This window comes from Dryas octopetala, chromosome 2 (genome assembly GCF_963921425.1).
Source record: "Dryas octopetala chromosome 2, drDryOcto1.1, whole genome shotgun sequence".
Taxonomy (NCBI): domain Eukaryota; kingdom Viridiplantae; phylum Streptophyta; class Magnoliopsida; order Rosales; family Rosaceae; genus Dryas; species Dryas octopetala.
Window position 1 is genome coordinate 22964776 of NC_141367.1, and position 137728 is coordinate 23102503.

Below are 137728 nucleotides of genomic sequence, written 5' to 3' on the forward strand. Positions count from 1 at the left end.
GTTTGGCAGTAACAATCAGAAATTGTTATTATTTGGTAGTAACAATCACCTATTGATACTGTCTTACAGTAACAATCACCTGTTGAAGATAACTAATATATCTTGTTATCGTCATACAATAACAATCACCAAAATTCAAACCATAGAAAATTACAAAATTCAGAGAGTAACAATCACCTGATTGCTACTGTCACACAGTAACAATCACTTGATTGCTACTGTCACACAGTAATCTTTTGTGTTTTAATAATAAATATAATTGTTACTATCGAATAGTAACAATCACCTATTACTACTGTCTGACAGTAATAATCACATATTGTCACTGCCTGACAGTAATATTCACCTACTGCTAATAACAATCACATATTGCTACTGTCTGGCAATAACAATCACCTATTGCTATTGTCTGGCAATGACAATTAGGAATTGCTACTACCTGCCAGTGGCAATCAGGTATTGCTAACAATCACCTATTGCTACTGCCTGGAAGTAATAATCAGATATTGTCCAATGTTACCTGCAATTCATCCACTCAAAATTATGTCTACAAACACCACTTTTTAACGCAGCAACTAAGCATCAACAAACATTTTTAAGGAAAAGTCAATCGTAACCCCACTTACATATTGCTACTGACAAACAGTAACAATCGTAACTCCACTTACATATTGGCTATAAAATAACATTTTAAATAACAATCACATTATTGTATAACTTACTTACATATTGCTACTGACAAGCAGTAACAATCGCAACTCCACTTACATATTGGCTATAAAATGAATATGACATATTCTACTAACATAACTAAGATGCACGACATAACTATAAATGATTTGAACAATATATAAAATTTCCAGTAGTACATCTTTGATTCCTACTTGAATTGCCACCTAAACAAATATAGGCATGACCCCAAAATTCTAGTCAAGAAAAAGTCAAGAGAAACAAACCTCCCCTGCCATTGAAACACAAACAATGAATTACTCAATAATGATAATTAAACACTAATATACAAGTAGTTACACAAACCAATATCCTGCACCACCCGTGTATATATATAGTTATATATATACCACAATTACGTACACTAATTAATAACAAAATCGATATATTAGTCACCAGTTCTTTTGTTCCCTTTGGACCTGTCATAAACTCCATGACCTTCCCATCTGTTACAATATTATATATATATATATATATGTTAAAAACCAAAATTAATTTCATTGGAAGAAAAACAAGAAACGAAATTATGAATCAATTCCTCAACATCATTTAATAATCCATAGAGAAAACAAGGGTGGTTTTCGAGCATCCTGGAGGACCATAGAGGAGAATTCCCCGCATGGGTGATATTCCCAGCCTTGAAAACACAGTAGAATATTTAATAGGCCACTCAACAGCTTGCTGAAGCTTTTTCTGTAAATGAGAAAGGTATAATTAGTACCATCAGACTCCAAACCTGAATGAATACAAAAATTTACACACCTTCAAGTCTTTTAATCCTCCTAAATCTTCCCAAGTCACCTTGGGGATTTCCACAGTGACACCTCTTGTTATACTTGGGCTAACCACAGACCTTGCATGCTTCCAGTCTTCTATTGATAAGCTAAACGCACCATCTTTATTGGCATCTAAATACCTTTTCATTGCAGACAAGGCAGCCTCACGACATAAAGCTTCCAGGTCAGCCCCAACAAATCCATTGCAAGATGTAGCTATGGCTTGCAGGTCAACATTGGGATCCATAGGAACCTTTCTTGTGTAGAGCTGAACAATCACTAGCAAAGTTATAATTATATCTAACACCCATATCTCAACAAGAATGAAAAATTAATTTCATTGGAAGAAAAACAAGAAACAAAATTATGAATCAATTCCTCAACATCATTTAATAATCCATTACTTTCATTGCTTAGCATACAAACCAATCAGTGGAGAGAGAAACCCCAAAATCTGAAATTGGAGTGCCAAAATCTGAAATTGGAGTCCTAAACCTGAAATTGGAGTCCCAAAATCAGAAACCCCAATTCAGTGGTAGCGTAGGCCATGTTTCCAAGCTAAGCTGAGAGAGAAAAGAGATATAGAGATAGGAAGAGAGAGACATACTTGTGAGGTGGGGAGTGAGGAAGGAGGTCGATCTGGAGCTGCGGCTTCTGCTACCTCTTTCTCAAAGCGAAGGGAGGATCATCTTCGTGGTGGTTTGCCGAAGAAAGGCACCGAGATCGATCCAAGCAGGGGCAACGATTGTCCGATCAAAGACGGCAACAATGGTGAGTCGCCGGAGAAGGGAGCAGCGGCAAAGCTTGCAGACAGAGAAAGAGAGGGATCGAGATGGAGATAAACGGAGAGAAAAGAAGGAGACGGAGAGAGAATGACGGAGACGGAAGTGAGGACCGGGTTGGTATAAATTGGGCTTCTTTCAAATACCAAAAAAAGACCTGGGTCTTAAAAGTAGTGAAAGCCCAATTTTGGGCTTTATAATCATTTACTTTTAATTTTATGGCCACTTTAGATTCTCTATTCACGTGATGTGATGGTGTCACTTGATATTCATTTGTTAATTCTAAGTATGTATGCCTGGAAAAAAATAAATAAAAAATTCTATGTATGTATGTATTCCTAACTTGTGAGTGTGAGTGGGGTTTATAGCCTAGTATTTACTTCTACATTTAGGGTTTTTCTCATGGTTGGGAAAAAAAAACTTCTTTGACATGAATGCATATACTTTTATGTATTTAGCACATTAAATAGATACAAAAATATATATACATTTGTAATGTAAAATTGTTATTCCTTATTACATTTCTATTCAGGATCCATGCCTTATTCTTTTTGTAAAGGCTTATTCGCACAAATGTCACTTGAGAGTAATTTTCATTCTCACTTTGTCCCCTTAAAGTTTAATTTTCTCATTTTGTCTCTCAAACTTTACAAACCCTTTTAGTAAGTTATATTCCGTCAAGTCCGTCAATAACTCTGTCAAATAAAATATCAAAATACTCATACACGTAAGTGCCACATCGAATTTTTGAACAAAGTCATAGCCGGACTTAACGGAATATAAAGTTTGTAAAGCTCAGAAGGTAAAATGAAAAGATTTAAATTTAAAGGAGTAAAGTGAAAATAAAAAATACTTTCAAAAACCATTTGTGATAATAAGCCTTTTGTAAATTAGAAAAGAGTTTGAGGTTTAAACAGAGTAAACCCCAAAGCACTGCCCCACTGGGGCATAATATAATAAGCTCAGTTATGGAAACAAAGAGACAGTCTTAGCCATCAAGGCCATGAAAGCATGGATTTGCCCAAACTAAGAGACTAGTCTTCATTCATTCATTGCATGATGATAAACAATAGGGTCTGCCACATTGGGGTTACATCAGAAAGCAATCATAGCCTGCCACATCACCCACTGGAGGAACATAATGTTCATTTGCCCAGGCAAATTGCATTTCTAGCTCTAACACCACTAATATAGTAACATGCCAAGCAAAAACCAAAAAAAAAAAAAAAAAAAGGCATATTATATGTGTAATGAGACTGCAGCCTAGTGGAAGGACACGAGCGTGTGTTGCATTTTACTAGAAAGTAGAAAGCAGCTGAACCACAAAAGGCTCAAATCTAACACGGGATTGGGACATTTTGAATCTAAGTGCAAAATTTTTCTTCATTATAAACAATTAAACACCACTAATCTCAAAAGTGTCCTCTTCTCTCTCTCTCTCCAAAGTCCAAGTCCAAGTCCTAACAAAAGACACATCCATCTTTTTCCCTAAATCCAGGGGGAACCTTGAACACTAATGTAAAGTGTGTGTTGCCTGTTTTGGGGAATGTGCAAAATTCTCATTTGACCCAAACCAGACCAGACTCATGTCAAATAATGAAACTTTTTCTGGTCAGAAAATAATAAAACTTGGAAAAAGGGAATGGACAGTGTTCCAGAGTGAGTGAGAGGGAGGCCCCTACCCCATCTCTTATTTTTTTGGTCAGTTTTTAATACAATTACAAGCCCCATCCATTTAAGGGAAATGGAAATCTAAGTACTCTGTCAACTTTGTTGTATTGTACTCCATCATTTCCAACTAGCTCAAACTTTTCAGATGGGGCTTGACTAAGACTAACCTTTTTTCTCTTCCAATCTTAAATTCATTAAAAAAACAAAAACAAAAAAAGAAACCTTCATTTTTCATAATTGATTAAGATGGGGTTTAATGAAGCAATCCTATCTATTTGGGTTTGAAGTGGTTTCTTCAAACAAATCCTCAGTGGAGAAGTCAAGGGTCATAGATTCCAATTGAGTCCATCTCATTTCTTAAAAGAAACAAAACAATTTTTTTTTTTTTTTAAATCTTTGATAAATTTCAGTTACATTATCTTACAAGTAACATCTCTCTCACCCCATCAAAGTTTTGTTCAACTATTTGAATATGTATCACTTTTTTTCATTGTTTATATTTTTTAGGTCCATTACACTATTGCAACAGACCATGACAATGACTAGTGGCAAACCATTGCAAGATTTGGAAATGCTAAATGAACTGAAAACAGATTGACCCATTTGATATTATGATTAGTTTATGTCATTCCCAATGCCATTTAGCCAATGTGAGGTTTAATCAAAGGGAATAAATAGTGGTTTTTCTTATTGGAAAGTGCTAATTAAATGGATTGATGCCCCACTTACAACTTTTGTTTGGGCAGTTTTTTAAGCTTTTGATTGCCTTTTGACTTGGCCTTTTCTAGTTACTTTCGGAGTTGGGAAACAATGACCCTTGTCTCAATCAAACTTTGCTATATTCTACTTGAAAAGATGTTACTTAAGAGGGTACTTTGTGGGTAACTTATAGTAAATATAGAATGCTCACCATCTTTTTGCTGCATACAGGTTCTGTTTATGACTGTTCATTAGTTTATCCTTGGTTTGAAACTTAATAATGTAACATGGTTTATTATTGATCAAAAGCACCAACACCACAAGCTTCAAACATTTATATAACTATTTCATGGTTAAAACATTCTTAATATTTATCACCATTCATCGTTTGGAGTGAGTGAATATGTTACCTGCAAATATAGTAGTGTAAAACTAAGCTTTTAAGTTACATATATAACCTTGCTGTGTACTTGAAAAAGGAGTGATCAAGTGGACAACTTTTAGGACATTAAGCATCTTCTATTACTTGATCAGCTTGATGGGAAACTTTATAAAATGACACATTTTGGTGAATTGCTTACAATTTTGATCTATATTATCAATTATTAATAATTTTGAGACTTTTTCAGTTAGTAAGAAGACTGAAGTATCCAAAGAGTCAAGAATGTCGAGATTAGAGCTAAGCTAATGTAGTGTTTATATTTATAGGAGAGGTAATTCGGTCTAAAAATTACCCAAAAAGTAAAAATTGTTGACTTTTGATTAAATTGTAAGAAATGGTAAACGTCTTATCAAAATGGGTCATTTTATAAAATTTCTCCTTCAATGTAAGCATGAATCCTATACATATATATGAGGGGCACAAAGACCAACAAAACAAAACAAGCATAAGAGTATAAAACTTTGAGTAATGGGGCCCTTAATTATGGGGGAACCTATTGTTTTTTGTACTCTGATGTGGGGTTGTTTCCATGATGCAGACCAGAGGAGCTTAATAGAATATGTTGGTTCTTTCATAATTTCGATTTAGTAGAGAGAAAATCGTAACTGCTCCGTTTGAAAATCACGAAGCAGACAAGAAAGTTAAAAGGAATTTGGTTGCATAGAATGCGGACTTACATGTGAATAGTGGAGATAAATTTTTGTTGGTACATCTCATTAATTCAAAAAAAAAATTAAGACTTTCTGTAGGAGTCGGTACACAAAACCACGCAGCTGTTTTGCCTTTTCTGGTTTTATATGTCTTTTTGATTCATCCAACCTCTCAAGGATTTTATATCTACCAATCCAAAAACTTTGACATTTCAACTTGGATCTCCAAAACTTGAATTCTAATATATTAATGGTTCATGTAGATTAAACAGTAGCTCCACATGTGACTTGATCATACATTAAGATTCAAAATTATAAATTCTTAACAAATCCCAATAGCTTACATAGGCCTGATGTAATAATTAGCTCATAATTAGCAACTACATGTTTGAAATTCTATAGTGGAATGACTAATGAGTGAGTGAGCTGATTTCCAAACTATAGTCATGCAATTAAGTTACAGATACAGAAATTATATTTTACTATGTTAGGGTCTTTTGGGAACTTGGAGGACAGTGACTGTAGAAAGAAAATAAAAAACTGAGAGCAGTTCGTAGGCCTCCATTTTGAGTTTTTGACAAGTACTTTTACTGCATGCTGGAATCTACATTTTCACCTACAAGTGCTAGCTTATTATTATTGAAGTTGTAGGAGCTATGGGATTAAATAGCAATGAGAAAAATAAAGATTTTGAAAGTAGGTGGAAATGGAAGGATGGTCTTCCACAGAATGACATCTACAATGTCCTTCTCTCAAGGCTCCTTCATGATTATATCATATAGTCTTCTTTAAAAGACTTCCCATCACAACTTCCACATACTTCCATTCAAACCCAAAACCAAAACCAAAACCAAAAAACCTCTACTCCTCTCATTATCTTCTGCAATCTGCTCTCACTCACCCACTCACATTCTGTCTGTACCTCTCTTATATTTTCATCAACTTACTCATTGAAGCACATTTTCTCTACCATGCCAATGTCCGCCTCCAAAACCTTAGATAAACCCCTTAAAGTTTATGAACCTGGTCAGGCCCAAATGGGTTTTGCTGTGGTGCAGCGCAGCACACCCCCTCCCTCTCAATCTGGTGAGAGAAGAGGCAGGAGAAAGCAAGCAGAGCCAGGGAGGTTTCTTGGGGTGAGGAGAAGACCTTGGGGTAGATATGCTGCTGAGATTAGAGACCCTAGTACTAAAGAAAGGCACTGGCTTGGCACATTTGACACTGCTCAAGAAGCAGCGCTTGCTTATGACAGAGCTGCTCTGTCCATGAAAGGCTCACAAGCAAGAACCAACTTCATATACTCTGACAACTCCACTTTCCAGTCTCTTCTAACACTACCCTTTGATGTTCAAACTCTATTGCCACAACAACAATCACCACACTTCTTCTCTGCAGGCAATACTAGTAACACTACTGCTGCTGCTACTACTACTACTACTACTAAACAACCCACCAATCAGAACAGTCCAGCTCCTCATGATCAATCTGGCATTTTTCAGAATGATCAAACCCCCAATATTATTAGGTCCAAAAACAACTCATATGGTTCATCATCAGCTCATGATGATGATAGTTTCTTTTTCTGCAATGATTCTAATTCTAATTCAGGCTACTTGGCCTGCATAGTTCCTGATAACTGCTTGAGGCCTCCTTCCAAAAGCAGTACTGACTTCAGTCCTGCTTTGAATGTTGATCAAAACTCTAGCTTTACAAACACTCACTCCATTGAAACTAAATCACATTGTGACAGCAGTACACTCCCTCTAGATGTTATGAATGTGCAAGCTGCACTAATGGCTTCTTCAAACCCAGGAGATCAGCTTCCTTGCTTTGATGGATTCAGCCGTGGATTCTGGGATAACCAGCAGTACTACTCATCATGGGAGTTGAATTCAAAAGAGCTCTCTGCTGCAGCCATGGTGGACAACACATTGATGATTGATCAAGAAGGGTGCATGGGAGCTAATCTGTATCCGATCATAGACAATTCTAGTACTACTTATGGCTTAACATCTCAGGTCACTTCTTCATTCTCTTGCTCTCCATCAGTTCCTCCTTTTGGTGATGCAGCAGTCATTGACTTTGGCCACTCACTCTTCTAACTCTCTGGTGTGTATCTATGAATAATTAAGTACTGAGATTATAATTTTACAATCATAATCATTCCATTTATGTGCCTGCACTTGGTTTTTGATCTTGTGTCTTGGGTTTTTGCAACTCTTTCTTTCATTGTAGTTACCCCCAACAAAAAAAAAAAATTCCATTTGAGGTGGAGGAGATCTGGAATGTTTATTATGGTTCTACCAAGTTTTAATGGAAATTGTTTGATCAGAGCTCTAGTACTTTCTTTGTCCCATATTTTTGGATCCATTTGATAATGCTGCCTAGCTATGTCTTTATGGCTATACATTATTGTACATATGCATATGTATGTAATAGCAGCTGCATTATGTTGTCTATCTTTTGGGCTATTTGCCTGACCTTTTACTGACAACGTCCCCTAACAAAAGATGCATGCAACTTAATATATATAGGTTCAGAAAAACGGATGGAGTACTCAGTACTCATCATGGACCACCAAGCTAAACTAGCTATCAGCCACAAAAATAACACTTCTCTTTATTTATTGCTTTCTATTTGAGATGCATAGCCCTAATTCAATAATGGTGGGGTAACCTGCCATGACTAGAGTTCAACTCTCAATTTTTACAGTTTAAGGATTTTAGACGATTACTGTGGCCATGGTGACTGCAGCATCTAGTCTATGCTCCTAGTTTATGGAAGGGGCATACGAGGCTCTCTGGGTATGCTTGCTTTTGTTGGTAGCATTTTTGTTAGAAGCACATAACTTTTTTTATTAAAAGTTTAAGAGTTTCTTGTAAATTATTTAAAGAGCACTAATATATGATTCTATAATCCAAAAAGCACTGTTAGATAATTGTGTCAAGTAATACCAAAAACGCTTTTGACTGTCTAAAAGCATTTCCAAACCTTATAAAATCACCGTTAAACAAACCCTTAATATCCACTCCAAGACTAAAGTAAGATATATAAGCACCAAATCTAGTGTTTTCTTTTTTGTCCCTTGTTGAAGGATGCTCAAGCAATACTGGTTTTTAAAAGTAATTAGATCCATTTTCATTAAGTTTGCCACCATAGTTCAGTGTCTTTAATCCTGGATTCTTTTTTTTTTTTGCTTTCAGCCATGTTCTTCAAAGTTCAAACCTGAATTAGATTATGGAAAATCTGACTCAATAGTAATAAGGCATTTGTATAAAGTGCTGTATATTAAAAGCTATTACAGGTTCGACAAAAAAAAAAAGAAGCTATTACAGGTAATGAAGTTGTGAATTCAGTCTCTTTTCCATATAACTTGATAGGTAATGAAGTTAATGGCAATGCAAATACAAGTGAATTTTCATTTTAGGGAGACAAGATCACTAACAAGAAAATTGAAAATAATGGGTATTATGGGAAATTCATGCATAAACCCCATAATATCTTTCCTGGGGAATATCTTCAGCAGTTCAGCTCATTCATATGGTACTTGGGCAAATCTTAGGGAGGGGTGCAGATATGATCAAAGCCATAAAGTTCCTAAACTGCACATCCCATCAATTTCAACCTATATTTAGTAGGTAAGAAATGTAAAAGGCAAGACTTGTAGCCTATTGATGGACCAAGTTCTGTATAACATTTTTATCTTAAAGCCATGCTGCCCATATATCAAACTGGAAGAGTTGCCAAAAAGCAACAGAATCATCAAACAGAGGACCCAAACCCCAAAAGTACCCTAATGAAAAGGGAAGTACAGGCCCAAATCTGAAATGGCCTTACTTATACCAAGCAGCTTGATTTGAAGCAAAAACCAAAAAGAAAAAAAATCATCATCATCTCATCTTTTTCTTTTAGTTTAAAGACAGTTAACCACATTCATTCTCACAAAACCTTCAGACCAAGGTTCACCTGACAATGCCAATAGTTGTCTGAATACAGGGAAAAGAGATCATATTCATAATCTGTCACAAACAGTGATAAATTCCAAAAGTTTTTATTTTATTTTTCTGCAATAAGTTTACCTATGATTTGGCATATGTATAAGCAGTAGAGGAAAGTAACAAAGACCAGTCTCCTCACTAAATGAGGATATCAAGGAAGAGAGAGATTATTACACAGTCAAGAGTGCTTCTTCATATACTTTGTATTTCATAATAAATTTATCAATAACATGGTCAAGCATTTCAATTGACAATTGACACAGCATAACACTATGTATCTGATAATTCTGATCCCATAAAAAGTAGCACTGTGATGCCTTCTTGGGTCTTTGAATTACTTCTCTTTTTCAAAATAGACCTTGGACAAAAAGTGGGGGAACATGAGTTCGAATTCCCAAGTTGAACTGAAAGCTTGCTCCCCAATTTAAAAGAAAATTTGGAAAGGATAGACATGAATACACGGTCAATGCAAAAACAACAACACCGTGGAACTAATCTTTTCATTCAGAAAAAGGCTGGAGCACAATGAACATAACACACTCCAAAATTGGAGAGCTGGACACAGTTTTTCCTAAATGGAACTGCAAATTCTTTCATGGTTATTGAAGAGCAAGGGGAAGGCTATATGGGGGTTTGCTAAACTTTTAGAGGTTGGCCATGGCTTATTCAAGATAAAAGAGGGATGGCCATATAAAGATGATATAAACACAGAGATGAACATAACTGATGTATGCTAAGCCAGTGAGATATGAAGCCTCTATTGGAGGACTTGCAAAAAAAAAAAATTATGATGCTTTGGTTGGAGAAAGTTGATCAAAAAAGAAGAATGAAAAATTGCTTGACATTGCTTAGCTTGAACTATGAGACTCTGTACTGACGCAGCTGCTAGTTGAAGGACCAGAACCCTGAGCAGACTGTTGGACACCCAAATGCATGATACCACCCTTAGAAACAGTTGAACCAACTGATCCACTAGCAGTGCTCAGTGATGAAGACATTCTGGCTGAAATTGAGTCCTTGCTGGACCCTGAATTAAGTTCAGGCCGCAATTCTGAAGATGAGGATGATGGGGCTAGCGTACCAACTGATGATCCCACAGGGTATGGTGCAACTGGCATATCAGCAAGAGAAGATGCTGATGGACTGTAACTGAGTGTTCCAATCGGGTGGTCAAATTTGCATGCAGGTCCAAACTTGCATGCTCCACGTTGTGCATAGTGAGTGCAAAGTGGTGCACCCTGAATATCACACACAGAATTTCAAATTCCCAGCAGTTATGTATGATCATGAGAGAGAGAGAGAGAGAGAGAGAGAGAGAGAGAGAGAGAGCGAGTCAAGTGCATAACTAACCAAAGAAGGGCATTCAAAGTAAAAAAAAAAATGCACAAAAAATGCTGAACATAATAATAATGTTAAGAAAGAAGACCAGTAAATTGAGTTAACCAATAATAATAATGATCTTGACAACCAACAGTAACATATACAAGTAAATATGCACATTTAGTGAAAATGCAGAGGACAAGCAGATTTACAGCCAATATCACCAAGAAATACCCACAAAAAAAAATGCTAATGCAAGGGAAAATAAAGAAACACTGAAAAGGCTGTAACTTGAAAAAATGAAACCCAAAAAGTAATGCTCCCAAAATGGGCCCTAGGACAAAACAATCATCATACATTACAAGGATATCCAGATGGTAGAGACAATTCAAGGGTTTAGAGACAATTCACGTGTTTCTAAAGCAGCGAAACTGAAACATAACAGTTAGAGAAGCAGTATTTTAGTAACAAAAAAGAACCAGACCTAATAGTAATTGCCTTCTATAAGCACAAAACAGAAATGCAGACAACACACATGCCCATGAACAAAGATGAGCACACACATACAGAGTACAAAAGATCCTGCAAATAAATGAAACATTGAAATCTTTCTTTACAAATTCATAACTGAAGAGAAAAGGCCCTCAATGAATATGCTAAAACATTTAAAAGGAAAAGAGTGGCAACTCATTTGCATTCTAGATAAACATAAAGGCCAACTTAAATTCCTAGTCAGAGGGGGAAAACAAAAAGAAATTTAGATGGATATACTAAGACTGAGTAATGTTCTTTTTACTGGAGTGTCTGGTAATTTATGTTGTCAAGCTACCAATCAAGATCACACATTTGGACATGAATTCATCTGATGAATGGTCCTAATTGATAGTCTAGTAACAAAACATGGAAAAAGAGCATTTCCCTACTAAGCTTACCATTTCTAATACCAACAAATACCTATTTTGCAAATGTAGAAAAGCAGCATGAGCTCTAATTCTCGTGATCTTGGGATAAGTACAGACAAGAAGTGAGTGATCAAGGAACAAGTCGATTATAGAATGAAAGCACTGTAGCTGAAGAAAGAGCTGGTTCAAGGTGAGCTACAGAAATCACTAAAGTGAGGAATTTCTGACGAAAAATATGAGAATGATGAAACCTAAATAAACTAAAAGGGCGAAGCATTCCAGAATATTAGAGAGAGAGAGAGAGAATGAAAAAGCATTTTCTAGTACATATAACAGTTTTAAGTTAAAACAAGCTGATAAATCATGCCCTAGTAAAAGCATAAAAATACAAAGGAGTTGTAAGGGCAGCTCACCGGGCGTGAAGGAAGACCAGTTGGACCAAGGACAAGAGTTGTTTTTGGTGCAACAACTTCTGGCGGATGATGATATCTACATGAAGACCCAAATTTACAATCCCCTGTTCTCAAGTAATACTGGCATTCTGTTTGGCCAGGTCTTTCTGGAAATAAGTGCTCCTTCTGACTAGTGGTTGGCAGACCAAGAGAAGAAGGTATAGGTTGATAGACTCCTGTATAGGCAGGCGCTGATGGAGATAGTTGAGCTAACCCATAAAGTGTCCCTGAACCAACAGCAGGTTGAGTACTAGGGGAGGGTAACGGGCTTGCAGGTGCCTGCACCACATGGCTAACAGCTTAATGGAAATTCATTAACTTAAAAGATAATGAATCAAGAAAAATGATACTTACCGGATATGGACTCCAACCTGGAAAAGGGACCATGCCAGGGGAAAGCAACATTGGACCATAGGGGCTTTGAACATATGAGCCCGGTAGCAAAGGAGGCCTTGTAAGTACTACTCCGTACGGTTGTGATGAAACAGATGGAGATTGAACAGTTTGATACAATGTGGGTGCAGGTACAGGAGGAACTTGAGGTGCTGGTGATGGCACTGGAAGTTGAATGCCAGCTGGCTGTGGATGATGAAATTTACAAGTTGCACCAAACTTACACTGTCCAGTTTTCACATAGTAGGAACACTCTCTTTCACCCTGTTTTATTTGGAAAAAATCCATGATGGCAACACTTTACCTAACATTCATGAACTGGAATTTCCAATATGACATATAATTGAAGAATTAGAGTTATAAATCAAGAAATACAGACCTGTCGTAATGGGTATCCATAATAATTTAGTGACACAGGGCCAACAGAACCTCCTCCCTGCTTAGGATGGTGGTACTTACAAGAAGCGCCAAACTTGCAAGTCCCCGTCCTCATATAATACTGCCATTTAAGAATCACAGCCCAATGAATCAATAGAAAGTGAGTTCACAATTTTCAAGGATTACCAAACAGACAAAGCATGTAATCATCAACAGAGGACGTTACTTCCATCCAGAACACATAAGAACGAAAGCTGAATATGTGAACTGTCAGAATTAAGTAAATGCATATTACTCGGTGGCGACATTTTGGCCTAAACCCCAAGCTTCAAAATCAGTTAGCAAAACCAAGTTAAGTACCTGGCACACAGGCTGGCCCACTCGCTCAGGGTACTCCACTCCACCAGGTCTTGCAGCTCCAGTAACCTGAGAAACATCTATCTTTCAATTTTTACTAGTAAACAAGTGATGTTATTGATATCAACTGTATAGATCTTATTAAATATACTCCAGAAAAAAAAAATTACAAATTTCTCCACAATGACTTAAAATTCATTAAATTCAGAACATCCCCACTAGTTAAATTGCTTAAACCTCATAATCTTCATCATCAAATCTGCATACAAAACCACAACACCTCCACTGACACACAAGATCAAACCAAATTGGACCCCAAAACCAAATGACCACACTGAAAATCAATCAAAGCCATGCACTTAAGCCCTAAGCTCAGCCAATTCAAACAGTAAAAAAGGGGAATTCAATAAAATTACCGCGCTACGATCACGGGGATGATTGTACCGACACCGTGAGCCGTACCCACAAATCCCAGTCCTCAAATAGTAACTACAATCGGCCTCGTTGGGCCGTTCCGGGTACGATTCCCCGCCGCCGAGCCCCAACTGCCACATAGACTCTGCATTTTGCAGAAAACCAAGATCAAGCCCAATTCGAAAACCAGCCCCACATTCGCTCCAAAAACCCACCAAATCGCAATGTTCGGAACCCGAAATTCAATCCAAATTCAAACGAAATTGAAATGCAGAGTGCGAGAAAGAAAAGGTCTCACCTGCCAGCCCTGTTTCGGGTCCCGGAGCGGTCCACTCGGGCGACGGATCGGACTGTGATCCTTCTGTTGTCCGACCGTACCGCTCCATTGTACGGTCACACTGAATCACTTCTCTTCGATTCTGCAGTTAACAATCCAGATGGTTCCAGAATCTCTCTCTCTCTGTCTGTTTCTCTCTGTGCACAAGGAATGAGAGGTTCTGATCAAATGGGGTATGAAAAACTGAAAAGGGTTTGGATTTCCAGGCCTCGACTCTCTCTCTCTATCTCTCTCACTTTCACACACACACACACACACACACACAAGCACTGTGTGTGTCTCTCTCTCTCTCTGTGTTTTGGTTTTGGTTTTGGTTTTGGTTCTCTCTCTCTCTAGCTATCAGATTTCAAAGCGTTTTTTGGTTTTGATCTCTTACTTTTCTCCTCAACTTTGAGAGGTTCTTTTTTTATTTTTATGGGTCTCTCTGAGTCCGTTGGTTGGTTTATATACGCGCCAAACATACAAGGAAATTGCCCACCATTATTACCTGAATTTCATTTTCCTTCTTTTCATATATTGTTTTCACTAAAAAAAATTCTTTTTCAAAAGATAAAAAACTACGTGGGTTAGCAACAACAGGTAGCAGTTTCAGACTTTCAGTGTGGCTTGTGCTGTGTGAAATGACGAGAATGCCCCTGAATTTCGACATGTGACTGAAGAAGTCCATGTATTGTGGGAATATGACAGACACAGAGTTGTCCTTTTGCCACCAAAGATTTTATTACAGAGTCACAGACAGTTAATGATGGGATTAAACTAATCTAATCTAATCCTCTGCAGAGTGCACGCAAAAGGTATTAAGGGGTAGAAAAATAAAATATCAAAATAGAATTAGGAAAATAAAAAGAAAGATTAAGGTTGTGTTGTGTTGCGTGTTGTTAGTTTGTTACTAGTGTTAGGCTGTTAGCACAGATGCTCATGTTGTCTGGTCGACGTGGCATCACGGCATCGAAGAATGACGGATCTTCCTTAAATTTTGTTTAAAACTAAAAAGGTTACAAAATAGTACAACGAGAAGGAGAGTTGAGTGGAGGTTTTATTGAACCTTCTAGTACCAGTACCACTCTCCTCTAATTTTTACATTTCAAGGGGGATCTATCTAGCATTGTGTGTAATTTCTTTTTCATTTTTTTTTTATTTTCCTGTTTCTCAAACTTACAAAATAGTACATTAATGGGGGAGTTAAAAACTTAAAACTAGGAATTTCTACTTTTGCTTAACTTAAACACCCACCCCCCTAAAAGATTCTTTATAAATTGTATGTATTATTTTATGGACTTTTAATCTTTAATTTTTGCTCACATTCACTCAACAAGCAATTACAAACTTGTAATAAAAGCAACGAAATCACTTGATGTTCTAATTACGGATTCACTCCACTTTTTTACTTACACATACTTTTCAAAATTCAATTAAAAGTTGGTATAGAATGACCATTTGAATATTGGATGACATCGATGAGATATTGTTTATGTCAAATCGGTTTTGAAATTTACTAATTTAGTAACCATCATGTTAGTAATACATTGAATCCAACAATTAATTTAACAACAAATGAATCACAAACAAAAATTATGGGATATAGCAAATGTGATTGTCTTTGATCCGTGTCATACCCAAATAATACTTCATGCCAATTAATGAGAGTGTCAATATTGTCACTCCCAAATATATTTTTGCCATTCACTTTCTAATAACAAAATTTAATTCCACATATATCTTTATGTAGAATTAAAAGGACACAAAAAAAAAAAAAAAAAAACTCATTACAACGTTGCTAGCACCCAAGCATGATCATTGCCACGACAATCACCTAAACAAATGAAAAACAACTAAAGGACATTAACGAAGCGCAGTGTGAGTGTATCCACATAGTGCAAGAGTCTACATGATGAAATGCTACAGAAATGTCTCTATGTGGTGAAATGTTGTATGAGTGCATCTATGTAGTGAAACGCTGCATGAGTGCATCAACGTGGTGCAGCGCCCTAACTAGCACTACATTGTTGTGCAATTTGTTTTAGCATCATGTTAAGTGTATTTTAGGGATAATGAGTTTAAGGGGTAAGTGAGTTGAGTAATTTTCCCTTTTCTAAGAAAAAATTATGAGAATAAAAATATGAGCCGGATGGGGGAACATTTTTAGTGAATGTCAGTAATACCACTCTTTAGTATTCACTCCTTGAGTCTCCTTCACCAATATGTGAATGATTAAATTTAGTTAGTATTTAAGCTTAATTAGTTGTTCTTTTACTAGGCATGTTTTTCAAGATTTAAAGTCCCCAAGTGGAGAATAGGAAAAACAAATTAAAAGCAACAAACCTACTTATGCAGAACCCATATTACTGATATTTCTTACATGATGTTATTCGTGAGGGATTCATGAGGTGAAATACTAAAATTCCTTTACAACCCACTTATGTAAATGGTTTTATCTTAGACAATGCAATATATCTAATTAGACGTACCAAATTTTGACACGACACAAATTCAATATGAAGTTAGCAAGTTAATTAGGGTTGATCATTTCTTGACACGAACACGATTATAACATAACACGCTAAACACAAATAATAAATATATCAGGTCAGTGTCAAATATGTGTAACACGATTTTATGGTTTTGTTATTATCATAATTAAATATATTTTTGTTTTATAAGTGATGCATAAATGATAAGTTCGGTTTTAAAAAGGAAATTATGTTTAAGTTATTAGATTACAAGATATATGGAGTCAACTTAAACACGACACGATTATAAATGAGTTGGGTGTTGAATAATATTTAATACGAACACGAAATGACACGATACTAACATGAATTGCCACCTATATGTATAATATTACTAGTCCATAAACCGTAACTCAGTGGCATGAATGTGAGGGGTCAAAGGTAAAGAGTGATTAGTAGAGGATCTAGATCCATTCCATTATATGAGAGAATTAAGATTCAAACTTAAGATTCTTTGCAATATTGCAAAGACAAATATCACTAATCTAATAATTAGTTCATAATGATAAATATATAATATTATAAAAAAAAATTACTAAAAAAAAGATGAATTTGATTCCAATAGGCTACCAAGCCAAAGAGTTTTCTATTTCCCTGGTTTATTGGACGATATTGAAGTTTTTGAGACGTTCGTCTTAGACATTGTATGTCTTCAAGAACTACCAATAATTACTTTAACAATTTTCTTAGATATCAGTGAAGTCATACCATTTCATTACTGGCCTTTATAACTTATCTTAGTGCTATATACCAAAATGGAGGTCTTAAATATGTGTTTCCAATTACTATGTTTGTATTAATTTATCATTAGGTTTTTAAAATGGAAAATAATACATGAGAAATAAGAGGAGCTCAAGACACATTGGTTACTGGTGAAACATAAAGTCAAGTGGTTTATATGTCAAAGGATGAATTCAATAATTTACAAATTTCTCGAATTTAAATCTTAGTATGAAAACAATTCCGTTCAATTCAAAAGTTGAAAAAATAATAGAAAATTAGAATTAAATATCAAATATCAATAGTGTTTTAATAAAGTAGCAAGACACTAATTTTTTTTAGTTTAGGTACTAACCTAGAATAAAACATTTTGGATTAGATTACAAATCAATTTGTTATACAGTTGTGACTGTCGAACATTTACAGTTGTAATTGTCGAACAGTCACAGTTGTGACTATTTAAAATTTATAAAAAATTAAAATTTTTAAGGGTTTCATAATTTTGATTTAGGTTTGGGGGATGAAGTCCTATAACCCAAAGACTAAACATTAAAGTTTAAGTTTTGCAAATATTTAAAAAACAACAAATCAATAAAAAAGTTATGATTGTTAGACAGTCACAGTTTGATATAACCATGTTTTTTAAAGTTGGTACCTAAACTGAAATTTAGTACTTAAAGTGAAATAACATAAATATTTTAGTAATTGAAATGAAAAAATATTATAATTTGGTACCTAAATTCAATGGACCTCAAAAATAATTGTATAGTAAGTTTATCTTTTGATGAAGATGTACAATGTTTACAATGTATACAAATACATTATATAATAGTGAGGACAAAAAAAAAACAGACGTAAAACACTTTCTGTATGAACCAACCACAAACTGACACGCATGCAATGAATCTCCCTGCAATCTTAATTTCCAGGCAGTTCCGTAAGAAGCCGACGCTCTTAAACAGAGCGTGTGTCTACGCGCCAACAGTGAACATCAGCGGCTTCCGTACATCGCGTACGGGACACTGCACACTTACATAAAAAGATGAGCTTTCTTTTCAGTTTTATCTGTGTAGTTCAATGCGAAAGCAAATGTATCACACGCGCTATTACAGCGCGTGGGACTAGAACTTGATTTCAGTTAAAATCCCAAACAATCGGACGGCTGGGATCTGTTTGTCCAAAACGGACGGCTGGGATCTGTTGAGTGTCGGCTTCTTGTGATGTGGTAATGCGTAGTAGGTAAGAAGTCCATAAATGCATAATTATAGGGTGCAGCGGGTGAATGCCTGTGACCGGGTGTAGCCGGTGGGCAGGAGATGTGATTGCGACGTGAGGAACCGGGGGGACCGGTAATCCGGTGGAATAGTGGTTTGTTTGACTTGGACAAGATTTGGCCACAAGTTGCACTTTTTAAGATTTGGTGCGATGGCTCTCGTTTGGACTGTAGCAATCGTATCTTATCAACCCAAATGTCGGCGAGCTGAGTTTGTGACTTTTCTTTTCTTTTTTCTCTTTTTGTTTTTTTATTTTATTTTTGTATTTTTGTTTTCTTTGTGTTATTTTTGTGGGTTGGGTTTTTTTTGGTGGGTAAATAATTTGTGGGTTGGGTTTTGCTTAAGCTTGTGTTGTGGTGGGCTTTATTGGTTTTTAATGATCTATGAATGCTTGTGCGAATATTTGGGCTGGCAAAATTCTCTGGCCTTCCTTAAGTGGGTTTCATTTTCGTACCAAAAATGGAAAAAGGTGTTTTTCAAGTACTACAACTTGTTGGCTTGATTCCTTTTCTTATCTTGTTAAAACCAACATCTACAGTTCTACACACACATATTGTTCTTTCATTTTTGAGGGATATCACTAATAGTTCTTAAGCTTTTTCTGGGTCCCGCTTTCGTCTTAAAATGCAACATTTAAGTCCTAAATTATCATTAGTGAGTTTAGTTGGTTTTTAACTTTAAAGCGGATAAATTTGTTATGAAATTTGATCATGTGAGTACTACGCAATCACTTTGTTAAAGGCATAATGTACAGTTACCATACTCAAATTGACAGAAGAGATTGAGGGAGCCCTTACCTTGCCAAAGTTCACAAGTTTCAAAGCTCAATGAATTCATGGCAACCAACTTATGCAATATTCAATTGGGCACAGAAGATTTTGCTCCTGCCTTGATACATTTCTTCTATTTCTTAATTACCATACAAATACAAATTTTTGCGTATAACTAACATTATATTTATGCAGTTCAACTATAAAAATCAATTAAAACCCACAATTCCAGTGAAAAGATATGTACTCTCCCAAACCAGCATAGTTTATTGAAGCAAGATTATTGGCAGCAGTATTTTTCATGAGACAACAACAATATTGCAGTTTGTCGTACTTGACCTGGTTGCACTTTGCTCTCTTGACAATAGCTTTATCATCCTGACAACCATGGCAAAGTTCAAAGCAACGACCCTTTGAACAAGTTTCATTACGGTTCATAAGGTACACAAAGCAATATTTATCAGTGATCGCATCTACCTGGATTATGCTCACAAATTTCACTGCAAAATAAAATAATCAATCAGATATGCAAGACAAGGAAAACTTAGAAGAACCCTTACGGTCCATTTCCTTGTCGAGTACGTGAAGACCTTAAGGTAAATCATGAACATGTGCATTAATCACTCTTTTTATGATAAATACAGAAATATATATAGTTATATATATATATATATATATATATATATATAAGAATAGAGAGAGATAATTACCTGTGTAAAGCAAAAGAATAAGAGGAAGCAAGTGAAAGAAGGTAATAACTTGGACATCTCCATATATTTCCCAGAGCAACATAAAAGGAAGAAAATGGAATTAAAAAGATGGTTTTAGAGGGTTTGCTACATGAACTGTATATTGCATGTGATCAAATTGATGAATATTTATATGCATAAGAAGGAAATGAATTAAAAAGAAAGATATGACAATATTATTGAAGTTATTGTCTCATCATTGACTAAAGGCACAATTAATTATAGGGTCACTTTATAACTCAGAAAACTTTTAACTTATAGAATTATGAAGGGCTAGTAGTTTTGGGTTTAGGATTAACTAGTGATTGTGCCCGCGCGGTGCTGCGGGTGTGAAAAACTTATAAAATGTGCTAAAGGCTTATAAAATTTAAGTAGATAGATGGAGTGTTTTGTATCCACTAAAGCTAAAAACTTTATGAGCTCTAAAAATATTATGAAAGTAGATACAAATCATACAATTACATTTTTCATATTATTATCATAACATTAGCACTAAAACTGAAAACTTGCCAAAGCTTATAACAAAGAAGTAAAACATTTAAGAGTTCATATTAAGTGAAACATTTATAAGAATTCTATCCACTTAAGCCTATTCTTTCAGGGGCACCCCTTCTTTTTCTTGTCTTTTAGTGATTGAACAATAGGGAATGCCATGGTGGGTTTGAACTCTTCAACCATTTGAAGCTTGTCTCTATGGACCATTGTTTTAATTTCTGCAATTCTTCAACACACGTTGCTATTGTAAGATAAAATTTGGACAGATGCACATTCATGCAAACTAAATTTTGCTAAACTGAAAAGTAATAACATAAAGCAATAATATAAACATAGGATGACAATAGACCCTACTATTCCAACTATGCAATCAGACCCAACTCACAGTGATTCAAGCCTAACTTAGCCAAAAACCCAGGTCTCTAAAACACCAGAAGCCAATATTTTTTGCACCAAATGCACCGACTCATAAACCAAAACCAAGCAAAATAATAACCACTCAAATTAAGGATCATCAAAAGCAAATAATAGTATGTTACTTCAGAATGAAAGACATAATCCCCTGGTTCCAGTTTCAATTTTTTATCTAATTTTTTTCACCTATCAAGACATATGGAAGATAAATTGTTTCAATAGTGCTACAAATTAAGTGAATAATATGTCAATCACAACCCATCATCCGGATTCAGGACCCCAATCAATTCCTAACCCAAAGCATAAAATTAAGATACTACAATACTAATTAACTAAAACAACCTCTATGTTTCTGATTAAAAATAATGTTTTCATTCTCAGATAATTTTTTTAGAGAAAATAAATTAAATTGAAAATAACACGTACACACATACACCCAAAGCAAGGCACTGGCACAATATCTCTTCAATCTTAGCCATGAAATCATGAAATGAAATGGAATGGCACATACAAAATATTCACCCCCAAAAAAAAATGGCACATTCAAAACAACCACATCATAAAATGGCATCATCCCATTTATATCATACCTTTTTTTTTTTTCCTATAAGGAGTTGTTATGTTTTGAACTTGCATAGAAGAATTTCAATTCATTGATTCAACATAAACGTTTTTAGAGCCAAAACTCTCTCTCTCTCTCTCTCTCTCTCTCTCTCTCTCTACTGCGGTAATATTTTCTTCCAAACAAACTTTTTTTTGGTAAACACAACAAACAACAATTTTTCTGACATTTAATCAACGACCTCATACAAAACATAAACTAATTATTGACATCGCTCGATCATTATTAGACATAAACTAAAGTTCAATTTGAGTTCAAGAGACGATTAGAAAACAGAGGTTAGCAGTCAAACTACGCATTTGATTATGTCCTTAATGCATACTTGTTCATTATGAACAGTTTTTCTCAACCAATGCAACTATATAAAACAGATCAGCTAGCTAGGCAGCTAAGTATACATCCATTGTTGCAATAATATATATTATCCTTTCACTTTTGTTGATATCTTCTGAGAGATCTGAATGCAACAATAAAATTAAAATTAATTAAGCACTTCAAAACAGCTGTCAAATAAACGAAAATTAAAACTATATATACCACTAATCTCAACCAATCTAATTACAATTCCTAACTTGTATCTAACCAAACCAAAACTGCCTATTTTAAAAGACTGAAAATAATTATAAAAGTGGCTTAGACATTTATCAACCGCATAAACCTATTTAGGGAGAAAAATAAATAAAGAGTAGTTAACAAAATTAAACCTCCCTTGTCTTTTTTCCCCAAAAGGCAAGTTGGATAAAAATTTGGCACAACAGCAAGCAAAATTTGATAAATCTGTAGCTGAGAATAAATCAACTCAATAAACTTGAAACTGACAATGACCAAAAGAACTTACAATCACCAAAAACCATGGTCGTGTTCTAAACCTTAACCAAAATAAAAAATCAGATAAAAAATGTTAAACAACATAAAGCAGGATAAATGAACACCCAGATAAAATAAAATTTTTCCAAAGCAGTTCAACATTGACACTGAAACTCACAATGACCAAAAGAACTTACAATCACCAAAAACCATGGCCATGTTCTAAACCTTAACCAAAATGAAAAATCCGATAAAAAATGTTAAACACAGAAAGCAGGATAAATGAACACCCAGATAAAATAAAATGTTCCCAAAACAGTTCAACATTGACACACACAGTCATTAAACATGAATGTTAGCGTATTAATTAATTAAATGTCACATATAATTATCTCTTTATTCTCTCTTGATATTCACAGTCAACATTTAATTCTGTATTATAAACATGGATGTGTTATTTCTGCCTATAAAGTATAAATATAGGCCCCTGTGTATTATAACTTTTATATGACAATGGGTCTATTTCATTTTGAAATGAACTGATGAAATGGAGTATTTAGTGCACAAAGACAATAATAATGCAGTTGCCATCCAATTTCACTGGCCTACTGTTTTGGGTTTCTGGCCCTATATGTTATGTCCATTCTTTATCTTTTTAACACTTTTGTGTGGCTGGGTCTTTTGCTTTATCTAGTTATTTCCTTTCACACATTGAATCAGTATGTTTTTCCAGTCTTGCATGTTTACCAACGGAAAGGAAAAAAATTACCACACTTAAATTTTGTTATAAAATCTGCAAGACTCACTAATTCAACCTCACTATTTTGATTGTTTTACACCTGCCATCATAAAATATGTTACAAAGACTTTCATCTTTACCAACATAAAGGAAAAAAAATGACCGCACTCAAAACTCATATGCATTAGATGGAGGGAAAAGAAATAAAAAAGTGACCTGAAAAAACGAACTCACAGGCTGCACCACCTTATAGCAAAATAGAGACAACTATGCATACCAAAGATATAAAAAGTATAAGGGCTCGTTTGGCACTGCTTTTAAAATTGTCAAAAGCGCTTTCAAATTAGTAAAAGCACTTTTGATAGCATTTGGCAAAAATAATTAGAAGTGCTTTTGAGTTATAAAAGCACTTCTAAGGGGTTTTTTGAGAAGCACCTGACAGGTGCTTTCTCAAGAAGCACTTTCAAGTGCTTTTGCATAAATAATTTAGAAGTTTTATAAAAATTTATATGTGCTTCTTAACATAAGCGCTTCTGATAAAAGCGCTACTAAATAAAAGTGCTTCTAAGAAGCAGTGCCAAACGGGCCCTAACTTTCCCATAAACAAAAAAAAACGCAGAATACAATATAACAAAGTGCTTCTTATAGGAAAACAAAAAACAAAAAACAAAAAAGAACAAAAACCAAGCAATTATCAGAAAAATTGGGTGCTGGGTGAGCTAATCAAATCCTTGGTTGCATACAGAAACCCTGGAGTCTTGCACTTTTTGTGCTCATGTTATTAAGAAAAAGATACCCCCAAAGCATTTGACCAAAAAAAAAAAAAGCATACCCAAAGCACATACGCCAAGAGGAGAATAACGGGAAAGCTGCTGGCCTTTGGAGGCTGTCGTGAAGCATTGTCGGCCTAAGTGAGTGGCACAGAGATACTCCCCGTGGCGAGGAAAACGAATCCCAGGTGGTCCGGCCTCACGACGCCACCGGGTTCGGTGAGTCAACGCCGATGAACCCAAATTGGTCCGAACTGGGTTCTCGAGTTGGCTGAGTTCTGGGGAAAACGAAGGGTATGAGGAGGAAGAGGATGAAGAGACGAAGAAGATAGGCCAAAGACCACCCCCATCCGCAGCCGGAGACAGTGACGGCGATGGAGAGAGACCGAGAGGGAAGAGAGAGAGACAGAGTGTCGGGAGAGAGGGAGACGCGAACCCTTTCTTGCAAAAGCCCAGTGGCGTGAATGACCAAAGAGGGCATACCCAACCCAGGTATTCACAGAATGGCATGCAGATAAAAAAAAAAAAGACTGAGAGGGGAAACAGAAGAAAAAGGAAGTGATGGCACGGGCGTAAAAAAACAGAAAATGAGGGGAAGAAGAAAAAAGGACGCCAAATGACCAAAACGGCCCCACTAACCAGCGAAACCACAGTAGCAACCAACTAAAAAAAGAAACAGCAGGGGCAAAACAGACTTTTCAGTGAACAGTCTATGAACAGTACAGCCTTTTCTCACCGTTTAGTATATATAGAATTTGAACAGTCTTTTCACTTTTAATAAAAACTATCCGCTGAAAATAAAGTGATTATTGGTTTTTTAACTTTTTTTAGTTTTTGGGGTTGTCGATTTCTCATATTGGTTGTACACTTGTACATATGAGAAATCACTGTAGCTGTGGAGTTGACATCACTCTGGACTGAAGCTGATCACTCTCTCTAACCGACCATTTCTTAATAAATTTTGATTCATTGGGCTTTCATTAAAGAAAAAAAAAATAAATCAATTTCAACAGCCGATTCTTAATTTATTTCTCTTCGGTTAGATCTTTTTCTTCTAACTGCTGCAAATTGGAATTGCATCATTAAGAGAAGGTATATATATGTATATACCGAAAGGTCACCGTGTAAATAACTAATGAATATATAAATTAATGATCATATGAAATGAAGTTGTAATATGTATATAACTCTGCAATTAAAAAATTAATATCTAATTAGTTAACAATCACACATCGTGGATAAACGTTCCAATTCTCTCTTACACCACTTCGAATGCTTTCTTATATATCGCATCACAGAATTTTTGTACAGGTGATTTCTATGTTCTGCTGGTGAGTGGTACCACGCTTGGAAAATTCACAAGAAAAATTAATTAATTAAGAGACTTCTTGGAGGTTATATATTAATTACTGGCTTCAGTGGCCGGCCGAAACATCAACCATATATAGAGGATTTAATTTTGATTTATCAATATTTTGCAACTAGTGTTGTTGGACACTTGGACTATATATCTTTTCTAATCCCATCAATTTTATAATTGAACCCAATTCTTCGAACTATACATAGTACTATCTTTGTAAAGCAACCGTACATGTTGTCATCTGCATGACTTCTATTTTTTTCTTCAACGTTGAGATCAATTTTATTTGGTGCATGTACGATGTTCTGATATTCACAACTGTACTAATGTTGTGGATATTAATTAACATGCTATGCAACAATAACTTAATCAATGATATTGCACTTAAGACACCGATAAATGATCTATTTTGAAAGTGGACGCAAATTTTATTCACTAAGGAATACAAGAAACATAAACATCATAAAAAAAAAAAAAAAAACGTTTTATGAGCCACAAAAGCCCCTTCGTGGTCTTAAAATGAAAAATTTTAAAAATAAAGAAATTAAGTGAAATTGTGCATCACCATTTACCCTTGAAGAACAAATGAATCTTTATTAGATCCACTTGCTCACACAATTATTACAACTAAACGATATACAAGAAATGTCAACAAAAAGTTAACGCCCCTCTTTATTTCTAAAGATATGATGTCCTTATTGAGAGTAATATGGAGCAATGTCCCACATCGAAAATCTAGAGCTTAGCATATGTGCTTATAAAGTCTTGGGCTTCTCCACCCATTGCCAATTGGTTTTGGATTGGATGCTCTAATTCTATCATGGTATCAGAGCATGTTATCCACGTGATGCGCCTAACGGCCACACGTGCTCCCACATCACCCAATATAAATTGTTCACGTGTTAGTTTTAAATGACCCCACACGTGTGGGGGCGTGTTGAGAGAAATCTCACATTGAAGATGTGAGGGCCTTGCTAGTGGTTTGCTAGTGGTTTATAATTTAGGGTTTGGGCTACTCCTCCCATTGCCAATTGGTTTTGGAATGGATGCCTAAATTTCTTCATGGTATCAGAGCCAGGTTATCCGCGTGTAAGGCCCAACGGCCACACGTGCTCTCACGTCACCCAATTCAATTTGTTCACATGTAAGGCTCAAAATATCGCCACACGTGTGGGGGCATGTTGAGAGTAATGTGAAGCAATGTTCCACATCGGAAAACTAGAGCTCATCATATGTGCTTATAAGTCTTGGGCCTCTCCACCCATTGCCAATTGGTTTTGGGTTGGATGCTCTAATTCTATCATGGTATTAGAGCTTGGTTATCCACGTGTAAGGCCTAACGGCCACACGTGCTCCCACGTCACCCAATACAATTTGTTCACGTGGAATGCTCAAAAATCTCGCCACACGTGCGGAGGCGTGTTGAGAGTAATATGGAGCAATGTTCTACATTGGAAATCTAGAGTTTAGTATATGTGCTTATAAGTCTTGGGCATCTCCACCCATTACTAATTGGTTTTGGGTTGAATGCTCTAATTCTATCGATCCTAACCACCTAACAGCGGAACATTTGACGATCTCAAATGTGTTGCTACCAATGGTGGTTCATTATTTCGATGCATCATTTCTTCGGAGTTGGTAAATAATACTACTCCTATTAATCCTAACAGACATAAAAAGTGTAGATGTCTTTCAAACTCCCAATTATAGAATTTACAGTATTGCTTGCAGTTGCACTTGGGAACAGACAACAGCAGTACGTAATACCGTCCTTTTCCAGACCGACTTTTATCCTTAGTGCATTTGACTTTCTTGATAATAGCTTTAAAATCATGACAACCAGGGCAAAGCTTGTGGCAAATCTGCTTTGAACAATTTTCTTTTGGGTACACCCGGCAAGTATTACTCCCTTGCACCTCCATTATCATAAAACTCACTGCAAATTTGTACATATCATATATATATGCATGCAAATTAAAAACCACAATTAACGCATATATGCATGCACGTTACAATGAGACGTGTGGAGTAGACACCGATCGATCCGTAAGGGTGTACAGAAGGATATAGGAAAGGCAAAATTTTATGGTGTTGATCGATCGGCGTTATGATCAACTCTTATATGAACAAGCTAATTAAGTAGGCAGAGAGAGAATTAAAATTGCATAAATGTGTGGAACAGAAGGATGAGAGGAAGCAAGTGAAGCAAGGATATGATAAATTTGGACCTCTCCATATATATATATATATACATATATTTCAGAAGTTCAACTGGATAAAGAAATTAAAAAAAATTAAGATAATGTTAGAGGGTTTGATACATGAAGTACTATATATGAAATTAAATGATGAATAAAAGAAGAAAATGATACTGGCATCACTAAAGTGTTAGAATAGCTAGTTATGCTTGGTCAGCTTACTCAGCTTAGGTGTCACATGTGTTGTGTTGTTTGCCATGTGGCAGTCTGTTAGATTATTTTGTTAAGCCAGTTGTATGGCTGTTAATTAATAGATCAGTCTGGTATGCTTGGTTGTTAGTGTGTTTGTTATGCTGCTCAGTCTTATGAGAAATTATTGTGTGTGATCGTATGTAACATCATGTGGCATGATGACGTAGTGTTATTAATCTATTCAAATTATAACACGTGTATAATAATTAATTTCTAAAACTCTAAAATTTAGGAAAAACCCTAAAATCTAGAAAAAAAAAAAAATCTTTAAAATCGTCAACGTGTTATAATTTGAGTGGATTGGTAACACTAAGTTATTATGCCACGTGGTATTACAATTGCATACAATAATTTTTCCAGTCTTATAAGGCTTACTCCTTGTAATTACAGATTAATCATAGGACAATTTATAACACATGCATCTCGGTCTTGAAGCTCATTCTCATTCCACTCACTCACAGAGGACAAAAAAATAAAAAACATATTGGAGAAATTCTAAAATAAATAATAAAAAATTATATCAAAGTTATTAGAAGTCTATAAAAATCCTTCAAAATCTATGAGAAAAGTCAGGAAAACTCTAAATAGAATTATGTCAAAGTCTATGTGGAGTTTATGAAAGTCATTAAAAATCCATCAACTCTACCAAAGTCAATGTCTTTTAAAAACTTTACAAACGTCCATTAAAATCCTAATTGAATACACCCCCCTAAGTATAGATGATTGGCAAAAAAAAAAAAAAGATGATTGGCCAATATATGTACTTCAGTAAGAATAATCTTGCTATAGATGATTGGGAGAAAGATGACGGCTGAGAAAGTGTGAAACTAAAAAGCTAGTGACCAGAGTTAGGTACAAAAATACTTATATTTGTTGGAGTAAAGTAGGTAAAACCTTATAAATATATTATATGTCACTAAATGAACAATAAATGAAGTTAATTTAGGTGGAGGAGTGCTTGAGTTTCAACTTGGTGGTCAGAAGTTTGAAACTCAATGTAGCCACATTCCTTAATTTTTTTATTGAATAAGATAATGTCCACTTTTATCCGAAAATACCCCTACAAGTATGTCAACAACAAATGCCACGTCAACATTGTCCATGTGGCACTTAACAGTTTTTTGGATGAAAATTTTAACAGAAGTGCTAATTTGTAGGTTTTTGATAGTTAGTGGATGTATTTGAAATGTTTTATAATTAATAGACCAATTTGAAATACCCCATACAGTTGATGGGTGTAGTTTGTAATTGAGCCTTAATTTTATGATATAGATTGTGGAATTTAGTCGTTAAAAATGTCATACAAGCTAGTAATACTCAAAAGTGATATAACGAGTGTTATGAGAATACGTACGTTTCGGTCAATATATTAGTAAGTAACAACTTTGTGAACAAGTAAGAATAAAATTAATTTTATTCATAGTTCAGTACGTTAGATATGAAGAAAATATTTAAAAAATTAATTATATATATTGTCTACACTTTTATATATATATAATACTTGGTTAGTAAGTTAATATATATATATATACAATAATACTCTAAAATAAACTGGTTAGCAAGTTCATACGAAGCTAACTATATTTTTGGGACGCACTCCTTATATATATAAGGCCATAGACAAATATAGTAATAACTTAATTATTTTACCAAATAAAATTTCAACATGAAATTTTCAGAATTGTGGTTTACCATATCATGTAGAGCCTAAATTGGTTTTAACGATAAATTACCATTTATGTTAAATTTTATATCAAAATTTTAAATAAAATGTTTTGACTAGTACGTCAAATATGGACAAGGAATATTCAACATCAAGTACTTCGATACAATAATGCTAGTTGTCCCACATTTTTTTTCCCACATTTGTATCCCACCTGATGTGTCATTACTTTATTGGAAGGGTATTTTCTTTTTCTTTTTTAGGTTTTATTTTTTAATTTGTAGTATCCAATGTTTAAATGCCATGTAAGATGGTATGAAATTGTGGTATAAAAATGTGGTAAGTGTAGCATTACTGACTTCGATAAATAGGGACTGTAACCTTTTCATCCTTGACAAAATCTTAGCTGTGTCCTATATGTATCCCTATCAGGCTCTCTTATTTACTAAAAAGTCTAAAATATATATTATGAGGATCCGGATCCGGATCCTCTATCTCCTTGGTGAGTCGAAGTGGCCGAGGTTCGTCCTCCCTTGCCTGGCGACCTAGGTATTCCGTTTTTGGTTCCCATACTTTTGTAAAAGGCTCCATTTTTCAATTTACCACGAGTAGACAAGGTGTAAATAATTAATGAAGTATTGTCATGCTTACATTAAAAAAAAAATTTGATACCTAAAAGTTGATAAATAAATTGGGGAAATTACTTGAGTTCTACATGATGACCGGTCAATGTATTTATGTTAACACACACTTTCCTTCCGCATTAGAGCGTACTAAACTTTAGGCATAGTTTAAAGAGCGGGAATGCATGGTACTCAAGGTGTTAAATTTTGATTTTTTGGGGTGTCGAAATCGAAACCCATATTTGTTAAATTTTCAGGATAATTTCGTCGAAATCATCGAAATTTCGGCGAAATTTTCGGTGGTGAGATCTAGTTTTGGGTTTTGGAAGGCTGAGTTTTTGGAGAAAAATGGAGCGGAGGCAGGGGGCGGCCGGGGGAGATCGAGGGAGAAATAGGGGTGGCTGCAGGGCAGCGACATGGGGAGATCGAGGGAGAGAGGCGACGGCAGGGGGCGACGGGGCAACGGCAGGGGCGACGACAGGGGGAGATGCACAGAGAGAGAGAGGAAGAAGAAGAAGAATAAGAAGAATAAGAATAAGAATTGAAGAAGAAAAAACAGGGGAGTTGCTGGAGCCTCGGGGGAAAAGAAAGGAAAGGAAAGGAAGGAAAGAAAAAGAAGAAAAAAAAAAAGAAAAAAGAGAAAAAAATTAAAAGGTTTAGGGTTGATTGGGGTTTAGGGCCTTTGGGCAATTGTAAAGAAAAAATATGGTTTGGGGTTTTGTTTGGCCGTTTTGGAGTTTCTTTTAGTTGTTTTTAAACCTTAAACTAGTAAACTCTAATATATTTCTATATAAAAAAATAATTTAAAATACCCTAAAGGGCCTAAACCTTAATATCATATATCATATCATAAATAATGTAGAATATAGATTATAAAATATATAGGGTTTAGTGTATATATTATAGAGTATAGATAATATACTAATTTTATTTATTCATTATACTAATTTTATTTAACAATATTTGTCTCCAGCGTGTATTATATTCATCTTATATCACATGAAACCTACTATATAATTTGGTTTCTTCAATATTTTTTATCAATTTAGTAGATAATATGATAAATAAACATATGGTAAAGTTTCATTCAAAATTTCTGTATTTTGATAGCAATTTCCGTCTAATTTTTGTCGAAATTTAAAAATCTTCGAAATTTTCATTAAAATTTTCATTAAAATTTTCTCGAAACTCGAAATTTTATTCCTTGATGGTACTTCATGTAAAAATAATCTATACTTTTAGGAACACCAGTTACGTGCCATTTTTCCTTTTAAAATATATGCATACTATTTATTGCAATTATTGTGATCGGCAAACTTAATTTATTAATTATCTAAATGACCAAAAAATTTCCTCTATTTTATATCTCAACTCCCTGAGTCTTTTTTTTTTTTAGGGTTTTACAGTTCAATTTGTAATATCATGTACATGTTTTAGCCACATTCAGTATACGTACTGTACGGCATTGCTCTATCATTTTCCTAGTCAGCCAGTGTGACATATCCTTAACCTTGTGACCAATCATTGTATGTTTGAGATGTGGAGATAACAAATCACAGGCTGCCATGTGTAAGCAACGTTCAGAAAAGGGTCCATCTGCTTGACCTAGAAACCCACTATAAATTGGTTATGATGTAGAGGTGCCTGTCATGCAAAACCTCCTCATAGAGAGATCAGTGTGTATATCGTTCTAGTTTGAGTTTTTCTTGTTTGGGTTCTGGAGAGAAATGGAGGAAAATCAAAGTATCCTTCGATTCTCAAATCGAAAGAGACTCAAACACAAATACCTTATCATTCAGATTATGAGTCAAATTTTATATCGGATCAATGATTTACCAAAAAATGTAAGTCGATTTCTTGTACCTAAGATTCTCTCTTTCTTATTTCGATATTGCTCAAATCAAATTCATGACACAAATTTTTTTTTTGTATCAGATTAAGATCAGACTCCACATCGGGCTAATGAATGCAATTACCAGATAGTGTAAGACTCTATATATCTTCTGTACATATGTGTGTGTGCATGTTGAGACTAATTAATGTTTGAATTGATGGAATATAAATTAATTTCTAATATTTGTTTTTTCATGCCTTTGAATACATATTAACTGCTTAATTATGTGAAGTACAGGTTGATGTCTGGCCTTAAAATTGGAAGAGAAGATCAAGAAAGGTTGCTGGGGGATTTTACACAATGGTGGCTCTAAGAACAACGCTGTCTATAAATCTCGACATCGGTTTCCTTCTTCGATCTTCTTTTCTTTCTTAATTTTACTTCTATATGCTATTGTTTGTCCTCTATTTATTTGATTAAAGAAGATATATAGTTAATGTTGTGCTCTAGTTTGGCTAGCTTCTCCGGAGGAGGCTGTTTGGGATTCTGTTTCGGGTTTCATCATGATCGATCAGCTGTGCAAAATGGGGTTTTAAGTTATGCTTTAATCTTGGTCGTTGATGTTTGAAAACCAACGGCCATAATTTACTAGTTCGTATTTGGATCAAACTTCTTGTTGTACCTTTGGTGTACTATATGTAATGTAATATCCATATGGCATATATATGTATGTTTCACTGATTTATTCATTGAATGAGCAAGAGTAGAACTTTCGTTGAAGAAAAAAATGCAAGAGTAGTACTTACTAGTCCAAGTTATTAGAATTTCTTTACTTTGCATTATAAATCTTAATTGAATATATGGATATGCGAGAGTTGTATATATATGCCTGAAATCTTATTCTTAGAATATGTTTCTTCACTACTCAATTTCTTAATGAGATCGAGTACAAGGGTATAGTACGTTGTATCGTTGGGGAAATAGTATTTAATTTTATGATTTGTGAATAATTAAAATGATGAGCATAAGAGTGTTATGAGAATATGTACGTTTCGGTCAATTAGTAAGTAACAACTTTGTGAACAAGTAAGAAAAAAATTACTTTTATTAATCATAGTTATATATATTGTCTACTCATATATATATATATATATATATAAGGCCATAGACAATTATAGTAATAACTCAATTATTTTACCAAATAAAATTTCAACATGAAATTTTCAGAATTGTGGTTTACCATATATATCATGTAGCTAGAGTCTTAATTGGTTTTAATGATAAATTACTATTTATGTTAGATTTTATATCAAAATTTTAAATAAAATTTGTTGACTAGTACGTCAAATATGGACAAGGAATATTCAACATAAAGTAATTCGATAAATAGGGACTGTAACCTTGTCATCCTTGACAAAATCTTAGCTGTGTCCTATATGTATCCCTATTTGGCTCTCTTATTTACTAAAAAGTCTAAAATATATATTATGAGGATCCGGATCCGGATCCTCTCCTTGGTGAGTCGAAGTGGCTGAGGTTCGTCCTCCCTTGCCTGGCGACCTAGGTATTCCGCTTCTGGTTCCCATACGTTTGTAAAAGGCTCCATTTTTCAATTTAACACAAGTAAGACAAGGTGTAAATAGTTAATGAAGTATCATCACGCTTGCATTAAAAAAAAATGATATCTAAAAGTTGATAAATAAATGAGGAAATTACTTGAGTTCTACACGTACGGTGGCTAGTCAGTGTATTAATTTATCAATAATGCTAGTTGTCTCACTTTTTTTTTTTTACATTTGTATCCCACCTGATGTGTCATTACTTTATTAGAAGGGTATTTCCTTTTTTTTTTTTTTAGGTTTTATTTTTTAATTTTTAGTGTCTAATGTATGAATGTCATGTAAGATGGTATGAAATGTGGTATAAAAATGTAGTAAGTGTAGCATTACTGTTAATTTATGTATGTCAACACACACTTTCCTCCCGCATTAGAGCGCGCTAAACTTTAGGCATAGTTTAAAGAGCGTGAATGCATGCATGGTACTTCACGTAAAAATAATCTATACTTTTAGGAACGTTATACGTGTCATTTTTCCTTTTAAAATGCATACTATTTATTGCAATTATTGTGATCCAGGAACTTAATTTATTAATTATTTAAATGACAAAAAAATTTCCTCTATTTTATACTTATCAAGATATATCTCAACTTCCATAGTCTTTTTTTTTTTTTAGGGATTTACAATTCAATTTGTAATATCATGTACATGTTTTAGCCACATTCAGTGTACTGTACAGCATTGCTCTATCATTTTCCTAGTCAGCCAGTGTGACATATCCTTAACCTTGTAACCAATCATTGTATGTGTGAGATGTGGAGATAACAAATCACAGGCTGCCATGTGTAAGCAACGTTCAGAAAGGGTCAATCTGCTTGACCTAGAAACCCACTATTAATTGGTTATGATGTAGAGGTGGCTGCCAAGCAAATCCTCATAGAGAGATCGATTAGTATCGTTCTATAGTTCGGGTTTTTCTTGTTTGGCCTTGTTGTAGAGAGAAATGGAGGAAAATCAAAGCATCATTCAATCGAAGAGACTCAAACACAAACATTTATTGGTTTATATCATGAGTCATACTTCAAATCGGATCAATGTTTTACTAAAAAATGTAAACCCCTTTCTCTCTTCTTATATATAAAATGTAAGTCATACGTTTTTTTGTTCTCAAACATGAGTACGTTTAGATCAGGAGTCAGATTTCAAATCGGATCAATGGAAAGATTAGCAGAAATTGCAAGACTCCCTTTCATAAGATTACCAGAAATCCACTGCCCCCAAATGTGTTTGGGCCCCACTATCTCCCGCTATAGGTTTTATCTCTTGATTATTCAAAGCTTCCAACATTGTTTTTGGGCCAAAAATGATACTTCTGATTTCAAACTATTGCAATGTCAAGCCATTTTTGTTGAACAAATCCGACAATGCTTCTGCTGTAATATATGATACTGTTATACTGCTTTCATAACAGTGCAAGGAATCCTTATACAATATTAATTAGCATATCTGTTGTGAGATCTTGAAACTAGCTTCAATGGTGTTCAGTGGATTTTGTTAAGAGAGACCTTAATGAAGTATGAAGAATTGCCCATCCCATCTCCCTTGGTGGAAGATATGGAGTATTTCCTGGTCCACCTTTTTTTGGGAGAGATTGTAAAACCCTTTATACATATTCTGTATAAACACACAATCTAAAAACACTAGACATGTATAATCACCATTGCATAAGTATAACACATGTGAGAATAAACTTACCTGAAGAAGCCATGTCGTCCAACCAGCACAGAGTACCAAATAGCATAGATCGATGATTTGTGTGGTCAGGGACCTGAGCCTTATATAGAGTCTTGATAAAACCGTGTACCTCCCATTAAGATATCTATGGTTCAATCCTAGTATAACTCTATATAATGACTAATTAATTAATGCTTTGTTTATAGTATAAGGCAGCTCACTATCATAATCCCATTCTGATCGATTAGGAATATGACTTAGTTGAGCTTAAACTGTTGTAGTTTGATTAATACTCCTATCACTTGGCTCTTAAGTTTTATTAGCATTGTCAGCATCCGAATAGAACAAGGATTGAGTTCATTAATTTCTTACAAGAGATCTGGAGTAGTATCGGCCAAACAATTTGTGGCCTCCACATATATAGAGCTGGGCAGCAACAAATATTCAAGTAGATTTAGGGTTTAATTTGGACATGTATATCAACTAAACAAACTGTATTATCATGTGCTAGCCAAAAAAATGATGATTTGTATTTGTTAGTTCAGTTTTCTCAACTAAAGCTGCATATGAAAATTGTTGGATCAATGAATTACCATATGTTTGTAACTCTAATTTGTAATATTGTGTTGTCACATTAATATGGTGCAACTTGAAAGGAGATGACTAATTCTTATCCTTTTTTTTTTTTGTAATCGAGGGTGTCGTGGGCCAGTTTTCACGTACCTCCCTTGAGCATGTCTAATTCTTATCTTTAATATTAAGAAAACACTGTTGAAATATATCAACCATACTGGGTATTTATTCCTCTCATAAGAGTCAAGTTGGAGCCTGAGCCACATATAAATTGATTTAACCCGCAAATTACCCTTTGCATAAGAGACTGCAGCTGGAATGGTTTTGGTCTTGTTTTTTTTATTTATGAATATTTGATTCTTGAACCCGCAATTTTCCGAGTCGTTTTTCAGAGAAGAAAGATGAGGGGTGAGGGAAGGAGGGGATTGGGGGGGAATTACTTATGTCGTTTAGTGATTTGGTCTGAATAGTCACTCAAATCGCGTCACAGAATTAGTAGAGTAGTAAAAAATGTATACTAGTACAATTATCATACATCCTTACAAAGTAAGACGAAACTATTTTGAGGGGTGTAGGCTTACAAAATTATTTTGAATATGCATATATATGTTTTGAGGGGTGTAGTGTCACTCAAAAAATGTGTTATACCATTTATATATGCTAATTGTATGATGATTTAATATATGTATAATAAACACAGTTTCACAATTTCGTATTAATTTTTTTAATATGGAAAAAATACATATATCTTTTATAATTTTTAGATACTATTGAAATTATGTGAGAAATATATTGAGATATTGGTGAGAATTAAATGGTTTTAAAATAAATGTAATGGCTCTTTTTGGATAGATATAGGTAGACAAGGAATCTCCTGCATCAGTTGGTAGTCGACATTGGACTCACAAAGGTACTTGATAATTCCTTTTGTTTTTTTTTTTTCTTTTTTGTGTTATTTAATCATGTAGTTGGATTTAATTGTTTTATGTTCTTTTCAAACAGACTCAGAAAATATTGATGGAAGGATCCATCCAGTGCTCCAGTGCTCTCAGGCCATTTATGATGAATTTGGGGAACCACATGGTGACCATATATAATGAGCATGGAGCAGATCGAAAATGAATATATATGCTGATGGTAATGGCCATAAAGAATAAGCAGCATGTGGTAGTCACGATGGGCATGGAGCTGAAAATGATGATCCTAATGAGCCATGATTTTCATTAGCTCACATGCACTGTGGAATTTCATGGTAATGGGCAATGTATTTTGTTTTAGGTGAATCAATGCAATAGATAATAGTTTTAGCAGTACTATATAGTATGATGTGTTTGTTTTATGAAGTATAGTAAGCTCGATCAAACGGTAAGGAACAAGCCACTAGTTAGGTTTCGATCTATAAATTAACTCCATGTAAAAAGATAAAGCTAATTAATATGCATGTGAGATGCAAAAGATACAAACACACTCATTCCTGAACACAAAAATTTGTAAAGTACTTGAACTCCAAGGAAAATGTAAAGAAGTAACACGCTAATAGCCTAATACTAATTAATGAATGAACATATATGCTATGCACTCTGCAGTTACTTTTATATCGCTTCTTTTCTCCTTAATGGAAAAACTAGCTTGCAGAACGAATGAGCTAGCAAGGCATGAAACAAATTAATGCCAAAATAGCCAGCTCCATGTGTTGAGGGAATCATGATGCCAAAATCAGTCAAATGGCTATAGAGGAAATTTAGAGTCCAAACGGGTTAGCCATATCCAAGATGTGTACGTGTCATATATTGAGATGTGTTATGCGCAAATAGCCAAGGAAAAAAAAAATTACAGCTTGCACCAGTAAGATCATGAGGGCAACGCATTGACCTCATCAGTCAGAAAACAGATCCCCCTAACCATGTAAATCTTGAAAGGTTTCATAATTCATATGCATGGAGATCAGTTCAAACAAGAAGAAATAAGCCACATATAATTGATCGATCTAACCCGCAAGTTATCCCTAATTTGCAACTGGCATTGTTTTGGTTTTTTTGATGAATATTTGATCGTTGCACCCACAATTTTCTTAGTCGTTTTTCATTTCGATTCTTTCTCATTTCTCATTATGTTCTTAAATAGTGTTCAAATAGAGGGGGAAGAGGGACAGCTTTATAGAGAAAAAAGATGAGGGGGAAGGAAGGAAGTGGGGGGGGGGGGGAAGTACTTATGTAGTTTTGTAGGATGAACGTGTTGATTTGTATAGTAAAAATACAATTTTCTAATTAGGTCACTCAAATGGCGTCACATAATTAGTATAATAAAAAATACTTATCATACTATACAAATCTTTACAAAGTAAAACGAAGCATAAACAATTATTAAAGTATTGTCATAACATAGTATAAATGGTATTTTTGCCGATACCAAATTTGACACTTTTTATACCATACCATTCGGTATTTTACAGTACGGTTTGCCGTTTTTTTCGATACATAATAAGGTAAAAAAAACTCACCCCTACGCTAGCGTATTCATATAAACACACTTCAGTCCCGCGCTAGAATTCGTTTAACCGTAAATAAGATTTAAAGAGCGCTAATGCATAGTGCTTTACGTGGAACTCTTTCCATACTTTTTAATAAATGAGATACTTTTCGTATTTGAAATGCACGGCGTTTATTGAAATTATTGTGATCAACTTTATTAATTAATTATCTACACGACTTTTTTTTTCTAACTTATTAAATTCTTTTTTTTTTTGGGCAAGTGTGAAGAGATTCATTAAAGAGGCACCAAGCCAGGAAAAAACAACAAAAGGGCCAAGGCCCAAAGAAAAAACAAGAGAAAAACAGCCCAAACAAGAGGCCCAACTCAAGAAGAGAAGGTGCAGACTGAGCTAAACAAGAAAAAAAGAAAACACGATAACCCTAATCCTGATACAGGGAGGAGCAGCCGCCGCCAAGACCGAATTCTGTCACCAACCACGCGGGTTCGCAGCGAGATGAGCCACAGCCACAAGCGCACTCCAGCCACAAAATAGCAACCAAAACCCAAACTGAAACCCCGACAAAAGCGCAAAAACCCAAACCAAAACTCACTAGGCAAACACCAAGATCCAAACATCACCTTCCAGAACGGCAAACATGGCCCCTGCAAAATGGAACAACACTGAGAGATGGGTATGTAATGGGGTGACGGGGACGAACCGCACGGCACCCACTGAGACAACTCGCCGAATAGGCGGGTAAGGCAGGAGGAAGATCCATTCAGATTTGGGGTTTGAGGAGTGAGAAGGTTGAAGGAGAGAATGGTAATAGAGGTGAAGTACTGAGGAGGAGAGAGAGGGATGATGGTGTAGGCATGGAAATCTAGGGATTCAAAATGTGGGTTGCAGGAGAAAGGATTAGGAGATAAAAGAGAAAGAGTAAAGGGTAAAATAGCTCCCAAAGAAGAGAGAGGAGCTCCCATTAACAGGAGAGCAGCTGAGACAGAACTCAGGGAAGGAACACCCATTTCGGGTGGAAAACAAAGGAAAGAGAGAAGGGGCAGGAGGGAGAGGGACAGAGGAGCACCCCTCTCCCTCCTGAAGCTTGCTGGTGTGTGGAGGAGAGAGAACAGAGGTTTTTTGTTTCACAAGACTTTTGTTTCACAACTTCTATATTGTCTTTTCTTGTCCTACAGCTTTTTTTTTTTTTTTTTTGAGTGCATATTCTTGCTCTAAAACTTTTTTTTTTTTTTTGGCCACTTGCTCTAAAACTTAAATCGGAAACACTGTCATCCATTAGCTCAATTCTTAAACCAGTTTAAACGTTCATTGTTTTTAGACACATTGAGCGTGCAGCATTGCGCACTCTATCATTTTCCTAGTCAGTCAGTATGACATAATTCCATGACCTGGTGACCAATCTTTTTTTTTTTTTTGAAATGTGGTGACCAATCATTATATGTGTGAGATGTGGCAATAACAAATTAGAGGCTGCCACATGTAAGTATTTATTGGCAATAAACCTTCAAAACATAATAGAGGTAGACGTACTGCAGACACCCACTATATATTGGTTAAGATGTAGAGGTGGTGCAAAACATAATAGAGATCTATCAGTATCCACTGCAAGAAAGGACTTTGGGGATTTCGTCGCCCAAAGTCTGAGTTTGAGTTTTTTCTTGCTTGGCCTAGCTCTCGTTTTAGAAAGAAATGGAGGAAAATCAAAGCATCCTTCAGTTCTCAAGTCGGAAGAGGCTGAAAACCAAACATTTTTTGATTCAGAATCTAACTTCACATCGGAATAATGATTTACCAGAAAATGTAAGTCAATTTCTTTTATCTCTTGTTATATGTAAGATTCTCATTTTTTTTTCTTTTTTATTTGTTCTCAAACTGACACAAACATCTTTTTGTTTCAGATCAAGATTCTAGTTCAACTTCACATCGGACCAATGACAAATCACCAGAAGATGTAAGACTCTCGATAACTGATCCCTAATTGTTATATATAATTTTAATTTCTAATATTTTTTTTAATATCAATCGAGTTTCAGTTTCTTCCATGGCTTTGAATATTAATTTTCTTAATGTGAATTAATAACAGGATGAAGACTGTATCGAGATGAAGTTATCTCCATACTCTGGACTTGATCTTGAGAAGCCTCAACACCAATTGGAGATGGTCATAATATTAGTTTGATCATGTAGTTAGGGCTGGGCAGTGCTGACAGGATTCAGAGGAACCATAGGTATCAGCCAAACAAGATGTGGGCAGCAAGGAAGTACTCAGGCAGAGTTGTGCGCAGCAAGGAATTAGTACTCAAGCAGAGATTAGAGTTAGGGTTAGGATTAGGGTTTGGATTACGTATACCAAAAACAAAATGTAATTGTGCTAGCCAGAAAATGATGATGTGTAATTGTTATTTCAATTTCTCAACTAAAATAGCATAGGAAATTATCGGATCAATGATTTACCAAATATTTGTAACTTTTATTTGTAAATTATTAATATTTATTTTTCTAGCTTATAAGAGTTAAATTAGTTGTTCTTTTACATACAACAACATAATTAATCAATCTAACTCGCAGAATATCTTTTACATGACATAACAAATTGTTTTTCGATAAATATTAATTCGATCTTGCACCTTGAATATTCCAATTCATTTCCTGTTTTGATTCTTTCACATTTCAATCTCGAATGGAAAGATTTTTTTGTCGTTCAAGATTGATACACACACGGTGCGACAGGTGCATAATTGTACAATTACTCATTTTAAAGATATTATTAATTTTCATTTTTGGTATATTGGCGGGCCGAAGCCCAACAATAAAAGACTAACCAGCCAAATCTTATCTAAGCCCATACGAAACCAACTCATCTGCAAAGTGCAATAATAAGAATATATTTACTTTTGTTTTTGAGAAGAACAATATATTTACTTAAAAATGATATATCTGATATTTCAAAAAAAAAAAAAAAGCTGTTTTTTTTTATATTATCAGGCCAAAAAAAAAGAGACCAAAATATTTGATGGCATATATTTAAAATTAACACGTGGCACGTGCACAGTTGAAAAACCCAGGGAAAATTACAAAATTGTTGAGGCCAATTAAGAGTGTTTTAAAGTTTCGCGGTTATGCCCTCCATCCAATCTCTCATTTCATTCCTCCTCTACTTGTCTTCTCATTCTCTTCTACTCAACCACTACCGCCATCTCACAGTTCCAGTGCTGCTCGATTGCTCTCTCACCTCTATGCCTCACAACGTGGACACTCTCTAATCGGTGAGCAAACAATCATCCTAGCTCCATTTCCTCTTTCAATTTCTCTCTCTATGTTAGGGTTATCAAATTCCTGAATTTCAAGCGCTTTACTTAACGTGTTGGTGCTTTGGGACTTCGATCTCTGTTTGGTTGCTGAGAAAGCCGCGAACAGGAAAAGAAAGCGGAATTTGTCTATTTTTTACTGTTTTTTGTTTTTAATGGAATTTTTTTCCTCTGCTCGGAGTTTTTTTTTTTTTGGGGGATCGGTTTTTAGCTGATTGTATCGCTTAAGAACTTTCTTTTGTGCTATTTTGAAAGAAATGGAGCTTAGGATTTTGTGAACTTTTGTGTTCGAGAGTGGATTTACTGTTATTTTCCTGCTCGATTCTCGGCAACCAAACGCTAATACCAAGTTATCTGGTTGAGGTAGCTTTAGTTTTGAGCTCCATGGTCAAGAACTAAGAAATTTTTTCTTCCCTAGTTTTTACATAAAATTGGCGGGAAAATGGAGAATTTAATTTAATTTTTTTATTTTTAAAAGATCATATTGTTCACATATATAGAGGATTGAAATACAAGCTTTATTATACTCAAGTGAAATTATGAATTTTTCTTCTTGTAGGATGGAAGATAGGATTAGTGTAGATTATGATGTAATCTGAAGTTTCGTAGGATGATTCGATCTGAGGCAACCACATATTACTTGCATATTTTGTTATTGATATTGGCATAAATTAGTGTGCGGCCTTGCTCTTTCTTTTGGGTATTACTTTGCTGACTTATGTTTTCTTCGTTTTATGTTTCAGATCACAAGGAATTTAGTCATGCCCCCGACAAGAAAATCAAGGAGTGTGAATAAGCGATTTTCTTATATTAACGAGGATGCTTCTAATAGATATGGAGAGAATGCCAACAGAAGTGGGCAGAAAGTGAGTCCTGACTTTGATCGGAGGATGTTTGTTATCAGAAATTTGTTGTAATTGAGTATCTTTGTATTCCTTTATTATTCTTATTATCTGGATGCTTTTTCTCCGTCCTCTCATGTGCAGAAGAGAAAGTTATCTGACATGTTAGGGCCTCAATGGAGCAAGGAAGAGCTAGAGCATTTCTATGAAGCATACCGCAAGTATGGAAAAGACTGGAAGAAGGTTAGTACAAATTTATGATACTCTTCACATGACTAACAAATTAGGGCCCCCAGTAAGCTTACTAGTTTACTTATAATTTGTGTTTTTAGGTGGCTGCTATAGTACGTCACCGGTCTGTGGAAATGGTAGAGGCCCTTTACACTATGAATAAGGTATGTGCAGGATATACTGACTTTTATATTGTAATGCATCTGGACTCTATCTTGATCCATACGATAGAGTCCAGATGCATCAAACTTAATGTCTAAAAGATTTGTTGATGGTCATGGTATTTTATTATTTTCCTTCTTCTGATGCGAGGCATTGCAATTATATTCACAGTGGAAGGTTTTCCTCTACTGACTTAAGTTCTGGTGTTTCCATGTCACTACAAGTCCACCATGGTTTGGAGTTTCGAGTTGTTTGAGAAAACTCTAATTATATAAGATTTGGCACCATTTTAGTCAGTTGAACAGACTTCAGTCAATGTTTGATGAATTTTTTTATTTTTTTATGAGAAACAAATTTATTAAGCATAAAACCATAGTACAAATTACAAAGGTTCAGTGGACAAGAGATCCACCTTCATCCTGATACAAAAACATCAGAACAAAACCAGAACTCCTCTTACATGATTTACATCTACCTCATCGCAGCTCCCCAATCTAGTAGAATAACAGAAAATGATAGATCCCTAAAAAATGGAGGCACTGAAGCCCATGACAATGCTCAAAGTCTGACTTCATCCCATGAGATTTCTAGTTCATCCCGGTATAATCCTCAAAGTTTTCTGTCCAATCAAATTACCCACAAAACAGCTAGCACCCTATAATTCCTCAGGATCTTTGCATTCCTCCTTCCTCCAAAAGCCTTAAGCTTTTCACAAAAAATCTTTGAAGGTAATTGTGGAATAACCCAACAGACCCCAGCAGCCTCAACCAACCACCACCATAGCCCCAAAGAATATGGACAGTATAAGAACAAATAAGTCCCCGATTCCATCTCTTGCTTGCACCGTGCACACCAATTAGGAGACAGACAAGCATTGGGTCTTCTTCTTGGGATCAAATCAAATGTGCTTGCCTTTTCATGAGCAATTATCCAAGCCAAAAACCCGTACCTTAGGAGGGGCACTAGACTTCCAAATCATTGATGAAATTTTGTTGTTTGAGTTTTTCAATCTCATATGAATTTAAAAAACAGAATTCGAATTGGCAGAGCTTGAGTAAACACATTAAGTTTTATGTTTACAATTGGACAAAATTTGCTGATTCCACAATTTTGAATGTCTATGTGTACCCAGCAGAAAAGTTAATGTCTATGCTTTTTATGTTAAATATGTCTTAATTTTTTTTATAAAAAAATCATAACCTTTATCTATAGCATGTGGTGAATCAGGATTGTGCTATATTTTCAGGCCTATTTATCTCTTCCTGAGGGTACTGCTTCTGTGGTTGGCCTAAAAGCAATGATGACTGACCACTACTGTCTACTGGTAAGATTGAATATCAATTTAACCAGGGTTTTGTAGATTACTATATGAACTTACCTTCTGGGAGTATTCTTGTGGGTGGTTGTGGTACTTCAGATTGGCTTTACCTTTATTTTGAGCAAATCAATGGTCAGTTGTTTTTGTACTTCTACAAACACTGCATGGGGGAAAAACTCATATAAGAGGACTCTGACCTTGCAGGGAGGAAGCGACAGTGAGCAAGAAAGCATTGAGGGTGCAGGAACCTCTAGAAAACCTCAAAAGCATGCAAGGGGAAAATTTCGGACTGACGCCTCAAAAGGATTAGAAGGATATATTCCAGATTTTTCACAGTCCCATTCAATTGCTGCAAGTAATGACTGCCTGTCACTGTTGAAGAGTAGGCGCTCTGGTGGGAAATGATTGTGATTTGTGTGTGTGTGTTAATGTGTCTATGATTTGCATTTATATTGTTTGTTTTTTACTTTTAGGGAGGAGGTGGGGGTGTGGTTGTCTTTTACTCATCTGGTGCTTGGACCAAAGTAGTTTGACTGCTGCCTTTTATGCTGTTCAAGTCATAGTTGCACACTATAATTTATAAGCAAAGCTTCAATACCTACTAGGAAAATATGGTGCAACTTGTGAAAAAATGTTGGTTTCTTGTTATGTATGTTTCCCCCCTTTGTCTTTGGAAAAGAGAAATTGGTGGCAGGTGCAAGAAATTAGTTTATTATTCAGCTTTAAATGCTATAATTTAGGGATTTGATTTTCAGCTTTAAATGTTATTCAAGTCTTTTTAGGTACTTTATTAATTTAGGATTCATCATATAAATAGGTCTTTGTATAATTGAATCCAAGAGTTTTGCATATTGAATTGAGATTACAGAATTAAAGTTGGCCTACTTTTCTTGCTCGTATTCTACTCCATATCTTCTCTATCTACATTTTTTATTTCCTTTTTTCTTCTTGGTTCTTTAAAAATTCATTTCCTCTTCTTTGGTTTTATTTTACATTTATTTCACTTCATTGATGTTAACTCCATGTTTGGAATTTCTTTCAGGAATTAGGCCTCATGCTGTTAAAAAAAGGACTCCTCGAGTCCCTGTAGCATATTCTTATGATAAAGATAACAGTAGAAAGTATTTTTCACCAGCCAGGCAAGGTTTAAAATTTAATGCAGATGCTAATGATGATGATGTTGCTCATGAGATAGCATTGGCATTGACTCATGCTTCGCAGAGAGGTGGTTCTCCCCTAGTTTCTTGGACACCTAAGAGAAAAGCCAAAGGCACTACACCATCACCTGTTTGGAAGGGTGAAAGAATGGTAATATTATTATTTAAAAGAAAGCATCCTTGCTTCTCAAAAACTATTTCCAGATAATAATTTAATCGTTCATGATCCCTTCTTTCATTTAGTTTGCAGAATCAGAATTGACTATTTCCAGTCTCCGTGGTAGTGAAATGGATGAAGGTGGTTGTGAATTAAGCTTAGGAAGCACAGAAACTGATAATGGAGACTATGACAGAGATGAAAGGTATGAAATGGGTAGAGAAGGCACTGGTACTCAACAAAGGGGGAAGAGACACTTTGTAAAGAAGCAAGAAGTTGAAGAGAGTAAAAACAATCACCTTGAAGACATAAAAGAAGCATGTAGTGGAACAGAGGAAGGGCATAAACTAGGTACTATCAAGGGAAAGCTTGAAACTAAAGTTGTGGATGTGAAAGTTGCGAGGTCCTTTTATAAGGATACAAGAAAGAAAAGTAAAAAAGCTCTGATCGGAGGAGGTATGTTAGCAATATTTTAAGCCAGGCTCTCTCCCCCTTCTTAACCTCTCTTCCCATGTAACACTAATATCTGGTATTCTTGTATACAACCTGTTTTCTTTACAATTTCCGGCTAGATACTTTTGATTTGTATAACAGGTATCTTTGAGGTAGGTTTGGCTCTTTTGCTATTTTCTCGCATTTCTCTTTGAGACATCTGGGTTATTTTGGCTTTTGTGTTCGTGTCTGTATCTAACCATCTAGAAAAACATGAGTACTCTATAGTGTTAAAAAAAAACTATCTTGAGTGTAGACAAGGCAACTTATTGCTTTCCACTTTTGTTTTCAGTTTCAACTTTAGATATGATCACTCTGTTTTCCATCCAATCTGTTGAAGCATGTTCTGATATTATTCATTCCAACTGTGCTCTCCATGTAGATGAAGGCTCTCCCTTTGATGCGCTACAAACTTTGGCAGATCTATCCTTGATGATGCCCGAAACAACTGCTGATACGGGTAAGACATTTGTGCTCTGTCAAATAAGCTTTTCTGATGCTATTCTGCAAGGACCACTGGGGTTTATCTCTTTTCGTGTCCTTATTTTAAGGTGGATATATATAATGCATCTGCATTTTTATTTTTCTCCTTCTAATGCTAGTATACAATATCATAATTCAAAAACGTTCTTATTCTTGTCATTTTAGAGTTATGTTACTTGTTACCCTATCAAGGGCTTTTAATGAAATACAATGGATTCATTCGAAATAATTGCTCGCCAATCTCTTTTTATATTTCATAACACTGTTAACGTGAATTATACTTTGCATGCTTGAATTAAGCTAATATACTGTCTTTTTATCTGTTCTGCTGAGGAGTCTTATGTGTCAATATGTTGCTACAATATGCTTTTGGCTCTCTTGAGGATGGCAAATCAGTAAACTTTGGGTGATGTTAATGATGCGATAGTTTATAGATCCTCTTTAACGGCTACCTAATGTAATTTACTCAATCTTTGATTTTTTGTTGGTTATGTGTGTTTAGAGTCATCTGCGCATGTCAACGAAGAAATTTTCAATATGGCTAACAAGTCTAAACTGAAAGGAAGTCGTTCAATTTCTGGCGTTGAAGGCACTGCTTTTAAAACATCTAAACTTGGAAAACTCAAAGAGGGAGTTCACCAGTCTAACGCTGGAATGCAAAAAAGAAAACAGAAGTCATTGCCATCTAAAGTAAGGACAATAGCACTTTCCCTACAAATTGATCCACTTTTGCTTTACTTGTGGTACTCAAATATGGTCCATCTGGTAGTGGCATGAATTCCTGACCAGGTGTGACATTATTTAGTTGCAGATATATAAGAATGAAGCTCAAACTGACTGTCATTGGAGTGACAATCAAAAGATTGAGGTGGGTATGTCTTTTCACCTTAACTTCACAAAGTTTTCACTTTTCAGTGACTTTGTTATTACTTTTAAAAAAATCTAGATCTTATATACTAAATAAGTCTAGTAGGTATTCTTTTTTTCTACAAAGGCAAATAAGGCTCGACATACTTATCTTCAGAAGGGAATGTCTCCTTTCCTTTGTTTGATCCCTTAAAAAAAGGTTTTGGTACAGAGCAAGATACTTTCTTTATACTTGCTATGTTTTATAAGCTGATCAAAGTGGATATGATATTCTTGCCCTTTTATTTTAATCAATTCCTCTAGTTATACTATTAACTTCCATATCTGATTCTGTTGTAATCAGAAAGGAAGCCTCATATTTTTGCATCGAAATTATTAAGGGTTGTGTTCCTCTTATAGTCTTATTTCTTTTTGAAAGCTCAGTACAGACTTCGGATTGAAATTATAATTTCATGTTTATCTTGTCGGTTCTTATGGTAGTCACAATATGATATTGTTCTTTTTAATTTTCATGTGCCTATAATAACTTTTCACTTCTGGTTTTTATACTCCCGCACTTGGTTTCAGGCTACAGAAGAGGTGAAGAAGTCTGTGAATAAAGGTAAACGGTCTTCTTATACTACGCACCCAAAGCAACGGAAATTGGTGAAGCCTCTAGGGAATACCTCTTCTAGTACTGCTCGTAAAAGGGAAGTGAACAATTCAGGTTTATCAACTGTACAAGTTCCATCTGCAAACCAGCCCAACTTACCTATGAAAGACAGGAGTAAATGGAAGATGGACATACAGAAAGATACAAAGTCTTTTGAGAGTATTTTAGACAACCTGCCTAATAAACCGATTCCTGCATTTCATAACAGGGAACTAAATCTTAAGGTCAAACATGTGCCATCACTTATATTGCCATATGATTTTCTTGAATCTTTGATTATGTTTCATATATAGGTCTACATTGCATTTACAGGAAAAACTTTCTAATTGCTTATCTCGTCATCAAGTGCGGAGGTGGTGTGCTTTTGAATGGTTTTACAGTGCAATTGATTACCCATGGTTTGCTAAAAGGGAGTTTGTGGAGTACTTGAATCATGTTGGATTGGGTCATGTTCCAAGATTGACTCGTGTTGAATGGGGTGTCATAAGGAGGTAAATGCCCCTGATCTGCTTCTTTCACTGGCAATTCATATTGCCTTTTGCAGAAATTTTTTATGAAATGTCTGCTGCGAAATATTTTATTGGTACTTGTTGGTGCAGTTCCCTTGGCAGACCACGGAGATTTTCTGAGCAGTTTCTGAAAGAAGAAAAAGAGAAGCTTAATCAGTACCGGGAGTCTGTTAGAAAGCATTATGCTGAACTTAATGCTGGCTCAAGGGAAGGACTTCCAACTGATTTAGCTCGGCCATTATCAGTTGGGCAACATGTCATTGCTTTTCATCCCAAGGCAAGAGAGATCCATAATGGAATTGTACTAACTGTTGGCCATAATAGGTGTTGTGTTCAGTTTGACCAGCCTGAACTAGGGGTTGAATATATCTTGGTAATTAGCTTCCCTGATCACATTACTTTATGACATAATTACATTTTCATTTAAATATCAAGAAACCATTGTCAATTTTTGTATGCCTTTCAACCGTGCTGCATCAATTTCTAGCTCTAGAATGTAATTGTGAGAGCATTTTTGTGTTTTTTTTTTCTTTAGTTCTTTTCCATTGACAGCTTACAATTTTCACTCTTGAACTCAAACTATTTTAGTAGACAGGGCAATGTTTGTCTTTCATGTTGTTGTTCCTTTCTAATGGCTAGGTGTAATGACTTTCATCACAGGATATTGATTGCATGCCCTTAAATCCAGCGGAAAATTTGCCTGCTTCTTTCACAATGCACAATGTCATTGTCAACAAATATATTGAGAACTTTAAGGAGCTCAAGATTAATGAACAACTGAAAAAAGGGAAGACTGAAGGGTATATGAAGATTGCCTCTAGCGACAACCTGCATAGCACTGATGTTCGATGTGCTATTCCGCCATCAACCCTTCATATCAATAAATCATCAAAGCAAACAGAGGTTAGTTGTGATTCCAGTTGCCAAACATATTTTGGTTATTTTTATAAATCATCAAAATAAAGAATAATTATGCCATTTTCTAAGTAGAAACTGTTTTGGCTAGGGGAACTCATCAAGATTTACCGTACAAGCTAAAGTTGGGCCTGGTGAGACTGCTAGTACAAAAGTGGAAAATTCTTCAAGTCCTGCTCAGATCCAAGCAAAGGAAGCTGATGTAAAAGCTTTATTTGAGTTGACTCGCGCACTTGACAAAAAGGTGTACTGCTGGATAAATATTTTTATATCAATCTTAGATGCAACCATTGGAAAAATGTCTTATATTTAGAGGGGTAAAAAGTGATTATACCTATTCAACTCCTGTCAATATTGGTAAATGAGAATTGAATTGATGGATCATGTTGAAACTTGTAGGAAGCTGTGGTCTCTGAGCTGAGGCGCATGAATGATGAGGTTTTGGAAAGCCAAAGAGATGGAGACAACTCTATCAAGGATTCTGAGCCTTTTAAAAAGGAATATGCTGCTGTACTCTTACAGTTGCATGAGGTTAATGACCAGGTATTAGTCTCCATGGTCCCAATGGTAGGTTCATTCCATTTTTTCTATCATGTGCTATCTTGCTTGCAACTATGCAGCAATTAAGTGACTATTTGAGAGAGAGAGAGAGAGAGAGAGACACAAGCTGATTGCCTTTCGTGTGCAGGTTTCTTCTGCTCTTCTTTGCTTGAGACAACGCAACACATATAGAGGGAGCTCCCCACTTATGTTGGCAAAGCCCATGACTGGTTTAAGCGACCCTGGTGGCCATTTAAGCTCTCGTGGGTATTCTTGTCATGCCCAAGAATCAGCATCTCATGTGTATGAAATTGTTGAAGGTTCAAGAGCAAAGGCCCGCAAAATGGTTGATGCAGCTATGCAGGTAGAGTAAGGCCGTCTAATGCTATCTTATATCCCAGTCCCTCTGCAGTTATTGCTATGTAAATAAATTAAGATTAGAATGAGGTGATAGTTGATGAGTAAATGTTTGTTTGGGCCCTTGGGGAGCATATTTTTTGGGTAGTAGTATGTGCTAGGACTTGAATTTAGCAATTGAGGCATACATGTTGCCCAATGATGGTCGCAACTGGGTAAATGGCAGATGATTTGGTTTCTAATGAGTGAATCTTTTTGAGCCATGCCACCAGCGTACACAAATGACACTAGCCAATCTATCATGGCCACTTTATTGCATGAACTCCAAAATAGTTTTTGTACTCTGACAACAATTTTATCTTAATTACTATTTCAGGCAGTTTCTTCCTTGAGGAGGGAAAATACCCTTGAGAGAATTGAGGAGGTTATAGACTTTGTAAGTAAACGGCTTGCAGAGGATGATTTTGGCACGGTAGCAATGGGATCTTCTACCCCTGCAGATCCAGTTCTGGTTTCTCAGGATCAATCAACTGCCTTTACATCAAAGCCAATTAGTTGTGCACCTGATCCTAAGTCAAACAATTCATCCAACCAAAATGAAGAAAAAGTCCTTTCAGACCTTATTGCAAATTGTGTAGCAGCTTTAGTTATGATTCAGGTAATTATAGTATATGTTGCATAATTTTTGTCGACTGCGTGATTTCTCTCGATGAAATAATCTCATTACCAAACCAGAAAGTTGGACTTAGAGCAATTGCCCTTCTTTTGGGGTGACTCCCCTCTGGTTGTGCCTCTTAGCTGCTTTTCACATACAAGTGCTTTTACGATTTGTTTGTTTGTTGTCAAGTCATCATCTGTTTGAATTTCTAGATTCAATGATCACTTTGTGCCTCGTCAAATTTATCAAAATGTTTTAAATCGTGAGAGGCTTTGAGTAAATATGCTAATCCTCTCCAAATTTTTCTCAGTCTAGTAATCAAGGTTACTAGATACAAGGTTATATGTTTCCCTTTCCAGTTTGTTGATTATAACATTGATTTTTGATTTTTGCCACACAAAATGCAGACATGTACAGCACGACAGTTTCCACCGGCTGATGTCGCCCAGGTATTAGATCATGCCGTTACTAGTTTGCAGCCATTTTGTCCACAGAACGTTTCAGTTTATGGAGAGATTCAAAAGTGCATGGGAATTATTAGGAACCAGATACTGGCGCTCGTGCCTACATAGATTCACTCTGCCTAAATATGCGATGTGCATTGTTTTGTTTATCCTTAACCCTCTATCTACTCAACCATCACCAGAATCAAATACTTGTATAGAAGTATCTTGAGTATGTTGTATGTATTAGCATTATCAGCACATGAACCTAACATTCATATCTTTTTTTACGTGATGAGGTATATATATAATATAAATGTTGTAGAAAAAGAGAGATGGTATAAATGTTTTGTGAGAGGTTCTGTTAGAGTTTGGACCTCTTCATTTTCAACAAACTCAAATTGACTTAGCTGGAAATTTTCAAATTGTAGAGTGGGATTTGAAATTTGTTAACATGGTACGTGCGTACCATGAGCTTATTACATTAACCTTGTTCCAATCTCATTTTTATAGTGTTTTCATCACCACATTAATATGTTGATTCCACTTATAAAAGAAATAATACTAATTAAAATTTCCTTCCTTTTTTTTTATATATATCCTTTCTACTTTAAACATCCAAACAAAGAAAATAGAAAGTTGAATCCTTCAGTTCTCATTCCATTTCCTCTGCATTATTAGAAAAATGTTTTCACCAAGCAAGCACATAATCTGATAGAGCTATGGAAACCATACCATTGATTATGTAAATTCTTTTTGTCGGAAAAACTTTTGTTTGGATGTGTTGTTTTCGTTCAGATATCAAATTGTCAGTCTAATAACTCATGTCAAACTTTCTTGAAAAAAGAAGATTACCCTCCTTTCCATCCAATTCAAGACATACTATCAAGGTCAATTATGTTAAAAACTGAAAATGAAAGAAATTTTTCTTTACCGAAAAATGAAATAATTCTCGGATGAGACAAAAGTATGGAGAAAATATAATTATGGCATAAATTCAATTTAGGCACATAACTATATATGCTATTTCAATGGGGTCCACGAACTTTCAAATATTTCAAATATACACCTGATTTATTATGTAAATTGAAAAATGAAATTTCATCCATCAATTTATTGAGAGATCAGTTAAATGTCAGCTTGTCTTTTGCTAACGGGGATTAATTGGCGACGTGGCACCAACTCAGCATACATTTCCTGCCAAATGAGCAACACATGTCCACTTGACACGGGCCCACACACCCATCACCTCTTTCCCGCTCGTCGAACGCTCTCCTGACCATTTAGTCTCTAAAAAACATCAAGTTTTCCCCCAAATTCGAATATAAATATCTCACTTGTGTTCAACGAGCGAGAAAGAGATGATGAGTTTGTGGACCCGTGTCAGGGGTTAGGTGGACTTGTGTCGCTCATTTGGCGGGAAATGAGCGACACGAGTCCACCTAACCCCTAACACAGGAGAGAGTTAATGAGCGACACGGGTCCACCTAACCCCTGACACGGTCCCACAAACTCTCTTTCTCTATTATTATTAAATTGTGGGCCCGTATCACTCATTTGGCGGAAAATGTTTGCTGAGATAGCGCCACATCGCCAATTAATCCCAGTCAGCAAAAGCCAAACTGTCATTTAACTGATTTCTCAACGAATCAATGGACATAAATTCATTTTTCAATTTAGATAATAGATCGGATATATATTTGAAATATTTTAAAGTTCATGAACCTCGTTGAAATAGTTTTTATAGTTATGTGTTTAAATTGAATTTATGCCTATAATTATATAACCACGCAGTTCAACCACTTGCATCAAAGGGATCAATTGAATTCAATTGAAATAATGTATAAACCCTGAACCCCCTCTTCTAAATGTACTGGAACAAATTGTTCAAGCTGACAGTAACACTCTATGCAATCAAGCCAAAAAGAACAAAATGCAAATGTGCTTTGTTGTACAATGTGGTACAGAAGCATACAACTCACATCTTCCACCTAGCTTTTTGAAGCTCTCTCTATCTAATTCCAATTTCCAGGCACCAAAATTAAACTATAATTCCATCCAATCACACTTTTAACTTCTTCTTTTTAGGCTTTTTGACCAGAGCAGCACACCCAGTGTCCTCCACTATCTGCAGCACAACAGAAGTTGGTAGCAATTTAGCAAAAGAGGCATCAACAGAAATCAAAACCCAATTAAAGAAAGTGAATGACAAAAACCCATCAATGAATTGAAACATTTCTCTCTAAATCACCTTTTGCTTTTTCTTCTTCTGCTTTTTATTCTTTTTCTTCTTCTTGCGTTCAGAATTTCCCACATTTTCTTCTTGTTGAGTACCCTGCATTTTTGTATAACTTAGAAGCATCATCTTCTTCTGTCTCAAAAGAAAAGCAAACACTGGAAACACTGAAAAAATCACCTCAGCATCAGAGTCACCGAAGGAGTCTACATGTCGTATGCTTCTTCCAGAATTAGAAGCGCCACCTGAGTACCCCCAACAAAAAAAAAAAACAAACAAATTCTTTCTCATTACATTGATTAAAAAGCAAATGTCTCTGACTAATAAGATGTTGAATGGAAGAGTGTGGTTACTGGCAAAAACGGTGCGTTTTGCGTTCTGGACAGCACGTTCCAGAAGATTGGGGTTGATGGAGGCCAATCCATCTGGATTCTGCAGCTTTCTTTCGAGAAATTTCGCCAAGGCCGCTGCTTTATTCGTCTTCAACGGACCTCCAGGATGAGCCAACCTATATGTATATATATATATATATATAATCTCACTCAGAGAACAAAGAAAACCCTAGAAGAAGAAGAAACTGAATAAAATAATACCTCGGTTGGGGACGAGGAGGAGGTAAAGGTGCGAATTTGCTGCCTCTTAAAGCCCTCTTTTCTTCTTCGCTTAACTCCTCTGCTCTTTCTTCATTCACCATCTCCGATTCTTCTTCCTTCTCTCTCTGACGACGGCCGAGATCAAAGTAATGTAATTGATATTACTCCGACTGATTTTGTATCCGAAATTTGAAATTAATTTCGCTAATACTTTTTTTTTTTCTTAAAAATGATTTTATGATCTTTTGGGTAACGAGAAAAACCCACTCATATGGGAAGAAAACTGAAAGGACTCGGAGGGAAGAGCAGCAATGACAATTGACAAGGGACTAATCAATTATACGGTTCTGTACTTTCGTGCTTGATTGATAATTATTAAAAATTCGACCAAAAAAAGAAAGATAATTATTGAAAAGAAATGTAAAATAATTAAGAAAATTTTAACCATTACTAGGATAGATTGCTCCTTTGCTAGGATGGAGGGTTGGTTTTTTCTTTTGTTCAATAGATGGAGGGTTACCCAATACCAATAATATCAAACTCATTGTAAGTTGGAAACAACTTGCTATAACTATTAGAAGTATATATTTTGAATAATTATCAACATTTCTGAGAATTTTAAACAAGGGTTTATTTCATATTTAGTACTTAAATTTTGACCATTGTCTTAATGTGGTACCTAAATTTTTATTTGTCCCAATTGAGTACCTAAACTTTTATTTTGTGTTTAATAGGTACCAAAATGAATTTCTGTTAAAATTGTCAATAAAAGTTAGGGGCAATATAGTCAAAATATATTTTAATTATTTTCTTTATATGTTTAAAATTATTATAAAAAAAACACAACAAACAAAAAAAAATAAAAAATTATAATTAAAATATAAATTTTTTGAAGTGACTATATTGTCTTTAACTTTTGTTGACAATTTTAACAGAAATTCATTTTGGTACCTATTAGACACAAAATAAAAGTTTAAGTACCCAATTGGGACAAATAAAAGTTTAAGTACCACATTAAGACAATGGTCAAAGTTTAGATACTAAATATGAAAAAAAACCCTTTAAACAATTAGCTCAACTTTCCTTTTTGAAAATACATGGCATTCTTACATTGGGTTCTATTACATGGTTGTATTTTTTAATTCTTAATTTATTTTTTTTCGTTCTTTATTAGTTCACTAACTTTGTGACGTTTCCTATTACAGTCTAAAGTTCTAAACCGTCAAATTAACACAAACGGTCATCTATTTTAATCATGTGTCGCGCACGTGGGAACGTTGTTGTGGATCAATATGAAACTAAATGAAGAATTTGTGGACCACAAAAGTGCCCCATAAGCGCATCACATGACTAAAATATATAGTCATTTGTGCTAATTTGACCCTTTGGATCACAATATGAAACGTCACAAAGTTAATGGACCAATAAGAAACGACAAAAAAATTATGAACCAATATGAAACTTTTTAAAAAATACATGGATTAATTGTGCAATTTATTCTTTTTTATAATATGTGTGCATGTCATGTGCCTCATGGATTGAGACAGGTAACATTTTCCAGTTTAAAGTCTTTTTTTTTTTTTGAGCAGGGTGGAATTTTTAAAAATTGTATTGGAATATTTGTTTGAGGTTCTTTTTTTCTCCAAATAATGATAACATGTAGCCGTGCACATAGAGAATCTCAAACAGTTGATTGATTTACAGCAGGATGTCAAGATATGGTTTGACCTTTATTGAGTTCTCCATTTGCCTGCTACTTACAATACAGTTTGAAGAAGATCCAACCACAATAAGAATATGGAAGAACCAAAAAGCCAATTACAAGTCCAGAAGTAATCATAGCACAAAATAACTTCAATTGTTCAGCATTCCTCCACATCCCCACCATATTTGAATTTCTTTTTCCTAATTGCCACAAAAAACTAATACAGGAACCCGGCTATCCAGTAACATCACATCTACATCAGCAGCACAATGTATATAAAATAATAAGGGAGGAGGGGAAGACCAACAAATTTGGGAGGGAATGAAATTCCCTCAATTTACAGGCCTCTTCTCTAGCCTAAAATCCTAAAAAAACCAGGCAAAGCAAAGAGGCCAATCCAATTGTATATTCCAATGAAACCAGAGACCAAGTCACCGTGTAAAATACTGGATTCTTTAATCAACAGTAGGGTAGGAGATGGTCCCCATAAAACATGTGTGGAGTCGGAGAACCACTGCACAAACCCCCTTCGGACTTTTTCAGCCGTTGCTTTGAGCTAACCAAGCAAGAACTTGAAAATGTCACTTAGTGAAACAATCCCTTCAACCCGCTTACTGCCAGCTTCCACAATGACAATTCTTCTGACACCTAAAATCCAAGTTTCGGGATGAGTTAAGTTGGCAGAGAGATCTTTTCAATTTTAAAGGGAGCCACCCATACATTGAATAAAGACCAAGAGCATGCAATAAACTGATATTGGACTGCAGAGTTCAAAAGAGAAAATTTCTGGAAAGATTCTACATATGATCAGAGGATACTACACTTATATTTAACAGCGTCACAACATTTATATTCTTTACTTGAAAGAAGAGGACATAATTCTGAATAAAAAATGAAACAAAGCCAAATCTACCTGGATTGGCTAATCGCTCCATCACTTTATGCAGCGAATCCGAGCGTAAACACATCTGACATCTTTGACTTCTTGGCTCAAAAGGAGAATATGAGTCTTGTCCCAACTGCAATGCCTAGAAAAACAAAATGGACTAAGACAGCGTCCCCCAAAGCCTCTCTGACAACCAAAAAACCCACTCTCTTCCACCAGAATATATAAACTTAAAGTGATAATGCAAATAAAACATCCTTAAAATTGAAAGAATAACCACCTCAAATCTCAATAAACCCCCCAAGAAAACCCACATGTAATTCTCATAACCATATAGAACCCTTATCCTCTTCCATCCTCAAAATAAATAAATGATCAAACATATGTCTACTTTTCTGGCCTGAATCAGATGTCTGTCTCTAGTCATCTGAAGAAACTCCTATTTTGGTGCAGAACAAATAATTATAATATTATCAACATAAGCACGGCTGGATCATATCGAGAACATGTATGTTAAATATATATCTAATAACTCATGAAACTGCAAAACAAAGTCATCCATTCACTCAGCTGAACTATGACATTTCAAATAGGTTAATGAATTAAGATGTCATTCCAAAAGACATTTAAGATGTACACAAGAACGTGTACTAGAAAACCAGTATATAAATAAATTCAGAGAAGGGGGAAAAAATTACTGCAGTTACCTGATGAATAGTCATTTCATTGAGATTAATATGTGCATAGGCTCTATCTTTAGCCAAAGCTGTTATGTCACTGTAAAAAAAAATGTGAAATGAAAAAAAATCACTCACAGTCGTAAAAAAAAAAAAAGCAGCTGACTATCTCTTAAAAAAAACAGCTGACTTATTTATGTTAAGAAGTCGAGAAACAAGTCAGTAACCAAAGACACATAAAAGAATTACAACTAACCTCCGACAATATATATCCAGTAAAGAGTCATTATCATCAACTACAGGTATTGAACTTACTTGAGCTGCAAAGCAAAGGCAAAAAAGCATATGAGTTATCATTATGGAAATATAGGTCTGAAATACTCCTCTTTTTTCAAAATTTTGATGCTACTTAAAGCCCACACCTCCACCCAATTATATCAAATCATAATCCTATGCATTTACGCATGAGCCAAAAATTCAAGAGAATAGACTCAAAACCAACAGACCTCTCTGACACCAACATATTGGAGTGCTTGTCCATTTAACGTAGTAAATCACTAAATAGAACACCTATTCAGATAACTTGATTCCGGTCCCTACAATTACTCTGTCCGTCCCCTCCCCTCCCCTCCCCACCCCTCAAAAGAAAGGGGGAAATGAAGTATCTCCAAGACTCCAATAGTGGGCAATGAGCTAGAATTCCAGACAATTAACAATAGATGGCCTGACACTAGATCCTTTTTTTTTAGGTCAGAGACACTAGATCAATACACGAAGCCTACCTTGAACTAATAAGTTAAATGCCGCACTAAGTGAAGCACTTGGTCTCAACATTGCTAATGGCCGACGATTTGACTCTCCAATTTCCGGAACCCAAGTACCCACAGGAAGCTCACATATTGGTGCTTGGAGTATGGATAATGTGCTAGAGCAATGCCTGAAATACCTGCAAATACCTGAAAATTAACATTCATTAGCACCAATTAGGAGTCTATGGCATAATTTAACAAGTACTCCGAACAGCTTACATTTTAAAATACCAGACAGTGAGGCAAGATGTAATAGCTGTGGAAAAGAGCCATCTTCTGAAGTTGAATGGATAATTGGAACCGTAGCCACATTAGTTTGCAAAAGTTTCAAAACAACATCTTTCAAATTATCGTATGGCCCAGCCTGCAAAATCAATGAACAAGTGTGGTCAAGGAACAAGAATGATCATTATTGCAATAAACATACCGCCTGAACAGTGAGAAATAACAAGAGATGAAAATTCATAAATGAACCAAGGGGGACAAAATTATAAACACAAGCATTAATTCAAAAGAACAAGCAAATGGTATCATGCAACAGTTTAAATTATATCCATAGGAACATTCACATTTCTGCAAGAAGTACTCAGGTTTCAAGAGCATCAGTTTGACGGTACTGTGGCATATGTGATACCCTCCCTTTCATGTATTTGTTGCACTACCATTGCATTTCAAGTTTTAACATAAACTTATGATTGACATTTGTTTTATCTGTTTCAAAACAAGTTATCACCAATTATGTTGTGACAAACCCATGAATGCTTTGTAGTAACCAATTATCACTTCTCCACTCTAGATGTGACTCTAAGGCATGCAATATAGTGATTTTTTTCCTTGTATCTTCTAGAAAAGAAGATATCTATGAAATGATATTTTACACATACACAAAAACCTTGTTATTGCATGAATGCCTAAGATAAAACATTCTGAATAGGTTACTAATCCACAGTGAATTTACAAGCCAGAGAGTGAATTTACACTCACATGGATGAAACGTCTTGGCAATGCTCTCCCATGCCCATCAATTTGTCCGTTTAGATATGATTTTCCCTCTTTCCAAGCAGCTATAGTATGTGTTTCAAGCTCTTCCTCTGTCAGATTAGACCCATGGTTCCCAAGCTAAAAAATAAAAAGGTAAGTTAGCATACTTTAAAAGTATCATACATCACAACACACAGTGCATGTGTGCAGATAGTTTCTGTGCAAATGAGCTGTATACAAAACAAACTAATAGCAACATCCTACTTACAATGAATTTAGTCAAATAATATAACCATATAAAAAAAACATTCTAAGCAAACCAAGCAACTTAAATTCAAAGCACATTTTAAAATGTTGAAAGTCGCATTATGTTAGGGGTCACGTTTTCTGCCCAGCCCAGTGAACCAACTGTACTGAACCGACCCAACCCAGCCAGGTTGATTGTCTTTCTTATTTTGGGTTGAATAAGGTCAATAGACTCAATACCCATTCAACCCACCAAAATCAGTTCGATGTCAGATTGGGTATTGTTTAAATCCGAAATAACCAACCAAACTGATATGATATAATATCAAAGATTCTACACTATATGTCCATGAAGCCTTGAACCATAGATATGCCTTGTCTTATAATAATAGCCGCACAACTCAGCTACACTGGTTTTGATGCTAAAAGCATGCGTACATTATATTTATCTGGTTCCAGAGAGCTATCCCACATTTATTGATGCATTGTCTTATAAGGAATCCCATATTGCTTAGTAATGAAACATCTCTATGGACAATGCTTGGGTACTCAAGTTTGAGTACCAACCTTGTACTCATAACCAATCAAATGAGCCCATGATGGGATCCACCACGAGAAAGAATATGGTGGACCCCATCATGAGCTCATTTGATTGGTGTTGAGTACACGGTTGGTACTCAAACTTGAGTACCCAAGCATTTTCCTTTTCATTATAGCCCAAATTATAACCCAATTACCAACCCAACCCAAACAGATTTTTATTGGGTTGGGTTAGATTGATTTGTTACTTGTTCCAACCGGTGCCGGATTGTGATGCATGTAAAACTTCCTAAATAGCATCCAATTGAAATCAATATTGGTTACTCAAACAAACTTCGACAACAGTCAATTCACAATTTGGTAAAAGTATATCTTACATAAAAAACAAAAAAGCTTGATGTCATACAAACTCTCAGCAGGCTGAACTCCCCAACCACATGAGATTGGTGGGCTCAACTAATATGTTTGGATTTTCAGAATCAATATTTTTTCCAAGAATTCATAACAGCAACAATAAGATATTTGCATATTGGAGAACTCACCAATAGGAAAAGATCATAATTCCATATGCAAACATACCTCTCTTAGAATTAATATAAAATCCAATGCACTAAGAACTCCCACAAACTGTCCCTTGCTGTAGTCCCAAAGAGGCGCCAAAGGGATTCCCTGGAAAAGCTTCGCTCAGAAATATGCATATGCAAGATGCCAAAATAATAGAATGCAAGGTAGCACGCACTATCATAGCAAAGCTTAGGTGACTTTCCTAGTTGAAAATGGTTTCATGAATATAACGAGAAGACATAAAATTGAAGATTTCAACACTAACAATTATATAAAGGATGGACTGATGTGACCAAAGGGCCCCAAAATAAGAAGACACCAACTACTAAATTTGGAGCTCTTCCATCATTATTTGTATTTAAAACCTACAGCTTAATATAAGTAATTTTACAGCTACCACGGTGTCAATTAAAACAAATGATAAGCTTGTTAGGATGGCTACAGTGTCCTCTTTCAAAAATCAAATATACAGATACAGAACATGGCTCAATTGAAAATAAGAATCATCTTTTCCTTTGTATGTACCTGCTCATGCAATATATGAAACGCTTTCTTTACAGGTACATCAACATCCAAGGCGACAACCTGTAAACTTGATGTAATTAAAAAAAGTGAACAGTCAAACTAATTCATAGTGAATCAAATTCATAAAGACAACCAAGTGCAGGATGCATAAAGGAGATCCAATGGCAAGTCATCCAAACCTTGCCTGACTCGGGGAGTAGTTCATAAGTGGTGTGCGTAGACAAGAAGACAGAAATACGGTGACGAGAGCCCTGCACATCAGCCTCTGATATCCTTGGTACCACATCAGTTAAAGTACCATCTGTAATCCGGACCTGCATTATAAATCAGAAAGGAAGTCCGCTAAATAACTCTTGGTAGGAACAATAAATGTAAATACAAAAGTAACTACAGCTTAACGGAGCATAAATTGAGTGCTAACAAACACAGAAGAAACACCACATACCATATCTTTCCTAGGTTAAAATAGATTCTTTTGTATTTCAAAGAGAAAAAAAAGGTGACTCAGACCATGCCATGTAGCCCATAGGGCTTCGCAAGGTCCAAAATGTGCAAAAGTTAGCAATACACAAAGGTCCAAAATGTTCAAAGGTTATGCACAAATTCCATGAGCACCCAGTTCCTCGAATCATGATCATATATGGATAGAATAATGCTAAAGCACCTCTCAGTACAGTAAAGCTTCTAAGGATAATAGAAAAAGCATTAAGTCTTGCAGGCAACCATGATCTTAAACGATAAGGAATGAGCGACCCTTACCAAACGCCGAAATGCCTCAGTATCCTCCTCCATGTTAGATCCAGAAGGCACCTCTGGAGTTACATTTGGATGAAAGTAATTAGGATCTGTAGCCAAGACAATGGTGTTCACTAACCCATATTCGCCACTCACATAAGGTTGGTGCTCATCGTGTCGCCATTCTCCATCAACAAAAAACTTGTACTGTAGTATGATAAACATATGTAAGTTAGACTCCAATGATAGAGGTTTAAAGTATTATCAATCAATGTAAATGCAAAACATCATAGTACTAGCATTCTAAATTCAAATTGAACGCATCAATAAGAGTTAGTAAAAAAAAATTACACATTCAATCACTTCAATCCATAGTTCCAAAGCGGAGATCCACTTAACATGAAGATGTTCTTTTAAAAAAAAAAGGAAGACAATGTTCCATTCTAAATTATATCATAATTGATAGACTTTATTCTTAATCTTTTCCTGTATACATCTGTATGCAAATTTCCCATAATTCATATCAACTTCCACATTTCCTAGACTCAAATTTTTGGCAATAACACTATTAATTGATATCTTAGAACTAATTATTTAAGACTGCTTAAGCACCCAAAAGTTCACTTGGCGCCAAGGTTCAAGCTCCAGATGGAAAAATAAAATATATCTATTGTCAGTAATATAAATAAACCACTTGACGAAAACAGCAAATGAAAAACAAAACATTAGAATACGGCCTTCACTGCCTCCATAAACAACTCAAAGCTGTCCTAGCGCATACAATCATTCTTTCTTCTATTGAGTTCAAAATACTGCACAGGGTGAACAGGTCCCCAAACTCTTAGTTATTACATACCAAATACATAGTTGATCATCCTAAGACTAGGACCAGTAAGTGTTTGGTAATTGGCTATGGTGGGGAAGGAAAACATGTCACTTCCAAGATGACAAATTCAAGCCAAAACTAAAACTTTAATCATTATAGTAATACATCAATATAGAAAACTTCAAACAAAATTTCATAATCGTAATACCTGATATTAACCCTTCACATTTCTGCTCATCAATACCACAGTTCGAGTGGCTAATTTAACCCAATGTGATGTTTCTAAAAGTTGGATGATCTTTTCCTGGCATGAAGACCATGACTTGATTCCTAATAACTAAATTCAACTACATTACAATCAATTATACACAAAATTCAACTACATTACACCTTTTTTCCATGGCATGCAATCAACTTTTTCAACTTCACTCCTATCAAATTTGAAGATGTATATGATTGATTACAATGCTTGAAAAATGAATTCATCATGCTTGTAATGAATATCAATAATATCTATGATCACCAAATCAATGGAGCGTGACCGCTATTACTCATAAATGCCTCAAAGTGAAAGCACATCATTTTATGTGACACGCCGACACCAATAATTGAAATGCTTTAATTCCAAAATGACAAGCTTACCTGATGGTATCCGGGCGCTACGCTATAAATAGCCTGAAACACAGTGGGGCAACCTTCAACCGGCGTCATAGGAATAAGCTCAGACCACCTGCTGAAAACAACATCCCATTTAGAGAAATTCCCAGATAAATCACTTGATTTAACTAAATAACAGCAGCACAACAAATCAGATAGAATTGAATTTTGAGTAGCAGCAAAATTGAGATAAAAAAAGAAATTAGAGTCTCACCGTGCAAAAGAACCACTGAGAAATACACTTCTGCCCCCATAAGGCCACACGAAGCGCATTGGGATCAGCACTGTGCTTGGAGCTCCACCTACATCCCGCGCCGCATCCATGTTGGTAGCAAACATTTGCCGCCCAAATTTGTATAAATGTTTCTCAAAAAAAAAAAAAAATTAACCCTCCAAGCAATATAAGCTCCCTACGACATGCCCGCTCATTGTATTTACTGTAGCACACATTAAACCAAATTACGCCAAAAATCAAAGCAACGGTCCCAGAATCAGACCGAAAAGAACAAAATTTATGCTAAATTTGGTCACTGCAATGAGAAAATAACAAAAAAGTTTCGAAATTTATTAACGATTTTACTTACAGAAGCTAAAATTGTTCCGGAAAAACCCTAAGCACGTGGAGATTGGGGCAGAAGGCCTACCAATTAGAGCAGCAGAACTCCCCCTATTTCGAGAAATCGATGAAAAAATGCGAGTGGAATTAAAGTGGTAATGGGAACCCTAGCGGAAATAATTAAGATAAATTAAAAAATGGGTGAGAAAATCGAGACGGGTTGCGACACGATCGAATCTAATTTCGAACCCTAAAACAAAAGGACAGAAACTCTGATAGAGATGTTAAAAAATCATAAAACGATGTGTTTTACTGTTTTTCTCTTTATTTATTTATTTATTTTTGTTTTTTTTTTTTTTTTTTGTAAAAAAAACATATGCATCACTATAGCAGCAGGGAACTCGGGAATTAACCGCGACCCTGTGGAAAATTAACGGTGTGTTTAGTGAGTAATGAATGTTACGGAAAAACTGTTGACAGTTTTTAATGTGTTTTTCGTATTTTACGGATCCACGTAGACTTTAATTCTAATTTATTACTCTATTCATCCTCATTATTTGAATGTATCCCAAAATTTTAACCGCATAAAATGTTCAAAGTTTGTTCTCTATAAAATAAGATTAAAAGATTAAAACATAAACAAAACAACATAATTACAAAATGAATCCATGACTACATTCTAAATTAAAATGGTTAAAATCAATAATTTTTTATGTTGTGCACGTGTCACTACATTACAATGTGTGTGGATGACGGCCATGGTGGATAACAAGGGTGGAAACCATAAAGTATTTTTTTTTAAAAGGTCATGAATCCAAATAACTTATATAGAGAGTCATTATATAAAATTTTGTTTCGTATAATATCGGAGGCTAAGAGATTCGAACTCGGAATTTTGAGTGTGGAATTAATGTTCATATCACAATAGAAATATGGTCATCTTAAATCCATATGTGGTTTTAGAGAAAAACTTCTCTGTAATAAGAATATGGCTGATTTAGTATTTCAATCAAATAATATGATGGCACATATGCTCTTATACTTTTATTACATAAAACTTTCTCTAATTTCAAGACTAAATTTATTTCATGAGATGCCAAGTCAGCTACTATCACTGTTATAAGTAAGTTTTGTTCATAGTTCCGCTATTCACGTATAATAAAAAAGAAAAATAAGTAACTTAATTTAATTTTGTTTGTACGTGTAATAAGAAAAATTAAATTATTTAAAAACAACGTGTGACATTTCTCATCTAAAGTTTATTTTTATTCCTCTCATAAATAAATGGGAGAAGAGTAGTACTTTCTTATGAAACATTTAAAAAAGTTTTATGAAATTCCAACTTAGCCTATCAACTTATGAAAGCAATTATAAACCTATATCCCACTTCTTAACCTTCTGTTTCAACTTTCAACTATTAAAGAATATTCTTAGTACTGGCCTCTAATGTAAGCTGTGCTTTCTTATTCTTCTTTGAATTTTCTAAATACATAAAAGTATTGTGGTAAAGTATTGCATGGAACAAGAAGTGGAGGATAATGCTATTTAGCCCAACTATTTTACTTTCTTTTACAAATGTAATGTAGTATGTTTTGATTTAGCTATCATATTGGAGAAAATTACCATATTGAATTATGTTAATCGTTTAAATATTAAGTTTTAACTCTAAAATTTGAACATACACAAATAAAGTCGAACAATTCAAAATAAATAATACACAACCCCAAACAACAACCCTAACAGAGCAAAGGAGAGGACACTACCAGCGCGGTCACCGACGCAAACAAGCAGACAACAATACCAACATAAGATGATGTTGAAGTCTTGAAGAGAACAAATTTCATCTGTTGGGAATTGGATTGTGAAAGATCACAAGCACATAAATATATTGAAGTAGGCTAGAGTGACTTAATGACCCAACCGGTGGGCCTAGTAGTTCCAACCTAACCAAAAAAAGACCAAGCATGAAGCCCAAAATTTGAAGACCAAATAAGTCCAACATGATCCAATACCCTATAAAAGACCCAAAATCCATGTCATTGAAGTGGAGCTTATAACAGATATATGAAACTTGTACTCACGTTGAAGTAACATATGATTCATATGTGCTGGCCAAAAAAACATATGATTCATATGTAGCATGTCCAAACTTGTCCAAAATCCAAACCACACGACAAGCTTTGCGGTTGACAGCAGTGCAAGTTACAACTTGAACTTGCCCACTTAACTAGTTAACTACGTGGAAATACGGCGCCGTTTCCTCAGAACCCCGTACTTGTCCCCTGCAATCATGTATCGGCGCGCACCCTCACTTCACGCGCCTTCATAGAGGAGCCAAAATAATATAGCACAAAACAAAACACATTCTTATTTTTAAATTTTTTTGTTTTATTAATTCTTAATTTTTGGGTGAGGGTAAGGAAGGGGCCGAAGGGCCTAAAAATAAATTTCAGCCAAAATTAAAACAAAAAAGTGGGAAAAAATAAAAATAAAAATAAAAAGAGACAGAAAAGCGAACACAAAGAAAGCAAAGGCCTTTGGGCTCTTCCTCCTGCTGCATACAATTAAAATACAAAAATACAGAGAAAGGGTGTGTGAATCAATACCAATTACTCGCCGTCTAAACTCGTTCTTGGCTATCAGACTCAGCACTGATCGGTCCGCCCAATCTCCCCCGTCTGATCTCCCCGAACCGATCGTCAAGTTTAATGGAAGGAATTTTAACATAATATGAATTCAGTAAATTTCTATTTGATATTTTTGGGGATTTATTTCATAGAGGGGTTGTGAAATTGGTGCTGTAAAAATCGTTTTTTGGAAGATTTGGTTTCTGGGTTTTGTTGGGCTTTGCGAGAGCTTTGGTGGGTCGGAGAGGGTATTTTGGGAATTGGAGTGATGCTGGACTTTAGGGATGGTGGGTGCTTGAAGGGGTTAGGGTTAGGGTTTTAGGATTAGGGAGAGGTGGGTGTAGGGTTAGGTGTGATGGGGTTGGAGATGGAGGAGAATTATACTGAGCTTGAAGATGGCGAAGCTTCTTGCTATTACAAGGGTGACGACGAAAACGTTGACCCGGACAACGATCTCTCTTACATTGTAAGGGCATCTTTGTGTCATTGATTCAAATAATTATAATTTTTCGTGGAATTTTCTTTGAAGTTAGTAATGGTGATGTTAAGAAGATAATAGTATTGAATTTGTTCAGAATGCATTCGATTGAGACTGAGGTTTCAATTGTGTTGATATATGTGTTTATTGAATGCAATGGTGGAATTAACAGCTTGCTTGGTTTCTGAGAAAGTATAAGAAAGAGGATGGAAATTGAGTTATAATGAGAATCTTAGCCTTGAAGAGAACTGTTTGGCTTGGTGGAGTAGCATTTATCATAACTTGGAAAGTAAAATAACATGAAACATAAAAATTGAGTCTTTATTTTGTTCGTTTTAATTTGTGCCACATTCCAGTGGAGCATAATATGCAAAAAGCTTTGGAACTGCCTGTGAAGTTTCTGGATGTTTTTGGCTGGCTTTAGAAACAATGCAGATTCTTTTTCTGTTTTAAGCATAGAAAAAGTGCACATGTATGGCTGATTGCTCAATGATTGAATATGCAAAAACTTTATTGTCCTAAATTCCTGGATGTATTCTGTAGCTACCATTTATGTTTCTATAAGTGTTTGTATTACTATTTAGTTTATAAATGAGCTGTTGCTTTTTTCTTTTTGATTCTTCATAGATTCTTGATGATTATCTGTTTGTTGATTCTAGGAGAACAAAAGTGAAAAACAAAACAAAATATTTAGTTCCCCTATTAATTTCCAAATGCCGAGTTGAATTCAGTGTGTCAAATTTTGTGCTTTGAACAATGAAAGTTAACAAGGTTTAGTTTTCACTTTCTCACCTCTGTCATCTCGGCTATCAAATTTATCATTTGTCAAAAATAAATTAAAAATTCCAAGACAGTCTCAAGATAGTCCTATGAGGTTGATGAGCTAAGCTGGTATTTGATAACAACATCCCAAATAATTCATAATTGGTTGCTTCAAAAAATAAAATTAAGGTGGGATTTTCTTCTTCAATTCTATGTGCTGGCCTTCTCAATACCTATTGTTGCAGTCAATTACAGACATTTTGGTTGTTCATATTTTCTGCTTATGTATGTAATGACACTAGTATAATTATGGCTTTATTTTTTTAAGGATGAGAGAGTTCAACATGTTCTGGGGCATTTCCAGAAGGATTTTGAGGGTGGGGTTTCTGCCGAGAATTTGGGTAAGTGACCTATCATATGATAGTTATAGACCACAAACTGAAGCTTAAGTTCATCTTTGTACTTGAAAATTTTGTGGTTAATGGCTCATCAGGTGGTTTGGACTTTGATTGTTCTGTCAGGGGCAAAATTTGGAGGATATGGCTCATTTTTACCTACCTATGAACGGTCTCCATCTGTTTGGTCTCATCCAAAGACACCGCAGACAAACTACAGCACATCAAGATCTCCTAAAAGCTTAACAGAGGTATACGAAAAACTTTTCTTCTTATACGTTATTTGGTAAGAGGAGATATATATGGCTGAGATCTTGTCAGATTGGAAAATTCTATTTTACTTGAGCACTGTGGGTTATGTTACGATACAGGGTGCCTCTCAGAACTTGAAAGCTTCATCAAATGCGCCCCAAACTGTGAGGCTTGGAACTGCTCCATACAGTTCTCATATGTCATACAATTCAAGGGTCCTTCCTGGGGATGTTTCAGTTGAACAGGATTTGTGTGTGCCTTCTACTCAAGTTGCTGAGAGGTGTTCCTTGAAAGATGAAAATTCAAACAGATCTGGCAATCCAACCGATCTAAGGACACTGAAGTTTCGAATCAAAATGAACTCTGATAACACAGCTCGGAAGAATGTGGCAATTTATAGTGGTCTTGGGCTTAACTCTCCATCTTCATCTTTGGGGAACAGCCCTGAGGAAAGTGGAGAGATGACACCTCCATCTCAAGTGACTCTGGACGAGTCTCCCACTAACATTATTCAGGTAAGGTCAGAGGTTTTCACGCAGTTTCTCTTGCTGTAGATGGACCTAATGATCTGATTGCATTGATGGCTATTGTTTATGTGTTGTAACAGGTTATGACTTCCTTCCCCATTTCTGGGGATGTGCTGCTATCTCCCCTTCATGAGAGTCTGCTTTGCTTAATAAGAAAGAAAAAGCTTTCTCAACAGAAACCGGTGCCTTCATCCAAAGGTCATCAAGAACATTCTTCTTTGTCAGTAGAGGAGTCAGTTTCCACACGGGGTAATGGAAAAGTGTTGAAGGACGTGAAAATTAAAGTATCAAGGAAAGGTGAAAGGCAGGTAGAATTGAAGCTTGAGAATGGTATAAATATCAAGAATGACATGAGAATTCTTATAAAAAAGGAACCAGAAACTGAGACCCTAGAAGGCAAGGAGATTCTGTCCAATGGCTCGAAAGCAAAACCTTTATCCAACTCAGTATGTGATGATGGTGACTGTTTGAAAGTGATTGGTAGGACATCTGAAGCTTCCAGGGAGGTTAATGAGAATGAGATCAAAGGAAGATTATCTTGCTCTGAATTAGTGAAGGAGGAATCACTGGAGTCAATATCTGGTCAGGGTTGTGGCAAGAATGATAAGCAAAATTCTAGGTGTGGTTCAGTGGAAAATATTTGGGAGCATTCAGTAAAAAATTCCCACAAGGATGTTCCAGTTGATCTCAGGGATGAAAAAGGCAAGCGCAAGGGTTACAAGATTTCTGCCTCAAAAGGTTATTCTGATGTATCAAAATGCAAGGAAGAGCTAGACCTGCACAGACAAAATGCTGGTAAGAAATGTACATTTCATGAAGAAGCAAAAACTAATGTGCCTGCTAAGAGGGAAAAGCTATCTTTTGAGGGCAAGATCAAGTCAAAGGAAAATCTAAGCTATGAAAAGCCACCAGCTGTTTTTAAAAAGGAAAGCTTGGGGGTTGAAATGGGTGTAGTATCAATAGATAAATTGATTGGTGGTCATGGTGTTCCCCCATCGAGTAGAAAAATCCAGAAGTCAAAGTTGCAGAAGGATAAGGTCAGAGATAATCATTCATTTGTGGGCAAAAATTTGGAACAGAGGGATAGAATGGATATAGCAGAAAGGCCTGCCGATGATATTGAAGTAGTATGGAAAGCATCTTTGGATAAACCAAAGGAAAAATTGAGTGGCAAAAAGATTGATAATCAGTTACTGTCAAGGGCACCTTTTAAAGATGCTCCTAATACATGCCAACCAACAATGGAAAATGGACCCACTTCAGAGATAGCACCAGCAGCTGCAGCTCCTGTTGACGAATGGGTACAGTGTGATAGTTGTCAGAAGTGGCGGCTTCTACCGTACGGTACCAAGCCAGAGCAACTCCCTGAGAAATGGTTGTGTAGCATGCTGAACTGGCTGTAAGTTTCCTTCTCATTCTTGGGTTTGAGCATTATAAAACTGGCCTATTCAATTTACTGATTTACTGTTTGGGAAAACCCTAACTTGAATAATCTGTAATGTATTGCAATGCTTTTTCTTTCTCATTCTCTCTCTCTTTTTCTCTCTACATTTACGTATATGTACATGTACATGTGTGTGTGTATTGGTGCGTATTCACTTTGGTATTGAAATTATTTTGTAGGCCTGGGATGAACCGATGTGACATCAGTGAAGAGGAAACAACAAAAGCACGCTTTGCATTGGAATGGCAGGCTTCAGATAACCAGCAAACTCATGCTAATGGAATGGTATTAACTTCCATTAATGTCCAACATCCTGATCAAAATTACCAGAATCTCAGTTCTCATGCCTTGTTTGATCGAGGGAAGAAGAAACATGGTTTGAATGAAATACCAAATGCCGGTAGTGGTAGTGGTCTCTTGTACTCTACAAAAAACCACCTGCAAGAACCTGTGAAGGGTAGAAGCTTAAATGACAAGACTCAGCCTTCTATAGAATCAAATCCAGTGAAGAAATCTAGTTTTCAACATATGAGTAAGCTGCAAAACTTGGGAATGGAAAAAAACATACCTAAGCAGAAGGAGAAGCAAATGACTGGAGGTATGTAATTTATTATAAAGTTTCTATTTCCTAATGCCATAATTCATTTATGCAAAAGTAGGTAACCCGTGCCTGTATTTGTTTATTTGGGTTATTATATATCCACAGGTGATGCCAAGAAAGTAAAATTGAAAAAAAAGAAGGAGGCTGATCAATATACATGTGGAACCTCAAAGAAACCGAAGAGAGGAGATATGGTGCATGCTGATAAAAATCAGAATTCTAATATCGACCTTGGGAGGGTGGGTCTCAGTTCAAGTACTGGTTTTCTGACCCAGGCACATGGTCAAGACTTCAAATACAATGAACTCTGTTTTTCTGAAGATACAAAGGATGAAGCCATGGACAAATTACAAGTTTCTGCAAAGAAACTGGGTAACCAAACTCAGGTCTCATTGGGTGGTGGGTCTTTGGATGTTAGGACATGCAGTAAAGGTGATAGTTCCATGAAGAAAAGGAAAATGAGAGACTGGCAGGATAATCAGAATAATATGGAGACATTTCAAAATTTTGTGCATGAAGGCAAGGTATTTACCAAGGAGGAAAGTAGTGAAAGTGGATATCGGAAGGGAAAGAAGTTAAGGATTTTGAAGACTGATGGCAAGGAGTCAAGTACTGGTAATGATGATGATAAATCAAATAGAAAAAGCAGAGTGACCCATATTGTTATGTCTGGCACAAAAGTTCGTGCAATTGATGTTATGCAAAAGGATAGGAGTATTGTAAAGGACCAGCAACCCAGGAAACATAGTAAAAAGAATGTTCCTCAAAAAACTTTGGATGGTGTGAAGTCATTGAGAAGGGATTTGGTATCTGGGCAGGTTTCTTTGGCTGCGACTTCAAGCTCTTCAAAGGTTTCAGGCTCCCATAAAATTAGAGGTAGTTTCGAAGAAGTAAAAGACTCACCTGTGGAATCAGTTTCTTCATCTCCGTTGAAGACCTCCAATTCAGACAAGCTTACTTCGACCAGGGGAGATGCTTTTGGAAAAGATGATGCCGTTTATGGTGATTTTCCTTTAACAGGTAATTCCAGAAGATGCTGGGATGGGGATGGAAATGGTAATATTGATAGATTTGGGACCACCAGGAAAGAGAAAATTTCCTGCAGTAGTCACCCTGAATCTCATAAATTTTCAACAGTGGGCTACCACAATGGAGATGCTAATCGTGAATTCAGTGTCATAGGTAAACCTTCTCCTGAAGTTCTGAATAGTCATTTGCTTAGCAGTAATGATGATAGCTTAGAACAACATGGCCAGTGCCCCAGTAATCAGCATGGCATGCATAAGTGTCATGATGAGGATAGAGAGATTAAGAACCACCTTGAAGATGCAACTTTTCTGCAGAAATCTGGTAAGGGTTCCTGTTTGCAGTCCAAAGACAAGGTCAGAAGTTCCACTTCTGATTCAGATAGGAACAAGGTGAAGGTTTCTGAACCAGTGAATGAGTACTCTAAGAAGAGTCAAAGATATGCGTCTGAGATTGACCCCAATAATCATGCATTTGTTCCTGAAAAAGGGAATATTGATAGACATGATCTCCCTAAAAGTTCTAGCACTAAGTCAGTCAAGGTCAAGAATGAGAAATATCATGTTAGTCGGGGGGATTATGCAGGACAAGGATCAAGTGACAATGGAGTGGAAACTCAACTAAAACGTAAAGACTATGATGTGTCAGATGTGAAGTTGGGTGCTACACAGAGCCCTAATAGGAAGGGTGTTCCACAACAGAACCTGATTCAGGAGTCTGAGGGTGGTGAGATGCAAAATGAGTCAAGAAGTGGGAAATCGAAATTGTTGTCACATTCCCAAGGTGAAAGGAAAGAAGGAAAACCATCTCTTTGCTCCAGACCTGTGGTAGGGTCTGAGATAGAAGTTGTGTTTCAAGGACTTCCAGTTGATGCAACTGTCAATGGTGATGTACCGAAGTCATTAGAACAGTCTGGGACTGTCACTAACAAGAATGGAGTTAATTGCAGTTTGGGACATCGCATGCCTGATCAACAGGGAGCAAGAGATGTCAGTGCTTCAAGTCCTGTGAGAAGCTCCTCTAGCCAGACTGCTACTAATACCCTGGAAGAAGCAAAAAAGCTTAGGGGTTATGCTGATGTTCTCAAGGTTTCTTTATTGTTCTTATTCAGTTTTTAGCTTTTCTTTGCAGGATTGATATGATGTTGTTTTTCTGTTCTCTCAACTTTTTTTTTTTTTTTTCTTCTTCGATAAAAAACTCTCAACTCATATTATGGTTGTAATATGTTTCATAGGGCTCTGGGTTTGATTTTGAAAGTAGTGAGGCTTACTTCCAAGCTGCCCTGAAGTTTTTCCAAGGAGCTGTGCTTTTAGAAAGTTGCAGTAGTGAGAATGGAAAACATGGAGATATGACTCAATTGCAAGTGTACAGTACTACAGCTAAACTTTGCGAGTAAGTTAAATGTTCTAAGTTTTAAGAGAAATAGTTTCTTATCGTAATAGTTGTCTATCAACCATTAGATAATATATAGATGGCTGAGTATATCTCAGTTTTTATATATGATATGATCTAATAGTTGAGATGTAAGCTTTTTATATTGAACTGTGTGTATATACATATTTATTTATTTTATTTGATAGATACCTTCTGCTTATATTTGAAAGTAACTCTTATGTCTCAGTTTAGTTCTTTATTATTTATTTGGATTGTTAGTACCTCAATTAGCTATTATTGCATTCAGAGATGGTCATCCGTTTGAAAAATGGTCACTCTTAACTCTAGAGATTTGTAATGCACTGTTACTTGTTTGAAGCTCTCATTTCTGCATTGCTATACCCTTGTGTTTGGCTGTGTGCTGAACCTTTTGAATTCACAGATTCTGTGCCCATGAATATGAAAGACGTGAAGAAGTGGCTTCTGCTGCCTTGGCCTATAAATGCATGGAGGTGGCATACATGAGGGTAGTGTACTTTAAACATTCTAGTACAAACAGAGATCGGCATGAGTTGCAAGCTACTCTAAATATGGTTCCTCAAGGTAATGGAGCTGGTTACAAATATATTCAGGTTTTTTTGAATGGTTTATGTCGTTCAGTAATCTTTTGATATCATTTCAAGTTACATTTCTTTTCTTTCATTAGGTGTTGTTGCCTTTTCAAGTGTAAATTATTTTTTCTAGTTTTAACATTAACATTTCTTAAAATTCGTAAAGAAAACAGTTATATAGGTCCTCTTGCTTTTATCTTTTCTGAAATGGTCAAGCTTTAAAGGTAGTTTGTTATTGTTATTTGTAGAACCATACTTAGCATGAGACTGGAATATCCAACCATTTTCTAATTCTCATTTGTGATCAGTATATATCTGACAGCTGTTGCTGATGCAAAATTGATCAAAAGCAGCATGCTGCATTTTAGTCTCAAGAATATTTGCAAAAAAATACTTAAGCATTTTTTTTTGGGGGGGTGGGTAAGGTGGAAATCTAGTTCTCATCTTTTCACTGAGAATGGAATGCCAAGCCACTCACTATTTTTTAACTCTATATTTACTGTTTAGGTGAGTCTCCATCATCTTCTGCATCAGATATAGATAACTTAAACAACCAAGTGACGGCAGAAAAGGCTATATTATCCAAGGGTACTGGTTCTCATGTTGCTGGAAACCATGTTGTTGTTCGAAACCGCTCCAATTTTGTCAGGCTGCTTGACTTTGTAAGTTTATTCAATCTTGCATGCAGTCTCGGTATCCATTGTATGAACTTCTAAAGAATTTGTCTTTCAAGGTATTTTGATCATCACTTATTCATGACCAAGACATTGTTATGAACGGGATATATCGGTAAAAGTGTTAGAAAGCCAAAATGGAAAGTGTTATTAATCAATTTTTGTATTGGAATTTCAGCCCAAAAAAAATTGCTATTGCACGAAATTCTCTAGGTAGGCCTGTTTTGTTCTACAAGCATCTTGAGTGACTTGTGATTATCATGACAATTTTTTTTGGGGTATCTTAATTTTGTCACTTGACAGTCAATTCAATGCATTTCTATGACTATGACTTTTAGTTGTTGGTAGGCTTATGGCAACAGGCTTATTCTAGATTTCTTTTCTTCTATTCTTAAATGTTTGGTTGGATTATGTAGTCATAGTGCGTCCCTCGTAGGACCTGTAAGATATTGACTCACAGACTTGAAGTGTATACCTTAGCTATTATGGAAATGCTTTAATAGCGTGCTACACGAGGGTGAGATTAGTATGTATTGTTTTGCAGACACAGGATGTAAATTTTGCAATGGAAGCCTCAAGAAAATCCCAGAACGCTTTTGCAGCTGCTTGCTTAACCCTGGAAGATGCAGATAAGAATGATTGCATTTCTTCTATTAGGAGGGTCATTGATTTCAGCTTTCAAGATGTAGAAGAACTCATACGCCTGGTTCAGCTTGCAATGGAGGCAATAAGTCGATCCAAAATTGGTGGTGCTAGAGATTAAGTCAACACTGTATATATTGCATGTTGTTTCTGGGTTTTCTCCTAAGCAGGCATCAGGAAAGAAAGGAGAAAGGATGCCTACCTAGACCTGCGATTGAAAATCTGCAAAGAGGCGGGTCACCGGCAGTTCATTATCCTGCTGTACATGTGTACAAAGTGAGATTGATTAGCAATTTTTGTAATGTATTTTTTTGCAAGTCAAGTCTATTCTTGACATGGATAAGGGCACAGCCAGCTCACCCTTAAGTTTCATGGGTTGGGAAAAGAGGAAATGAATTAATTGTTCGGCAGTACAGCTCGGAGATTATGTAATAGTTCAGTTTTATATTTTTTGGCTCCTGTGATTCGGAGCTTGAGGGAAAAAAAATATCTATAGAGATTGGATACTCTTAGGCAACCATTTTGAGGAGGTTGAATACTGATATAGTGAAGACTGGTCATGTTCTATCAAGCATTTTCTGTTTTGTTACTATTTATTAAATTTTGATGGAATGGAAACCAAATTCTTGGGTAAGGCCCCCCCGTATATCTTTAGGAAAACCATCAAGCATAAGCTTTTGTGTTAATTGACTGTGCCAGCTTTCCCAGGAAAGGATATGAATTGAATCTTCAGGTATGTAATCCTTGTCACTATAATGGCAATACTAGAGGAGCTCCCATTCCAGGAATTTACTTGTCTGAGTTTACAATGGGAATTTTTATGTTAGTGTAGGTCATAATTAAAGAGCTGTTGTTTTAGTTGGGTTCTGGGCAGTTGCTGAGAAGTTCATGGGCTTGTGACCTTCTACGTGGCATACACACTATTGGACCATCAGCTGCATGTGAGTTTTAATTTTATGAGAAAGGTTTTCCCACTTTTTTTTTATTTTATTGCAATAATTTACCGTATATTATTCATTTGGGTCGCTCTTCTGGTAATAGATTTGGCATTTAACCTGTCGCAGGAGGTATCTGTTCACTGCTGCATGAATAACTAGTGATGCTTTGATGCAGACGTATATAAAATGTCACAATTCATGCTATACACTTGTGCTGCAGGGAGATGTAAGATGTAAAGCTCTATATTTAGCTTTTAAACGTTACAAGGGGTCTTTTTCTGGGTAGGGGGTTAGGGAGGTCAGAAGCAAATTTTTTTTGTTTTACCCAAGTGGTCATGCCACTCCTCTCTCTCTCTCTCTCTCTCTCTCTCTCTCTCTCCCCTGCCCCTCCCACCAGGAAAAAAAATAGTTGGAGGCAATAATATAGATGCACACATCTGATTTTATGTACTTGCTATTTTATTTCCAGTGAAAATACATTATATGCTGTGTTCATAAAACATAATTGCAATTCATTTGCTAATGCTGGGCGAAGTGGGTTGCTTATTGGCTGACAGTGTTCTGGACAGTGTAGTTTCCCTGCATGAACTGAATGCACAGAACATGTTTTCGTAGGCACACCACTTATCTGTTTCCATACAACTTTCACTTGTATTTCATGTTGTCATTCGTCGATTTTACTAGCTTTTATTATTGCCATCTATGCCATTTATGGTCAAGTTATCAGCGTAAGATTTGTAATCAAGGAATGAGGTTCTTTATCTATGTATGTTTCACGAAATTGCAGATCATGTGTATGTTGGTAGTACTGAAAAGTTTAAAAAAGGGAAAGGAAGTTTATGCCAATGTACATAGTATGATGGACAATAATTTTGGAGGCCTGAGTTCCAGTTTTGATTTACTTAAAATAGTAAGGTTTTGTGAAGGCAGCTTGCTTTAAGGGTGGTGATACCTGTGTATATATGCCATTTTTCTCTTGCTAAACACTGTTGCTGTTATGGGATGTGGTCTTAGATACATCAGTCTTATCAGATTTGATTCGTGTCTTGGAAGGATAGACATCCTATTAAGATATTTTTATTGCAAAGTTTTATTCTTTTATGACAGGGGAACATGATATTTGCCACCACCGGATACAGGTATTGAAGCAGTGTTATTGTACTGATTTTTAACAGAGCGGAATCTTGGTTTTAGGAAGGTGAATGGGTGCTTTGACTTGGTCGCTGGGAGCAGCAAGTGCTGGTTAATGACATATTGCTTTTCTTCTTCTTTTTTTCTGTAATTTTGTTTTTCTAGTTATTCCAATTTGAGTATTCTTTTCAGTGCAGATTGTATAAAAAGCACATACTTGTAAGGAGGTGATATAATGTTTTATCCATTGCTGCCTCTAGAATTTTCTGCACCGTGTATACATAAAACAATAATGATCAAGTAATGAGAAGTATCAGCTTTTTTATCATCAAGTTTTCTTATTATTATTATTATTATGATTAGGCTTAATTATTGATTTATCACCCAAGACTGTAACTCATTCTCACTTTACCACTTGAAAGTTTTTTTGTCTCAAATTACCACTTGTAACTTACATCCGTGTCTCATTTTACCTTGTTCCGTCAATAATTCCGTTAAAAATGATGACATGGCCGTTAATGCTGACGTGGTGCGCTGGATGTGCACTACGTGAGACATCTTTTCTTGTATTTTTTGATTTTTTTGATTTTTCTATTTTTATAAACTTTGAAAATTAATTAACAATAGCTCCGAACTTAGAAAAATACACGCAAAATTTCTACTTACTTATCTTGACTAATACTAATTTCCTATGGGGTCAAAATGTCAATTTTCCCACTAAAAATTTTCAGAAAATTTGGAAAGTCCAAATTTATTTCTAGAAAATTAAAATATTCTAGGCTCTTTGAAAATTTATAGGATAATCTCCCGAACTCCAAAAAATATGAGGTATGCACCGTTAATCTTCTAAAAACTAACAATACCTTTCTCATGAACACTTGCTACCCAAAAGATCTCTCGGTCTTAGAGGAAAATAAATTTCCCTATAAAATAAATTCTAGAATTTTCGTAAAATCTCGAAATAATTCTCTAAAACAGGCTTTTGGTAATTTCCAAAATATTTTTGAGAACTTTTCCAAGAGTTTACGAAAATTCTAGAATTTATTTAATAGAGGGAAATTTATTTTAATTTTTTAGAAATAAATTTGGACTTTCTAATTTTTTTGAAAATTTTTAGAGGGCAAATTGGTAATTTAACCTTATATTAAATTAGTGCTAGTCAAGACGAGTCTGTAGGAATTTTTCGTGTATTTTTCTGAGTTCGGAGCTATTTTTAATTAATTTTCAAAGTTTATAAAATATAAGAATAAAAAAATCTGAAAATAATAGAAAAGATGTGACACGCGGCGCACATCTAGAGCGCCATGTCAGCATTAACGGCCAGATTATTATTTTTAACAGAATTATTGATAGAACAAGGTAAAATGAGACATAGATGTAAGTTACAGGTGATAATCTGGGACAAAAAAACTTTCAAGTGGTAAAGTGGGAATGAGTTACAGTTTTAGGTGGTAAATCGATAATTAAGCCTTATCATTATTTTGGGCCCTGGTCCCCAATTGACTTGTTGACTCGGAATGCTTTTGAGTAGGAGCTTCATGTTGGAAAATTGGTGAAACATGGGCATCATTTTAGACTGATCTTGAGAAAACAGCAACTTTTATGAATATTGGGAAAATCTGATTCAAACTAAGTTTGCAAATGTAGCAAGTTCAAGGCAATGTAAGGGAGAGTATATTCTGAAAATTGATGGTTATCACCAAAAATCCCTACAACTGCAGGAACCACTTCTAAAGTGATGAAATCTATTTACATCTCTAACAATGAATTCCCTCTCAACAATCTCACTGATGAGCTTGAAAGCCTCATGACAGTCCCTACACATTCTCAGGTTCTTCATTATTCTAATGGTGACTCCAGTTGGTATGCTTACCAATGCAAAACCCAAGGCCAATCTCTCACTGTGCAGACCTACAATTTCCTCCTTGGCCTCTTCTTCCACATCAACAAAGACCAATCCCAGACTCCCTCCTACATAGCCTCTTTGCTTCATTTTGCCCTCCAACTCCCTCAACAAAGTCACCACCTCACTCCCCCGTGCACACGATGATACATCTCCGGCATAGAACACATAAGTTGAATCCTTTATCTCAACCCAACTGCAGCCGGGTTCTTTTTGAACCCCGGTACGCTTCATTTCTGACCGAAGACCATGAGCATTCTCCCACTCCCCACTCAATGCATAAGCATTTGATAATGTAACATATGCACCTGCTACTTGTTGGTTAGAATCTATTAGCCGTCTACTAGCTTCAACAGCAATGTCAATCCTTCCATGAAGCCTACTTGCTGAAAGAAGTGTGCCCCACAACAGAGCCTCTTGATTGGGTTCTGCATGGATAGATTTGGCTAGTTGGTAAGCCTCATTGAGACGTCCGCTTCGACCAAGCATATCAACAATGCATGTATGGTGCTTTGCATTTGGGGATATCCCATGCTTCTCATGCATGGTTTCCAAGTGTTGGAGGCCTTCATCGACAAGCCCTGAATGGCTACAAGCATGCAAGACCCCAACAAAGGTGACATCATTGGGTCGTATTCTTCTATCGATCATCTCTTGGAGGAGTTGAAGAGACACTTTCCCAAGTCCATACTTTGCAGCAGCCACAATCATTGAAGTGTAGGGTATTACAGAGGGATTTGGGATTCTCCTGAAAACCTTATCAGAATATTCAACACACCCACATTTAGCATACATATCCACCAATGCACTTGCAATCACATCATTCAAATCGTGGCCACTACGGATTACTGCTCCATGTGCAACTTTCCCAGAAACTAACCGACCCAAGCTTGCACACGCATTGACAACACTAGCTAACATAAAATGATTCGGACGCTCCAACCTCAAACAAATAAATTCTCTGAAAAGTTGGAGTGCTTCGTGGCCTTGTGCGTTTTGGGCATAAGCAGCAATAATTGAAGTCCAAGAAACAACATTACTACAACCCATCAAGTCAAAAACCCGCTGAGCACTAACAACATCATTGCACTTCCCATACATATCAACCAGCGAAGAGCACAGAACAAGGTTAGACTGAAACCCCAAAATCTCAACATGGGCATGAATTTTCTTGCCTGTTCTGAGGTCAGCAAGGATCGAGCACGCGTTAATCACAGTTGCGAAAGTGAACTCATTGGGTAGAACCCAACACTCGGGCATTTTCCGAAAGAGCCACAGAGCCATTTTGGGCTGACCTGTGTCGACGTAACCAGCCATGAGAGAAGTCCATGACACAACGTTTGGTTCAGCCATTTCATCAAACACCTGGCTTGCAGAGTCAATTCTTTTGAGCCTGACATAACAGTTTATGAAATGGTTGGTGGTGAAGGTGTCGTGTAAAGACCCAGATTTTATAGCGTTGGAATGGATTGAGTTTGCGGAATCGGAATCTTTACAATTCCGGAGTTGTTGAATGAGATGAAAATGCGACGGTTTGTTTTGGCGGGAAAGGTTCGAGGCGGTGAGGGCATAAACGAGATTTTGGTTCAACGGCTTTCTCATCTGTCTCGCACACTCTCCAAATTGGGGCTCTTTCTGGGTTAGGGGTCATATGAAAGGTGAAACGATGGCGTTTTGGTTGGATTGTCTTTGCCTTTAAAGAAATACGATTACAAAAATAAAAAAAAGATCTTTTTGGCAAAATCAAGCTTGATTGTGATAAATCTACAAGGCTGTTTAGAGTATCCACACGGGGAATGTGAAACATTGTCATATACTAATTGACCCTTTTTATCTAACTATTTTTGAGTTGGACATTTGAATTTCTACACAAATATCATAACATTCAATTTATATGAAAGGCATAACAGCCACACATGCTTTCATGTGTTTAGTGTTTAGAGTTTAAAGCTGACAATATATAATATATTCATTGGTAATTTTTGCATTAAATTACTCTTAAATTCTTCAAGTTGAGAAAATAAAATGAATTTGGAGCACGGCAAAAAAGTTGGCCGGATCAAGCATTCTTGACATAGAAGAATTTGGAAAGGGGTTACTTTAAAAAAGACTTGAAAAGTTGCTACAAACTCTATATAAAGGGCTCTTGGTGAAGAAAAAGAGGAGTCAAGAATGATCATTAAAGCTCCTTTGTTATTGCTCTTTAAAAGTGTTCCTCTAATTTTCTTTTTTTGGTCGAGTGTTCCTCTAATTTAGTTAACAAATCTCAGCTCAATTTTGTAACTTGTTCTTCTAATAGTTTTTTATCTTAGCTCTAAAAGTTTCAATATAAGCATCAGTTTTCAGTATCTTGATTTACTTTGCCACCTTTACATTATTGCACCCCTTACTATTTCTGATTTGATTCAGTGTCATTTATCATTAAGGAATGGTATAGATTTACTTTTTTGTATTTGCTTGCACAAACTTCATTTTACATATTGTAATAAAGTTAGCTCAAACCGAATAGTGGCAAAAAGAAATGCAAAATTTAATTTACCTTATGGCTGGATATCATGGACCGACGACACTTGCACAAACAACAAGATTAATCATTTAATTGGAATTTTGATGGTGTGAAAGTCTTCTATCTTTTTAGAAAGAAACATGCACGACCTTCCAATGGTAGGTTGTTGTCACTTGTCCATAGTTCAAAAGCAGTTATTAGAGTCAGCAATGCATAATATTATTCATGTCTATTTGCTTTATCATGTGCTGAGGTGACATATGCATGTGGTTAATCGGTTAATAAAGTCCAAGAATATAGTCTCTTTAGCATGAATTTGTAGTAGGTACACTGATTATATGACATATGGTCACATCTTATGGTAAAAAATCTAGGCGTTAATAGGCCTGAGTCTTTCATGGGGACATGCTTTAATAGGGCATCTCTCACAATGAAATGGGTCTCTCAACACATGACTCATCTCATTGTGAGAGATGCCTCATAGAAGACTCACTCATTTAATAGTGAAAACGTAAATCAGTCAAAATTTAAAGATTAGAAAGTGGTTATATGTCCCATGACAAGTTTTCTCTCTAGCTTTACTCTCACCAAAATTAACCACACTTGGATATTGTTGTTTTTGGGGAAGTAAATACAGTCTTTCATGGCTGACTAAGCAGTAACTAAGCAGCATCTTTTATCTATAATGGGCTGATGGGGTTTCTATGAACTATAATGCCTTGAGTAAGTGACTAAGTGAGAGAAGGGAGGAAGGCAGGGAAGGGTGGACAGAGACATCATGACAACACTGGACTTTGGTCTGTAGAAATGAAGACATCTGGTAGCAATTGAGAATGGCCCCTACTACTACCACTCATATAAGTCTGCCACAAGAGACAATTGAATGTACTAGTACTACCACCACCGTTAGATTCCTTCCCTCTTTAAACGAAACCATTTATTGCTTCACATGTTCGGATGTTCCACAACAAAAAGAAGGAAGACAGAAAAAGAAAATTCCACCATACAAACAGTCAAACATATACACTATTACCCTTTGAATATTAACCGGTTTACTTTTTTACTATTAGGTATAGATATTTTTACTCTTAGTTATATTTATCTTGTAGTGTTTGTATCCTAGACAAACTCAACAAATATAAAGGATGCTTTGCTTATGGGTAATGTCTTTTTTTTTAACATGTTATACTGTGAAACTATCAATTTAGACCACATATTTAAACAACATTCTAATTTTACCTAATTAATTGTCTAAATTGACGGTAACACAACATACCAAACTATTAGGAAAGTTTGTCGGTTAAGCAATACCCTATCTGCCATTGGTTGATCCTCTAGTCTAAGGGTACATGTATGACTTAATTTTGTGAAGTGCATAATCTAAGTCCCCACAAGGTACACCAATATTTGATATTAAATAGAAGGTCCTAAATAAAGTGCCTACTACATGTATGCAGTATGCTTTTCTCCCCCTATAAATACAGGTTTGGGCAAGAGTTGAGCTACCAAACAGAACTATAATCAGAATTTGCTTATAACTTTGATACCTCCAAATTCTGCTTCCATGGCCCCAGTACCCATTTCTCCTATCAAGGTTGGTCACATTGATGATGTCCAAGAACTGAGAAAGGCCAAGCCCACCATAATTCCTGAAAGGTTTGTAAGGGACATGACTGAGAGGCCAACACTAGCCACTGCTGCTATAACATCCTCTGTTGACATTCCCACTATCAATTTCTCAAAGCTTTCAAAAGGAAGCAGAGATGAACTCAAAAGTGAAATTTCTCAGCTTGCAACTGCTTGCAAGGAATGGGGATTTTTCCAGGTACAAATTGCATAAACTTTCTCTGTTACTGGTTGATAAACATGATGATCATATGGAATTGGAAGCTAATGATCTTTAGTGACTGACTGTATATATTTATGACAGGTGATAAATCATGGGATTGATCTGAGTCTGCTTGAGAGCATAGAGGAGGTAGCCAAGGAATTCTTCATGCTACCGTTGGAAGAGAAGAAAAAGTACCCAATGGCTCCTGGGACTGTTCAGGGATATGGACAGGCTTTTGTGCTATCAGAGGACCAAAAACTGGACTGGTGCAACATGTTTGCTCTTGGGGTCCAACCCAACTTTATAAGGAACCCCCTGCTTTGGCCAACAAAGCCAGCTAATTTCAGGTATAAGTTTTTCTATAGTTTAAAATTTGTTAGTCTTTTGTTTTACTAAAGTCTCGGGAATTTTCTCTTGTCTAACATGTTATGTTATCAAATTGTCAATTTTAGCCCGTTCAGATTGACAACGATAATGTGACAACATAACATACAAAACGTTACCACTCAAAGTCTAAAGTCTAAACCTATTTCTTCTTTTTTCCCCTAAAGTGAGACTGTAGAGGATTATTCAAGAGAAGTGAGGAAACTGTGCCAGAATCTGTTGAAATACATAGCCATGAGCCTTGGCTTGAAAGGCGACGTCTTCGAAAAGATGTTTGGGGTGGCTGTGCAAGCCATAAGGATGAACTACTACCCACCATGTTCTAGACCTGACCTTGTTATGGGTCTAAGTCCACATTCTGATGGCAGTGCCCTCACAGTGCTGCAGCAGGGGAAGGGCACCTCAGTAGGACTTCAAATCCTCAAAGATGACAAATGGGTGCCTGTTCAGCCCATTCCCAATGCACTTGTGATCAACATTGGAGACACCCTAGAAGTGAGTTTATCAGACATTTAATCTTATTCTAGTTTATTTTTTCATATATTTTCATCTGGGATTATCTCTAACATATCCAAATTATGAACAGGTTCTTACAAATGGGAAATATAAGAGTGTGGAGCATAGAGCAGTGACTCATAAGGAAAAAGACAGACTTTCAATTGTGACATTTTATGCTCCTAGCTATGACATTGAGCTTGGGCCTATGCCAGAACTGGTGGATGAAAACAACCCATGCAAGTATAGAAGATACAATCATGGAGAGTACAGTAAACACTATGTAACAAACAAGTTGCAAGGTAAAAAAACCCTGGAGTTTGCCAAGATTCAAAACAAAAACCCAAACCAAGAAGGCCCAATTTAGTCCCCCACCATGGAATACCCATCATTAGACTCTGTACCATATAACATTGTAGACTTGTAGTGTGTTTTTCAGTTCCCCAAATCTTGAAAATTTAGACCAAAAACTAGTTGGTGGTGGTTGTGTATGTCAAGGAAGTGTAAATTACTGGAAAAATTATTAGGTATAACCGATATACCACTATGTGGTGTAACTAATCCAACGTATAAGGGTATTATTGGATAATATGTTTATATTTGTAGGGTTAGTATTAATAAGATCCACCTATATTATGATACATAGATTAATTATACCACGTGGCAATGTATCAGTTATACATTATAATTTTTCAAATTATTGAGCTGCATTGTTCATGGGTTACTCATATTTGTACAAGCTAGCCTAGCTACCAATGAATGGAAGGTTGTGGGGTCTTGTGTTTATAAACTTTTCTTGTTAAATTGTGTTTGTTTTTGATATATCATGACCTTATTCATCAACTAGGAATTGTAATAAGCATAAGGAAACAAAGAATCAAACAGAAAAATGACACTTTTTACTGTTTTCTCTATAAGATTCATAATATAGAAACAAGCATGCAATCATATGCAGGAATCCAACACCAGCACCAACCCATAATTCTTTAATAATCATAAAAGAAAATGGACAAGATTATCGGTGTTCCATTGTTGACTGGAAAGAGAGAGAGCTTTTTCTCAGTGGTGGGAAAGAAGAGAGGCCCATTAAAATCATGTGTCTGTAATTTTTGTTGTTCACATTATTGGTGTGAAGGAAGCACTGAGCAAGTTGTGAATCTTGTGATGGGTTTTTGGTGATTCAGAGCTGATATGACATCTGATCTGAGTGCTAACAACAAGTAGAGCACAAAGTGAAGCTCAAACATTCATGACATGAGAGGTGAGGTAAACAGAGGCAACAAGGTTGATATTATAATTGTTGTGCCCACCACAAAGTTCACTGTAAATAAAATAATGGTATAGTTCGACAAAGCCAGAGAAACCTATTAAGCAAAGGAAGTGATGATGCAATGAGCTTGTGAAACGTTGGGGAGAAAAATTTATCCCAACACACCAAAGATGACCTATGCAACTTGAACAATGTCACTCAGAAGTCAGAACCAATTGATGATGCAATTTGTTTAGTGAGGTAAACTAATTAACTATCAAAAGTAACATGGTTTGAGGAAGAACATGAAATAACTTGCATTTCCATTGAAAATAGTGATAAACCGACAAATTTTATAATTATATTAGAGTATAAAATTCTGAGTTCAAATCGAATTTCTACAATTATAACTTCTCCTCTTAATTCAACATAAGTTAAATTTTACATGTTAAAACCCTGATTTGAAAAAGGGTGTTAGAATATACAAATAATTGTTGACACACATCATTTCACAATTGTGACAATAAAATCTTTTGAGTGTGGGACAACGGCCTAGACTCATGCATTAAAACAAAAGTAGCCTTGACTCAATTAGATTTTGACAAAGTGACAACCCACTAACTAATAATATCAAGTGCTCACGCAAGTATGTGCTGTTTCTAACTCACCATCACCATCAACAATTGTGGGAACTTCGCCCCCTTTCCCCCCCAAGGCATTGAGCATCCCTTTCAAGAAACTCTTTGTTTGGTTAGGAAATTTAGGTGGGTGATGATGTGATCTCAGCAAATGGGTCCCAAAATCCAAGTTTGACAGACTTTATAAGTTGCAAATGCCAAACATGATTAAACTAGTAATACTTTGCAATCAGAATGAGAATGCTTTAGAAAAAGTGAGCACCAATGGAATGAGAGAAAGGCCAAGAGAGGTGTAGGGGAGGGGACAATGGTTTCCATGGCCAGTAGGGAATGTGAAGAGAACCGTTAATTTGGCATGTTTTTGTTGGTATGCCAATTCATTGAACCTCCTAGAAAAACCTGCTTTTTATGTATATTATATTCAGTGTTCTAAAAATCCCTCTAGGCGGCCGCCTAGGCGCTAGGCTTTGGCCAGCCGCCCCGATTAACATCTAAGCGTTTTTTAATTATTAATTATTTTTAAGCACAAAATACCAATAATAAATAACAAGTAAAAAATTTTCAGAATACACATCTCAACAAGTAACAATTTATTTGGATAAGTAATAATTTCTCTCTTGTATGAAGCTAGTAAGGCCCCCCTAAGCTAATACTAGTACTAATAAAAAAACCACCTAGGAGCTGCCCCTCCCCCTCTTCCTCTTCCTCTTCCTCTTCATCTTCCTCTTCATCTTCCTCTTACCGCCTAGCGATTTTTAGAACATTGATTATAATATATAGTACCAAAACTTTGAAGTCCATGATCATGAAAATTCCCCTCTTGTTAGAATACGAAGAAAAATAGCAAGTTCATTACGTATACTCATTTGTTTGCCACATTGGCTACATGCAACCAGAAATCTCACTTTGTAACAATGGTTAATTATATTCCAATTTGATTCCGTGTAAAATTGGTTACACCAACATTCATGTTGGATTTGTTAAACACAATCGCTCACACACACATGAATAACTATACACCGATAATTGGTAGGTTCCGCACTTCAATTAACAGCTGTCAACCGCTCACATGCGAAGCGAATGAGCGACCCCAACTAAGGTACTTCCACCTCCTATTGTCAAGGTTGAAATGGTACCAAACCTTTTATATACCACTCAACTCTAGGAAGCATCGACTATTTTCATTTTCTTACCCTTTTCTCCTTGATTTTAGTAGTTGTCATTTTCCTTGATTTCTAATCACTTCACTCTCTCCTAACTCTGGCCAAGAAATTAAAAAGAAGATGACCCAATAGAGATCTTCCTTTAGGTGGGCTTGGTGACCCAGATGAAGAATCTACTTGACAAAGACAATATCCTAATGTGGATTGACCCATCGCTTAAGGCTTTATTGCAAAGCTAAAACAATGCCAACATGATTCATTGTGACTTGGATTTAGCTGTTAGCTATATTAAGCAGTAGCACGAAACCCGCTAGTAGTTATTCACATTCAGATTAGGTAGTGCGATTTCATTTGAGATCAAGTGCTATTAACAATTTTGAGATCCTCCGAGAAGAGTCCAAACATCCAAATGCATTCCTTGTCCTCAATGAAATTGAATCTATCTTCATCAAAGTCAAATACCAAGCGTCGACCAAACAATTCATGAAATAGAAAAGGCAAAAGCATCTTGGGGTGATTAAAGCCAGATTCATAGTATACAAGCCATCATTTTGCAATCAAGAGACGGAGGAGAGCATCAACCTGATAGGTTTTATAATCGATAATCAAAACGCAATTCGAGTAGAATTACTGGACTTGAAAGCGCACTTTTCTCCTTCCAGATGAGGCAAAGAAACGGTTCACAAACGAGGATTGATGTAGTCATGGGATGGGAAATCCGGTAATTAAACAAATATGCCATACCGGACGGTCCCATGGTGCACCAGACCATATTATGAAGTCAATTACAAATTTCTCCAGCAAGGGTGCACTATCTATAGTAGCCATCCATACCTGGCTCCGAGGGCAAAATGTACAAAACATCCTCAACTCCTGCTTTAAGCAATCACTATTGATCACTGATGCATTGGCATTTACAATTGATTGTGCCACTTCTTCCACCGCCTGACCCACTTCCTGTGCTAATTACAGCAGCAAAAGGTACCCACTTTCATTTGACGGAGAATCAACTAGACCAAATCATGCCAAGTACCTAAACAAATTAGGGTTATCTTTGTCCCTTTCCAAGTAGTCTCTTGTGATTAAATCTTCAATCCGCTTTTTTATTGCTTTGAAGTCAGGCTGAAAAGGGGGGGAAAATCAGCACCAGTGGTTTAGAACCAAGGAAAAAGTTATTAGATCTTATAAGAGGAGAAACTAAGTACTATGCAAACCTTGAACATGCGACCAAGCTGCTCTACACACTCCATAACCAACTGCTGATGACCCAAAACCTTACGACTCTTCATGATACGCACAATTGAAGCATCAATGGCGTACCGTCTGTCCTTGTCGACATCTTCAATTACTTTTTTCTTCTCGTCCACAGGAGGGAGGGGAATCTGCATGTTGAACACAGTGATAACTGATCACTCACATAAACCAGAAAACTGGAAGACAAGAAAAGAACAAGATACCGTGAAAAGATCTAAGTACCTTGATCCTCCTCATTTTGTCAGTAAACTTAGAGTTGAACTCAAAGTAATCAGTAGGAGAGATAGTTTTTGTGTTTGGCTCCTTGTTAAGGATCTTATACTTGGCACATGACAAGGAATGCAGCAGTCGAACAACATCATCATCAGTCAAGTTTAATTGCGTCATGATCTCTGAATAACTCAGTCTATCCGAGGTATTGAATAGCAGCAGGGCTGAAGCCTAAAGTAAGATGAAAAAAAGAAAAAAAAAGGTCTTAAATAATAAATCCCTACTCTCACATGCATCGCACAACCCAGACCTACAGACTAGAAAAAGTTGGAATAATATATTGAATACATCACCTGATAAGTTGTCACAATAAGCTCTATGGTTTTTGGTTCAAACTTCCCACTGATGTTACAAGTACCCAGTGAGTACATCCATGTAAGCTTTCTGTGCTTTGTCTTCGTTTGATAAAATTCCTTAAAAACTTCAACACATTTAACCTAAAGCAAGAGTGATAAATGAGAAGAGACATTAGCAACTTCCCCAACATAACGTAACCCAGCAGATAGTAAATTTATTAGTAAAAAGAAAAAACAATTTTTCTCGGCAGAATCTGTGTGTACCATCTCTGCTGGAAGGTTGAGGTCAAAAGACTTGTAGCTTGGCCAGAAGCCGGTGGTCAACACAGTTACTGTCAAATCAATGCCAGGATTTGCATGTGGATTATTGGTCAGATACTCCTCAAAGCTGGTTTGGTTCTCCTTTGCCAATGTCAAATCAGTAACCTGATAAGAAATAAAAGCAATTTTTCTTTCTTTGGTCAGATCTCCAGCAATATCCCAGAAATATGTGCACATAACATTCAAAACAAAGTTCTCAAAGGAGTAGCAAAGGTAACTGACCATCCCCTCCATCTTTGAGGTAAACTGACCGCCACATTGTTGCTTCAGTTTTGTCAAAATACATCTCTCATGGTCATCATTAGCACTCTTGTCAAAAAGAAGGCGTCGAGCAAGCTTTTTCCTGTGCCAGCAATTAAACATCTAAAGTTAATCTAATGTCTTCTATTTTCAAACTAGATGTAATCATCTCTGAACCTTTTCCCCAAAATATATTTGATCGAAAGCAAGCAATCAGCAGAAAATAAAAGTGATACCTATAGAATTCAGCAAATAGGTCTTTGTCACTAATATAAGCCAGCAGCTTTACTACCTGCAGTTTGATTGGCCTTGTTAATAAATTTTGTTAATAAAAACGAAAAATGTGATATGTTTATAGAAGAAAAATAAATGGAATGGCACATCAAGAGTCCAGACCTTCTCAAGTGTCTCCTCAATGGCTTCATCACTCAATTTCTCACTCCCACCTTTCTTAAGAATGTTATCACAAAAAGTGGCAAGTAGTTCTGCACTTGAGCTTCCAGCAACACCCTTGTTGCAAAAGATCTCAAAAGCCTCCTTGAGGGCCTTCAGATAAAGAAAATTTTGTCAGATATGCACAAATAGCTCGTAGCGACCATAAGAATCTTAAAGCCTTGTTAAAATACAGACCTTGTGGAAAAGGGTATGGTTTTGGAAACAATCATTGACATATGCTAGGTACTTGTCGTGTAGCTCAATCACTTTTCTAACGAAAACCTGAAGAGCACAATCATATTAGTTTGCACTCTTTCAAATCAGCCCATAAATTCCAGATGTACAATGTTCACGAAATTACCTGTTCCTGCAAACCAACCACGTCCTTTTTCTCTGCCTGTTGGGAGGGGGGGGGAACAAAAAGTCAGCATTCAACAACAATTAATTGTTGATTACCATGGCATTCAAAAATAGTCAGTACAAAATAAAGTGACCATTGAACCATTGATAAATAAAAACTAGCATCACAAAAAATCTGTCTTGTTTTCTTGATTTGGAAATGAGACCCAAAAAAAAAAAAAGCTGTCTTGTTGGTAAACAAAAAACGCTGACTAACACGAAAACCCAACACTATTTGGAAAAATCAACAATCATTTCAGCTCTATGGTAGAATATGCATCATCTCATTGCTTTTATTTAGGCAGCTTTAATGCATTTTTTAATGGTACAAAAGAGCTGTCACTCTCCTCATAATGAGCGAATGTTGTAAATTATCTTAAGAAAATTATTTTGTGAAAGAGAATCGTTGAAAGATGATAAAGAATCTAATATTTTGGTGCAGAGTTTATTTTTTATGCCTTTCCATCCATTATTGGGCCTTTATATAATTTTCCCCATAGGAGCCTCTATTTTAGAATTTCAAACAAAGTCTAGCCAGTAAGAAATGATGATCAAGGCACAGACCTTCTTGTTGCTTGCTGCATCTTCGGCCTGTTTGACTAAGGCTGTTCCTTCAGCAGTAACATGCTGCATCGTGGCACACCATTTAATATTTACAACATGAAAGAAAGACAGAAAATGAAAAATATATATGCCACAAAAGAGATCAGCTTTTAACCCAGAGAAATAAAGGCAGAATTGAAAGCAACTAAACCTGCTTAAATATATTTGAAACTGGATCCAAGCCTCGATGTATCTTAGAAAAGAGCCTGAACATTCTAGACAAATCGTCCACCTAAAACAGAAAAAAGAAAAATAAGAAAAAGCAAGATTTGTCTGGTATTCTGATTTCTTCAATCTAATCAACAAATATGTGTATATTAATACACTCCAAAGGTACCTTGTCATCTCGAAGCAATGCATGACATCCAGAGTGCTCTTTCTCAAGCAGTTGGGTCGCATACACAGACAATAGCTCATTTTGAACTTTCTACAGTAACCAAATAATAACAATATTAAGTAGCCAGATTTTCATACTCTACAGATGATTATATACTGGTAACCTAGAAAAACATATTGTGTAGGACTAGCTACACCACAAGGCGAATTTATAGCAAAAATCAAGTACAAACCTCAAGCAGCTTTGGCTCACTACTAGAATGTAAGTAATGAGAAACTCTATCTTTTTCCCGTCTTAAGCATTCCTCTGCCTGGAATTTCAAAAAAAAAAAAAAAAATCCATGGGAAATTATTTCATGGAGACATATATACATTTGAATTTGATAAAACAAACATAATAAAGCTTACTTTCAGCATATAATCTGGGCAAGAATCTTCCAGGATCCAGTTGGAAGCTTTCCGAGAATAATAAGCAGAGCTGTCTTTAAGCATGGCCACTTCAAAGTCATTTTCATAGTGGTCCATTTGCCCCATTCCAATCTCAACAAATATATCCAAAACATTCTTCAATAGAGCTCGATCAATCTGCTCGCCTTCACGTTCTTGATCAATCTGATTTTAAAAAATTGAAAAGATTTTATCAAGTAAATTTATTTCACAACTTCACTATGATACGAGGACATGCAATTTAGGCAAAATTGAATACATACCAGAGATATTACAGCATCCCTTACTTTTGCATTTAATTCTTGGTAGACCTGAAAATCACAATTATATACCCATCATATTACAATGTATCTCACACACACACACAAAAGTCGGCTCAAGCTGTGAACGGATGGGGTTGGAGGACGTCTTCCATTCAAATTTTACCAATAAAGGGGCTGTGGATGGGGAAGAAAGAGAGATATTATAGAAAACCAAGCATCAAAATGGGTAGATGGAATTCAGTCAGGGTTATAGTTTGAGAGGCAATCCAAAGAATCCCCCAAACAACGTGACTTAAGATGGCATGTATGAGTTCAATAGCGACTTACCAGATCTCGAAAGCAAGTAAGTCCTACTTCATTTAGGGGTGGAAGTGACCTCCGAGCTATAAAGTAGCGATCAAGATAATGAAAGAAGCGAGAGAGCCACCTAACCATAATTTTATGGTTTGCCCACCTTTTCACAAGCTCTCTCAGCATGAACTCATCATGCTTCTCTCTCAAAGATGGCAAAACCTGATCAGAAGCATATCTTAGATTATATTATAAATAAGCAACACAAAGAGGATTTGTATGCACAAAACTTGTCCTCAAAAATCTCAAACAACACTAGGGGTTGGGGAAGGCTGACATTAGCCCTGACTACACATGTCATACTGAACATCAGATTAATATACATTTAATTCTAATAGGTAATGCTAGATAGGACAGGACTTTGCAGAATCTCAATCTTAGACTTTAAAATGGAAAAAGAAAAGAGCAGCAATGCAATCTATATATCTATACTACGTCAAGAAGTGTAGGGAATTGGCAAAAATATCTAAAATCTTGCTCACCGTAGAAGTGATGTACTCTTCAAAAGACTCCCTATACTTGTCGTAGAGCTGTTGTGAATAGTCATGTGGTGGCTTTTGAGTGCACATATTATATATGGTTCTGCAAATAAAATTAAGGACAACAGAAAAACAATCACCACCATTAAACTTTGGAGCATACAACAAAAACAATCAAGAACAATGATAATGACCACAATATATATATATATATATAGAGAGAGAGAGAGAGAGAGAGAAACGCATACGTGTAGAGCATCATGTAGTCCTCAGAGCTGAACTGTGGCTCGGGCAATCCTTCTAGAATGTTCTTGAGCTTTGTGATCCCCTTCTGCATAAACTCCCATCCTTGTTCTAAATCAATGGTCTTACGCTCATTCATCGTCATCTTGCCACACTCAAAGTCTTAACCGCAAAACTAAAGTCTGCAAGACTCAATCACCGAAATTCACACAGACTAAGACAAAAACAAATTTTCCAATACAAGAACCAAAGACTACAGTAAACCCTAAACCCTAAAATCCAGTAGTTCATCGACTTCCCCTCTAAACCTGAAGACGGAGAACCAGAAACCCTAATGCTCAGTTTGGCAGCCAAGAAAAAACAGGAGAGATTTCGGAAATTAGTGATTTCCCACGATTTCTCAGCAACCACACAAAGCTTAAGATTCAAGACCTCCAAAATCAAACTTCAAAAGGATAAATACAAAAAAACCACAGCCCAATCAATGCTGGCAAGTTCGTGCTCATAATTCATAGTGAGTTAAAGAAAATCGTCTAAAATTAATCGATGATCAAAATAAAGATCAAGAAGAACGATATATACAAGTAATTAGTCAGATTCAGCCAGAGAGAGAGAGAGAGAGGTACCTGATTTGGGAAGCCTAGAAACCCTAATCGGAGGAAAGAGAGGCAGGACTAGGAGAGGAGAGTAGAAGGAGAGGTGTACGAAGACGACGAGCTTCGACAGAACATTGATGACGAAAGGGGCAATTTGCTAAAGGACTTTGAGTACTTGGGAGAAAATTAATCAGATGGTGAGCTCTTTTCGATTTCGGATCCATCCACTACCTCTTCCGTAATTTATATATGAAAAAGTCCTCTAGATTTTGGATATCGACCCCATTTTCATTAAGCTTTTCGTATTTTGATAATTCTAGCCTGTATTACCTAATATTTGTATTTTGACAGTGGTCAATTTTCATTTCCATTAATTCGATTGGCCCACACGGCTCTTGAAGATGACAACGGGGCAGGACGTGTCGGAGTCTGTCATTTTTATCGAGGGCTGTTATATGCACATCAATTTTTTTCTTACTACACACTTATTTTTCACCTCACATCTTTTTTTCTTTTGATTTCTTTAATTTCTCAAAATATACCCTAAAAAATTTAAAATACTCTCATTTATATAAAAAAAAAAAAAAACTAAAACCGAGCTAGCCCACCCCCACCCTCACCCTCGACCTCGAAGCCAACTCCAACCACTGTCGCCGGCCTCCCTTCCTCTCCTTCCCTCTCTCTCCCTTTCTCTCTATTTTCTTCTCTCTCCGCTCTCCATTTCTTCCTCTGACATTTCTCTGGCATTTCTCTTTGTCACTCTCTCTTTGATTAAATGCAGAGGCCGGCAGGTTGAACCTCCAACGACAAGCCAACTTCAACGATTGGTGGGATTTGGATTTGGAGTGATTAAAGGTGATGATAGGTGATTTTGTTATTCTGGATTTAGTGAAGGTACTATGGTCATTTGGGTTAGAGATTAGAATTATAATTTACTAAATGAGATAGAGAGATGTGTAATAAAAAGAAAAATGGTGTGCATATGGCAGCCCTCTTTCTATCCCACCATGCCAGATAAATTAGGCTCTCGTTAAATATGTGGGGCCCCATAGATATGTTGGAGTTTGTTATTTCTATCTAGCTATTTCACTATGCCCCGTATAAATTAAAATCACATTGGATATGTAGGGTTAGATCACTTTTTTTAAAAAAAAATTTTCACTAAAATGATTAGAGTCATCGAGAGTACATAAGCATTAGGCTATCAAAAAAAATAGATTGCATAAAGAATCAAGAAGGTTTATCTAAGGCGACTTCTAAAATGATTTTTTTCTTTTGCCACTAAAATGATTGAAGTCACCAAGAATACATAAGAATCAGACTATTAAAAAAACATAAAAATCAAGAAAGTTTATCTAAGGCAACTTCTATTTCTAAGATTGACAATTAATTTTGTTAGAGCATGAACATTTTCACTACTATATAAAAGGTGACTTTTCAAACGTAGAAAATGATCTATACAATTCATTGAATTGAAAATTTTAACATGTATTGTCTAATATTTGTAATCTAATGGCAAAATTTTATTTTCATTAATTGCATAGACTGCTTGGCTACTAGAAATGACAACGGAGCAGAATGTGCCGAGTTTGTCATTCCTATTTGACTATCTCGTCATGTTGTGTGAACTGAGATCTCATCAATTATGTGGGACTCAATAACTTTTTTTGAAATTTGGTTTTCACTAAAATGATTTAAGTCATTACGAATGCATAAGAATCAAGAAGGTTTATTTAAGGCAACTTCTATTTTTAAGATTGACAATAAAACGTATTCATTTCTATTTGGGTGTAATTGGGGTTTTTAGTTATGAACTACTATTCAGATACCTGTATTTGTAATCCTCTTAACGATTCTCAAAAATTTCTTGTGTTATGTGATACGTCTTTCTTTTTGGCAAACATTAATCTCTGCTAGCCTTAATCTCTTGATGGCAACAGACAATTCCAAAGAACCGAAGGTTTACTCATTCATTAACATACCGAATCTAATAAAATTGTATGTTGAACCAATTTCAGGCCTCAACAACATCAACCGCTTTTTTTCAACAATAAAACTTAGATTAAATACACTTAATGATATAAATTGATAGTTTAAATATCACACATATAAAATAATGTTAATAATTATAAACCCCCTAATTAGAGATAAAATCTTTTATAACCTCCACCCAAAATCTACCTCTCCTATAACCCCCAATCTTACACTTAATATTTTCCTAAACCCCTTAGTCAACTAATACTCAGCCAAGTTTGACTTTTCATCTTTTAATTTTCCAGTTTTACCCCTTTTTTTATTTTCATTTTCAATTTATGGGTGCTCTCTCTCTCTCTCTCTCTATCTCTCTCTCGGTCTCTCCCATCTAGTGCCTCTCTCCTTTCTGCGTTCTCTTTCTCCCCGCTGCTGTCACCAGCGCATGCGCCACCGTCTGGCGACGGTTGCCGACGAGATCGATCACATCACACTCGCCTATCCTTCCTCTTTCTCTCCTTGCCCTCCACTCTCCGCGAAACATAACATCGACGTCGAATTGGTCTAGGCAAACCCGAGCTCCCTCGTCGGCGATCCGTCATTTCCGACAACGACGAGGTGTCGGACCGGTTGGGTTCTTCTCGCCTCTTCCCCCTCTATCTATCCATGGCCTTTTCTTTCCCATAAAATCCACAGAAACCCAAATGCAGCCCGAAGTTCGATCGTCATCTCCGGCAGTGACTTCGCGATTCCGGCGACGTCGCAGCCGCTCTCCACTTCCAGAAGCTTCCTCTCGACGTGGTGAGTGTGATGGTGGTCTCCGATTCTCCAACTGACCACCGTGGACGGCGAACCAACGCCGAGAAGGTCTGAGACTTATCGCCGCCATTTTCGGCGATTCTGGCGGCGGATTGAAGTGGTTCCGGTCTCATTCTTCTCCCCTTGACAGTCTCTCTCTACTGGTATACAAATTTTGGTTCAATTGCATTGAATTTCAAAAGCCCTAATTTGAAAACCCTAATTTGAAATTGATTTGTGAATCTGTTTGTGAAATGTATAATTTGTAAATATGTTTTAATTGAATTTGTTATTAATCGGATAGAAATGTGGGTTTTTTAATTGATTTATAAGTATATACAAATTTACTTCATTTATTGATTAAACAGTTTTAGTTCGTGAAACATGAGTTTTAAATGAATTTTGAATAAAATTATGGTTCTGAAATATGATGAATCAAATTTGCAGGTAGAAACAGATCGAGGCAGTGGCGACTGTCGTGTACTCGTTGCGCGTGAGGTGATCGGACGACGTTGTCTAGGGTTTCAGTTTCACTAAATTCAATTTCACTGAATTCAGTTTCAGTACATTTAGTGAACTGAATTTGAATTTAATAAATGCAATGAAACTGAATACATTGAAATTGAATTCAGACTGAAACTGAATTTAGTCTATAATTGTTTGATAGGCTCACATCGATGGCTTGCTGTGTTGGCTACTTCTCTCATCTCGATGGCTTGTTGTATTGTTGTTTTTTTGATAAGGAAGTTGTGTTCTTTTTAATGAAACAGAATTCAGTAAAGGTGTAACTGTTTTAGTGAAGTATAATTGTTTTAGTGAAGTGTAATTGTTTTAGTGAAGGTGTAATTGTTTTTTAATTAAGGTGTAATTGCATTTTAGTTAAGGTGTAATTGTTTCATCACCTAATTCAGTTTCAGTAAGTGAATTTAAAACTGAATCCTTCAATTTAGTGTAACTGAATTTCTGAAATTCAGTTTCAGTGTAATTGAATTCTTGAAATTCAGTTTCAATGTAACTGAATTCTTGAAATTCAATTTTAGTGTAATGAAATTCAATTTCAGTGTTTGATTTTATTTTTAGCGAAATATTGAGTTTTAGCAAAAACTTCAATTCCAGAAAGAAAAAAAAAAATAGTTTCACCAAAATTCAATTACAGTGATGTCAGCGTGCATCAGCATGCGTCAGTGCGCGCCAGAAGGGTAATTTAGGATTATAAGTTATAAGGGGTTTTGAAAAGAGTTTCTAGATGGGTGGGGGTTTAGGCAAATTTTTTAGGTGATTAGGGGGTTTAAAATTAGGCACTCTATAAAATATCTAAATAAAACATGTAAAATTAAATAGAAAATTAAGATTAAATACCAAATCCCAATAATTTTTTGGTATAACATGAAGATTATATAATATTTCAATTGAACTTCCAAATTTAAATGTAGTTTTTTACATTAGGTCACAAATATGTTGACCTCTTTGATTTGAGCTTTTTCCATTTGACATTTTTATCCTTTGGCCTACATATGATGAGTGTTAGTTAAAATTTGTAAGGTTTTGACAAAATTGCCCTTGAGGCTTTTATATTATCTTGAAAATTTGCTAATGTAGTCTCAATATAATACAATATTGCCCTTGAGGATTTTTTTTTAATACAATGTAGTATAAATTAATATAATATTTGTGATGTAATATTTTTTTTATTATAGTGACATGTGATGTAAGATTTGTAAATTTTAATATTTTTTACTTTATTAATTTGTTTGACTTTTCAACTAGTACCTAATCTAAAATGCTATTTAATTTTGGTAGCTAAACTTAAAAGTTATTGAAATTTAGTAACTAAAATCAATGGACTTAAAATTAAATGATCAATAACTTGAGAAAAAAATAAAATGAAATATTTTTATCTCTTAACAGGTTTAATATTTTTATCTAGAATGGTCTTTGGACCAGGCCGAAGCTTAAGGCCGAATCTTCGTATCAGATCGTCTCCAACAGTCCAACTTACCTTCTAGGCCTTAGCTTCCCACCCCTTAAAGGTCCAGCCCACCCCATTTCCTAGTTATGACTTCACTACCAATGAATTAAGCATTCTAATTTGATATGAAAGCTAATCTTTGAATCTTCTGATGGCCTGGTAGCCTCTAGGCTGTAGGTAACTGAGGGGTATGATTGGGAATTTAGTTACAACTCGATAGATCATGAATAGTCTATAAGCTTTACCTTAGATTATCACTTTAATCTCGAAAATCATTTTCTAATTTTACAGTTCTCAAACATATAATTTTTTTTAGAGGAACATATACAGTTCTAATTTGTTTCATTACAGATATAATCTTTAAGTAGATAATTAAAAAATAGACAACTCAAATTCTTGAAATACAATAATTCTTAAAAAAAATTAGGGTTAAATATAAAAATGATCCATAAACTTTACAATTACAGTGAATTTCAATTTGGTATACTAACTATAAAACGTATCAATTTGGTTAACGAACTTTTTAAGTTGTACCAAAGCAGTACAAATGTTAACTTTCATCAAAAAATTTAACGGGAATTGGTCATGTGCACAAGTGACTACATTTTTAGGGGGATTTCAGTCCGTTCATCACATTTTCATGTGGCACATTTTGTTAATTTTCGGATGGAAGTTAATGTTGGTACAACTTGAAAAATTCGTGGACCAAATTGGCATTTTTTATAATTAATAGATTAAATTAAGAATCAGTATAAAATTCGTAGACTATTTTTATATTTAACCCACAAAATTAATTGAAAATTTGTAAAGGAAAGCTCCCTGTACATCAACCAAGAATTAACGCTCAATATAGGACGTGCCATGCTATGTGAATATGTGATTGTTCATGATGGGCATACCTGCATTTTGTGGTGGACTTAATTAATTGCAACTTTTACATATATGGACCCTCCACCAATATGCACCCACACCAGATCTATCGAATATATTGCTGTTAACTATAAGATGTTACTGTGCTCAAGTGCGACCAACAGGGACTGCCTATATATATGGACTTGGCAACATGCTGTTTGATGGCTCAAAGAATCATGGTCATTGGTCTAGGGTACATATTATGCCCCGTATATGGAGAAGTGAGCTACTCTAGTTGGTAGATATACAACTACATATGGGTTTTGACTAGCTCCATCCCAATTAGAAAATAAATTAATATTCTATAATAGTAAGCATTATAATTACAAATTGTAATGGATTCAACTCAAAATTTTGATTAATCGGCAACATTAACATACGAGAAATTTACGATCACATGTATATTGTAACGCTTAAAAGAGAATTTCACTTTTCTTTTCTCTTAAAAAATGCAAAAGAATTGATTTCCCAATAAATCAATTATGTGAACCAAACATACCCTTAGTTTTGACCAACTTCCAACATGTAAAATTGTAAATTGAAGATGAAATATTACATTTCGTGTTTTAATACTATTAGCAGTTTAACTCCTAGCACTCTGAATTGGTGGCATTTTATAAATTTTATACACTTGTATTAATGTAAAGTGTCAGAAGTTAAATGCTAATAGCATCAATATAGCACTAGCTAAATTAAGGGCTTATTTGGCAATGCTTTTAGAAGGCTTAAAAGTGTTTTTGCTTGCGTTTGGAAAAAAAAAAATTAAATGTATTTTTGAGTTATAAAAACACTTGAAAGCGCTTTATGGTGAAACACCTTACTTAAGAAGCGCTTCTAAGTACATTTACAGAAACACTTAGATTTTTTTCAAAAGAATTATGTTTTTCTAACAAAAACACTTATAGTGAAAACACTCTATATAGAAGCACTCACACACAAACCCTAATTAATTTCACAAGTCTGTTAACAATATTGTATTTCAGAAACTCGCATAACCAAATATATATATATACCTATGGTGGGAGATCAACTATGCATCCAAAAACCCTAATTCTCATCCATATCGATCTCTTGTCCTTTGTATTTATATATGTTGAGTTAACCACTGAATGGTGGTCCAAACCCGGCAAGTACTCCCAGATTTAATTTGGGTTAAACAAACTCTAACGTTGGACTGATGCCTTAGCCTATCTAGTCAACATCTGCAAATACGAGATACCACATTGGATATACGTGTGTGCATATAAAATCTTTATAAAAATCATCTTCATAGACATTAATATTAGACAGTGACCCTATGGCTTAGAATATGAACCGGCCCAAGCTAAATTTTCATGAACTCAAAACCAAGCATCATTTTGATTATTATACTTTTTGTGTTCATTAATTAGTACTATAGCTAGCAATTAATACTGTTTATAATATATCTATGAATCAAACCCTACACAATTAAAGCCAAGATTTATAAATCTCACAATAAAGAAAAGAACCCATATCATGAAAAAAACAAATAATAATGCATGCATACTCATCATTTCATCAGCAAAAATCATGGCTAAAATAACTAGATCGAAATTAACCACTATCTTGTCTCTAATCCCTTAAAATTAAACATTAATTCAAATGGCCTTAATTAATTAGGTCTCTAATAAATAAAAAATGCTTGTTCCTAGCTAAAAAAAAAAAAAAGATGGTCTCTAACGATCCCTTTATTAAAATGGATATCTGGATCGATTTCATTCAGGTAACACACGCGCGCATACACACACATACAGATCGAACTGGTCTACAGGCCAGTCGATCCATTGTGAGGTCTTTGGATATGATCAGAAAACTGGTAGAGCATCCCTTGATCTTCAGTGGTGTTGTTATCAGGCCTGTCTTGATTAGCTCTCTCTCCTTCCTGCTCTCTATACCTCTCCAAATACCTCTTCAGCGGCTCAACGTAATCGTCCATTCCCAGCGCTCCAAAAGCCCAGCAGATGTCGTCGCCATGGACGGTCTTCCGCCTCTCCCTCCGGCACTTCTCCGACGCCTCGCTGGTGACGAAGCTGATGAATTCGGAGGCGCATTCCTGCATTCTTTCTTTTGCCTCTTTTGATATTTTGGCGTTGCGAGGCAGAATCTTCTTCATGATGCGCCCAACGTTGGCTATTGGGAGCAGCTGGTCTTGCTCCAGCCTACCCACCTCATCTTGAAGATCAACGGTATTTGCAGCAGCACTGCAGCTTCCACCATTATTATCCATCGTTTTTGGGCACGAGGTATGGTACTTGCAGCCTTGTACTTTTGGCTTGAGGGGTCGACACCTAGCCCTATTATATATATATAGATATATATATATATATAATATGGGTGGTACTATACTATACACCCACGAACTCTTAAATATTGTATCTGTGCGTACATGTATATATGGAAAAAAATTTATGCTAGATATATGTTATGTTGTCATACAATGAATCTAAATTATTGATTAGACAGATCGATTTGATGCGTTGTTTAAATTCACAGTATAATGATATAAATAGCTTATGTTTGTCGGATTGTAAATTCGAATTGTGATTAAGTTGATTCTTCACAATTTAATGATATAAACATCTTACTAAACCGTAAATCTGAATAATTAATAAAATTAGTTCTTAACTAAATGTGTAGTTCAATAAAAGGACGTATTACTATATTTACAATATCGGCTGCCAGTGCCAAATATTTGAGCGCGATACACTTATTGAACTCATTGGTTGAATTTAATATAATGAATCAATAAGTTATTAAAATTCAATAAAATTGGCGGAAATTCTCATGAAATTTTATTATGTGTAAAAAATGCATTTAAATCTATCAAAATTCATTAAAATCCTTTACTTAATGAAATCTATGACTTTTTTAGGAAACCTGAATTTTATTGGAATCTATTAAAATCTGAGTTGGGGATACCTTAATTTTTTTCAAATTCATTAAAATCTAAGTTGGGAACACCTAGATTTCATTGGACTTTTAAAATGAAATTAAATCTAAATTGGAAACACTCTAAAATTCAAAAATTTAATACAACGGTGAATATACATTACTACGTACTACTTTCAGTTGCTCAAAATTTATCTTTTATATATTTAAATATGTAATTATGATTATATATGAAAGTTGTGATTGTCTTCTTCTTCAATAGGGCGTGTGATGATGCCGACCTGGTCGGCATCAATGTTGGGGCCACACTCGATGGAGCTCAATTCTATTGGTGTACACATTACATATATATGTATATACATATATAACACAAAATTATATAGTATACTGTGGTGTTCTGTCTGCAAAGTGTGGACCATGTCAACGACTTAGCTAATTGACAGACACATCTAGGTCAGGATATATACCTTCCAGTTCATGCAGGCAATTCCTTGATTTAATTAATTAATATGACGATTCGTTTATTAATTACTTACATAAATGCAACAATTAACTGACTGTTAATGGATATTGCTGAGAGGTTGTCAGGGGAAAAAAATAACAATAATGCTATACTTACCACATTTTTATACCACATTTTTATACCATCTGACGTGTCATTACTTTATTGGACAAAGTTTTTCTTTTCCTTTTTGGGTTTTTCTTTTTATTTTTTAATATCCAATGTATGAATGCCATGTAAGTTGCCACATAAGGTGGTATGAAATTATGGTATAAAAATGTGGTATGTGTAGCACTACTGAAAAAATAAATTATTTAAAGCAAGGTACACATACGTCTCATCACATTTGATATTCAATGTTGCTATACTATATACAGTAATGCTACACTTACCACATTTTTTATACCACAATTTCATACCATCTTACATGGCATTCATACATTGGACACTAAAAATTAAAAAATAAAACCAAAAAAAGAAAAAGGAAATACCCTTCAAGTAAAGTAATGACACATCAGGTGGGATACAAATGTGGGAAAAAAAATGTGGGACAACTAGCATTATTGTACTATATATTAAGCAGCCTCCTCCAATATATTTGAATTGAACTTTACAGTACTCACCTGCCATTAAGCTCACAAGCATGTTTAAAAGTGTGGATATATATATATACATGTGCAGATAATGTATGTCAACCTAATGTTGTCGCGTGGATGTACGGAAAATTAAATTAATTATTAATATTATTCATGCACATAGTTTTTTTTTTTTTTTGTTGCAACACACATATGCACATAGATTTTATTCGATATTGGCGAAGGAGAGTCAAATTTAAAGTCTCTTTCAATATCAAGAAAAATATATACTATTACCTGCATCATTAACTAGTTTTTTATACATAGAGTTACTGAAATTTACAATATCACTATATACGACAAGGTGTATATATATAGCTTTGCTTTTCATCATATTTTATTCCGAAAGATATTATACAAAGCCATGGGAGACTTGGAAATGGGTTGTAATATATTGTAGAATGGACATAAGGGGCTACTTAGAATTAATTGGCTAGAGCCTAGAGGTAATATATGCATGCCTGATACCCAATATCCACTTTAATTAGTAATTAATTGGCTTTATTTCAAATTAAATGAACATGCATATGCATGAAACACTCGGATCCCTCTTGATCAGCTGAGTGGAGTAGTGCTTTACATATGGTCCAGTCGGCTAATTTGTAGTTTCTCAACTTTCTCTATTGCTGCTCCATTTGAGCTGCTAAGAGACAATGAAGAAAATAAACAAATTGAAGTCTTTAACTTCAAAATATTAAAATTAGCTAGAATAAAAAATAAGTACTGTAGCTAGCTAGTAGGCTTATCACCATTGAGATAAGACCTCCTTTTCCGAAAGGAATGAGAATGGGTTAGGAAGTTAGGATCTATTTTTGGTGTGAAGAAATGTGGCGGGAAGGGAAGTCTTCTGGAGGGAAATATATATATATATATATATATATATATATTAAGAGGATTTTGGGAAAATGAAGGTGGGTTTGAGCCTGAGAATGATATTTTTACCCCACGTGACATTTTCGTTAAATAAATTATCGGAAATGGGCTTAAGAACTTAATAAATACAAATAAAAGTTTTAACTTTTAAGCACCAATTTTGGATATGGATTAAAGTTTTGAGTATCAAATTTGAATTTTTTTTTTGTTATTACTGACATTATTGTCCTTGTCACTCAGTTATAAAATTAGAGTGCATGTGATTCTTTTTTATTGAACTTATCATATTAATGTGATGGTTGCCTTGTTGGATATAATTGGGTAACATTTAGAAATGTAATTTAAAAAAAGAAATGTAAGTGATTATATCTGCATCTTAAACTGGAACGTGTGTTACGTTTCTTTGGTATTTGCCTATTTGGCATTAAATAAGCCCAAAAAGTTATGAATATGTAAGAAGAGCCACGGTAAACTTATTAGTCAAGAAGTTGAATCTTATAGGATTAATTCTATGGGAAAAAATGCAAATTGCAAAGAGTGGCTTTCTATCTTCCATGCCTTTAAAGCCTACTTTTTTTCTTTGATTAACAAAAAATCCCTACTGTTTCTTTGCTTCAATGATAAGTGTGTAAATGCGTATGTGTTCCTCTCTGTTGGCTCTGCTTCTGTGTGCATTTCACGTTTTGTTTATTTGTAATCCCTACTTGTCAATAGGTGCTAAAACTCGAAGACCCATTTTCACCAGGCTTGCTCTTTCACGTGGGTTTGGGCGTTGAGGTGTCCTTGTTTTGTTTTGTCCATGGAGGTATAGTAATAAAAACAATTTTTAAAATATTAGTGTCTTTAATGGTTCCTTGTTAAGTAAAAAAGTGGTATTTGATATTTTGATGAAATTGTATCAGCATTCTTAGTGGGAACGGTGGTTTTTGCTTGTCTGAGTGCTCGTCTTGCCTTTTTTATTTATTATTATTTGTTGGGTTCAATTATTTTTGTTGAAGTTTTAAACTTGGAGTGTGACTGGTTTTGGATGAGACTGTTGGGTTTGGTATTTGAGATAGATGTGCTTATTGGGTTGGAGATATTTGTTTAAAGTTTTGGTTTTTGACAGTAGGGTTGCGTAGATTTTAGTCTGGATTTGAAAATAAATTTGGGGTTAATTACATTAATGTTATGGGTTTGCTGCCTCATGCTCGTTTGCATGTATTTCTTCTGGGTGATGCTTTCTTTATAGAAATATGGTTACTGGATTTTTCTGTTGTGAATACAAACATTTCGTGGTGTATGATCGAATAAACTCGTTTTAAAAATGTCAAGGAATTTCCATTCTCTTTCTCTCTGTGAGACATCGATTAGTGGTTTACTAGAATTGATTGTTGTCACTTGCACGAATTCTTCAATGTGTATTACTTGGATAAAAATCAATACTTTGCCTGGTAATTTTAAGATGAGCTGCAATAGTAATAGCTCAAATGCTTTTGGACTGCTTCATTTCCGATTGACTAGCTGTAAACTAGGAATAACTGAACCATTATATCTTGCTTGTTCCTTTTGATCCCAGCAATAGAAGCTTTAAATTGGTAACATTGAACAGAATGAAATATTGAGTAAGCCAAAATTTGAAAGGAATTGAAAGGTTTTTTTTTTGAGGGCTTGATTAAGAAAGCCTAATATTTTTTATTGTAAGATGAAAGAGAAAGTGTTCCCTCATGGTTTTTAGACTTTAGCATGCATATTCTTCATACCATTTTCTTTCCTTTTTGTTTGGCTATCATTTTGGTGCAGATATCATCAGGATAACAAAATAAAATTTCAAATTTGCATATAGCATTTGTTAATTTTCAAAATATCATGGCCAAAAAAAAAAATTCAAAATTTTCTGTGAAGTTCATGCCTATTTTATTGTTTGTTGACCAGAAGGGAGAAGAAAAAAAAACCAGCTTCTTATGTTGTCTCAGAAAGCCAATTTAGTAATACCAGTTTTTTCCCCCAATTTGGCAGATGGAATCAGTTGAAGTAAATCACCAGAGGGATTCCAATGATGATGAATCCAGTGAGCATTCTTTTTCTCTAGAAGCTTCTGATATATGTACATGTGATGTTTTTGGTGATCCTGAGAAACTTCCTAGAGTTGGAGATGTGGACTGCATTGTATATCTTTGGGAAGAACCTCGTTCAGGTGAAGAAATTTGTTGGGATTTACCTTTGGAGTGTGGACTGCATTGTATGAACTTGTCTGCACATTCGCTTTAATATCATAGTATGCAAACATCCCTTTAATTTCTTAACTTTTCTAATATTTATTTTTCATAAATGCCCCTTTAATATCATAGTATGCTTGTGCTTAGGTTATTATTTGGTACAACAAATGCCCCTAGTTTCTAGTCAATGCTTCACTACTTCAAACCGCCGAAAGGTTAAGAAAGCAATGAGCCTGACAAGTCTGATGATCAGGGCGGTCCCAAAAGTTATATTTTCATCCACCTTTTACTCCTTTAATAAAATGGATTTTACAAGTGGATGATAGGGAGTCGGACATTGATACACTTACGGTAGTAAGATAATCAGTATAATCAGTAGCCATTAGAATATAATATATACATGCTCATCTGGTGAAGCTCCTGTTGAGTCCATTGCCCAAACCCTGGCATGCCACGACTTTAGTGGATTAAGAATACGTTACGGTAACAACATGTTGAATTGGACCGCAAACTTGGCATATGCAACGCAACAATACAAATTATACAATCCAACCATTCATCTGTGTTTCATTTCGCTTTCCAAATATTATTTTATCTTATTTCTCTCCACTTCTTAACTTTATTCGTGTGCCATTTTGTCTCAGTCCGTTCAAAAATCTGACAAAAATACCCGGTTAGAGAAATCAAAGCAGAGAGCTGCTGATCTGCTAATATAAGCTACTGACTCAATTAGAAGCTGACATTCCAAACCGGGAGGCAGCAGCTGCATGTCTTGGCATTCAAAACGTCGACCGAGTACAATAACATGATGGAAGCAGTTTTTTCAATGAAGACAATTAATGGGGAAGGAAGTAAATGCAAATGTGTGATGCATGTGGATCCATCATTTTATATGTCACCTGTGTCCAGATTTTTAATGAAGACAGATGTGATAGCTCTAATTAGCCAAAATAGAAACATATTCCATGCAGATCATCAGATAATCAAGTAATCAACTATGTCAATGTGGGCTCACCAAGGAATCAAGTGTTTTGGTTCGACCTTGAGTAAGCTTTAACCCTCATATGGGCCTTGAGCTCGACTTGGGCTTTTCCTTTGGGATTCAATCTTGAGTTGAGCCCAAACTTCTGGGCCTGCTGGCCAAGTCTCTGAGTCGGGATGTTCATCAAGCTCCGAGTTCAACTCGCTTACGGCCCAATTAGGTTTTTCTGGGTTTCCAACCTGGGCTTGCTCATCAAATTCCAACTGGCTTACTGGGGCTGCCACTGCCAGAAACTTCAGCGTCAACCCGGCGTGTTGAAAATATTCTTTTAACTTTTAAGGGTTTGGAGGTCAAATTTTTTGTTTTTATGTTTAAATACAAACTGTTTATTTATTCGATAACAGTTATATAACAAAACGATTTTTGATTGAGTTAATTTTTTGTAGAGATGATTTTTAATAGGTGATTTAAAAAATGAACGCTTTTGATCCTAAACCTACACTGTCTAACAAGTAATTTTAGGGGTGGAGGTGACCAAGTGGTACCAGTACTACCCATTTAATTAACACTTTAATTTCCTTTTCTTACTTGCTTTAGAATAGATTTGTAGTGCGGTCACCAACGGTCCAACACAATACGTAAGATATATAAATCCATGATATAGAAAAGTGTTTTTCCATGAACAAATGCATATTGCGCATACATTACACGTCTATACAAATATATCTTAGTCAAAATAGGTTAACTGATAACCCCTATATGCATATGTGACTATTATTATTTGGTTTTTGTTGTTACTATATTTTATTTTTTGGATAAGAATATTTTAGTTTTATATTGATGGTGCAGTAATATATAGTCTTAGAAAAATTATCTTACATACTGACAAGCGGCTCGTTGAGTAATATTATATCAAATGCTAGAGGTCCATACTCCATAGAGTACTTCTCTAACCGTTGATGTATTTGAAAGTCCAAAGAAAAAAAAAATCAAAGATGTATATCTATTTAAATAATCGAGCACACAAAGTTTGTAATTGGTCAATGAGTATACTCAAAATGAGACTAAGCGAGTTGGCTCAACCTTCACTCGTGGCGTGCCAATAGATTGAGTTGAGTTGGCTCAGCTTGCTCCCAAATCCTATTTCCCCTTTCCTTTCCAAATAAGATGGGCTAGAAAATAAAATGATTCCCAACCGTTTAAAGAAATAACTCTCTCAAAGGAGCTAAGCATGAAAGGTTTGGTGAGCTATAGGTATGCATAAAAGGAAAATTCTATTTTTGGGTTATTAAAATCGGGTCAAATCTTTGCGAATAAGTTGAGATTTTCTCAAATTTCAATCATTAACTTGATCTAACTGTAGATGTTATTCGCAACATATGACTGTTCAACTTCATAAATGAGGAAGTGGTTTAAGTTAATTAATCAAATTTTGTCATAAATGATATACCGACAACTGCTTATGTAAATAAATGTATAAAAAATTAAAAAAAAAATAAAGAGAATAAAAGATGGAACATGTTTTAATGTGTGATGTTCTCTTATATATTATGTTACCAGGCTAAAAATAAATGGTCTTGCAACATAATCTCAAGCAATATATTACCACATATTAATTAGAAGTGCAGCTTGGGTGGGTTGGAAAGCAAGCTAACCCCCAAACCTGCACTTTAGGATTCGGGCTCGGGTTCGAATTTGGGTTCAGGCGGGCAAAGCCTCAACCCAACCCAAATTTGTTTGGGTTGAATTCGGATTCAAACTTAGGCTTGGCCGGGTTGGATGTAAGCTCTTCTAAACTTGCACATTTTGGTTCAAAAGTTGGGTTGCGTTTGAGTAGGTTAGGTTACCCCAATCCAAGTTACACCCTTACCACATACATGATGTACAATCATGTAACCTAAGTTACCTAACTTATCAAAGTATATAGTAATAGAACATTACCGCATACTTACTTTTGTTAGTAATTGAGTTATAAAGTGCATTATCAAGTGGCATAAATCAAAATCACTAAATTAGATTACTTTTGTTTTTGGTCAAGAATCAGATTACATCTTCCAACGTCATAAATGATATATAGACAACACTTATTTATTTAAAATGAAAACATAAAAGTAAAGAAAACAAAACTAGAGCATGCATTACCTTTATTTGTTTCACATTGTTACGAGCATACTATATGTTCCCACAAGTGAACATGTTGGTTACATATATGTGTCTTATCTCTTCATACAATATGGTTAATATTATGTTATATGTGCTCACAATCTGGTTACTGGTATGTTATCTATGCACACAAAGTAGTTATTGATATGTTATCTATTCAAATAGTTTAGTTACTGGTATAATATTCTTGTATAATTTATTAAACAAGACATATATTGATTATGATAATAAATATAACATATATATATATCATATAATGTATAAACAAATCATGTTAGAATTTGGGTTAAAACTCAGGCTCGGGTGTGGGCAGGCAAAGCCTCAACTCAACCCAACCCAAATTTGTTTGGGTTGAATTCGACTTCGCGCTCGGGTTGAGTTTAGGCTCTTTTAAACTTGTCCATTTGGATTCAAAAGTTGGGTTGGGTTCAAGCGAGTTCAGGTTAGCCCAACCCAAGTTGCACCCCTACCAAATACATGATTGATAAGTCATGTAACTTAACTTGTCAATGTAGTAAGAGAACATTACCTCGTACTTACTTTTTTTTTTAGTAGTTGCGCTATAAAGTGCATTACCAAGTGGCATAAAATAGAATCATCAAATTAGTTTACATTCTTTTTTTTTTTTTGTCAAGAATCAGATTACATCTTTCAACATTATAAATGATATACGGACAACGAGAAAAACTTGTGTGTAGCATGAGTATCTTACACTCACAATAAGTAATCACATAACTAGCATGTAAGGTAATTTTGTGTGTAAGGGGGTATACCCCCGTTACATACAAGTTTTTCACTACAGACAACGCTTATTTATTTAAAGTGAAAGCATAAAAAAAAAAAAAAAAAAAAGAAGGAAAAGATAAAGATAAAAAAAAACAAAACCACAACATGCGTTACCTTATCTGTTTCACATCGCCTGTTACGGGTATACTATCTGTTCACACAAGTGAATATGTTGGTTACAGGTGCATTATCTCTTCATACAATCTGATTACTAGTATGTTATGTATGCTTACAATCTGGTTATTAGTCTGTTATCAATTCACACGATCTAGTTATTAATATGTTATAGAATAATGCTATACTTACCACATTTCTTATACCACATTCTTATACCATCTCACGTGTCATTACTTTATTGGACAGAGTTTTTATTTTTCTTTTTGGGTTTTTCTTTTTATTATTTAGTATCCAATGTATGAATGCCATGTAAGTTGCCACATAAGGTGGTATGAAATTATGGTATAAAAATGTGGTATATCTAGCACTACTGTATGTTATATATGCTATTTACTCAAATTGGTTACTGTTATTATGTGTTTACAAAATATGTTATTGTTATGTTATTTATTCACAAAATCTGTTTACGATCTTGGTGGTTTTTGCTTGTCTGAGCTAGTGCTCGTCTTGCCTTTTTTATTTATTATTATTTGTTGGGTTCAATTATTTTTGTTGAAGTTTTAAACTTGGAATGTGAGTGGCTTTGGATGAGACTGTTGGGTTTGTTATTTGAGATAGATGTGCTTATTGGGTTGGAGATATTTGTTTAAAGTTTTGGTTTTTGACAGTGGGGTTGCGTAGATTAGTGGTGTATGAATAAACTCGTTTTAAAAATGTCAAGGAACTTCTATTCTCTTTCTTTCTGTGAGACATCGATTAGTGGTTTACTAGAATTGATTGTTGTCACTTGCACGAATTCTTCAATGTGTATTACTTGGATAAAAATCAATACTTTGCCTGGTATTTTTAAGATGAGCTGCAATAGTAATAGCTCAAATGCTTTTGGACTGCTTCATTTCCGATTGACTGGTATTTTTAGTAGTTGCGCTATAAAGTGCATTACCAAGTGGCATAAAATAGAATCATCAAATTAGTTTACATTTTTTTTTTGGTCAAGAAATTATATCTTCCAACTAAATGATACACGAATAACGAAAAAAACTTGTGTGTAGCCTGGGTATCTTACACTCACAATAAGTAATCACATATTTAGCATGTAAGGTAATTTTGTGAGTTGTGAGTGTAAGGGGGTATACTCCTATTATATACAAGTTTTTCTCTACGGACAACACTTATTTATTTAAAGTGAAAGCATAAAAAAAATAAAGATAAAAATAAAGATAAAAAAAACAAACTACAACATGTGTTACCTTATCTGTTTCACATCGCTTGTTACGGGTGAACATGTTGGTTACAGGTGCATTATCTCTTCATACAATCTGGTTACTAGTATGTTATGTGTGCTTACAATCTAATTATTAGTCTGTTATCTATTTACACGATATAGTTATTAATATGTTATATATGTTATTTATTCAAATTGGTTACTGGTATTATACGTTTACACAATATGTTATTGTTATGTTATTTGTTCACAAAATCTGTTTACTGCTATGTTATAAATTGATAACATTTGGTTACTAATATAGTGATATATTATATGTTCACACTGTCTAGTTATTAGTATGTTATCTTTTAACACAATTAGATTACTCGTATGTTTTATGTTCACAAAATCTGATTAGTGGTATGTTATAATATTAGAACGCTAATCACCTTTTTATCCTTTGTAGTTGACAATATTGGTAATTAGTATTTATGCTATGATTTATGAAGCTAAGCCCAAGTTAAGCCTCACCTAACTTCATGAACAATTAAGTTGCCCGAGTTATCCTCAGCTTCACTCAGTTTAAAACCAAAACCTCACGTGAATTGAAAGTCGAGCCTTTCCCTATTAAGAATTTGCACAAAAATATTTAAGAAAGCCCACCAAATGATTATTTCGGAAAAATAAAAATTAAATCCAGTCCAAACCAAAAACGTCATTCGCTTACCCGTACGCGCTACAGAGTGCGTAGGACTACAATATGCAACAATAACACTGCAGCTCCAAACAACACCACTACGACTTGTCGTTTAAGTCACTAATGTTTTGTATTACTCACTTACGTGGCACCATATTATTGGATCGTTCCATGGCTACGATGGCTCTAATGTAGCAAATCTCGTCCAGTCAATTGCAGCAGGAATCTTATGTGCCACGTGTCAACGACTGCAGGGCACCATCCTCTACGCTCCAAGGAAGCGCGTGGAGATATGGTTTTCGTAACTCTTAAACGGTCCAGAGCCCCCTCTTTCTCTCTCTAAAAGAAAACACACAGACCCCCTCTCACACACTCTCTCTCTCTCTAAATCGTATATTATTTAGTCTCTCTCTCCAAGGACACAACGACTTTGCTTTCTCATATTTTTCTTCTCTCAAGGCCTCTTCGAACTCAACCTTCGTGGTCATGAAAGCTTAGCTTCCATAAAACCCAGGTACAGCTCTCTCTCTTTCTCTCTTTCTGTGTACAAGTGTTGTGTTATGTGTTCTCTCTCTCTCTCTCTAAACAGACTCTGTGTCTCTGTGTGCCTGTGTGTCTGTGTGTGCTTCACGTTTTGTTTATTTTTAATCTATAACTTGTCAATTGGTGCTAAAACTCGAAGACCCATTTCCTCAGGCTTGCTCTTTCACGTGGGTTTCGGCGTTAAATTTTGTTTCCTTGTCCATGGAGGTATGTATAGTAATAAAAACGAAATCTTTTTCATTTTTCTGGGCTGCTGTTTTCGCTTATTGTATGATTCAATGCACTTCTCTGTGTGCTTTTAACGGTTCATTGTTGAGTAAACAAGTGGATTTGATGGGATCGTATTGGAATTCTTACTGGGAACACTGGTTTGTGTTTGTCTCAGTGCTTGTCATGCTTTTTATTAATTATTTTTCTCTGTTGGGTTTTATTTATTTTTGTTTAAGTTTAAAACTTCGAATGTTGTTGGTTATGTTATTTGAAATAAATGTGCTTAATGGGTTTTGAGTTATTTGTTTTAAAGTTTTTGTTTTTGGTAGTGGGGTTGCTTCGATTTCGAGTCTGGACTCGAAAATGGATCTGGGGTTGATTATTTTGTTATGGGTTTGCTGCGTCATGCTCTGTTTGCTTGTATTTCTTCTGGGATTAGCTTACTTCATAGAAAAATTGTTACTGGATTTTTATATCTTTTGCAAAATACAAACATTCGTGGTGTATGAGTGAACTTGTTTTAGAAACGCCAAGGTAGATAATAACTTTCTTATTTTTATTTTTATTTATTTCCTATCCACGAAATACTTTTATTTGGAATATGTCTTAGCGTTGTACTTTTGTTATTTTGCATCTAGTCTTCATGAAATGTTGAAATTGGTACTTGGTCAGTTTCTTTCATAGAATTTCCTTTCTCTTTCTCTCTGCAATCACCGGTTGACTGGGATTGCTTGTTGTAAGTTGCATGAGTTCTTCAATGTATATTTCTGGGATAAAGAATCAAAATTTAGCTGGTATAATAAAGATGAGCTAACCGTCATGTCTTGCTTGTTCCTCTTGATTCCAGCAACAGAAGCCTTTAGAGTGGTTACATTGAGTGAATGAAAAATTGAGTATGGCATAATTCGAAAGGAAAGGTATCAAAAAAGAGTATAATTGTAATGGATTTTTCCTGAGGGTTTTATTAGGAAAGCACTAACAATTTTTTATTGTAAGATGAAAGAAAAGTGTTCCTTTATGGTTTAGCATGCAATTTTTTTAATATCTTTTTCAGTTGGCTATCATCTTGGTATAATGGTATCAAAATATTATCAGGATAACATTGTAATATTTGAAATTGTAGCATTTGTTAATTTTCAAAAGTTTTATAAAGTTCAGTCTTAATATATCGTTTGTTGAACAGAAGGGAAAAAATGAAAATTGATTCTTATGTTGTCTCAGAAAGCCACTGTACTAATTCCCCCTCCCCCTTCTCCCGCCATTTGGCAGATGGATTCAGTTGAAGAAAATCACAATGGGGATTTCAATGAGGATGAATCTGCGGAGCATTCATTTTCTCCAGAAGCTTCTGATATGTGTGATGTTTTTGGTGATCCTGAGATACTTCCTAGAGTTGGAGATGAGTACCAGGTTGAAATCCCCTCTCTAATAGCTGTATCTGACTATCGCTGGCTCTTAAAGAACCCAACAGATGCAGAAATCACTGGTGGTGGTCTCTATGGTTTTCTAATGGGGTTGCCCATACCAGTAATGTGGATCAATGAGGAAGTTGTGAGCAAAAAACATGAACCACAGTTGGCATTTGATGATGTGATTGATGTATCCAATAAAAATGGCCCTCTGAAATCTGAACATGTCAGAGAGACCCTGATTTCAGAAAGTGACAACTTAAAATGTAAAGCTGAGCCAATGGATGTTGAGTCTGATGGGATAATATCAGGTGAGTCAGCGAAGTTAGCTTTAAAACAAGAAATGATGACTGAAATTCATCCAAAGCATAGAGGAAGAGTGTATTTTCCGGTTCCTGGTTCCGCGGGTGACAACTGGAGTGACATTGAAGAAGCCAGTTTCCTTCTTGGTTTATATATCTTTGGGAAGAACCTCGTTCTGGTGAAGAAATTTGTTGGGAGTAAACAGATGGGTGATACATTATCATTCTACTATGGGAAATTTTACAGGTCTGACAGATACAGAAGATGGTCAGAATGCCAGAAAATGAGAAGCAGAAAATGTATATTTGGACAAAGAATATTTACAGGGATAAGGCAACAGGAGTTGTTATCTCGTCTGCTTCCTCATGTGTCAGAAGAATGCCGAAATACTTTGCTTGAGGTAATTACATCTTACTGAAAGTTTTATACTAAGATTCACTTTTGGAGTGTGGATTGAATTATATGAACCTGTCTGCACATACAAACTAATATGCAAATAATTTTCTTTCTGACTACTCCAAATCCTATGTAGAGATTATTGCCTACTGAAATTATGTAAGAGAAGTAAATGCAAATATGTGATGCATATGGCTCCACCATTTTATCTATCCTCACAGAAACACATAACATTGATTGCTCAAAATGAAGTCCTTTAATGCAGATACAGATATTGGGCAGAAGGGATATGTACTGCATTTTGCTGCTATAATTTTTTGTCCTCTACTTTATTTGTTCATATCAGGATATATCTTTTAATTTGTTTGATCAATTTCCAGGTCTCAAAGACATTTGGGGAAGGAAAAATGTTACTAGAAGAATATGTACTCATTTTGAAGGCTAGAGTTGGACTGAATGCTCTTGTAGAGGCTGTGGGAATTGGTAAAGGGAAGCAAGATCTCACAGGCATTGCCATGGAGACTTTAAAGTCCAATCAGATTGTTCCTGCTCGCCCAGAAATACCAATTGGCAAAGCATGTTCTGCACTTACACCATTGGAAATAGTCAACTTTCTAACAGGGAACTTCCGGCTAAGCAAAGCCCGATCAAGCGATCTATTTTGGGAAGCTGTTTGGCCTCGTTTGCTTGCAAGAGGGTGGCACTCTGAGCAGCCTAAGCAGGGTTTTGTTACTGGTAACAAGCACTCATTGGTCTTTCTTATCCCTGGTATTAAGAAGTTCTCAAGAAGGAAACTGGTGAAAGGAAGCCACTATTTTGATTCTGTAAGTGACGTCCTGAGTAAAGTTGCTTCTGAGCCAGGGCTTCTTGAGCTTGAGATGGGAGAAAATAACAGTTCTAGAAGCAAGGATGAAAATGGGTGGGCAGATGAAACAAATCTAGACGAAAAAGATTTCCCTAATCAGCAACGCCACTGTTATCTGAAGCCACGTACTCCAAATCGTAGTACAGATGTCATGAAATTTACTGTTGTGGATACAAGTCTGGCTAATGGGAAAACATCCAAGGTGAGGGAACTGAGAAGCTTACCAGTTGAATTAAATGCCTCCAACTCCAGAAGCGATTATGAGGATGATCATGGGGATGCTTCTGAGGAGTCAACAGATAAATCTAATTCTGCTGATACTTTGTGTTCACGTAGGGATGAGGTCAATGTTTCCAAGCCCATAATGATCCGTTTGGGTAGAAAAGATGACAAATATTTTGAATATGATGCTTCAGAGTGGGAGCATCAACTTTCTGGCCCAGATTTGACTAATGTAACTGCAAAAATCCCCAAGGATGAGCACCTTGCTATATGCATTGGCATGCAGCCTAGAAAAGCTATGAAGTGCCAAAAGAGCCCGAAAATGGTGCCTGAAAATAAAAATCACATGGCCCCTGTTTTAAAACGACGTCGGAGATTAGCTACTTGTAGTCGCAAAGAGACCAACAGCAGCATGACCCACATCTTGCAAGGTCCCATATTACAACAAGAGGCCTCCAGCAGCTGTGGAGACAATCCTGAACTTGGTGGGAAAACTCTCTCTCAAGTGGACCCATCTCAAGAAAAATTATCATCCACCAGTACTTCATCTAGAGGAGGCAGCCCAGTCATTAGTGGTGAAGGCATTCGTGGTAGCAACAGTTTGGGTGCGGAACAACCTCATGAGAAGCCTCAACCCCGTACGTTGATTGACTTGAACATACCTATTTCTCTAGATGCTGAAACAGATGAACCTTTCACAATGATAGAAAGACAAGATGATCGGACGAGTGAGGAACCAGATGATCCCCATTCAGTGAAAACCTCTGAGTGTAAGGCTACTCCTGAGCAGCAGCCTACAATGAACTCTCGGAGACAGAGCACAAGAAACCGACCACTGACCACTAAGGTACTGGAAGCTTTTGCTTGTGGATTTTTAGACACAAAGCAGAAGCGGAAGAGTAAGGATGCATTTTCTGGGGGTAACTCCAAAAGACCACCCCAACGTGCTCATACGAGGGTGAGAGCTCCTGACAGTTTTGATACTACTCTCGCGGATTTCAATAAACAGGAAACCAGGACCGCTATCCATAATAGTAATGCTGATGGGTTCAGCTAGCTTGACATGGTTTCATAAATTGGTTAGGTGCTGCTTAGCCAACTTGCAACTTGAGCATGGAGCTTCTGGATATAACAGAGACCACTGCTTTTAGCTGCTATCATAACGCATGATGTACAGAAAAAGTAGCAGTCTCTTCATTCTTCTGCACTGTACATGGTGTTGGATACAAACTTCACATAAGGGAGTTGAAGTAGTGTCTTTGCAAGAGGCCGTTTACATCTGACAAAGCACCTCTGACAATGCAAGAATCCCAAAACCAAGATGAGAGTTACAAGTTACCCTCCTTTCAAATCTCAGTTCAACAGCATTGGATAGCATTACTTTCTCTTGTTTAGAATTTACTTTAAAGTGGTTGTTTTTCTAATTAATAGTTGCAATACCAAATAATTAATTTAGGTTGGCAACTCCAGTTTCTTATCCATTTACATCCGAGATCACCCCCATAATGAATAGAGATTTGTGTTATGCCTTGTTAGTTGAAAACAAAAGATATATTGTTTTCTTGCAACCTGTTGGGCGAGAAAATGGAAGTAATTAATTTCCCCTATTGGAATTTAGTGCCTTGTAGATATGGTTAATATATTAATATATCAAAGCTAGCTTTATGAAATATGAAAGAATGCATGGTTAGCATTAGCATTTATTGATGTTCTTTTCACATTTTGAGATGCCAAATCTTCGTAATCCTATTTTTTTCCCACTTAATTCAAGCAACCCTTTTCAGTAGATAGCATAGCCAAATTAAGGTTTTATTAATTTTATTGTAAAAACTTCTTTTAGTAGAAGCATTTGTAGGTTTCCCCACCAAATCATGAAATATATATTATTTTTTAACTTGTATAGCTAATTCGGTAGTAAAAATGAACACAAAAAGAATTATAAAGTCGAACATTCTACATTTGAATCTATATAAACGTAAAACACATAAATTTATTTGATGCACATAATTTGTAAATAATTGCACATTTTTAGAGTTTATCTCAAGACCTTGTATCTAAACACAAAGGGGTGGTGAGGTTTTCTTGTTACCCATAAGATAGATTATATTTTCATTCAGGTGGATAAATAGAGCATAACAAAATCCAAGGGGGACCAAATAGCAAATAGAATTCCAGGCTGTTATAGTTATAGTTAATGCTCTCATAAAATGCATTAAAGTATAATCTTCATAAGAAAAGTAAAAGAAATGGGCCGTAGCCAACTAACAAGTAGTAGAAGTATAGAAGCAAGACGTGGGTCCATAAGGAGAGCACCACGCGCAACCAAGTGTGTACTCCACGTCCATGCTCTGAGTCTGATGTTCATCGTCTTCTACTTCCAATTTTCCAAACCCTATTCTTAACAGTCAGGAGGTTTTTCATTTTCATTTTATATCTCTCTTTCTCAAATATTTACTTAATTATTGCAACAAGTTAAAAGAAAAAATTGGAAAATAGGAAGGAGACAACGGACAATGGGTCAGGCACTTCGCCGAGCTGCAGGAAGAACCCGACCCTCGTCGAGCGTCGAAACGACGTCGTCCTCATCCTCTTCGTTAAAACCAAAGACCGTCGTCGATCAGCGGGCTCCTACGCTAGGCCCCACCGAACGGGCCGAGATCTCCAAGGCCGGCGACGCTCTCAACTCCTCTGGTATAAAAGTTATCGCCTTTAATTATCACATTTTTCCCAGGTAATCAATTCAATCAAAACTTACGGCGTCGTTTCATTGTTGGGTTTTTGTTTTTGTTTTTTTTGTTTTCTAAGATGGTAGTACAGGAGCTGGAGCAGCCAACTCTGAGAATGTGCTTGAAGAACGAGATCCAAAATTCGACGTCATGCTGAATCAAATGGTGGGTAGAATCACAACAAAGCCCGGAGGGAAACTGCAGATGGGTGAGGTCAGTTCAGTTCAGCTCAGTTCAGGATACCATGTTTTTCATTGAGACATATTCACAAACGCATACTCATCATTAATTCTTAGTTTTTGGTTGTTGCATTGTTCAAGTTTGTGTGTGTTTGATTTGGTATGGTACCAGGCTTTTGTGGTGGAGAGGTATAATAGGCCCTTGCCAAAACTAAGAGATACAAAACCAGATTCAGGGAGGTATGAGGACAAGTCTGCTCCTCCGGGAACTCTGAATGTGGCACAGCTGCGCCACATCATCCTCCTGCATCAAGGCAAGGCTGATGATTACAATGGCCCCATGGAGGTGCATCAAATCGCAGAGAAATTCCGGGTTGATGTTGCTGAAGTTGGGAGGATCTTGCAGTTCGTATCACTGCCTCCGGAGGATAGCAGCAAACAGAAGAACAATCCTTGAACAAGTCTGATAGATAGCTTTGGTCTGGTTATTCTCCTCTGCAATTCTAGCTACTACTAACTGGGTTTTCGGCTGAATAAGGATGGCTCGTATAGAAATTTGAAAATGTTATGAAAATTCCATATGGTTGATACAATGTGAATCATGTCATTTGCAGCGATATGAAATTCTTATTACATAGGGATCTACTATCAGAGAATTTATAATTTGGCAGAATCTGTATGTGTAGGAAATTTTGTACCTAGTGAGTGAGTGTTTTGGTTTTTAAGTTAGGCAATTGCCAAAACTTCTAACTTTGTTGAGGCATCTGATATTTGACCACAAAATGAGAAATCAATTTCTTTATTTGGGTAATTGAAGAATCTGTTCCTCAGAATTTGCTGCCTGTGTTTGTTGAACATAATACAGAAAAAGAACTGAAACACTGCTTAGCCTTTTCTTTTCCATATAATTTTGTGAACCGCTAAATTTATTTGTATCTCATATTTGATGAACTCTTATTTCATGTCCCCTTATGGTTACGGGAAATTTTTCCTTGTTTTTATAAGTTCATTATTTCTCCTTCTAGACATGTTTCAGTGTCAAGTGAGGATGGTTTTGGACACCTTAAATATGTACTGCAAACAAGAGGACGCAAATGTAATTCAATAATGATTCCAACAGCCGATACAAAATTTTATGGTGCTCTATATCTCAACTTTTACCTTCAAACATTTTGCTGTCTAGTTACAATCTCTTGGCCTGTTGTAGTGTGACAAAATAATGTGCCCCCCCTTCCTTTTCTTCGACGAGGGCTTTGTGAGGTCTCCAATTACTAAAGAATCACATGATCCAAAAATAATATTTGAAACTAATAGGGAAGAGTTAGATTTAAGTCCATGCAGACTCTAACCACTCTGATGTATATTCATAAGCCACAAATGTCACTGCACCAGCGGGGGCAGCTTTGACAGTTGATGGGACTATTCCCTTATAAAGACCAGCCCAGCCCTCCATCCGCATTATTCTTCGCAAGGCGTCAAACATATTTCTGTAAGCACGATGCTCTACTGGAGCCCCATATCTTGGATGCCTCTGTAGTCCTTCAATCTGCAACAACCCCAAAACAAAGATTCATATAACCAACCTCATTACATTAAGATGGGAGCCTTTTCATCCACATTTTGTTCCCTAAATTCTTGGCGGAAGATTTATACAAAGCACTAAATCCCGAGGGACTAAAAGTTTTAGTAGTAGAGTCCAGGGCGTCTGAAGATCTACCTGGAATCTTTTCTTGACCACATCAAGCGGATGACAGACAAGTTTGGCACATGTCCCGGCTGCTAGACCACAGACGAAAAGCTGAAAGCTCGTGGGACTACCATCAGTACCATTTAAGTTTGTATTTGAAGATCTATACCGGTTCCACGTCTACAATGAACGCAATAAAATGTATCAGGTCTAGTGACTGGCTCCTGTTGTCAAATTGTTTGGACATAAAGTAGAAAAAAGCATCCAAAGAAATTTCAATTAAAATCCCCTCAGTCCAAACAAAACTAATACATACATTGGGAAATATAGACAACTTTTGTTTTTTTTCCAATTCACTGCCAGAATATTTCCTTCCAAGTATCTAAAACTACCAGGTTTAACACCTAGTTTCTGAGGTTCTTGTCAGTGAGTTTTGGGTGCACATGCGCAACTGCAAACACATCTATATATAGAACTGAATTATGAACCCTACTAGATGGATGTTTTCAACAACAAAAAAAAAAAAAATCTGATTTCTCACTCTAAAAGACATCAGCCCTTCAAGGTCTGGTGAATTACAAGTATCATAGAATCTAATTTCAGACCAAAATTTTTTTGATAGAGCAGAACTAGAACCTTACCCTGGCCCAGCGCTTAAATGTGTCATAAGTACCAAATTGCAAGCCTGCATAAGGAATAATCTCAACCAGTGTTGGTGACAATCCAGCATACAACCCTCGAAAGCCACGAGTTCTAACTATTTCAGAAAAAGCAGACCTCATAGTTGGATACACCTAAATGAAGGTAAATATTAGTAAGTCAGTATTATGCCAAAAAAAAACTCTTCATAAATCAGTGTTTTTGCAGAAACTAATTCTAAAAATGGCTTGAGCCCTTTAAAAATAATAATAAGCTTTTAATAGTATAGGGTACAAACATACTTGTCCGATTCAGAAAATTAATTGCAATTACAAACATACTTCTATTTGCAATCACAGTTTTATTACTTCACAAATACAAACAAAAACCCAAGGGAACCTCAAACAAAAAAATAGGAGATCTAAAGGCTGTGTGGTCTTACAGAACTCCATATTCAGCTGTTTGAAATTTAATGAAAACTAAAAAAAATCAATGCATACTAATACTCTATACCTTAGGTTCGCCCTGTGAAGCTAATAAGGTCCTTAGAAGATCAAATGGATATGATCCGACAGTAGCTGCACAACCTGCTAATGCTCCGCTGACGTAAGATAGATAAGGACTCAAATTTATGTGATCCTCTGCATCAAACAGATCAACGATTACAACATATAAGGAAATGGGGAATATTAGACATAACCACATTCCCTTGAAGTGATCATAGCTCTAAAATCTAAAACATTACAGTTCACACATACAAGTACTTAAACCAATCAAGGAGGCATCACTAGCAGAAAGTCATCATTGTAAATAAGCAACAGAACAAACAACCTCGATTTTTATTATATTCTGACATCAACTTACAACCCAAGTTGCCTTATGACACTATAATTCTAAGACCAATTTGAAAGAGAACTTTAGACAAATAAACAAAGTCAAAATCAAATATTCTCAAGCTAAACTACTGGAGCTCTTATTAAACCAACAAATAATGCATGAAGGCCAGACATATTCAATTCATACCTTTTAGTCACAAGTAGCCACATAATACAACTTTTACTTCAGACCTATGATTCATGGACTCAGGCATGGGTTTCAGATGCGGGTAGGTGTCCAACTGTCAGGTTTGTCTATTTTCCAAGGGTTTAAAACAAATGTTGAGTCCCATTTGCGATACCCTTACTAGTATCAGGTCCTATTGAAGTGAGTGTTACAGTTAAGTGAAGAGTTCACATAAGTTAGCATCAAACATTGAGAAACAACATGTAAACCATACATATAGCCTTGCATAGGACATGCATTTTCTGAAATAAGATTTATTATCATGAAAAAAAGATATGGGCTATTCTCAAAATACCTGACTTAGAAGAACCAGAAGCAAATGTTTTCAATTTGTGTAACACGGTAAATTGTATCGCAGTATACGGCATAACCATGAGTAGAGCTGGAACATTGCCACGCCAAAAACCCTGTCAGAGAAATTCCCCGAATAAAATGTTGAGAAAAGGTAAATGTCCCTAAAAAACTGACTGATAAAAAATGTATAGAAAAAGATTATATTACAAATGGAGTCACTATACCGGTAAGCCTTCCTCTCTGAAAATATCCCTCGTTGCTTGAAGCATCCCAGTGTATTTTGATGGTCCAGACAAATTTCGACGACCCAAAGCCCATGAAGTTGTGGGCTCCAGTTGAACCTATCAACCAAAAGTGAATACAATTTTCTTCAGTTCAACAGCCTTTAAGACGTATAAGCAGATAAGCATCATATGCACATACCCCCAACTCCAAATTGATAAATAAACCCTAAATCAAAATTTCCACCATGTTTGTCTTTCAAAGCACAAACCTTTAGTTGCACAAGGATATACTCAAATCTCCTTCCCATTCCTTTATCTCCAAAACCCACTAAAATTGCAAGTTATGAACAACTTACAAACACAAAAATCGCATTTGCCAAACAAGGAAAACGGACCTGGAATCTAATCTTGATAACGTCGAGGGGCGACGTAACTGTCCGCGATATTCCACCGGCGATTAAACCCGCTGTGGCATCAATGACGGCCCGCTTCAGCTGCCCCGGCTCTTCCATTGCCAAAGGCCAAAGCAATCCCTCGGCAAAATGCTATCACCTAATAAAAATCGATGCCATTGAAATGCAATTCAGAATGAAGCCCAAAAAACTCCCGCATAAAGCAAAACCGATTATTACATTAATAGCAGAGACAGAGTGGCAGAGAAGAACAGAATCTGAAAGCGCTTTGGAGGATTTAGGGTTCCACCACCGACGATATAATAGTAACAGTGCAATTTTGACCAGCAAAAAGGTAAAGTTGATGGTCGAGATCGAGAGAGAGAGAGAGAGAGGGAAACCTGGAGAGGGCAAAAGGGGAAATGGAGAGAAGCGCCGCCATTCAAATTGATGTTTGAAGAAAAGAGAAGGAGGGGGCGCGCTGCGCTGCGCTGGCCTTTTTTGCCGCCTTATTAGATTAAGAAATAGACAGCGGCGACTTGTAAACTGTAACGTAAGAGCCAGCCAGCGAATGACAGAGCGTTTTTGCGTGGGGCAAGCCGAAGGTAGATAATCTCGGGCATGTAACGGAACGCTCCACTTCACAGACTCGTTGGCCCGTCAATAGTGGTCCACTACCCACTCAAAGGCCTACAATTATTATTGTTTTTTTAAAGGAGATATTTGTTTGGTTATTAATTTATTATTACTTTTTTCTTGTAATTGTAAATTAGATCGATACGTGATTGGAGCTATAAGGAGTAAAGGAGGTTATTATTAGGTTGGTCTATGAAAAGAAAGTGAGTTGGGTAAAAAGATAAAAAGGATGGGAAAATTAGAAGGTAAAATGTTTAGAGTCCCAAGTTGGGTAATATCAAGGGTTTAAATTTCGAATTTCGCCGAAAATTTCGATTTTCAGGGGGTCCGAAATTTTAACACGAATTCGATAAAATTTCGGAAAATTTCGGCGAAATATTCGAAATTTCGCCGAAATTTCGCTCAAATACCCACACACCCAGGCTACCCAGCTAACAGCTTCACCCTCACGCAGTCACTCACGCAGTCACGCCTCACCTGAAGCATCGCACATCTCTCTCGATCTGAAAGACTGAAACCCGATCTGCAGCGCCGCCTCTCTCGGCTTGCTAGTCGCCTCTCTCTCTTCTCTTTCTCTCGCCTCTCTCCTCCGTCTTCTCGGCTTGCAGCAGCGCCGATCTCTGTTTCTGTTCTCGGACTCCAGCCATCTTCGCAGCAACTCCGGCCACCTCGAAGTCTCCGGCCTTTCTCTCTCACTGTGAGTATACAGCCAAAGTGCCAAACACAACAGTGATTTTCTCGAAGTCTCGGACTGTGGCTGATCTTAGAGCCATCTTTGAACAATGGCCATCCCAGACTCCCAGTAAAGCAATCAATTGCATCTACAAGTTGGCCTTTGACTTCGTCAATAATGGCCCAAAATTGGTCTGTCAGATGATGGATCTAAGGATATAAAAGTAGAAAATGTGGTAAATAAGAAAACTTTTTTGTTTGTATCATTTAATTCCTTATTAATTGATAATTTCTACAAAACTGTTGGGGGGTACAAATATGGCTCTAAATTTATTAACTTATTACAATTTAAAATAAAGTTTGGCTGATTGACTTGGGTTGATTACTTGATTTATATAAAATAAATTATATTGATATTGGGTTGATTTATATAGATTTGGAATTAATTGTATGATTTTGGGTTGATTTTGATTTGTATAATTTGTATGATGTTGGATTAATTTTGAATCTTTAATTGTATAATTTTGGAATTGATTGTATAATTTTATGTTGATTTTGATTTGTATGATTTGTGTAATTTGTATGATATATAAATATTGATATGGAAGTTGAAAGTGATGATATGATATGAAATTAGAATTGGTATGATTTGTTAATAATTAATATGGAATTTGTATGATTTGTTAATACTTAATAGTATCTAATATGTATCATGTATAGAATTGCCGAATTGGTAATTTAGAATTAGTGAAATTAATATGGAGTTGGTAATAAATTAATAATTAATATGAAATTAGTAATATGGAAATGAAATTGGTGATATGATATGAAATTACAAATTAGTAATATGGAATTGCCAATTGGTAATATGAATATGATATGAAGTGACAATTACAATTATGGGTAAAACCCTCCAATATTCTACCTACCACATCTGTCTTACTTGGTTGAGTCTGATAGTAACTCATTGGCACAACAAGAGACAAACTCTTCAAATGAGTATGCTTATCGGAAAATTCAACCACAACAGATTCTTGATCCATATGGTTGGCGTGTTGGCAATTACATGCAAAATTATGCTGGAGAAGTATCTTGGGATGATTATTCTTCGCATTACATCTACTCTGAACACGATGATACTGAAGACAGTGGAAATTTTGAACCTCCTAGAAACTTTATGTGGTATTGATTACTTTTGTAATTCATGTGGCAATATTGTAGTAAAAATAAAATTGAGGTGTTATTGAAGTAATTATTAATTAGTGAAGCATTTTTTTAACAGTATTTGCCTCCAGCGCGCATTATATTCATCACATATCACATGAAATCTACCATATAATTTGGTTTTTTCAATGTTTTTTATCAATGTAGTAGATAATATGTTAAATAAACATATGGTAAAGTTTCATTCAAAATTTCCGTATTTTGATAGTAATTTCCGTCGTTTCCGTCGAATTTTTGTCGAAATTTTAAAATCTTCGAAATTTCCGTCGAAATTTCCATCGAAATTTCCATCGAAATTTCCTCGAAACCCGAAATTTTATTCCTTGGGTAATATAATGATCATTTTTAATTTATAGAGTCCCAAGTTGGTTAATATAATGATCATTTTTAATTTATACAAACTAGCAAGCACGTGAATGGATTTCACTCTCTCTCTCTACTATTATTCTAAGCATATAGGATTTGATGTGAAAAACTTACTTATAATAACTGTATACATCATTACTCTCAAAATAAATAATCACATGACTGGCATGTTATGAGATATGTGAAAGAGCAGATGTATATATGTAAGCATTTTTTCAGAGTTCGAGACAAATAAATGTTAAGTAATTCTCACACTGTTTAGGTAATATTTTTTTTTTTAGGTTCATACTTCGAAAAACTTTCCAATATCCACGAAGTACTGAACAACATGATAAAAAAGAAACAAAGAAATGGAATAAAATTCTAGGAGAATAATATCTTAAAAAAGGAGGCAAGAATTTAGTAAAGATTTTAAAAAAGTAGTTTACTAGTTGCTACTAGAGGCAGAACTAGGATTTGAAAATGGGATGGTATGAATCTCTAAACTAATTTTCTTTACCTTACCAACCAACAAAATGTGCAATTAATTTGTTTGGCTTGGAAAAAAAAAATTAAAATCTTTTTTGGAATATAAAAGCATTTGAAAGCGTTTCATGTTGAAGCTCTTAGTAGGTGATTCCTTAAGAAGGGCTTTTAAGTACATTAAAGCACTTGAATTTAAAAAAAATATATATATGTGTTTTTAACAAAGCGTTTTTAGTGAAATCGCTATTGAGTAAAAGTGCTTCCTACAAAAACACTCTCAAACAAAAATCTACAAAAATAATTCAATAAAATTGTAAAAGCATTATCAAGTTCCAAGTCAATCCGTGAAGAAACCCCTTACAACAACACTACTTATAAAGACATAAATCAATTAGCAATCAAGGATATTAATGCAATTAGAAAAATGAAAACAACATATTACTATATTAAATCCCAAATTTAAACTTATTTTAAACTCCAAATTTAATCTTGAATTAAGGGCCAAATTTTAACCAAATTTAAACATGCAATTAAGATTTTAATTGAATCCTTGGTAAATTATCAACTTGAAAACATCAAAAACTAAAAGAAGATAAGAGAAATACCTTGAAGTCTTGAACCAAGATGAAGAAGATGAATTGGTTGGAGTCCTTATACCAGTGAGAGCTAAGACCTAAGTGAGACAGAGAAGGAGAGGGTTTAGGAACTTGTGCATTGATCTTTCTTTTTCTTTTCAGGGAAAATTTTAATTACACCCCCTAAAGTTTGAGTTTATTGCACGCACACCCCCAGGTTTCATTTATTACACGCACACCCTGTATTTTAACAGAAAGTTAATATTGACCATACTTGACTAATAAAATGTCAATTTTATCCTTTTAATAAAAGAAAATAAATTCCCCCCACACAGCCACGCCCCCACCTCTTCCCCTCTGCACTCCACACAGCTCCGCTCCTCCCCCATGCCCCTCACCCACTCCTCGTCGCACCACCTCATCTCTGCCACACTCCTCCCTGCCCCTGCCCTTCCCCCAGCCACACAAAAAATAATTTAAACATTTCTTGCAGCTTTGTACTTAGAAAATGCAACTATGCAAGACATGGGAATGACGAGAAAGAAAATCCAAATCAAGAAGATTGAATACACAACGGCGTGGCATGTGACATTTTCAAAGAGGAGGAGATGGCTTTTCAAGAAGGCCGAGGACTCTCCATTCTCTGTGATGCTGAGATTGCACCCCACATCCCCCCAACCCAACCCAACCCCTCCCTGCCCCCACCCCTCCCACCCGACCCTCACCCTCACCCTCCCTACCCACCCCTCTCCCCTGACAAAGCCCCTCCTCGCCCTCACCCCTCCCCCGACCCAGACCCAGCCCTCGTTGAACCCTCCTCACCCAGCCCTCCCCACGACCAAGCCCCTCCCCTCCTCGCCCCCACCCTTCCCCTGACCCAGACCCTCGTTGCATCCTCCCCACCCAACCCCAGCCCCGACACCTACCCAACCTCTTTCCCCTACTTTCTCTCTCCTCTCCTCTCTTCCTCGCCTCTATCTGGTCTTTGCCTTTCTTTCTTTATTTTCAGTTTTGTTTTTTTCATTTTTGAAGGCCAAATGACAACCTTGCCCTTTGACTGTTAAGTTGAGATAACTTTATGTTAAAATAGGGGGAGTGCGTGTAATAAATGAAACCTGGGGGGTGTGCGTGCAATAAACTCAAACCACAGGGGGTGTAATTGAAATTCTTCCTTTTTTTCATCGGGTTAGGTGATAAGCGTTACTGGTTGTGGAGGAGACTTGTTGACCTAAGCTATGTTTCCCAAGGGTATTTCAGTAAATGCAGTTCAGCTGTTGACGCAAATGAATATTCTCGTAGGTAATTTTTTCTTTTCATCATCATCTTTTCTCCACCACGCCACTTTTCCTCTTCTTTTATTATTTTTTTGGATTCTGAACAATCGAACATTAATAAAGAAGAAAAAACCCTCATGTTGTATTGATGTAATATTCTTAAAGTGAGAGATATAGACAAAAAATAAGAGAGAGAGAAAAAAAAAAATAAGAGAATAGAGACAACCAATAAGAAAATATGGGAATACCATGTGATATTAGGAAAATAAGTAAATTCTTCTCTAAAAATGAAAAGAGAAAAACCTTACGCAAATCCCCACACTCACCCTCGTACCCCACCCTTACCCACCTCCTTCATCTTTTTATAAAGCTACTGCAGATTTCCCCACAACACACCCACTCTCTTCTTCTTCTTTTCCTTCTAAACCAACTGCATATCTCTCCACAACACACCCACCATTTTCTTCTTCTTAATGTTTCAAATCTCTACAATAAAAAATAAAAAATAAACACACACAAGAGAACTACTACAGAACCCCTATAGGCTTACACTCAGTCCCGTACCCACCTCCTGCTCTTTTTCTTTTATTGTGTCATTCTTCTTTTTTTTTAATGTTTTTTTGTTGATTTCTCTCATTTTTATTGCCTTTTGTTTTCTACAGCTTGTAAAAAGACTTAAATACCATCATCTTTATTAAGTTGACTAACATAATTAAGATTTTGACTAACATAATTAGGATTTGGTCTTATTAGATACAAAATAAAATATTGAGTATGTAATTGAACCAAATTAAAGTTTAGTTCCAAATTGGGACACAACTAAAGTTCAAATATCAAATTTTTTTTTTTTTTAAGTTGGGCTGGTTTGATGCCCATCTAGTCCGATACATAGTTTCATCCTTGATTGATACTTGTTAGAGTAAGGTGACCACTTATTCTTGAACTTGAGACTGTTTGTCATGTGCTCCATCTAGCAAGCAATTTTGAACAATTGTTTTTATGAACCATCATTGATTTGTTTGACGAGAAATGCAAAGCAAAAAAAGAGATTCCCTTATTTGTAATATTTCGAGTTATTTTTAGATTAAATTACTTCTCAGTTCTCACTGATGGTGATTAATGTGGCGGCCACAATCCGCTTATACTATAAAGTAACGATTCATTATACGCCTCTCCGTCATTACTTTTCACTTATACTATAAAGTATGTCATGTTACACTCTTATTTAGATGTGTCAAATGGCTCGTGTTGTGCTGGTCCGACATGTTTAAGTTAAGCTTATTCGCTTTTTCGTGCTATGTTAGGCTCATCATAGTCCATTCATGTTTGTGTTGTGCATTAAACGGGTCGACCCAGGATTTTTTTGTGTGTGTATTTTTTATGGTGAGAAAACTAATATTATGATATATTTCATTTATTATAATTAAATATTAACATTTTTTGCTTGAAAAATTAAATATTATTTTTTAAAAGTTATTTAAAAAATGAAAAAACAATGTTAAACGAGTCATGTCTAATTTGGGCCAATTTCGTACTTGGCCCGTGTCATGTCGAGTCATGTTAAACAATGTTAAAACAATAGTTTTATGGTTTTTCTTATTTTTTTTTTTTACACTTTCTTATTTCTTAATTGTCATCATTTTTTAAATTTTAAAAATTAATTTTGCAAGCTCATATTACAAAAAAAAAATTTAGTAGGATACCAAACGAGCATAAGTTTTTTTTGCACTAACTTTAACTTAAATATAAGTAGGTTGGTTGGAGTTACTCTTAGTCCCCATTAGAGCTCTTTGAGCTCTTCAGTATAGCAATGGTGGAATGTGGGCCACCTTTAGAGGTATGGCCTCTTTGGCTTATTCTTTTGATGATTAGATTAATGATTTGAAGAGTGACTTTGATTAAGTATGAAAATGGGATTTAGGGGAACTGGGGTTTTGGAAGGTAAGGAATACGGTATAGAATGCACTGGTAATTTTGGGGTCGAAAATTTTAAGAATAGAAAGAGAGTCTAGGGAATCTAGGGTTTTTTGTGAGATTGATTGGAGAAATTGATGCTTATGGTCTATACTCTATAGCATGAGCAGTGATAATTTTGCTTCCATTTGAGAAAAAGGGTAAGAGGATCATTAGAGATAGGTAAAGATATGACTGACTATATGAGTGATGATATTGAGAATATTCAGAAGAAACCAATGGGATATGAATGTGAAGTGGGAGATATGGGGAAAGCTTGAATCATATCCATGGTGGGCGGGTCAGACATTTGATTCAGCATTTGCAGTGGCAAAGAGAGAGGGTTCTGTATTGGTAGCATTCTTTGGGGATGGTAGCTATGAACGGTTTGGCTTAATGAAACTTATTACATTTGATCCTCACTATGCTGAGAAATCAAAGCAGACAAATGCTCGGGCTTTTAAGATTTAAGAATGCTGTTCAGCAGGCTGAGATTGGGGCCAGTAGGGGTTGCTCTTAGGTTGGTGTGCTGGTGTGTGTAAATTTCGGCCTATGAGTGTTCATGGCCATAGTTTTTTGTTCATTGGAGCGAATAAAAGTGCAAGAAATAAGTTTAAGCTAAGAAACAATTTCTTTTTCTTAGAGCAATTGGAACTGTTGCTGCATAGTACCTTACAACGAAATCTATTGTTCGGTGTTGTCAAATGGCGGACGAGACCTATGCACAATCATTGGAGCTTTATCAACCAGCCTGGGCAAGAATGTTTTGGATCAGCAGAAGAAGCTTTGATCACAAGGTATAAACACGCCACATATTCCTCAGAATTTTCTGCTTCATCTTTGGTTGTTGATGTTTACCATGTTTTACACAAAGCACTCTTTGTTTGTGAAGATAAATGTAGTTCTAATTCAAATGTCGAGAGACAAATTTGATTTGTAGTTTGGCAATTCTGTGAGAAATATTTGAATATTAGTGAAACAGAGTCAAGAATTTTCAGCAATAGTGTTATGCTTGGCTTCTCTATCAGATGTTTGCATCAATCTAGCATTTGATCATTTATCATATACAAACCTAAACTTATTACACCTTTCCATGTGAGGCATTAGTCATGACATTCTTGATTCAATGAATTTCTGGATCATTCATTACATAATACTACTCAGCAGCAGCAGAACAGGAAGGTTTGTAGCTTGATTCAAGTAAAAAAAGAAGACCCTGCTGGTTTACATTGAGAAGTTTCCTGAACTCCTTCCCATGGTAATTTGAATAAACTGAACTCCTACTAGTGTCTTTTTGTCTTGTAAATCTTCTTTTCCAAAAAAGGCATATGGTAGTATTTTGTTGAGTAATGAGCATTGGAATATTTGATCCTTGTCCTTCATTGTTAGGCACTGCATTCTATTAATTTGGCATTCCCTTAATTGGACACTTAAAGGATTAGCTAAGTCAACACTGAGTCAGCATTCAGTTTGGTAGAGGCAAAGCATGTGGTTCTTGAGCATATAAAAGCTCCAGATCCTTTTGTTAATGTAACAATTCATTCTAGAATAATAAAACAATAAAATCATTTTCTCTGTAATTTTCATCTTTTCTCTTCTTCTTCTTCTTCTTCTTCTTCACAATCCCTGACTTCTGCTGCAATATTATCATTAAGCACTGCATTCTATTAATTTGATATTCCCTTAATTGGATACTCAAAATTGCTGATGCTCCCCAGGAGGAAGCAATAACAGTGCTACAACCACAAGAATCAATGGACAACAATGGAGGGAAGGAACCCAAATCACTATGACTATGGTAAACAAATATTTCTCCATTCCAAGTTTCTTGCTTCATTATTTTTCTTTCTTTAACATATTTTTTGATTGGCTATACCAAGGAATTATTATTATTATTATTATTATTATTATTTCCCTTGTGGGTAATGAGATTGACATCTAAACCACTATTGAACATGTGAAATCATGATATATTTTTCAGAGATTATGAGTTATATTCTCACTAAATTTGAGGTAATCACATGTAAAAAATGTTAAAGAACAGCAACCCACCACGAAAATTCCTTTGGCTATATGATCACAGATTCACATGAGAAGCTTACACAACACAAATACAATTCCATAGAATAGAATTCCAAGTCGTTAACCGTGGCCCATGTAGCCTGCTTCCATTCAACTTCGTTTACTTGTCAAAAGTCTTCACTTTTGATAATAAGCTTTTGGAAGACAAATATTACAAGTACCTGAGAAAAACCAATCAATTTGTGGTGTTAGGTCACATGTTCACTCAACAACACGACTTTTTTTTTTTTTTGGCCAATAACAACATATGACTTAAAAACGTGTTTACCTCACAAGGTGTCATTGATTACCTACACTATTATTAAAAGAATGTTAACTATATTTTTTTACTACTTCAAACAATTTTAACAATAAATAAGTTAGTTATTAAATTAGCCAAAATTGTCCCCATATTTACCAAAAAGGGGCTAAATGTCCTTGAAAGGCTTAAAAAGAATGCTTTCATATCAACATCAAATTTTGGCTAACTTGTTAAAGCTTGTGATAAATTTGAAAAAGGTATAATATAGTTATTACATGCGCCCTCCACTAAGTAGTTCCCTCTCATTTCTTATAACCCCACTCTCTCTCTTCTTACTCTAACGCATTGTTTCTCTATGATGCTTCTAGTGTTATGTTTCTCTATTTATTAAAGTTGTTTTGAAGTTCATTTTAAAATTTGTCATTTTCCTACTTATTAGTTGGCAAAGTAGGTTCTGTTAATAATGGTATTCATGTGTGATTATGTTTATTCTAAAAATTAATTATACTTAAAATAACTGATACCATATTGAATAGAGTGGGCCAAACATATTAAGCATGTGCTTCAGCAAACAAAACTTATTAGCAAGTGGTTAATAACTTAATGAATCCATCCCTGGCAATCTGGCATGAACCATGGCTAGCTCCTTTTAACATGATTAAGCAAAGGAAGAGTTAATTACATTTACACTTTTTAAAATTTATTGTCTTTTCACGTATATCTTTAAAGTTTTATAAATTACACATATATCTCTTAAGGTTTTAAAATTGTTGCGTAAAAAAGAATAATAAATAAATAAAAATATGTGTATTGAAATTAAATCTTACACCTTGAGTTATTTTATTAAGCCATTTCACCCTTTAACATACACTTTTGCATACTTTTTTATTATTTTTCGTCTCACTATAAGGGGTTATATGTAATAATTTTAAAACTTCAGAGTATATCTATATAATTTTAAAACTTCAGAGAATGTATATGAAAAAACGATAAACTTCAGGGTGTAAGTATAATTAACTCGGTCAACGAAACCCTATTTACCGAGAGTTGACGTTGACCAAATCTTTTGCTCTTTCACGATATAACAAGTTGAGAGGTTTCTTCTTCCCCAACTCCAACTCCAACCCAAATCGATCTTATCTCCCAACCTCTCTCTCTTTCTCTCTCAAAGATCGATGGAGCAAAGGACCTTAGAAGTGGAGCTCATCTCTGCTAAAGACCTCAAAGATGTGAACCTCATTTCCAAGATGGACGTGTACGCAGTCGTTTTACTCCACGGCGACGCCACCTACGGCGAGCAGAAGACCAAAACCAACGTGGCGCGAGACTGCGGCAAGACACCCACCTGGAACTTCTCCATGAAGTTCACCATGGACGAGTCATTGGCCCAGCAGAACTGCCTCAACCTCATCGTCAAGCTCGTCTGCCAGCGCAGCCTCGGCGACAAGGACATAGGCCAAGTCACCGTCCCTGTCAAAGAGCTCTTGGAGTCCATGGATGAAGCCAAGTCCATGAAGTTTGTGGCTTACCAGGTCAGGAAGCCCTCTGGAAATCCCAAAGGTGAGCTCAGCTTCTCTTACAAGTTTGGCGATAAAGTCGCTGCACCAACCCCCGTTGTTCCAAAGGGTTACCAGCCAGTCATGGCATATCCGGCGGTGGGACCCTCAGCTCCACCGTCAGTAGTGGGATATGGCGAGTATCAGCCACCGCCGCCATACGGTGCCTACCCACATCCGGCCACCACCTCCGCCGGGTCAGGATACCCACCACACGGGTACCCACCACCCCAACCCGGATACGGATACCCGCCACCACCGCCGGGATACGGATACCCGCCACCGCAGCCGGGGTACGGGTACCCGCCCCCGGTGCAACAACCCCAACCCCAACAAAAGAAGAAGAACAAGTTTGGGATGGGGCTGGGTGCTGGATTGATGGGAGGCATGCTTGGTGGGCTTTTGATTGGGGATATGGTATCTGATGGTGGTGGCTGTGGCGGCGGTGGTGGTTGTGGTGGTGGCGGCTGTGGCGGTGGTTAATTTAGATGGGATGGTTTTGTTAGACTACTTTTCTTTTTGGATTATTTGTTTTTTTTTAATGGTAAAGTTTAGGTTCTGACTTTTGTATGAATCTGAATCTGAATGTGATATATATTTTTAATATGTGACCTCATGTTCTTAAATATATAATATCCCATTGATGGGTTTGTAGTATCATTTTTTTTTTGCTTATTGCCAAACTGCTTGTGTGTTCCAACTCTGATTAAAATCAACAAGTACTCCCTCAATTGGATTGAAATTGATAAAGATACGTATTACTTTTTTTCGGTTTGAACCATCCTATTTAATATCAGAAATATGACTTAAAATAATGCACGAATATAATCTATGGTTGGATACTCATTGCTCAAGAGCCTCAAGTCCAAGCCATTAATTAATCAATATATGAAAGGGCATTATGACTAGGGCATGATCTCAACTGACATGAGCTTGTCAGTTGTGCCTTGTCGATTATTTAATTTAATATGGACTTTGTCGTCCATATCAAGTTATCGTCACAGGCAAGCAATCATATAAACCTCTAATTGGCTGATTTTGTCGCTTTCATCTGAGGCTGAAGTGAAATGGAAGACAAGGTCAACTGAGGATTTTGGCATCATTTGTACAGCTTCTACACCTGCGCCATTATCTACCTTTTCTGGAAGAAATTTGACATTAATTTTTTAAATTCATACCGGAGATTGTAACCACTCTAGAGATATTTTGTTTTTCTTACTGAAGTGGTTAAAGGCTTAAAGCTTGTTATATTAGTATATACTTACAATAATTGATCAGGTAATTAATATATAAGTGGTTAATATGAAAGAGTTTTTATATAATTCGAGTTTTTGTAAAATGAGAGATAACATATTCAATAGTTGTATTTACACAATTTAAAATTAATATAAAATTAAAGTAAATTTAATCTTTAAATGTGTTGTCCCTTTCTAATTTAATGTGACTACGTTACACTTTTATCAATAAAAAAGAAAAAACTTGAAGTTTATGAGGCGATACTCTGTGCCACTAGACCAACCCACTAGACCTACAAACCTAACACATCCTCAAGAGTCAAGACTTTTTTAAGTATAATTCATTTCTTTGATTATAACTCGTGCATTTGGTCACCCACCAAAACAACAATATAGTACTAGTTAATTATATTTACACTCCCTGAAGTTTATCGTTTTTTTATATACACCCTCTGAAATTTCAATAATTACACATACACCCCTTAAGGTTTTAAAACTGTTGCATATAACCCCCTATATGAGATGAAAAATTATGAAAAATTATGCAAAAAAACATGCTAAGGGGTGAAATGGCCTAATAAGATTACTCAAGGTGTAAGGTCCAACTTCAATATAAATATTTTCTTTTTTGTTTATTTATTTTTTTCTTTTGTAGGGGGTTATATGCAATAGTTTTGAAACCTCAGGGAGTATATGTGTAATTTTTGAAACCCTAGGGGGTATATGTGAAAAGACAATAAACCTCAAGAGATCTAAGTGTAATTAACTCAATATAGTACCAATGCCGGCACAAAGTTGAATAGAGGTAAAAAGAGAGAACAACATGGGGCTATAGATCACATAGAAACTCACAGAGCGCTGTCGATGTTTGTTTAACTATTTAAACCAAACCAACAAAGACTAAGCTAATAATTAGGCATAAATTTAATTTAGACACATAACTATATAAGCTATTTCAACGGGGTCCATGAACTTTAAAATATTTCAAATATACACTCGATCTATTATCTAAATTGAAAAAATGAATTTATGTCCATTGATTCGTTGAGAAATTAGTTAAATGACAGTTTGGCTTTTGCTGACCGAGATTACTTGGCGACATAGCGCTATCTCAGCAAACATTTCCTGCCAAATGAGCAACACGGGCCCAAAATTTAATAATAATAGAGAAAGAGAGAGAGTTTGTGGACCTGTGTCGCTCATTTCCCGCCAAATGAGCGACATAGGTCCACCTAACCCCTGACACGGGTCCACAAACTCATCATCTTTTTCTCTCTCGTTGAACACAAGTGAGAGATTTATATTCGAAT

At 35.7% G+C, this 137728-nt stretch overlaps 13 protein-coding genes, 1 long non-coding RNA gene and 1 pseudogene across 32 annotated transcripts; 8 read left to right on the top strand and 7 right to left on the bottom strand.

The window, feature by feature from the left end:
• Window positions 1–6720: 6720 nt before the first annotated feature.
• Window positions 6721–7851, top strand: PUCHI (Integrase-type DNA-binding superfamily protein). The gene has a single exon (XM_086234247.1). It carries the CDS (start codon window positions 6721–6723, stop codon window positions 7849–7851), a length of 1131 nt encoding a protein of 376 aa, XP_086090373.1.
• Window positions 7852–9786: 1935 nt separating this feature from the next.
• Window positions 9787–14691, bottom strand: LOC147294275 (Zinc finger C-x8-C-x5-C-x3-H type family protein). The gene is made up of 7 exons (XM_086232545.1): window positions 14262–14691; window positions 13966–14108; window positions 13553–13618; window positions 13194–13313; window positions 12776–13078; window positions 12383–12700; window positions 9787–10985 (listed from the first exon to the last, which is right to left on the bottom strand). Exons 1-7 carry the CDS (start codon window positions 14347–14349, stop codon window positions 10596–10598), a joined length of 1428 nt encoding a protein of 475 aa, XP_086088671.1. The 5' UTR covers window positions 14350–14691; the 3' UTR covers window positions 9787–10595.
• A 25364-nt stretch (window positions 14692–40055) lies between these two features.
• On the top strand, window positions 40056–40889 carry LOC147294276 (uncharacterized). Its single transcript, XR_015120931.1, has 3 exons — window positions 40056–40257; window positions 40356–40408; window positions 40541–40889. It is a non-coding gene; the product is annotated as an uncharacterized LOC147294276 (long non-coding RNA).
• A 703-nt stretch (window positions 40890–41592) lies between these two features.
• ALY3 (DNA binding protein) lies at window positions 41593–51820 on the top strand. Of its 4 annotated transcripts, none has more exons than XM_086232539.1 (20): window positions 41593–41723; window positions 42509–42631; window positions 42752–42850; window positions 42940–43002; window positions 44247–44324; window positions 44523–44712; window positions 45361–45626; window positions 45719–46088; window positions 46507–46584; window positions 47110–47297; window positions 47413–47475; window positions 48042–48350; window positions 48439–48617; window positions 48726–49008; window positions 49296–49538; window positions 49642–49794; window positions 49950–50093; window positions 50239–50454; window positions 50824–51105; window positions 51513–51820. In XM_086232539.1, the coding sequence occupies exons 2-20, from the start codon at window positions 42527–42529 to the stop codon at window positions 51675–51677; spliced, it is 3474 nt and encodes a 1157-aa protein (XP_086088665.1). In that variant the 5' UTR covers window positions 41593–41723; window positions 42509–42526; the 3' UTR covers window positions 51678–51820. The 4 variants fall into 4 exon arrangements, with proteins under 4 accessions (XP_086088665.1, XP_086088666.1, XP_086088667.1 ...); XM_086232540.1 differs by having other exon boundaries at window positions 47419–47475; XM_086232541.1 differs by having other exon boundaries at window positions 44523–44700.
• A 1507-nt stretch (window positions 51821–53327) lies between these two features.
• On the bottom strand, window positions 53328–54697 carry LOC147294278 (E3 ubiquitin-protein ligase). Of its 2 annotated transcripts, XM_086232613.1 has the most exons (5): window positions 54378–54697; window positions 54138–54292; window positions 53965–54029; window positions 53800–53883; window positions 53328–53676 (listed from the first exon to the last, which is right to left on the bottom strand). In XM_086232613.1, exons 1-5 carry the CDS (start codon window positions 54476–54478, stop codon window positions 53611–53613), a joined length of 471 nt encoding a protein of 156 aa, XP_086088739.1. In that variant the 5' UTR covers window positions 54479–54697; the 3' UTR covers window positions 53328–53610. The 2 variants fall into 2 exon arrangements, with proteins under 2 accessions (XP_086088739.1, XP_086088738.1); XM_086232612.1 differs by having other exon boundaries at window positions 53800–54029.
• A 1389-nt stretch (window positions 54698–56086) lies between these two features.
• Window positions 56087–64324, bottom strand: LOC147294279 (sucrose nonfermenting 4-like protein). 2 transcript variants are annotated; one of them, XM_086232611.1, is made up of 14 exons: window positions 64113–64324; window positions 63743–63965; window positions 63514–63601; window positions 62070–62252; window positions 61490–61624; window positions 61311–61370; window positions 60801–60890; window positions 59439–59573; window positions 58674–58818; window positions 58428–58601; window positions 57902–57965; window positions 57676–57745; window positions 56996–57110; window positions 56087–56730 (listed from the first exon to the last, which is right to left on the bottom strand). In XM_086232611.1, exons 2-14 carry the CDS (start codon window positions 63865–63867, stop codon window positions 56639–56641), a joined length of 1476 nt encoding a protein of 491 aa, XP_086088737.1. In that variant the 5' UTR covers window positions 63868–63965; window positions 64113–64324; the 3' UTR covers window positions 56087–56638. The 2 variants fall into 2 exon arrangements, with proteins under 2 accessions (XP_086088737.1, XP_086088736.1); XM_086232610.1 differs by having other exon boundaries at window positions 63514–63604.
• Window positions 64325–67051: 2727 nt separating this feature from the next.
• Window positions 67052–77877, top strand: LOC147294280 (cysteine-tryptophan domain-containing zinc finger protein 3-like). 7 transcript variants are annotated; one of them, XR_015120387.1, is made up of 13 exons: window positions 67052–67177; window positions 68280–68352; window positions 68473–68597; window positions 68718–69113; window positions 69206–70524; window positions 70749–71167; window positions 71276–73284; window positions 73431–73588; window positions 74013–74173; window positions 74689–74843; window positions 75400–76230; window positions 76330–76438; window positions 76562–77877. XR_015120387.1 is itself a non-coding variant. In XM_086232340.1 (11 exons), the coding sequence occupies exons 1-11, from the start codon at window positions 67067–67069 to the stop codon at window positions 75616–75618; spliced, it is 5145 nt and encodes a 1714-aa protein (XP_086088466.1). In that variant the 5' UTR covers window positions 67052–67066; the 3' UTR covers window positions 75619–77877. The 7 variants fall into 7 exon arrangements, 2 of the variants coding, with proteins under 2 accessions (XP_086088466.1, XP_086088467.1); XR_015120389.1 differs by having other exon boundaries at window positions 77543–77877; XR_015120385.1 differs by having other exon boundaries at window positions 75400–76438.
• A 1375-nt stretch (window positions 77878–79252) lies between these two features.
• On the bottom strand, window positions 79253–81167 carry LOC147294281 (Tetratricopeptide repeat (TPR)-like superfamily protein). Its single transcript, XM_086234159.1, has one exon. It carries the CDS (start codon window positions 81069–81071, stop codon window positions 79263–79265), a length of 1809 nt encoding a protein of 602 aa, XP_086090285.1. The 5' UTR covers window positions 81072–81167; the 3' UTR covers window positions 79253–79262.
• A 2334-nt stretch (window positions 81168–83501) lies between these two features.
• LBO1 (2-oxoglutarate (2OG) and Fe(II)-dependent oxygenase superfamily protein) lies at window positions 83502–85452 on the top strand. Its single transcript, XM_086233358.1, has 4 exons — window positions 83502–83800; window positions 83906–84153; window positions 84358–84685; window positions 84777–85452. The coding sequence occupies exons 1-4, from the start codon at window positions 83540–83542 to the stop codon at window positions 85050–85052; spliced, it is 1113 nt and encodes a 370-aa protein (XP_086089484.1). The 5' UTR covers window positions 83502–83539; the 3' UTR covers window positions 85053–85452.
• Window positions 85453–88127: 2675 nt separating this feature from the next.
• On the bottom strand, window positions 88128–94563 carry LOC147294283 (cullin-1). 2 transcript variants are annotated; one of them, XM_086230502.1, is made up of 20 exons: window positions 94299–94563; window positions 93678–93854; window positions 93433–93532; window positions 92927–93112; window positions 92600–92647; window positions 92298–92501; window positions 92123–92200; window positions 91891–91980; window positions 91705–91785; window positions 91515–91577; window positions 90913–90948; window positions 90747–90833; window positions 90513–90662; window positions 90353–90408; window positions 90099–90219; window positions 89820–89981; window positions 89553–89696; window positions 89212–89430; window positions 88950–89117; window positions 88128–88857 (listed from the first exon to the last, which is right to left on the bottom strand). In XM_086230502.1, the coding sequence occupies exons 2-20, from the start codon at window positions 93815–93817 to the stop codon at window positions 88756–88758; spliced, it is 2235 nt and encodes a 744-aa protein (XP_086086628.1). In that variant the 5' UTR covers window positions 93818–93854; window positions 94299–94563; the 3' UTR covers window positions 88128–88755. The 2 variants fall into 2 exon arrangements, with proteins under 2 accessions (XP_086086628.1, XP_086086629.1); XM_086230503.1 differs by having other exon boundaries at window positions 93678–93862.
• Window positions 94564–101704: 7141 nt separating this feature from the next.
• LOC147294284 (nuclear transcription factor Y subunit B-4 pseudogene) lies at window positions 101705–102166 on the bottom strand (annotated as a pseudogene).
• Window positions 102167–113372: 11206 nt separating this feature from the next.
• LOC147294285 (uncharacterized) lies at window positions 113373–118613 on the top strand. Its single transcript, XM_086231994.1, has 4 exons — window positions 113373–113502; window positions 113685–113738; window positions 115011–115853; window positions 116230–118613. Exons 2-4 carry the CDS (start codon window positions 113733–113735, stop codon window positions 117991–117993), a joined length of 2613 nt encoding a protein of 870 aa, XP_086088120.1. The 5' UTR covers window positions 113373–113502; window positions 113685–113732; the 3' UTR covers window positions 117994–118613.
• A 552-nt stretch (window positions 118614–119165) lies between these two features.
• Window positions 119166–120643, top strand: LOC147294286 (dynein beta chain, ciliary protein). 2 transcript variants are annotated; one of them, XM_086233921.1, is made up of 4 exons: window positions 119166–119348; window positions 119433–119627; window positions 119742–119875; window positions 120014–120643. In XM_086233921.1, the coding sequence occupies exons 2-4, from the start codon at window positions 119450–119452 to the stop codon at window positions 120296–120298; spliced, it is 597 nt and encodes a 198-aa protein (XP_086090047.1). In that variant the 5' UTR covers window positions 119166–119348; window positions 119433–119449; the 3' UTR covers window positions 120299–120643. The 2 variants fall into 2 exon arrangements, with proteins under 2 accessions (XP_086090047.1, XP_086090046.1); XM_086233920.1 differs by having other exon boundaries at window positions 119169–119627.
• Window positions 120644–120941: 298 nt separating this feature from the next.
• LOC147294287 (mitochondrial thiamine diphosphate carrier 2-like) lies at window positions 120942–128312 on the bottom strand. Of its 6 annotated transcripts, none has more exons than XM_086233914.1 (8): window positions 128108–128312; window positions 124143–124299; window positions 123748–123864; window positions 123525–123636; window positions 122681–122808; window positions 122170–122322; window positions 121559–121708; window positions 120942–121387 (listed from the first exon to the last, which is right to left on the bottom strand). In XM_086233914.1, exons 2-8 carry the CDS (start codon window positions 124257–124259, stop codon window positions 121169–121171), a joined length of 996 nt encoding a protein of 331 aa, XP_086090040.1. In that variant the 5' UTR covers window positions 124260–124299; window positions 128108–128312; the 3' UTR covers window positions 120942–121168. The 6 variants fall into 6 exon arrangements, with proteins under 6 accessions (XP_086090040.1, XP_086090039.1, XP_086090043.1 ...); XM_086233913.1 differs by lacking the exon at window positions 128108–128312 and adding an exon at window positions 124541–124730; XM_086233917.1 differs by lacking the exon at window positions 128108–128312 and adding an exon at window positions 124413–124521.
• Window positions 128313–134727: 6415 nt separating this feature from the next.
• Window positions 134728–135843, top strand: LOC147294288 (protein SRC2-like). Its single transcript, XM_086232818.1, has one exon. The coding sequence runs from the start codon at window positions 134803–134805 to the stop codon at window positions 135664–135666; it is 864 nt and encodes a 287-aa protein (XP_086088944.1). The 5' UTR covers window positions 134728–134802; the 3' UTR covers window positions 135667–135843.
• The last annotated feature ends 1885 nt before the right edge of the window (window positions 135844–137728 follow it).

Coding starts and splice junctions, on each gene's coding strand:
- PUCHI (XM_086234247.1), top strand. CDS start 6,721: ATGCCAATGTCCGCCTCCAAAACCTTAGATAAACCCCTTAAAGTTTAT.
- LOC147294275 (XM_086232545.1), bottom strand. CDS start 14,349: ATGGAGCGGTACGGTCGGACAACAGAAGGATCACAGTCCGATCCGTCG. Junction 13,619..13,965: donor ATCCCCGTGATCGTAGCGCG/GTAATTTTATTG, acceptor GATGTTTCTCAG/GTTACTGGAGCTGCAAGACC. Junction 13,314..13,552: donor TGGGCCAGCCTGTGTGCCAG/GTACTTAACTTG, acceptor CTTAAATGGCAG/TATTATATGAGGACGGGGAC.
- ALY3 (XM_086232539.1), top strand. CDS start 42,527: ATGCCCCCGACAAGAAAATCAAGGAGTGTGAATAAGCGATTTTCTTAT. Junction 49,539..49,641: donor AATCATCAAAGCAAACAGAG/GTTAGTTGTGAT, acceptor TGTTTTGGCTAG/GGGAACTCATCAAGATTTAC. Junction 50,455..50,823: donor TGGTTGATGCAGCTATGCAG/GTAGAGTAAGGC, acceptor TTACTATTTCAG/GCAGTTTCTTCCTTGAGGAG.
- LOC147294278 (XM_086232612.1), bottom strand. CDS start 54,478: ATGGTGAATGAAGAAAGAGCAGAGGAGTTAAGCGAAGAAGAAAAGAGG. Junction 54,293..54,377: donor CCTCCTCGTCCCCAACCGAG/GTATTATTTTAT, acceptor ATATACATATAG/GTTGGCTCATCCTGGAGGTC. Junction 54,030..54,137: donor AAAACGCACCGTTTTTGCCA/GTAACCACACTC, acceptor GGGGGTACTCAG/GTGGCGCTTCTAATTCTGGA.
- LOC147294279 (XM_086232610.1), bottom strand. CDS start 63,867: ATGTTTGCTACCAACATGGATGCGGCGCGGGATGTAGGTGGAGCTCCA. Junction 57,966..58,427: donor ATTTAACTTATTAGTTCAAG/GTAGGCTTCGTG, acceptor TTTGCTTTGCAG/CTCAAGTAAGTTCAATACCT. Junction 56,731..56,995: donor GGAGCGATTAGCCAATCCAG/GTAGATTTGGCT, acceptor CTTGGATTTTAG/GTGTCAGAAGAATTGTCATT.
- LOC147294280 (XM_086232340.1), top strand. CDS start 67,067: ATGGGGTTGGAGATGGAGGAGAATTATACTGAGCTTGAAGATGGCGAA. Junction 69,114..69,205: donor CTCCCACTAACATTATTCAG/GTAAGGTCAGAG, acceptor GTGTTGTAACAG/GTTATGACTTCCTTCCCCAT. Junction 71,168..71,275: donor GGAGAAGCAAATGACTGGAG/GTATGTAATTTA, acceptor ATATATCCACAG/GTGATGCCAAGAAAGTAAAA.
- LOC147294281 (XM_086234159.1), bottom strand. CDS start 81,071: ATGAGAAAGCCGTTGAACCAAAATCTCGTTTATGCCCTCACCGCCTCG.
- LBO1 (XM_086233358.1), top strand. CDS start 83,540: ATGGCCCCAGTACCCATTTCTCCTATCAAGGTTGGTCACATTGATGAT. Junction 84,154..84,357: donor ACAAAGCCAGCTAATTTCAG/GTATAAGTTTTT, acceptor TTTCCCCTAAAG/TGAGACTGTAGAGGATTATT. Junction 84,686..84,776: donor ACATTGGAGACACCCTAGAA/GTGAGTTTATCA, acceptor AATTATGAACAG/GTTCTTACAAATGGGAAATA.
- LOC147294283 (XM_086230502.1), bottom strand. CDS start 93,817: ATGACGATGAATGAGCGTAAGACCATTGATTTAGAACAAGGATGGGAG. Junction 92,201..92,297: donor GCCCAGATTATATGCTGAAA/GTAAGCTTTATT, acceptor TTGAAATTCCAG/GCAGAGGAATGCTTAAGACG. Junction 90,663..90,746: donor ACCATACCCTTTTCCACAAG/GTCTGTATTTTA, acceptor CTTTATCTGAAG/GCCCTCAAGGAGGCTTTTGA.
- LOC147294285 (XM_086231994.1), top strand. Junction 115,854..116,229: donor GCCGAAATACTTTGCTTGAG/GTAATTACATCT, acceptor ATCAATTTCCAG/GTCTCAAAGACATTTGGGGA.
- LOC147294286 (XM_086233921.1), top strand. CDS start 119,450: ATGGGTCAGGCACTTCGCCGAGCTGCAGGAAGAACCCGACCCTCGTCG. Junction 119,628..119,741: donor CGACGCTCTCAACTCCTCTG/GTATAAAAGTTA, acceptor TTGTTTTCTAAG/ATGGTAGTACAGGAGCTGGA. Junction 119,876..120,013: donor GGAAACTGCAGATGGGTGAG/GTCAGTTCAGTT, acceptor GTATGGTACCAG/GCTTTTGTGGTGGAGAGGTA.
- LOC147294287 (XM_086233914.1), bottom strand. CDS start 124,259: ATGGAAGAGCCGGGGCAGCTGAAGCGGGCCGTCATTGATGCCACAGCG. Junction 122,809..123,524: donor TTCTGGTTCTTCTAAGTCAG/GTATTTTGAGAA, acceptor TGTTTGATGCAG/AGGATCACATAAATTTGAGT. Junction 121,709..122,169: donor CATTTAAGCGCTGGGCCAGG/GTAAGGTTCTAG, acceptor CGTTCATTGTAG/ACGTGGAACCGGTATAGATC.
- LOC147294288 (XM_086232818.1), top strand. CDS start 134,803: ATGGAGCAAAGGACCTTAGAAGTGGAGCTCATCTCTGCTAAAGACCTC.